Source organism: Strongylocentrotus purpuratus, unplaced genomic scaffold (assembly GCF_000002235.5).
Source record: "Strongylocentrotus purpuratus isolate Spur 01 unplaced genomic scaffold, Spur_5.0 spur5_scaffold_8, whole genome shotgun sequence".
Classification (NCBI taxonomy): domain Eukaryota; kingdom Metazoa; phylum Echinodermata; class Echinoidea; order Camarodonta; family Strongylocentrotidae; genus Strongylocentrotus; species Strongylocentrotus purpuratus.
In genome coordinates, this window is record NW_022145614.1 from 58,402 (window position 1) to 187,500 (window position 129,099).

Sequence of the window (129,099 nt, forward strand, 5' to 3'; positions counted from 1 at the left end):
ATAGGATACTTAGGATGTATAGGCCGACCAACTCACATATCTCAGCTCCGTCAAAACTGCCCATAGTGACGTCGAAGAGGCCGTTGCTATCCTTCTTCCTCCATGGTTTGCCTTTGTCGAACAGCAGAGATTTCCTCGAGTGCATAATGACCTCGATATCTCGTCTAGTGACGTGTGTATAATTGTTTTAAATGCGGGCACGCTACAAGTGTCCTATCTCGCACCCCGGGGCAACATGTCTGACACGGCTGGTTGTAGCAACTTCTACAAATTCTACCTCTGCAACTTCAAAAGAGACTATACTTAATTAAATATATATATATTTATGTACTAGCTCCTTGGTGGAGACTATTTTGCGATACCCCCTCCCATGTTTAAAATTCCATCGCAGTACCTGAACAATCACAATAGCCCCTTCACCCATGAGTAAATCTTATTGTTTTGTATTGTATTGTATTCCTTATTTTGAACGTATTGTAGATTGTAGAGTAATCATGCTATCAGTTGCCTGATGATCGCTCGCAAGGCGTGAAACTCGGAGTTGCAACCATGCTCCATTAGTCTGCCTTATCCAATATATATATATACACCCACAACAAAAAGTGAGTCACCCTTACTCAAATTGATGAGTCACTGGTTTGTCCGTACAGCGAAACACTTGAAGGATCATGTGAGTCACTATGACTCGATACAAATGAGTCTTATTTATCTAAGAGACTCATTTGTATCGAGTCATAGTGACTCACATGATCCTTCAAGTGTTTCGCTGTACGGACAAACCAGTGACTCATCAATTTGAGTAAGGGTGACTCACTTTTTGTTGTGGGTGCATCATGACATAGACCCCCCTACTCCCTAGGCCTATCACACACATACCATACCATGCCAGAGTCACTGTCCACATTTGCAATGGAAAATATATCCTAAAATATCACATTTTAGCGATGTAATCGGTGGTCCCGCTACCCGAATCTGAAAAATCTACTTTGTACGCACTAAACTAAGCCTTAACTTGAGATTTATTTGTCACCCATACTGTCACGAAACAATCTTGAATTAATTCGTTTTACATCAAATAACAAGGATCTAGGAGTTTCGTTGTATAAAACAATGATGCAAGATCATGCATGTTTTCATTCGACACGGCTTCGTGCGATACAGTAGAATCTATACACTATGAACATGACTGACAATGAGAGCGGACAAAATATACAGTTCCTCAGGTAGACAAAGGAACATCCCTTCACAGCTATTATGTAAAAAGGTGAATATGCATGTGACACCTGTTCTACACATTTTTACATAATAGCAGTAAGGGATGTTCCTTTGTCTACCTGAGCCTGAACTGTATATTTTGTCCGCTCTCATTGTCAGTCATGTTCATAGTGATAGTTAAGTTACACACAGCCTCATCAACTCGAGTGCGGATATCGTAAAATGAACGCATGCATCATTTGTATAATAATCAGAAGATTCAGCCCACGAATCCAGTCATAAAAATCATCGTTTAAAACCATATGAATAATTATGCGTACCAATTTTTCACTAGCTGCAGTCAAAACTCTTCTGAATCCAAGATATAAGATGGCGACGTCGCGTCGTCGATCGGGAATTCAAATATGGCTCGAGAATGCGCATTTTGGATGACGTCACGAAAGCATGCGCGCGCATGCATACAGCCTCACTTTCAAGTTGACTCACTTTTTTCTTCTAAAATGCTCTTATGTCGATCTTGACTCATTTTTTACGACCATGTGAGTCAGTCGAAGCATTTTGCAAATGCGTCAGCTCATGATTGACACACTGGTGAAATATAAATGAGTCAATAGAGACTCATTGGTTGTTACTAATGAGTCAATTTACACCTGACTCACGAAAATTATGCTTAAATGTGTCAAATGACTCACTTTTTGTTGTGGGTGTATATCTATATATATATATAATATCTTTCCCGTAACATGAGAGTAATTTTAATAGTTTCATACTTTTAATTAAATGTAATGTTAATTGTTATTGTATAATTGTTTTAAATGCGGGCACGCCACAAGTGTCCTATCTCGCACCCCGGGGCAACATGTCTGACACGGCTGGTTGTAGCAACTACTCCGAAGATCAAGATTTAATCTTGATCTAAGGAGACACGAACGAACGAAGTCCCTTAATGGTAACACTGCTACCACTATGAACATGACTGACAATGAGAGCGGACAAAATTTACAGTTCCTCAGGTAGACAAAGGAACATCCCTTCACAGCTATTATGTAAAAAGGTGAATATGCATGTGACACCTGTTCTACACATTTTTACATAATAGCAGTACGGGATGTTCCTTTGTCTACCTGAGCCTGAACTGTATATTTTGTCCGCTCTCATTGTCAGTCATGTTCATAGTGTACACTCCCACTGCCCCCGTCACACACCGGCTACGCCATCTATGAACTACTTGGACGAAAAATGTCGGTATTATGTACTTCTCGTACCCGAGAAGTCGAGAAGACGAGATTTGGAATCTCGCTTTCTCACTTTGTCGTACTCGAGAAGTCGAGAAGAAGAGATTTGGAATCTCGTCTTCTCACCTTCTTGTACCTGAGAAGTCAAGAATTAAGACGATATTTGGAATCTCGCTTTCTCACTTTCGTACCCGAGAAGTCGAGAAGACAAGATTGGTAATCTCGCATTCGTCTGCTTTCTCTAATAATTTAATGTAATGTCAAACTTCCGCGCTTCGCGCGGGAGAAGGGGAGAAACTGAATTCATACAAGGATTAAGAGTCGAGCACGGTTCAACGAATTGTCTACTTTCTCTAATAATATAATGAAACGCCAAAACTTCCGCGCGGGAGGGGGGGCCGGGAGGGAACTGAATTCAGACAAGGATTAACAGTCGAGAACGGCACAGCAAATCTCTTTTTTTTATAATAATTTAATGAAACGCCAAAGCTTTCGCGCTTCGCTCGGGAGAGGGAGGGATTCATTCAGACAAGGGTTAACAGTCGAGAACGGTACAATAAATCGTCTTCTTTTCCTTATAATTTAAGTAAACGTCTAAGCTTCCGCGCTTCGTGTGGTAGGCCTATCACCCACAACCCCCTCATTTTCTAAGTGATGGGACTCAAATAAAGAGTTCCATCTTCCTGACGAAGTACTCAATCTTTATGTTACTACTTACTTGTGTGTCGTCTTATTACGGAGTTCGTTATAATAAAACACTACAGTTTGCAGCTGTCAGTATTTCGAAATATGTCCAATTCTTTTACTTGATGGATGTCAAATTTGGCATGTGCGTGCATGTATGTATGGGTATGTGTTTGGGTATGTGTGTGTTTGTTCGTGTGCGTGTGTGCGTGTGTGCATATGTGCGTGTGTGTGCGTGTGTATGTGTGTGTTGTGTGTTTGTGCGTGCGAGATCGCGCGCACTTGCGTAAATTAGTGTGGGCGTGTGCTCGTGCTAGTATGTGATGGCTATCGCCGATCATCCCCCCCCCCCCCCACTACTCGGTACGGATTTCCGCCCCTGCTACAGCCTTAGGCAATTTTCTTCCCGATATCGTACTCTTTAGCCTACCGCGAGGGACACAAACCTTAGGGAGTAGAACGAATCTCATTTAATTATAAATGGATTTTTTTTTTTTTTTATTGAAATTGAGCGAATTTCATTGGGGTACCTCCCCTTCCGCGTCTGTTATTTGGCCAGTGCGGGCTTATATTACTGGAAATTTCGTCTCTGTGCTCGGGAAGATGGTCCCTACATGCTCAGCTACTTTTTTGCCCGATCTTTGGCCATCCATTTTTTAGGAAGCCTCCATTCTGGAGGGACCCCCAGCAAGATTCGTTTTTTTATTTAATTTAATTTAATTATTAAAGTTCGAGTGGATTTCGTCGGGGTAGCTCCCCTTCCGGCTTCCGCTTCTGTTATTTGGCCAGTGCCGGGCTTATATATTACTGGAAATTTCGTCTCTGTGCTCGGGAAGATTGCCCCTACATGCTAAGCTACTCTTTTCCCGATCTTTGGTGCTCCATTCATTAGGGAGCCTCCGTTCTGGAGGGACCCCGTGCGAGATTCATTTTTTAAAATAAATTCAATTAAATTATTAAAGTTCGAGTGAATTTCGTTTGGGTAAATTCCCTTATGCGTCTGTTATTTTGCCAGTGTGGGACTCATATTACATTTAAAAAGAGATACAAACAATTACGTTTTTTGTGAATACCATGTTTTTAGGTGTATAATGCAATCAGGTGTTAGATGTTAGGTGTTAGTTATTAGGTGTTAGGTGTAAGGTGTTAAGTGTTGTAGGTTAAAATTCTTTATTATGTCGCAATAGGGACCAGCACCACATACGACTTTATTGTTCTTTCTTTCATGTTTCCTCATTCGAGTGTAGAGCGTCCGCCCAGTCACAACCGGGAGGTCGTGGGTTCGAGCCCGGCCGCGTCATACCAAAATACGCTAGAAGATGGGAGTTGTTGCTACCTTATTTGGCATTCAACAATTAGGGATAGAGCAACGTCGATCTGGCGCTGCTCAGTGGCTGCCGGGCTCACGATCAATTGGGCAAAAAGAATTTCCGTTTCGGTTTAATAAAATTTGGAGTGGACCTTTAAAGATTATTATTATTATTATTATTATTATATATTTGCATTTTGTGTTTATCTTTCGTATGTTATTTGTATGTTTTTTTAACTTATATGTAAATATCAATGTTACATTATTTTGTTTTATATGACGAATGGAATTAAATGAAATAGAAATGAAAGCATTGCATATGAAAGCGATCTCTTGCACTGTTTTCCACAGATAGTTCCGATAATAGGCCTACTTTAAACGTATTATTATATGCTATAGAAATATCAAAGGTACTTTGTCCCATTTGCAGGCCAAAAAAATGAAAAGGTTAAATTCCAGCGGCATTTGAAAGATAATACTAATTTAGAACTTCCCTAAAAAAAGGGGGGGGGGGGCTTGAAAATGTCTTTAGGTGGGAAAATAACGACTATTAGTAGTCGAATCGACTTAAGAGCTATAGAGCCAGTAAGTAATAGTCTGATTTTAAGACCTTTGTACCGAAAGGTCGTACGTTTTATGCTGCGCAAAGAATCAATCAGTTCAATTTTGGCCATCAAGTGGGTTATTGATGTAGACAAATGCTCATGTACCCTTTACAGCTCATTTTGTTATTACCAAAGAAGAAATAGGGTCAGTCAGACACTAAAGAGTGTGTGATAGTGAAGTCTAGCAAGTAAATGGGTTTCCTTGCATAATATGAATGTCAGGACACTGTTAACGTTTAATTTTCACAGATAGGACATAGTTACATGACATAATTTTATTCATAATTCCTGCAAAGTTCAACAGAATTTGATTTTGGCTGCAAAAGGGACATAGTATCTTTAAGTTACGCAACATTTATGTATCATTTTGACATGAAGCTATGATTGTTTGTATATTTTATGTTCTTTGAAATTCAATTATTATATTTGGAAAATTGCAGAAATCAAATCAAATCAAATCAACAACAACAAAAATTCGCAATATAAATGTATGCCTTTCACGTAGGTGGCGCTCTTTACTAAGAGATGTCAGAGCCATCTATACAAAGAACACTAGCTGGGTCACAACATGGAGTATATTCTTTTGTTTTGTGCTTGCCCAACAAAGCAGTAGTCGCCTTATGTCCAACTCGAACCGGGTTGGCCAAACTCTCCTAATCAATGGCACTGAGAGATGTGTCTGTTCCTCGACTCCAGACGAGAGTTTAATATAGGAACACTGTTATTTGGATTTTATGTAATAAAATAAGTAGCGGATTATTTTTTTGGAAATGATACATGCGGGACATTCATTTTTTCAATGCACAATTTATCTCTAAAAGTTCGCATACAGCAACTGAGCAAGAACAAAGAAACTAAGCAACAAATTGGTTATCAGGTTTTTATTTCTTCAAAATTCTGTGTAAAATTGTAAATGAAAACAATAGGAAAGTCATTAAATTGGCAGGGGCAAACTTACACAGGTTAGTAGTAGATTTTGTTTGGCCTGAGAAATAAGGGACGTGTCCGCAAGCCCCTGGATTTGCTTTGTGTACCATTTGTTGTCTGGTAAATCAATTTTCATTCATGGTGATTTACAGGTTCGATTGGAGAAAATGTCAAATGTGACAGTTCATTTACATGTAAAACCAAAATAATGAAGAAAAAAAAATTACCACATTTAAAATGACCTTTGTAGCCCGAAGAACAGATCAACGAAGTACGATTCTTTTCGTGCTCTGTATTACTCCTCCCCCCCCCCCCCCCCACATTCCTCTCTCTACAGCCCCCGCCCCCCCCCCTCTCTCTCTCTCTCTCTCTCTCTCTTTCGCTCTATATCTTGCTCTCTCCCCTTCTTTCCCACTCTCTCACTCTGTTCTTCCCTTAACATGTTTTTAAAACCCTATTTTTACCAAAATAAACTAAAATTCAAGTAATACCAGTAACAATTATATTCTTATATCAATTTGAAAACAATCCATATAACTTAGTAGATTTTGAAGGAGGATATTGCAGAACTTTTTCATGACTGTATAAAGAGTGTTTTAAAAAAATAAATGATGTATAAATCCAAGACGCAATATCTAACAAAATAATAATATATTTGTTTTATTATTTTATAAGTCACCTTATGGGTCATGAGTGGATCTTAATTCTTGCCTCCTCAAAATGCTATACTCGGTCTGCGAAAAATCTTGTTTAAGCTTTTTGCTCCTGTTTACACGGCTTTTAACTGAAGAATAACAAATTAAATCAATAACTTGTTAAGCGATTAATAAACAAGGAGAAAACTTGTTACATGTTGGAAGATTCATATCGTCTATGATAATATTGGTGTAAATTTGTGGGCACCCATCCCCCATTGCCCCCCCCCCCCCCCCTGCCTGGCAAAAAGAAATAACCAAAATGAATTGAAACAATTATCCGCAATGGAATGGTCACTCAAAAGTTAACATGAAATTTGTATAGACAGTTATGATATGATAATCCCTTTTTGATACAAATTAAAAGACCACTGGGAATATTTTGCATAATATAGTACTTGTTCTGCTATATTAGATTTATTAGATGGTAATAGCGATTCGAGGTAAAATAAAAGCATTGGAAAAGGCAAAATATTAACTTCAAATCATGGAGTGTGAGAGTTTGTGGTAAGCACCACATACGGATTCAGTCATTACCATGACAACGGATGGAGATGATGATGAAATGCTGATCAGGCCTACCATTAATTTCTTTCTTGTTGTGACGTACGCAGTGGTTATTCCCGATGTATATTGTTCAACTGATTACGATTATACGGTTTGTCTTTTCATTCAGTGGCTACACTCATGCTACGCCAATAAAATATATAGCATCCGGTGGCATTACTACAGTATCGTCTGATCCTCTTCTTACACCCCCTTTTTTTTTGGGGGGGGGGGGGGGTGGTCTCTTCTTTTGCTGACACATAATTCGATAATTTAGTTATTTCAACCAATATAAATTTGAATTGAGATTTGATAGGAAATGCCCCCCCCCCCCCCACCCTACAACAAAAACAACAGAACAAACCAACACGACCTCACCACAATTCAACTTTGAAAAATGGATTGCATATAATTGTTTAATGATGTTTGGTCTGTTTTTAATGGGTTTTTTCCATTGCATATTGAGGGGGTGGGACTTTATTTATAGCTCTTTTAAAGTGTAGCCCTGGCTTCCTTTGTATATCTCTTTGATTTTTCAGAGAATAAAGGGGCATAAAGTTGTAATCCACAAGCTTAAGTTTATATTTAAGCCATTGATGGACAGTTTCTCGCAATGATTTGAGATTAACAAGTGAGCGAGCATGGCGATCTAGTATCAGGGGGTAACCGTCCAGTCTTAACGCACACACTTGTTTTAGTTATATATATTAGTTGAATTATACTGTTTCGATAACGCCAAAGAAATAAAGGAATTAGAACTCTCTGAAAAGTTAAAGAAATCATAACAATTTGATAATCGGCCTATAAAATATGCAAAATACATCAAGATATACAAAAAAAAAGAGAGTCTTATACAAGCTTAGACCGAAAGCTTCAGTCTCTGATATCGACGGTTGTTCCGCTGAGCAAGGCCGTAGCCAGAGTTTGATTTTTTTTTTTAATTTTTTTTTTTGGGGGGGGGGGGGGGGCACATACTTGATCGACGTCCTGGGGAGGCGGGGTCTAAAAAAGTTCAACCGATCTTGGAGAAAAAAATTGGGGCACGTGCTACGTGACTACGGGCCTGCCGCTGAGATTGTATCTGGCTCCTCTGACCGATACATGGGGAATGTCAACAAATCTCAGTTTGATTAAAGAAATGACCCATGTCAGACGGTTATTACTGTCTATAAGCTATAAATTATGCTTTCGCGGTCTCCTCGATCGTCTTTCTATTTCACTTAAATGAACTTTTTCCTTATAATTGTTCCTTGTTTTATGTACTCTGTCACATGTTAATTTGTTAAATTGTATAACATCCATGTTGGAAGAAAGACAAATAAACTTGAACTTGAAAATTGAAAATTGAAACTTGAACTTGAGAGTCTATTATCCTGCACGACGCGCGCTCGGTATATTTCTTGTGTCCTCCAGATCCTGTACGTTGTACTGTGTGCAAATTTGGTGGAAATGCATGATAAACAGCTGATTCTAAGCATGCATGTATACCGTACACACGACCACAAACTGCAACTGTGAACATTGTTATGATCGTCTTGCCGCTTCTGAACAGCCGGAAAACCCGGAATTAGGCCTGTTTTCACTATTTTCTGATTCTAGTTACACACGCATTGTGTTTGGAACTCGGATGGAGGATAATTCCATTTCCTTCTTGTTGAATATTACAACATTAACACTGACAACACGACTGAAATGTCATTAATAGAAATCTGAAGTGAAGACAGTTAACGTGTGATTGTGGCTCCGGCAATTGAAGCGTATACGTCATCGACGAGACGAGACGGCCGATACTGTGCAGAATCGACTCGGACTTTTCAACTCTCATTACATTAGTTACATTCCTAAATGAACATCGTTTTTCAGCCTACGATTGGAATCACATTTGTGTATTATTTGTTGTTGCTAAAATGGTTACGACAATTGATTCTATGGAGTGGACTGAGCCGAGTGCAGTGATCATCAAGTTTTTTTAAAACTAGGTGGACAACAGGAAAATTTAATTTTTTAATTTTGAAGAAACATTAAACTTGGTGAAGAACAATGGGATTCTCTGGAGCTTATGGACCCGATTGTGGAGAACTAAAATACAAATTGATCCATGAAAGCGGCATACAAATATGTCGAATAAACCACGCGAATACAGTTGTGAACAAAATCTTGAATTTAAAATTCATGAGAAGATGGGAAACGCATCAATTAGTATTGGGGGATACAACGATATATTCTAGAAATGTGAGTATATCTATTGTCAAATTGAGTCTAGCCTTTTTAAAAGGGTCTACTTCATGTACTTGAAATTGTTTTTAAAAATCAATATATGAATTATGAACTATGATTATGAATGTAGATTGATTGGATTAGTGAGCAAAAAGAACTTGGTGGAGGTGTACAAGTTGGTGTTGATAATGACCATGATGATGATGTCGAAATTAATCTTGGAGTGGGACTAGGATGTTTACTACATTTGCTGTTATTTCAATAATTACAAAATGATTGTAGTCTAGTCAATTTCTATCTTCCTTTTCTATCATGATAATGGCCATCATGATCATCACCATAGTTGTTATATATTTATCATTAATTCATTATCACATTTATCCTATATCATCATTACCAACAGTCCAACATTATCATCAATATGATAACCACCCTCTTCTTCTTCTTTACCCTCCCCTCTCCACCTCCTCTCCCTCTTCCCTGCCTCCCCCTCGGCCCTCCTCCCCACCTCTCCTCTCCAACTCTACTTCCAGTGTTTCCCCTCTTCTTGCTCCTTCCCTTTTCCCCTTCTTCTCTTCCTTCCCTCCCCCTTCTTCTACACCCCTCCCCCTTCTTCTCTTCCTTCCCTCCCCCTTCTTCTACACCCCTTCCCCATCATCTTACTTCTTTTTCTCCTCTTCCTCCTCCTCTTTCTTCCTCTTTCTTTCTTCATCCATTTCCCCTCCTCCCCTCCTCCTCCCCTCTCCTTGTGCCACCACCCAATCCTCGACCCCTCCTTCCCTCCTCCCCCTTCCCTCCTCCCCCTTCCCCTCCTCCCCCTTCCCCTCCTCCGGCGGTCCGGCCCCTACTTATCCTCCCCCTACTTTTATCCTCCATTTACTATTCTGCTCCAGCATGTATGATTCTTATTTCATTATTTAAAAAAATAATTATAGTCCAGTTGTTGATTACACTTTTTGCACAGTATAGTAATCTGAAGAAGAAAAGATTTGTACTTCTGACAGAATTGTGCAGTACATGTATACATATACTTGTATGTACATACATGTACAGTAGATTGTTTGATTTTTATTCAACAAGCTTCCAACATACAACAATATACAATAATAACAGATCAAAAATAAGTCAGCTTGAACAGGATAACCCACAAAAGCTCGAGAGCTCGAGAGCTTATTTCCAGTGGGGTCCAGTACATATAGTCCATGACTCAAGCTTTGGTGTCTGTAGTACTACAAAAAGCAGTAGTACAACATACATGTATTGTACAATAGTACAAAATACATGCAGTAGTCGAGTGTTTGCATCATCGTGTACATTTACGGTATGCTCATTGTTATGATTTTGTTAACACCAAATAACACAGAATTATTATTATTTCTAGGCTGAAATAATGTCACGTTCCATCCAATGACTAATGAGTGTTGTATGTTTACTTCTATCCCTTGATAGTTACATATGTTTGCTTGATAATATCACTCAAATACACAAACAGTATACTAATCTTTTTTGTTTGAGATTCCTTGCCAAAATCTAGGGCAGTTTTGATACATGTATACTTCACATCAACCCATAAGCCTTGCTGGATATACTGCCAACAACTGTGGAATCAAAAACCTGATGGTCTGCCACATCAAAACGATAACAGGAATTGATAAGTGCAGTCCTTTGTAGCAACGCTTCCTGGTTTAGTTAAAGCACTTATCGTAATTGGAGAGCTGGCAGGAATATAATGGCATCGAAAGCACAAATTGAATAAATACAATTCATCAAATTTGTTGATGGACCAATGGCTATCATTTTAGCTCCCTATGGGGCATCCAACACACAATGGCAACTTTTCTGTACATGCATGTTGACAAGCCTGAATATATTATGAGTGAACTCTATGTACAACAAAGGAATGAGGGAGGTGGACTGGTATATTGTTTTGAATGATATGAATTATGTACCCCCCCCCCTCCTTTAATTAAAAAATATGACTCTTGTATACATGACAAACAGCTTCTCACCCTTATTAATGATACAAACTTCATATTTTCTCTTTTCGCAAATAGAAATCATAATGAAATATGAATCCATGTGATAGATATTTACAGTTCTTACAGTGTACATTGAACATACTACATAGCGCTTTATAATACCTTACAAGTGATTTCTTTCAATATGTGTAAATGCTTAGCACACATAGGGTTGGTAAGGAGTAGAATTGAATGTCTCAAATCAATACAAAGAATGTATAGCCCGCTCTTTTCAGTTTTCATGTACCGTACATGTACTGGTATGTTCTCTTTTGTCTTTACCATACATGTAGGCTTAATATGGGAAGCACTGGTTCAGTACAGGCCAATTGGGTAAAATAACATGAATAATGTGAACTAGCTGGTAAAAGCCAAATGATCATCCTGAAGCACTTGAATTTGAACAAGTTAACTGCTGGTTTGAACAGAGAGGAAAGATAAGAAATTAGCAGATATTTTAGGGTATTCTGAACAAGAATTCACTGACAAATGTAAAGTTTGAAGAGGAATGACAGAATGAGATGTTGGCCTGTTATGTTATACTCATAACAATACATGAAGATACATCTATAAATAGTATTAGGACTGCATATGTGATGTACCAGTAGTTTATAGTGTAAACAACTCTCACACTCTCTGTCTGTCTCTCTCTCTCTCTCTCTCTCTCTCTCTCTCTCTCTCACACAAACGCACATACAAGCACACACACCCACACTCTACATGTATCTCTCCTTTTCTCTCTCTCTCTTTCTCTCCCTCCCTACCTCCCTCTCTCTCTCTCTCTCTCCTTCTCTCTCTCTCTCTCTCTCCTTCTCCCACTCTCTCTCTCTCTCTCTCTCTCTCTCTGTCTGTCTCTCAGCAGTTTGTACTGACATTGTACCATGGACTTATAATGTATAGGTAGGTCTATAAGACATGTAGTCCCACATGCAGTCCTTAAAGATACAGACCAGTTCTGGTCATGCGATTGCATTGTGAAAGAAACGTTGTGGAATCGATCAATATTAGGTTGATCATCTAGCATATACCGATAAGTATTGGGGTGTACTGCAAGGTTCTGGAATCATCTAAATGATAAGAAATTTGGCCCAGTCTTTGTAAAGTTACAAGCACTGTACACAGAAAGATGTATATGGGACTATGCACACGTGTGCGACACGTGCATATTATCAATTTGGTCCCAATAGATAAACCAATTTACCAAATATATCAAGTAGTAGGCCGTTTCCTGGCAAATTTTGAATCATCATGTAATGAGTCAAAACATATTCTTTCACATGATTTGTAATAAGAGCTTCAATTTCATTTTTTTGAAAGGGGGGGTTTCCAAAACTGGTCTTTACCTTTAATGTAGGCCTACCAGTAGACTTACAATGTACACTGTACATGTAGAGCAATCATGAACTGATGAAGGTCATCTGTAGTCCTTCTTGTAGTCCTTCGTGTAGTCATTCATGTAGGCCTACCAGTAGAGTTACAATGTAGAATCATGGAGGTCATCTGTACTATTAAATCACAATGTCATGTTCACACATCACATGGTAAATCACCTAAAAATGCTGCTGTAATAATATATACAAATAAATAATTGTAGTCACTTCACATTTCTGTATACCCTCATCTCAACTCATATCACACAGGTACATGTACATGTACATCCATGCAAAGTGGAGGGGGGTGGGGATGAAGCTACTTCCCTCCATCTTCACCCTCTATTTATTTTGAAATAGCATATTTTTATTTTGTTGGTTTTTTTTCTAAGCCAACTGAGTGCATCATGTGCGAAGAAGACTTGACTGAGTGTCAGCCATTCTTTGTTGTATTCATTACCGGTATTATGAATGTGATGGGTTCCTCTAGCTATGTACAGGATATTATGTGCAGGATGTTTTGGAACTGCTGACATCCTGTTCAAAGAAAAGCCACAATATATCCACATTGCATGTTGTAAATGCATCATGTACAAAAAGGATTACATGTACTGTAGATGTGTACATTACATGTAGAGTAGACATACATGTACATACATACAATGATACATGTACATGTTTTATATACTGGTCATATGTCGCTCAAGCGCGTAGCTAGGATTTTATTTTAGAGGGTGGGGACGAATCACTTACACATGAGATCTGTTAATCGTGACTTATTAAACATACATGTAAGCAGTAGATGCCAAGAGGGGTCCAAAAACATGCATTACAGTGTATGTACAATGTAGATGCTGTACAAATAGTACAGCCAATTAACCTGAGGTTATCGCATCATTTGCTTGAATTATTAATACTTCATAGAATGAGAAATGTATAAACACGTTAAACAGAACTGAAAGGCGCTCTCCCTTGAAATATTGCAATAACAATATAAAACAGCTCTCATTCAAAACTTTTTTTCTTCTTTATGGGAGATTTATGGTATAACATTGCTGAATATCTCTTCTATTTTTAGCTTTAAATCTAGTCCTGTGTGGAGGCAAAAGATCATATTTACAGGGTGTACATGTATAGATTTCAAAATTCACAAATGTAAATGTTTTAAGGTCTCTAAAACTTGAAAGATAGAATTGCTGACTTGCTGTCCTATTGTATTATAGAGTTATATGGTTTCTTATTGAAATTGATGCCTGCAGGCAGTTTTAGATATTTTATAAGTTATCGCTGAGCCCATGAGATTCAGGAAGACAGGGCAGTATCAGAAATGCTTTTTCATTTTCTGTATCTATGCATGATGTTTTTCATTTTTATACTACAGGAGAGAAATAATTTTTCATTATACAAAAAGTCAAGAATAGATTTTATTCACTTAATGAATATTTCATTAATCGTCTCTGTATAGTAAGAGAATGAGAAAAGTCCATCATTTTTCTTCATATCAATCGCAGCCGAATCGTAACATTGCAAGATTCCAAACGCTTCTCTTTTAGAATTAATAACAATGTCCCAATATTGAAGGGTTGCATGCCCAGTTTTGTGCATTGCTTCGGCTGCATGTAAAGAGCTCATTAGCATATTGGGGGGAAGAAGACGAGTTTGTAGAGGGATACGGTGAAGGAGAAAAAGCCAAGTCTGCCTCTCTCAATCACACTTGGCGCTGACAATAGACTCTACGTTGTTGATCGCTGGAAGAGGTCGGAGACTGATACACTACATACACACACCACACACCACACACACACGCAATCCATACGTATATCCACACCCTGCAATGTCGTGAATATCAGAGGGATGTTGCGGTGTAATGCCTGCAGTTTATGCATGCAGCATCTTGCGTAGCTAGGCTGTATACATGGAAAGGCAGTGAGCAGTATGATGAAAGTAGTCGCTGTCCCATTTACATCTAGTCTTGCTGTTCAGTTGTATGCCCATGTAATTAAGTGTGTTTGTCTAGTCTCATTCAGTCAGAACAAGCCTTAGGCGTGAGCATCTATGGGGGTTATTGATGTCATTGTATGCCAATTACTATATAATTTGTGCATGCGATATTAATACATGACGTGTGAAGATGATACCAGAAAGTAAACAATGAGATCTAATTCAGAAATCAAATTATTTATTAACATCAAATTTGTACCATTTGCAAAGTTGCATAAAAACATATTTTTTGTTTCTTCTTGACATGTTGAAGATATACATTGTACATGCAGGTATACTGTATGTACTAGGAGTATGTACATGTACATCAGAAAACAGACTGTTTATTTCTTGCTTGTATCATGTTCTTTGCAGTGTCTTGAACTTTCATTTTGCATGCTTATTTAAAGGGAAAGTCCACCCTGAAATTAAGTTAGTTTTAATAGGAGTAGAAAAATGAGAGAAACAAGTCAGTGAAAGTTTGAGCAAATTCCGATTAAAAATAAGGAAGTTAGGATTTTTTAAGTTGTGATCAATCAAACACAAATTGGCAACTCTATGACGTATCATGCGAGCTCAACTTCCATTTGCTCAGTACTAAAAAAATCTAAAATTTTCATTTTCCCTCAAGAAAAATTTCAACCATACATGCACCCTAAATATAATAATTGCAAATATGTTTCTATACTCCCCCTGCAAGGAACAAATATATATTCCGTCATCAATAACGAAGAAAACATGATTTTATGGAATATTATGCACAAAGCAAATGAAGGAGAGCTCGTATAATAAGTCACAGAGTTGCCAATTTGTATTTGATTGATCACAACTTCAATAATTCATAACTTTCTTATTTTCATTCAGAATTTGCTCAAACTTTCACTCACCTGATTTTCTTATTATTCTGCCTCTATCGAAACAAAATTATTTTTGGGGTGGACTTTCCCTTTAAAGAATATTGGGAGTTTATATGTGATACAGGCCTTTGTTTACTATATGTGTGCATGATACACTATATACATGTACATGTGTATTCAAACAACAATTACATTTACAATGGGGAATATGAAATAAACATATCGATTCTGTAGTGATTGTGGTCTACAAGTTTTACTCTTGGGAATTACCATTATACAGGAAATTCATTAATTCTATGGTTATCATTTAGTGCACATAATTTCATGATAACTGATAGCTTTCATTGGCTGTGTGCCCATATGAACAATTGATGGTACTTGTTATTTATTATTTCTAGAGAAAATATTTTGTAATTAAATATTTTGAAAGAGAGGGATTGAGAGAGAGAGAGAGAGAGAGAGAAAGGTGGAGGGATGGGGTGGAGCAAGAGAGTGGGATATTGTAGTGATTTTCAGTTACATACAGTGTACATTTGTATCTGTACTTGTGTTATTCTACATCACATGCAAATATCTGTCTCTGTTTAATAGTTAGCAATTGCATGGACATTGCGTGGACCGTCACGGCATGTTATTTTGAATGAAAGTAGAAGAGGAAATAAAATGGATCAACGAAACTGAAAGGCTTACAAACCTTTTTTCTTATCCAAAGCAATTTGCTATGAACTTAGGTTTTGTTACCTTCTGACCAGGGAAATTTCTTTTCTATTTGATAATAACTGAATGATACATTGCAGTTAAGCTACTCCACTGACTTTAGTGCGTTATTTTCTTTAACCCCAGTTCTGAGCTATCTTTTTTTTGCAAAGGAATTGCATAAAATGAACATTGAAGTATTAAATATTAACTTACAGTATATTGTTTCTTCCAGTATGAAAGTGGGTATAAAGTTATCCTATCTTTTCAAATCAAATATTCATGCAATGATTATGCTTTGATTTGAATAGTGATTTTCTCTTTTTTGTTTTCATTGCAGCCCCAAGGTTACATGGAATGTCCAGTCCCTTATGGTATCATACATGACATACATGCACTGTCACGATGGGAAGCAGGTCAAAATGCTTGTCTGAGGATCGTCTTAAGCACAGGCTCAGTATTGCTGCAGGTTAGTATAATATCATCTGCTTGGATCTACATGTATAAGGACATTACTCACTGCACACATACCAGTATGAGCTATGCCCTTCTGGCCATCAGGAGTTATTTAATATATACATGTATTACTCAGAGCCTTAGTGAATAATAATAATAAAAATAATAATAAAAACGTTACTTATAATGCTCTTACCACCGAAGTCTCTAAGCGCCATTGTGGCTTCCAAAAGAGGATCTGTTTCACTTGTGTTTTGTTATGTTCCTCCCCCCTGATATTCCTAACTTCCTTATCGTCTTTTTGTTGTTGATTTATTTCAATCTTTGTTGTATTCATGAATACATGACATTTCACAGAAACATTTGTAGTTTCTTTCCCCTTTATGCCTCCATTGTTCTAAAGTAGCAGTGTAGCCTAAAGAAATATTGGTACATGTATTGTATGGAGATTATTCAGCTTAATTTTGACAGTATCTATCATCCAGCTCATTATTTGTTGTGTGTTATGAGATTAAGAGCTTTAACAGAGAAGGCCTTGTTCGGACTGGTTATTTGAAGGTATTTTTATCTGTTTCCTGGAATCATTAATTAGCATTGAATCCGTTATAAGCAGCTGGGCATGTACTAGAAAAAAAACACAAATATTGCTGCCTCTGGTTGACAAGGCAAGGTCTGGTGAAGCTTGGAGCATAACAAGCAGTACTCAAGCATTTATTGGATTCTCAGAAAGAGCCTTTTATTTGTGATATTTTCCACACAAGCAGGTGGGAGCCTTACACACCGTAGAACTGCTCATGGCTCTAGATCTGAAGTGTCTATACATGTGTGTGTACATGTGTGTGTCTCAGGCTGCGTTCATGCTTAAATTTTGAAGGCAGAATGAGCGATCTGAAACGCTCATCGTAAACGCTCATCGTGATCGCAGTTCCACGATGTAGTGTTCATGCTTACTTCTCTGGCTCCCTCAGGCAATTCTCAGTGTGTGGCCTTAATTGGTCTTCCAGCTGGATTCGCAAACCTTCACTGTGCATGCTACGTAGACCCACTAGAGGTCAGTGCGTTGACCCCATTTAAACGCGTTTACAAATTGTAAACGCATCTTTTATGAGTTTACGATCGGCGATCGTGATCGCCGTTTTTTCAGTGATTCTACAAAAGTGAGCATGAACGCAAGCGTGTTTTAAACTAAACGCGTAACAGATGCCTGATTCTGGCCGTCAAAATCAAGCATGAACGCGCCCTTACACTCTTCTTTTGACAAGACTATCTCACAGAAATTGCATTTTGACATTGAAATGTCTCAATTTGGGTTTGTGTTCACCAAGTGATGAGAGCTCTCAAGAAGGCTTTCATGATTTATTTGTAATTGACTTAACATTCATCCATGTGAAAATGTTTGTATATTTTTTGTAATACAAGGAAATATGGCCAATCTTGCAAAAAATCTTTCATCATTTTAGGATCTTACTGCCCTACATGAACAATGTGTACATGTTTTTAGGATACACCAAAAGTAGGAGTGTAAGCAAGTGAAATTGATCATATTTGATCAAGCTCAATAAGTGATTGTTTTGAAAAATAAATATCATGTTCGTAAGGTCCTATGCCCAAATTCATATTTAATGAGACAAAAATTGACTATCAATGAAACATTTCAGGTCCTTGAAGGATTTAGTGCTGATTTCTTTGTTTACCATCAAACTTAGGACTACAGTAGTACTTCACAGACTTCTCTAAAGTCTATATTGTAGTAGTTTGCAATCTTATGAAGATAACTGAGAAATATTTTTGTCATAGGTTACGATTAAAAATCTTTACAGTTTGGTGTTTTGACAATACACATACCTGCCAACCCTCCCGAATAATCCAGAATATCCTGTTTTTCTGGATTTTTAGGACCCCAAAATCTGGAATCTCCCGGATTTTCAATTTTTTTTTTTTTTTTTTTTTTTTTTTTGGTGTTGCTTAAGCCAAATTAAGCTTGTTTTATCAAATGCCGCGATGTGAGAGTTCACGTATTGCGTATGTTGAAGGGCTGCATGATTGAGCAGCGAATTTGTATTCGCTTTTTTGCACAGATTTACCGCGTATTGCCAGTTTACTGCCGCTGCATGTGCGAATGCCTGTTAAGGGTACAGATTTCTTATTTTTGAAGACATACCGTGCTAAAAATTCTTAATTCTCATTTTCAAATGTTGGCAGGTATGAATACAACATATCCTATGAATGTTGTATTGATATTAAGGAAATGGTGAATAACATGATTTAGGGCCTTGTCCGTGACAAAAGCTGCACGTAAAAGGCTGTAGGAATATAAGTTTTCATACCAATAAATGAAGCATGTTCACCTCACTATATTCATCACTTTTGCATAAAAGTAGTACTTGCACTTTTTTTAAATCTTTTGTTTTTCTGTCATCTAAAGGAATTCTCTTAATCTGAAGAGAAAAAGAGAGCACAGGTGTAAATGTTCATCTTGATTATGTTTTTCACTGATGAGTATTATGATATGCTGCAGACACTGTATCACTCTACCAGTGCTGCTGCTGCTGCCCAAGGCATAGTGGCATAGATAGCCTGCACATTCTTTACATGATAGTGCACAGTGCACTTACCACTTCAGGCACAGCTGTTATGTAGATAAATCATTTTTTCCCTACTCTCCCTCCTTTAAAAAAAATTGTTTAACCATCATGCATAGAAGTAGATGTTTGTGTGTTTATGTACACGTACATCATTTTGAAGAGTAAGTGGTTTGCATGGCCTCATTCTGACGGACCGTTCAAGTGATTTTTTTGAAGCTAGAATCACAAATCAAAACGCTGTTACAAAACACGGTTACTGCGGAAGATCGTTCAAGCGATTTTCGATCAACGCTGATTCTTGCTCGTTTCAAGCCTAGCCACTGCGCATCACACTGTGCAGTTTGACCCAGAAAGTATATGTACATGTAAGTCAACTTCGGCAGGCGCTTTCTGAATTTGCTTACGTTCGACTGTCGGGCAAACCAGAAGCAGACCAGATCTCTGTTGTGTTCAAGGGATTTTTAGCGACCGTGATTCTACATCTTTTTCAACGTTTCAATGTTTTGGGTTTTGAAACACTTTTTTTTTACGACCGACGAAAAATCACTTGAAAACGCTTCAATGCAACTGTGTTTTAAACTAGTTGTCTTTGAAAAACGCGTTTCTAGGGTGAATTTTTTTAGATTAAACGCACCCTGAATCTGTTGGTGATTGGAAGGTTGGTTGGATGGTGGGACAGGGGATATGCTGCTATTTTTTTAAGTTGGTCAACGCATTTTCTTGCTACAGTGCAGCCCTCAGAATGGGCCGTTTCTTACAACATCTCTTTTTTATGTGTTTTATGCCTCTGTTAACAATGTAGTTAGAGGCATTATGTTTTCTGGTTGTCCGTCCATCTGTACGTATGTACAGTGCACGACCCATTCTCGTGATTGCATTATCTCAAGAATCTATTGATTGATTCCCGCTAAACCTAGGTAACATATGTATCTTGCAGAGCCAGTGAACCGATTCATTTTTGGGGTCACGAGGTCACAGGGCTCATTATGTATGCAAAAACAGCTCGTGATCACATCATTAGAACTGATAGACGGATTACCATCAAACTCAAGACATGTATGTATCTTGCAGAGCTAATGAACTGATTAGCTGTTGGGTTCATGAGGTCAAAGGTCAGAGGTCATGGGGCGCTCATTTATGTACATGTATGGAAAAATAGCTTGTGAACCCATTATCAATAGAACCGACAACTGATGGATTATTATCAAACTCAGGACAGAAGGGGCAATTACACTGTCTTCCAAACACGCCAAAATATGCCAAACCGGAGCCTGACCTCGATGTTACCAAGGGCAACTACGCTTTACCTCTACGCTTTAAGAATAACCTAAAGAAACACAAACGAGGAAGTGATAGAAGGAAGAAACAAAGAATAACATAAGGAAACACAGAAAGAGAAAGTGATAGAAGGAAGACACAAAGAATAACATAAGGAAACACAGAAAGAGAAAGTGATAGAAGGAAGTGATAAAGAATAACATAAAAAGAAGGTGATAGAAGAAAAAACAAAGAATAACATAAGGAAAGACAGAAAGAGGAAAGTTTTTGCATTGGAGTGCCGCGCATGCGCATTACGAACTAAAACACGCCAAAACATCACTGAGCTTTTCAGTTGGTGATGTTTCCGCACAAAGTGTAAACGGGTGCGGGAAACATCGCGACTTTTCAAAATGAGGTATTTGACAGTATAAATGTGCCTATGTATGCATCTGGCAAGAAAAAAAAGAATAACATAAGGAAAGACAGAAAGAGGAAAGTTTTCGCATTGGAGTGCCGCGCATGCGCATTACGAACTAAAACACGGCAAAACATCACTGAGCTTTTCAGTTGGTGATGTTTCCGCACAAAGTGTAAATGGGTGCGCGAAACATCGCGACTTTTCAAAATGAGTATTTGACAGTATAAATGCGTCTATGTATGCATCTGGCAGAGCCAATTAACTGATTAGATTGAGGGTCATGAGGTCAAAGGTCATACACGTATATGAAAAAATAGCTTGTTTACCGATTACCATCAAACTTGAATTGAATAAATTGTTTCTGTTTTGGTTTGTAAATTCGCTCTATGGTGGAGGCATCATTTTCGACTGCACACAGTCGAAGATCCATCTACACTATACAGGGTAGTTTTCTTTCTCAGTTTACTTTTCTGTTCAGTGCTTTTATCTCCCTCTATTTCTTTATCTCATTATCTTTCCCCATTCCTCCTCTTAGGCATTATCTCTCTTTCCCTCTCTCTTCTCCCAACTCCCTCTTTTCCCATCTCCCTCTTTCCTTTACTCTGGCTCCCTCTGGCTCCCTCTGGCCCTCTCTCTCTCTCTTTCTCTCTCTCTCTCTCTCTCCCTCTCTCCCTCTCTCTCCCTCTCTCCCTCTCTATCTCTCTCGTTATCTCTCTCATTCATCATGTAAGTCTTGCCTCCTGTGAATTCCCTCGTAAATTTCTTCTTATAATTTATTTTAATAAATGATCATTAGTATTTGAATTTGTATCTTACAGTGCTTTGTCTATACCAGACTCTACTGACTTTGTTAGTGACGTAATTAAAAGTATGTCTTTTATATATGTTTTTGGCGTGGTCATGTAAAGTGCTTTTCTCAGAAGTCAAGCCATTTAAAAAAATTATTTAAAAAACTGTGACCTTTCCTATCTTTCATTAAGGGTGTGTTGAAGTACATGTAGCAGGAATGGAGGACACTTACAAATCTGGATGCACGCATGTACATTTGGCCTCCTGCTAGTGCAGGCATAATTACTAAAAGTGCTTTACTAATAATGAAATTGATAGTGAGAGTAAAAGTTTGAAATGGAGAGATTCATCGTGTTTCCATTTTGGTTCTTCCTATTCCCAAAGTTGTCATTTTATCAGTTTGACCAGTAACACTTTTAAAAAGCAGTCTTCTAGTGGTATTTTCTTTAATGGTCACATTTTGAAGATGCAAGCCCGAGGCTTTCGTACTACAATACATTGTAGGTACATTTCAGTGATTGGTTTAAATAGGCCTACTCATCTTAAAACTGATTTTCTCTTACTTCTAGAAAGGCTCAGTAAAATTACAGGCATAAATATGGAAAAACAATATAATTGACTACCTAATTAAGTGTTTTCCAGGGGAAAGCAAGAGAGAAAATACATTTACATCATTTAGGGGAACTAAATACATGTATATAGATGGTAGCCATCATATTTTGATAAACTCTTAACAGGGCAAATGTTTTCATTCAAAGATTGATTTTTCATACATGTACTTGTACTTTTTAGAAGAGCTAGTGTTTTGTGGGTAAATCGATGTACATTAGAAAGTGAGTTGGAAGAAGATGAGACGGATGGAAGTGAAATACCTTAGTGAAGAGTCATACCCATCTACACAGGATGTACTATTGACTTCTAACCAGCTGCCAATTGATGTCTCATTGCTTTACATCCAGACAAACATATTTACAATTCAAGCCGTGTTCATTCTCGTCTCACTAGACGTTTTTCATCATGTTTTTAATATTTGTTTGTGTTTTTTCTTGTGGGTGTGCGTGTGTGTGTTATGTGTGTGTGTGCTGTGTTCACTAACTTAATTGGTGGGTAAAGGTCCCTACCATGAATTATTGTCACAGGTTCCTTGATGTTAAAGGGAATGCAAAGTTTTGGGAAATTTGAGCATTGGATGGATAGTACATACATGTATAGGGTAAGTCTTTAAGATTTTGATATATTTGGGTGCCCCAGTGGATCATGGATGTATTATCAGCACTAGATACTTTAGCTCCTAAAACACTTCTACTTTTGAGAAATTGAATAATCAAATATTTACTGGTGCTCCCGGTAAATTTCAAATATTTCAAATAGCGCTTAAAGCCATTTCATAGTAGCTGCGACCATGAAAATGTCAGAATATGCAGTTCTGATATAATTTCCAAACGGGAATAGCAAATCAATCAATTTTTAGTCAAGAAAACTTGTTTCAAAGCTAAAGTAATATCAGTCTAGAGAGGGAGCTATACAACATAAAAGTTTATTATTTACAATTACATCACTTTAGACTCAATTTCAACTGCGACAATGATAATTGAATATTTTAAAATCGCTCATGCTTCCAATATGTTCATTTGAACCAAGTTCATGACCCCTTACCAAAACTTTGTATTACCTTTAAACTAATTCCATGTCATTATGTAAGATTTAATATCTTTACAAAATGTTATTTTGAGCTTTAACATGTAGCTTATGACTCTATGATGTTCAAGATTCATTACATTGAGATTTCAAAATGAAAGGGCTTGAAAATGGCTTTTAGTGGGAAAATAATGACCATTAGTTGTGGAATCTACTTTTTGCAATCACCTAAGTAATATTCTGACTTTCAGACTCTTTTACGGAATGGTTGTACGTTTTGTGCTGCACAAAGAGTCAATCAGTTTAATTTTGGCCATTACAAGTAGTGGGTCATTGATGTAGACAAATGCTCATGTACCTGTTACACCTCATTTTATGTATGTTATAACATTTACCATAGGAAAAAAAAGATGTCAGTCAGTCACTCAATAATGTCTGACAGTGAAGTCTAGAAGGTAAACAGGTTTCCTTGCATAATTTGAATGCTAGGAAACTGATAATTTTTAAATTTCAGAGACACAGGCTGCAAAAGGGACATACATGTACATGTACATGTAGAATATTGTTAAGCCATGATGCTTGCTATCTAACTTGTTTCATTGTAGATGATCATGATATGCAGCTTGCTGGTATCTCCTTGATATGAGTAGTAAATCTTTTTGGATTGACGTAGACTTCATGAACATGCATGTGCATCTCCTTCTTGCATCCATGTCCTGGCTGGTATAGATTACAGCTAACTTGGTATGACGTCTATGGCCTAGTAAACAACCAGGGTCAACATTTGCCCCAACCAAACACTCCAATTTGGGAGACCTACATGGACCTCATTCTCACTCGCTTCCTTGACCGATTTACTCTAAATCGGTCTAATGGTGAGAGAGAACTCTCAACCGTGCCAAGAAGCAATCTTCTGGACCGAACAAAAGATCACATCCTGATGTGGTCTTCTAGCTGGACCGGTTTGCATCTGAGACCGCTCAAGACCAATCTAGCGTGCAGTGTGAATCCAAACCGTGCCAGGAAGCATACTTCAACCGAGAGAAGGTGATAGAAGGAAGATCAAAGAATAAAATATAAGGAAAGGAAGGAAGAGAAACTGAAATAATGATAAAAACAAAGAACAACATAAAAGAAGGTGATAGAAGGGAAAAACAATAATAATATACAGTGTAAGGAAAGGTAGACAGTGATAGAATTATGAAAACAAAGAACATAAGAAAAGGCGATAGAAGGAAGAAACAAAGGATAGCATAACAAAATGATAGGAAGAAAAATGATAGAATAATAAGAACAAAGAACAACATCAGAGAATGTTATAGAAGGAAGAAAGAATAACATAAGGAAAGGAAGGAAGAGAAAATTATAGAAGGAAACAAAGAATAGCATGAGGATAGATAAGAATAAATGAAGAAGTGAAATAAGGAAAAACTAAGACTAATATCACTAAGGAAAGACAGAAATAGAAAATAATAAATAATGGAAAGATAGAAGAGAAGATGAAAGATGGAAAAACAAAGAACAACTTACATGTAAGACAAACAGAAAGACAAAATGATAGAAGGAAAATAAAGAATAACATGAGGATAGATAGAAAGAAAAAATGATAGAATGATAAACAATATAGAATATATCATGAGAGATGAAAGAAGGAAAAGCAAAGAATAACATTGGAAAAAATAGAAAGAGAAGGTGATAGAATGGTAAAGATAAAGAATTAGAAAGGGAAAGATATTGAAAGAAAAAAAAAGTAATTTTGTGATGGTAACAGGCCGCTGTACATACATTTTGATTACGTAGGAAAATGACCCGTGCTATCATAGCAACCGTTCCTGTTGCTTTGAAATAATATATCTCATCAGGGTCAAAATTATGATGAGTGTGAACTCAAACAAGCTGTACCTCTGGAGCGATTCAGTGGATCGGTCTAGCATAGATCGTTCAAGTAAAGTGAGTGAAAATGGGGTCCTAGTGTTTGTCCAGTTCTTGATCCAAATTCATGAATCTGTTTCCCCAAGGGCAAATCCATGGAAATTTGCTATAATACTCCGTGTCCACACACATGTTTTTCTGTGATTAGGCGTGATTATTCATACCGTTTCGGGATAGTTATATCGTATCGGGATAGTTTTACAATGAAATTGTGTGTGTGGACGCTTACTAACGATACGTCGTATAACGAAATGATGCCCAAACATGCGTTTCGTTATACAACGTATAAAGAATCACGCCTAATCACGCCTTATCACGGAATCTGTTGTGTGTGGACATAACTAGTATAACTAGTCAAACTAGAACGGTATAACTGGGCGGGGCTTAACATGACCTTGCGCGAAAGGAGACCTGACCTCTCATTTCTGCTTCCATTTCATGACCACAGTAGCAAACTGCGTACCTATCGACATTTCACTGTAGAGTTTCGTGATTACTTTCTTTTGTGTGTGGACACCCTGGAATTTATACAATGACTCTTCATACGACGTTTTGTTATAGAGTTTTGGGATAAAAAAAATTGTGTGTAGACACGCTGATAGTTGTATTGTTGGAGGGGGCTCTGAATGAAAGGAAATTAACTAGGATGCTCTCTTTGTCAAAATGCATTTCTTTCAAGGGAATAATCATGAATTTACCTCAAGAAATTGCTTTACCTGTAACTCATTTTGTTGCAATTTATTTGCTTTTGTTCAAGTTCAACTGCATGTACTTATTCAATATGTCTCATTTATTGTCATTTAATGATCAGTTTCCACGAAACATTACTAAAAAAAGTTTAATCAATTAGGTTCTGTCAATCCACATATGATGCATTTCCTTGATCCTGTTGGCTATTGATCATTTAGTTAGAATTTATTGAAATAAAAATGAAATTCTCTTCTGGATTGCCAAAAGTTTGTCTAGTTGACAATGACCCTGGACAACTTAATAATTTGTTTTCAATATTTCTATGCAAAGCAAATAGTTATTAAAAGGATGTTATTTTTATGAAGAGAATTTAAATTGTACATCACCCTTACTCTTCTTGATTAAAAATACTGTGAAAACATTCACCATATCTCTGCATTATTCCATAATCATGAACATGTAGCATGATGTTTATTTGTCTTTCAAAGTTTCATGCTTTGTGAGAAGAAAAGCATCTGTAGGACCCTGAAAAAGCCCACTGATTTGTATTATGACGTCATTGTGGGCTTGTTTTGACGCACTTTGCTCATACCAGTGGCTTAGTAAACTGGTCAATCCCACATGTAGTTAAACATGTGGTTGAAATCTGTGAAGGACAGAGGATAGCTAGAGTCCAAATTCCACCTTTTTGTAAGCCTCTTTCATTTTGTATAGTATTAATATTTGTTCTTTCTTTTTAATACTTTGCAATGTTTGGTATGAGGAAATACAGCTCATTGTGGTTGTAAAATTACTTACGTAAACCTATTCATTTTTTGGTTAATAACCATTATTGCTTTTGTGTGTATCATTTTGTTGAAACTTGCCTAGTTATGAGTAATGCTTGTAATTGTGATTCAGTCTGCTCTCAGCCTGCCACAGCTATTTGCAATGTTTTGAAGCGTTTATCAAACATTCATAAATTAGTTGATTATTTGAATATTCGGCTTTTTACTTTTCTCCATTATATTTTGCAACACAATGAGATTAAAATACTCTTTCTATTTCCTGTATTTACATATGTGTGAACTTTCCGGCTTTTTACTTTTCTCCATTATATCTTGCACCATAACAAGATTGAAATGCTCTTTCTATTTCATGTATTTACATTCATATGTGTGAACTTTATATTCGGTTTCAATAAATCAGAATACCTTGCTAAATGCCTGTTATGTTAGCGCTTAGAGACTTCGGTGGTAAACGCTTTATAAAGCACCGTTTTTATGCCTCCGTTACGAAGTAGCCGGAGGCATTATGTTTTCGGGTTGTCCGTACATGTACTTCTGTACGTATGTCCGTACGTCACTTTCTCGTGATCGCGTTACCGGGTCACAGGGCTCATTATGTATGCAAAAATAGCTTGTGATCGCATTATCTCAAGAACCGGCTGATGGATTCCTACCAAACTTAGGTCATGTATGTATCTTGCAGAGCCAATGAATTGATTAGATTTTGGGGCCATGAGGTCATAGGTCAAAGGTCACAGGGCTCATTATGTATGCAAAAATAGCTTGTGATCACATCATAACAACAGAAGGACAGTTTACCATGAAACTCAGGACATGTATGTATATTGCTGAGGCAATGAACTGATTAGATTTTGGGGTCATGCGGTCAAGGTCAAAGGTCATGGGGCTCCTTATGTACGCAAAAATAGCTTGTGATTGCATTATCATTAGAACCGTTGGATGGATTACCATCAAACTCAAGACATGTATGTATCTTGCATTTGGGGTTATGAGGTCAAAGATCAAAGGGTCATACATGTATATGAGAAATAGCTTGTAATCACGATATTCTGAGAACCTATTAATGGATCACAACCAAACTTGAATTTGAAAAAATTTCTTCCATTTTGGTTTGTAAAATTGCTCTATGACGGAGGCATCACTTTCGACTGCGCGCAGTCGAAGTTTCATCTAGTTATTATTATTATTATTATTTATGTTCAATGTACAATGATAATTCAGACATAAATGATCATAAGTAACAATTTCTTTTGCAATCTGTCAGCATGTTTTAAGCTGTTCTATTAAAGGTTGCATTTATTGACCAAATTTTTGGCTAGAATCAGGTTTCTCAAACGCCTTTCAGGCAAATTTAGAAGGTGATAAACGCAAAGCCTTTTTTAAAGGTCTTTAGATATGGGCATATCTAAAGACGCAAAAAGGTGTGTTTTGAATGTGACATACAGTTTTGAACCCCACATACAAACCGGACCACCCAGGTTAAGGGTTCGGAGGCTAGCGCGCCATGTGTTGTGTACAAGCATGTGTGTGTAGTTGACCTCCGAGAAACTGTCTGCTTCCCGGGTCAAAACAGCTGCGCAGACACAAGGCCTTTATTTTGAATCGAGAAGAGACAATAAACGCGACATCCCGCAAATCACTTTCGTATAGTGGGGTTCGATAGTGGGGTATGATAGTGGGGTACGATATGTACATATCTAGTGGCAAGACCCAATAAACGCGCCCAAAGACTAAGCAAGGAGGTGTAATAACTCCTTGGACTAAGGTCATTTAATCTGTGGTTTACTCAATTTGATGTGTTTTTCTTCCTCCTTCACAGGCCGGCAATGTTTACGTTCGTGATCAATGGTTGCATTCCCTCCTGTGGAAGAGAGCTATACACAGATTCAAGAAACTAATATGTAACACCACTAAGCCTGAGGTCTTCATGCAAGAAATATCAGTAAGTACAACCCCTTTTGTTAATAAATAATAATAAATTGAGATCGCCATAGCACTTAAGATGAAAAATACCTTCTCTTAAAGCACTTTACAGATATACCAAGTCATCAGATTCATTCACGCACAGTATGCACCATCTCCACTCCCTGGATAGTAACTCTATCATAATCACTGTGAGGGTATGTAGTTACTATCAAAAAGTATTTCATCATCCTACCAGGTTCCTACTTCTCTCCTTTGAATGGAGTAGCAAATGTAGATTAATGCCTTGCCAACAGTGAGAGGCAACAGCTATGCTTAGAATATTAAAAGCAGTTGCTATATCTTTTATATACCGAATTCACAAATAAATCTACAAGAATTCTTACCTTATCCTTAAAACATCACAGAAAATCTGAGACACTGTCTGTAAATATTCCCTGGAAAGTTGCCTGACAATCGCAGACAAAAAGCACTGTAAGGTATCTGCGCCCGCACAAAGAAACTTTTTACACGTAAACCAATTGAGATCTCAGCGAAATGTATTTATGTTACCCATTACCCGGAGCAACGGGCATCTTAAAAAAAAATTATGACCGGTAGGCGGCCTCTTTTCAAAGACTATTGACCAGTAGGCGGGCATGGCTAAAATCACGACTCCAATTTCGACCAATTAGATGACTAGATTTATTCAACATAAAGAGAGGTATATAAACAACTTTACACCGCCCCCTCTTTCCCATTGCATATGGGTTTATTATCAGTTTAAGTTAGTTTTGATAAACAGACTGACTGTCAGCCTTTTTACACACAGCTAAAATTCATCGTATCTAGAGATGATTAGTATAAACGTGTTTAACTCAACAGTTATAAACATGTTTATATAAAATTTTCCCTGTGTGAACATCGTTTATACGATGTTGGGATAGATACGAAGTCGCGATTCATACGCCCCTAAAAGCAGGCTGCAGATACGAAGTTCGTATCTAGAGAGCTTGACATTTTGTGTGTGAAAGGTTATTCGTGTTTAAATGCGTTTCAGACGTGTTTAAACTGGATGGAGCGTGCGCTTTGATTGATATGACATGACCTTCAATGCGCAATGGCACTACTGCGCATTTTACGAGCAGTAGTTAATCACGAAACGATTAAAGATCGTACCGAAATTGAATGATGTTGTATGTTCAGGTGATTAGTTTAAAACCCTTTAAACTAATCATGTTTATAGAATTTTAGCCATGTGTGAAAAGGCTGTGTGTTGTGGACTGAGGTTTCCAGTTTCACTCAGACTTGTAAAATACATTTTTATTTAGAATGAGCTTACTCCCATTCTTGGTTTTAACTAATTCAGCAAATTGTTTTTCACTGTATATCATATGTCTAATTCAGCTCGAAATTGATTCATATTGTAGTGTGTTTTTTTAAGTTATAAAGACGAATGTAGATATAGATACATATTATCCACACCATCAACTTGTAATTTTTAGCACTACAAAAAAGGACAACGAAACCCTAGCCCTACAAGGGCTGGTATTATACAGTTATTTTTAATAATATTTTCACTTTAAAATTCTTCTGTATATATCTATTGTTGTATGGGAAGCCAAGGTAGATGAATTCCTACCTATCTTGTCAATCAATGATAATATTAGTATAGAGCAGCCTATACTTCCTTGCATTGGTTGCTTCTAGACTCTTTCTTGAAAGGGAAGTGGTATTTGTTTTGAAAAGGAATATTACCTATTCCTTCCTGACAGGAATCTGAAGACATTTTAAGGTCATGGTGTATAAAGTGTTTTCTCTTTTCTCTCTCCAGTCGATGATAGAACTGACCCTAACAACATGTGTGCAAGATCAAGACATATGCCAGGTTCCGCTGGAGATTGTCTCAGACATTCTGTCACAGGTATGTTACAACAAATCATTTCATTACCCACTTTGTGTCATTTAAGCGCAAGTCCACCGTCATATGTAGTTGGTGTTTATAAAAGTAGAAAAATAAGAGAAAGAGATTAGTGAAAGTTTGATCAAAATTCAATGATAAATTAGAAGGTTATGAATTTTTAAAGCTGTAACCGATCAAACACAAATTGGCATCACTGTGGTGTTTCTTTGGAGGTCTTCTCCCATTCGTTGTTGCACAATTAACCAGAAGAACTAATAAATCTAATTCACTGCAGGTTTTTTTTGTTTGTTTGTTTTTTTGCAAAATTGGATAAGGAAACATGTTATGCGGTTGATGTGAAATGAGGCCCTTTGAGATAAGAGAAGCAATTTATTGTAGGTTTGTTGAATAAGGAAACATGTTATGCGGTGGATGTGAAATAGGCCCTTTGAGATGAGAGCATCAGGGTCTTGTAGGTTTTTATATGTGAGAAAAAAGTACTAAACATATATTAAGATGGTAATCTAAGTCCTAGAAAATTAGATGCAAGATTCAAGTTTTGGCAGATAAAATCACTGGTACTGCAAGGGTTGTAAGAATTGCATCATTATTCAGACGTATAACATAAACACTACAGGTACTGGTAATACAAATATGGATTGCTTTGAGGGGTACGTTGCCCAAGGTGATCATGAAAGTGTACTATACCCCAAGACAAAGTGCACTCTCCAGATCACCAAGGTGCTATAGTTTTAACCCTGACCCCAAATATAATCTGTAAATATTCACTGCGTGTATCCATTCTTAATTTTATGCGCAGCCATTGCGTCATTGCGTTGTATGCTCAAACAGAATTACGCAAGTCAATAATTTTTTGCTATACTGCCCAGCAGTCATGCAGTAGCGTATTTCATGCCGGCACTTTTCGGCTTTTCATATGTCACCTCAATCAGGAAAAATGAGCAAGTAGTACAAACTTTCTAGAAATGTGATTTTCTCTTTGAAATTCAGATACCGTCCGCCAAATGTCTTTTTGGTTCCCTCTCTTCAAATTTATTTTAATCACTCATGCGTGAAATATGCATCATATGAGTTGCATCAAATGAAAGAGGAGGATCTAAGCCTAACAAATATGTGTCATTTATTAATTATAATTGTGATTAAGTTCTCATGCATGAAATATGCATCATAGGAGTTGCATCAAATGAAAGAGGAGGATCTAAGCCTAACAAATATGTGCCATTTATTAATTATAATTGTGATTAAGTTATGATAAAATATTGAGAATTCTCAGTTTCGTTTTTTTCTGGGATGCACTGTACAATGACTCTTTATATGTTTCCCTATACAAATTTCATATGAATTTCTTCTTGTCTGTAATAAGTGTACCGTGCGAGGTTACTTGATAGGAGGAAATGCCATTAAGCGATCATGAGGATGATAATCAATCAATTGAACGGAAGATAAAAACAAAACCAGACTTCTAGGAAATGAAGTTGTGTAACGTAGCAGTGATGTGAAAGACATACAGAGCAAGACAAATTGGGAAAGATATAATATGTACTTCAGTAACCAATGTTTCCTGGAATATTGGGTTGCTAATCATGTTGAGCAATGCGTGACATGGGTAATAGGGATCATGATACACTGTCGGAAGAAAAGAGAGCTTTAAAAAAAAAGGTTCATGAAAGAGAGAGATAAAGAGAAAGTGAGCAAGAGTGAAGGAAGGAGGGAGGGAGGTAGAGAGAGACGAGGGGTGAAGACAAAGACAAGAGATAGAAAGAAAGAAAGGGAGAGAATAAAAATAATAGGTAAAGGTAAATACTTAATTTAGATAATTTTGAATATCAAACACATATAGGTTGATAGGTTGTAAAACAGAATGGTAATTGTGTTTGAACTAGCACAGAAATTAGTATTGTATAGTACTTATTCTGTGTTGATGTACATACATTTTGTTCATTCCCTTTGTTCTCACTTTCCTTCTCAATTGAAATGCACCTATTTTCATCAAAAAATAGCTCCACCACATGCCTTGTCATTTTGTCTTCGTCCACTTTAATTTTTAAGATTCAACTGTTTTTAATTTTTTGTAGAAATGCTTGGTTACAAAAACTGTATACTAATTAGGTAGATTTCAATGCAATTCCCTCAGGTAATTGAGTTTCTAGAATTGTAGTAGTACTCTATCTTTCATGGTGCCTGTATCACAGGTGAATTGCTGATGACTATCCACCATTCTGCTGTATTTACAATTCTCAAAGTTCAAAGTGACCATCTGCTTTCTCTCACGTTCTTGCTCAGTTATCTATGCAAATAGTTCTTGTTCTTCCTTGAAAATGTTGTAATGGTATTCTAAGAAATCCTGAGGTCTTCAAGAAAAGCACAATAGGCTGTGAGTGTAAGGAATTAATTATATACAAGATCCCAGTTGTGCGCCATATGCACAATGTTGCTAGAAGATTGTAATTATCATCTCTGCAATCAGTAGCAGTTAATAACATTGACTTTTTTTCAGAATGCTTGTGCCTCTGTACCAGATTTCAATTCAATTTGGAAATAATTATCAAAATCTTGAGGAACCCGATATGATTAGGATAAAAAATAGTATATCATTATTATCTTATGCTTGATGTGTTAATATAGAAATATGAAACTAGAACTGCAATCGTATTAGAATGATATGTACGCCTGTGTTTTTATCTGACAGGCGAAAGAGCCACTGCTCGCTTCGCTCACTCGCAAATAAATATTCAGACCATTACACCTAATTGCAAAGTATGATGTTTAGCAGTATCTTGGACCATGTAAAGAGAGAAACAAACAATAAAATCATCCCTGATAAAACATATGTAGGAGTATATTCCAATGTCTAAAAATTGCATATATTTGCTTTGAGATTTCCCTTTGTAGGTGCCCCTTGTTTCCAGAAAAGGCCCATTGGGGGGGGGGGTGCTACCCCCCCCCCCCCCCCCCCACTTTGAAAGATGTTCCACCACCCCTGGTCTGTGTACAGGAATTTCAAACTATCTACTGGATTCAACTCCAGATTTAGAAGATTTTTTTCCCCAGGTAATAGAAGTATTATACTTCCAAAATATCCACAATAAACATGATAGAGAGACTTGCCACTCGATTCATTCAATATGTTTCCTGCGGTCTACAGTTAAACGCCAAACAAGGTAGCAACAACTCCCGTCTTTTAACGTCTTTTGGTATGACGCGGCCGGGGTCGAACCCACGACCTTCCGGTTGTGAGGCAGATGCTCTACTTTTACAAACATACTGATTGTAGGTTGATTCATTTTCTATAAAGAAAACCAGTAAATATGGAACACTGGTAAAATAAATGTATCTCAGCATCTTTAAAAGGGAGGGGGCGCCAGCTAAAGGACACTTACAAAAAACAGGGGGAAAACCCACAAAGTGTGAACAACAAAGCAGGAAAAACTAAATTTTGAGACATTGTAACCCCCACATTCTAGTTAGTATGTTATCAAGGATCATCTTCGTCATTGTTTCTATATTCACATCATACTTTCTATATTCACAGCATGCTTTCTATATTCACAGCATGCTTTCTATATTCACATCATACTTTCTATATTCCCATCATACTTTCTATATTCACAGCATACTTTCTATATTCACAGCATGCTTTCTATATTCACATCATACTTTCTATATTCACATCATACTTTCTATATTCACAGCATGCTTTCTATATTCACAGCAAGCTTTCTATATTCACAGCATGCTTTCTATATTCACATCATACTTTCTATATTCACAGCATGCTTTCTATATTCACAGCATGCTTTCTATATTCACATCATACTTTCTATATTCACAGCATGCTTTCTATATTCACATCATACTTTCTATATTCCCATCATACTTTCTATATTCACAGCATACTTTCTATATTCACAGCATGCTTTCTATATTCACATCATACTTTCTATATTCACATCATACTTTCTATATTCACAGCATGCTTTCTATATTCACAGCATGCTTTCTATATTCACATCATACTTTCTATATTCACATCATACTTTCTATATTCACAGCATGCTTTCTATATTCACAGCATGCTTTCTATATTCACAGCATGCTTTCTATATTCACATCATACTTTCTATATTCACATCATACTTTCTATATTCACAGCATACTTTGTGTGTAATGTCCTTACGATTCATTAGCATGTCAGGCAGCCCTTCAGTCAAGAGAAACTTTTGTTTAAAAAAAAATGCATACAATTTGTTAATACAAGATCATTCGCATCACATGTCTAATGCTGCTTACAAATTCTAGGCCCTATTTTCAATTACAATTGCAAAATTGCTTTAACCAATTACTTCACAGCCAATTGCAAGGATTTCAGTAACAAATACTGTTATCAGACATTCTTCTTTGTCACTGATAATGCTTTGTATGAAACAGAGACCCCACATGGGAGCCTGCTGTCATTCACATTCATAACATTTTATTTACTAAGTGCAATGACGCCTATCAATTCTCATATTCTTTTCATCTTGCTTCCCATTCTTTCCGACTGTATGCCTGCATAATGTGAGTTGTATTTGAAACTGTACGTGCATATCACTACCAAATGCGCAGTAGTTTGAAGTTTGACTATATGCCACTCGACGCCATCTTTATTTCATCTGAAGCACACATTAGGAGTAGATATTAGGAGTAGACAATGGGCGCGTTCATGCTTGATTTTGAAGGCAGAATGAGCGATTTGTAACGCTCATCGTAAACGCTCATCGTAATCGCAGTTCCACGGTGCACTGTTCATGCTCACTTCTCCAGGCAATTCTCCTTGGGTGGCCTTCAGCTGGATTCGCAAACCTGTGTGCGCATGCTATGTAGACCCACTAGAGGTCAGTGCGTTGACCCCATTTAAACGCGTTTACAAATTGTAAACGCATCTTTTTGTGAGTTTACGATCGGCGATCGTGATCGCCGTTTTTTCGGTGATTCTACAAAAGTGAGCATGAACGCAATCGTGTTTTAAACTAAACGCGTAACAGATGCCTGATTCTGGCCGTCAAAATCAAGCATGAACGCGCCCAATGTCATAAATATGGCGAAGTAGGGTCCCTTTATTGTACTTGCAAGACGATATTATTTGGCCTACAGCAATGCTTTCTATATCAAATGAAATATTGTTTTACTCTCTATGTCATGATAATGCTTCATAGTTGAGAGGTGAATTTCCCTTTAATGACATAGCATTTATTTTGTATTCATTAAATTTATTTTTCAAAACTCCAATTCCTTTCTGTACATAACATAGAAGCAAAGCAAACCAAAACGTGATTATAAGAAAGCCTTATAAGGTTATGCATGCATTGACGGCCGTGTTTATTCCGCTCGAAAGTGGCCTGATGGATCAGGTGTACCCTTGTTTTCAAAGTCTAATCGACCAACAATAGAAGAGGTCATGTTAATTACGTTATTATTTTGTTGCCATATCTCTTCCATACATTTACCAGGTTAGCAAGTTGTCAAAGAAATCAACTTTCTGTTTATGATAGAGATTGTATTATCTCATGCATTTGAATAAAGCATGTGTTGTCTTCCCTCTTTTCCAGGTCTTCAATTTCAAAGACTGCTCTGTCTACCGGTACCCCCACTAAATATTCTTGATATCATCACATTGAATTAGAATTCTTTGATCATGTTACTAAATGTGTGCAGACGGGCAATACCAGTAATTTGAATGAGACATTGACGAAAAGAAGAAGAAAAAGAATTCAGAACGCGAACTAAAAAAATTCATTGACGAAAGTCATCAATGCAAATAGATGAAGAGATATCAATCAGGATAGAAAATTGGGTGGGTGGGGGGGGGGGGGAATTGGATATCTTTAAATCTATAGGTCAAATACTGAAACTGGCATACCTTGTTTGTCAGAGAAAGTAATATTGCGTCTGTTTGTACTCCTATACTTTGTCACAGTCGAGTTGGCTCCATCTGGCTCTAAATAGATGATATGTGCCTAACATAACATAATTTTCTTTTGTATAAATGATATACTGGTACATGAAGATACAGACACAGCTTCCAGTAAATACACACAACCACATATACATGAATCCTATTCTTTTGATAATTTGCATATGATATCATCAATAAATAATAAATAAATAAAAACGTTACTTATAAAGCGCTAACCACCGAAGTCTCTAAGCGCAATGATTAGATTTTGTTCTGAATAAGGACACTAGTTGTCAGATTCCGTGGAGGGTTTATCTTTGAAGATTATGATGAAATTTAGTCAAAAGTGAGTGTACCTATTGCAGTGCTCACCATGTTGTTTTTCAGGAAACGTTTTTCAAATCCACGGTCTATATTTCATGCACATGTATACATGTATGTGTGCTTTCATACTGGGGGAATATTGATTACGTACGGTATCTATGTCAGCTTGTAGTTGGTCGGTCATGGCCCGGAACAAGGAAATGCCACCTTGAGGTAGTCTGCTGCTCCAGACTCGATCCAGTGTTCTGTCCGATATGAAAGAGGAATGTGATATGAAATTTGACGAAGAATGTTGAAGAAGAAATGCTTAGTTTTATATCTGAGTATTCTATTAAATAAATCACTGCAGCTTTTAGTTATTTAGATCAATTATTAGTTTGAAAAATAAGTTTTTTTGGTCAAGGGAACTCTTTAAGATCTTACTGTATAAAGTAAGCTATCTATGCCCTGTGTTAGATAAAGGAGTGTAATAGATTTTATATTTTGTTCCAGTTTCAGTTTCAATAAATAGTTTATTTAAACATATATTTGGCACTATATAGACTGAATTATACATGTTATTTTTTCAATCATGTTGTGAATATAAACAAAATAGAGCTCTTGGAAAATGTCCATAGCTGTTAAAACCACCTTCTGCTCCCTTTTTTGTGCTCATTATTAAATAACTGGTTCTCTGTACATAGTAGACCTGTATTTGGATACTGTTTGCTGAATGTAAAGTATTACACAGGGTCTAGCATGCAAGACTACCCCTTTGGGTGCAACCAGCAAGTGCAGATTATGTTTCAAGTAAAAGTCTGCAAGTTATGATGATGATCAAGATGGTTGTGTATGATGATGATGGTAATGTTGATGATGATGATTATGATACTGCTGCTGATGATGATAATAGAGATGGTGATTATAATTTCTTGACAAGGTCCTAGAGAGTCAGGAAACGGTGAAAAAACAAAGATGGGGGGGCCGAGGGCAATGTGCCCCTATAGTTCATGAAAAATGCTCGCGTCAAAGTACATGTAACCTCTCAAAAACAGTTTATGTTTAAACCCTGTCTGGAGGCTGGGTACCAAAGGACTACTAAAGCTCTTCCCTTCTCCCAGTAGAGAGAGAGAGAGAGAGAGAGAGAGAGAGAGAGAGAGAATCTTACTCTTTATCATTTTATTGATTGTTTAGGCCCAAGTAAAAGCACTGACTAACTATCATTGATAAATCACTGAACATGCATGGTAGCAAGACTTTGTTGAGCATAAAAGTAGCCGTCACAAGTACCTTCCTGCCCTCCTCCTCCAACCCCCCCCCCCCCCCCCCCCCATCCTTTTCCTGTCCTATAGCCAGACTGTGAGTGTTTGACTCGTTTTAATGTGTCCTTTGTTATGTTGGATATCATGGTATAGTTCCTGTTTCTACACAGGTCTTGTATTTAATTTGTTATTGCCAAGCTAAATAGAACTCCTGGCAAGCTAAAGTAACAAGAAAAGGAAGTTAATTTTATATATAAAAGGAGATGAGAAGAAGAATATATATGATGCACACAGTGGTTGATAAAAAAAGGAATTGTCAAAATAAGGAGATAAATGGTTGTTGATCTGTCCAGTAATGTTTTGATGTGATAAGAAGTGTACAATACGTAAGCTGACATGACCAAGGGGAAATGTAGATGTCATTATTCAATTGACAAAGTCTGTGGAGAAAGAAGCAAGAAGGTTAAGAGTGTGATACAAAGAGATTGACAGAGATAAAGAGAATGGAGAAAAAAGAGGGAGAGAGAGAGGGGGACATGGGGTGGGAGGGAGATGAAAATATCTGTTCTTGCTTATGTTCTTTTTGGAAATTTAGTTTTCTTTATTACTTTCTTCTTTGAGTTGTGTACTTTTTGCAGGTTTCCTACTTCCACCCAATGAATGACTCCATAAGTGATTCAGAAAATGTATTTTTCAAATATAATTACAGCTCAGAGGATTTCTGTTTAAAGTTAGACTGGCTTTGGGCACTTCTGTTGGTATCCTTTTCATTATTTCTAGATGTGAACGTAAAAGGTGTTTGTATAGAACTCCCTTCAAGCATAATTGCACTACAAGGAAATCACTCTCTGTTTAAATGGCCTGTTTTCTTTTTTATCTTTTCTTTTTTCACTTTACAGAACGCTGACATGATTAACTCTGTGGCACATGAGAGCATCATCATGGCTGTAGCTCCTCTCCTAGAGAACAACCAACCATCACCTGAGATCTGTTCCTTCTTCAGCAAACATTGTAGGAACTCACCACGTTCTAAAGTCGTTATTGAGATGTTCACACCGGTCATACACAGGATCCTCAAACACAATATGGCAAGTTACACACAGAACCTTCCTGATATGTTAGAAATTGATGTTTTTGTTGCAAGAAACTTTTGCGAAGTGCAAATGTCATGGAAAGAAATATATATGAATCTAAACCACTTGCAAAATTTGCTAACTTTTGCACGCTCCCCATTTGTTTTTACACTGCTTTGACATTTTATTATCAGACAGAAAGTCTGTGTCGTCATAAATATAATTAAATCACATTAGTTCAGCGTATGAATTTTTGCAAATCTTGACTGCTAAAGTTTCTCTGATTAGTAGGTTCTTCTTGTTATAAATGATGTATTCACTCTTTATTGAAACAGAATTTGGTAGAATGATTGGAAGTTCTGCATTTCCACCAAAAAAGAAGGATTTTTTTTAATCCATAGGCACAGTATGGGAAGGCTGAGACTTGGCATTAGATATATGTAGTCCTACAAATACAAAATGATTGATTCACTTCTATATTTAAATTATATATCTTATTTAAAAGTAGTATTTTACTTAGTCTTTGACTTTAATTTATAATTTCCTGAAATGAGCCTCTCATTGGACCTAATTTGAAATGTAGCTATCTCAAGATGTATTATGCTTTGCCTACTTTACCAATTGACAGGTGTGATTTCTTGCTCTCTTATAAGTATAATCTTGGAGCAAAAATGGCTGAAAAGGAAGTGAATTATTATTAACTGAATTTTTTTCTTTCTTATATTAGGATTTCATTTTCTCATTTTGAAAAGGAAGTTATTTTTTTGTATTAATATCCAATTATGTGAAGTGGATATAATCATAGATTTAATTTTGTCAAAATGTTCGTAATTACAAAGGAAGTGCATTTTTATGAAAAAATAAAAAACAAGACCTACATGTATAGATTTCCAAAAGAAAGTGTATACTTGTGTAATTTTGATTAAAATATTTAAAAATTCATTTTTATGACATTTGAAATCTTGGGATATTATTTTGAAAGCAGTGTGACATATGAAGGCAGTTTAATCAATGTGGAATTAGTAAATCCATGCAATCTTTTCCCAATGCACTATGCGCAAAAGGGGATGCAGAATTCAATAGCACACACAATATCTATTTCTTCAACAACTGAGTATTCAGTAAGCATCATCTGCAAAACTACTAAATGCACAGCCCTTTTTCACAAGTTTGATTTTCATTACTTGTCTTAAATTAACATTTATTGATTTTCATAACTTATCATGTATGTTTCTTGTTGTTTCTTGTGATTTATAGGACTTTGGAAAGAATCCACGGCTCCAGGCATTTGTGCGTGATTTCATTCTAGCAATGCATTACAAAGACGACCATGATTTTGCCTTCAAGGAATTTGTCAGCATGTAAGTTAAAAATGGATTTTAGAAACTGGTCCTTATTTCCACCATAAAATGAGATAAATGTATTATGTTGATGATTTAACCTCATTTGTAGAGGAAACAAGGGGATATGTTATTAGGAATGTAAGCGAATCAGTAGTCAAAGGGTCAAAGAATAACTTGACACTGAGGCAGGAAACACAAAGTATTGTATTTTCTTCCTTTTTCTCCAAACATTTCAGCGCTTGTGTCATTAAGGGAAACATGCTATTTTTATAGAAACCAAGAAGGTACTTCCTGTTTATGCATCTTTGCTAAACGTTGGTTAATTACGTCCATTCTTTCTAGTCCATCCATTCTTCAAAAATAGAGATGGACAAGATGGGATACAATGGAATATAATTACAAATGGAAATAAGTAGTGTAGGAGAAGAAGAAAGACAGGTAACTAGGGTTTAATAATTGGGGCACTGGTCAGTGTTGACAAGAATGGCTAGTATATATAAGCTTGGTCTTTTGACATGATTCTAGAATGTAACTACACCCTAATTGTAGTTTGTGATGTACATTTAGAAGGATAACATGGGTGGATTGATTAGGTTCTTAATGATAGTGTTTGCTGTCTTTTCTTATGTCTTCTGATCGTTGAGACCTATTGTTGAAATCATGTAATACTGGGTCTTACTCTCCTAACCTCTGTCGCACTTTCATTTCACAGTTTTCTCATCTTTTGTTTTTATTGTGGAACATGGATCAAATAGATCACAAAAGAAATCTCTTTTGTAACAGGATGAAACTTGTCTTAAATGGCATGGGCTTCAAAATAGCTGAACATGGATGTGAAGTATATGGATGAACAACTAACACAACCAGAAAACAAGAAAAAACAAATAGAATTGATTTAATGTCCTCTTCATTTTCTGATTGTGTACTTAATTGAAATCAATCAAAGCGTATATGTTTATTATATCATGATCATATGAAAATTGTGACTTTTATATCATCATATCAAGTGACTATGTGCATTGATGTTTATATCTTTTTTATTTGTAGCATGCATGGGCCAAGTATTGAGTGCCCTCATCCTAGAGTACTCCCTAACTTGGTTGCCATATGCCTTGCTTCTATCGCCACTTTCTACCAAGATTCAAACAGGTAAACCTTAATACAAACCCACTTGTGGAAGATTAGCCTTGTGCTAGCAAAACAGATTAACCAATGAAATATACTACTACTACTACTACTACTACTACTACTACTACTACTACTACTACTACTACTACCACTTCTACTTCTACTACTACTTCTACTTCTTCTACTGCTACTACTCGTACTAGATTCTGTTTCTATCATGAAAATTGATTTTAGTATGGAAAGCATTACTTGTTTTGTTGAGTAAACTGTGCCCCCAATTAATATCTCAAGTTCCTGCATAAGACCTTTTTTCATCACTTAATTTGTAAAAAGGGTGGAGTCATTAAATGTATGTCTTCTATCCCAATTAGATGCAGATTGCGTGAGATCCAATGTGAGGACAGTGTGAGCTCTACAGGAGATGAAACCGTACTTCATGAACTAGATGTTATGACATCCTTTGTCAAAGTACTACAACTAACGTGAGATACTAGTATCCTTCTATCATTTTCTATTCTCAAATATATAAGTTATTTTTTAAAAAGGCCACCCAGCTGCTGGAGTTGTCATATTGTAATTGTTATAAAGGTGTATAAATAACCAGTGAGGAATACCTTTTTTCCAGAATACTGATAACCAAAACTCTATTCAAATAGAAGGAGAGAGGGAAAATAATTGTTATAAAGGTGATGTATGAATAACTAGTAAGGAATACATTTTCTCCAGAATACTGATAATACAACTCTTTTTATAAAACTTGAACTTGAACTTGAACATATAGAAAGAGAGAAAAAATATTAATTAAAAAAATAAAGATAGCAAGATAGATAGAAAGACTGATAGATAGATTAATCAGTCAATAAATACAAACAGATTATTATAGATATTGAATCAAAATATTATCAAAAGCACATATTGGAGTGGGTACAGTTGAGTCAGTATATTTAATTAATGAGCTAATTACATTGATATCATTTAGTTATCAGAATGAAAATTTACAAATTTAACCAACTATAATGAGACAACCGGTAATGAGTTATAGTATTGTTGGAAATATGATTAATCAAAAGAAAATGGGAAGAAAAGTACTATCGATCACTAGAAAAGTTTTTGACCAGGCATGTCTATTGTTATAATTGATGTGTATATCATAACTATAAAGAAATAATATTTACTTTTTTAACGTTATCATTATTTTTTGATGGCTGCTACATTTTAAAGAAAAGATTTTCATGTGAACATTTTTTGTAACTCACTTTGTTGATAAATCATTGACTGAAACGTTTAAAAGTTTTTTAGATATCTTTCTTTCTTTATGAAGTACTACATGTACCTGAAGTGAGATAAGATTAACAGGGAAATAAATTGAAACAAAAATGGTATTTTTAAGAAGTCAAATAAATACCTGGTAAAGCCAGTTTGTATACACAATCTGCACATGGGCAGATACAGTCATTTGTACAAAATTGTGACACCCCCGAGACGAATCGGGTATGACATTATATAATCGTTATTCATTTATGCACCGACTAGACATTATATGAAACAGAGGTGGAATGTATTCTTCATAAGGGGGCAGACTAAAGGTATTCATGAGGCACATCCATGACTTTGACAATGATTATTCTAAAATGCACAAAGTCTGACTTCTCCATGTTTGAGATATCTGTGGATAATTAAACCATGTGCTAATTATTAAAAAGAGATTCTGGTTATGGTTTAATTAATTATTTATTAATTGTTTTTGTTTTTTCCAGGGCTGATTATGATGACTGGCTCCCTTCTCTTTCTGGAATGCTGCTACCCATTCCGTTTCCTAAAGTGTAAGTATTTAAAAAAATCTTTATTATTTCTTTGATCGTTGAATCTCCCTCATTGGTTATATTACACAGATTAGATGATAAACAGTCAGGTTTATTTCTGGGCCCCATCCCCTTGAATCTCAGCTATGGAGTGTGCTTAATTCCCTTTTTCAGTCTTTCCAAGCACCTCCATAGTGAATCCAATGTGAGTTTGTGATCATTTCATAATTCATTACTTTGAAATTTGATCAAATTTGATCGTTATATTCAACTTGCTGTTAAAAAGTCTAGATGTTTCAAAATCATCAATTTACTCTCAAAATTCAGGAATGATGATGACCTATTAATTGGCTACAAGCAATACGTGGTCATACATGTATGCGTATTACAATTTGTTTAATGATTAAAGATAAACTCCAGTTCTGGTAAAAAAAAAGAAAATTAATTCTCAAGATTACAAATAAATGACATGTGCCAAACATATACTGGCTGAGTAATTAGCATAGAAAGACAAGGAAATCAAGGTAGTACTAGCCCCGACACCATGTGTGTTGTCTCATATATGCTTTTTGTGTACAGTGCTTGTTACTTTACCAAGACTCTGTCAAATTTATTAGGATTTTGATGACTCCAGAACCTTGCAGTGCACATCAATACTTGCATGCTACATGATCAACTGTTTCTGATCCTTTCCACACCTTTTCTTTCACAATGCAATCGCATTACCAGTTTATCTTTAAGTACTGTATATGGTAGTTATTTGAGTTTGACTTTATTAACAACAAAAATAATAACAAGTAAAACATTATGTATCAATTATTGTTACATAAAACACATATAACACATGATAAATAATAATAATAATAGCCTAATAGTCCACTCCAAATTTTATTAAACCGAAACGGAAATTCTTTTTGCTTAATTAATCGTGAGCCCGGCAGCCACTGATCAGCGCCAGATCGACGTTGCTCTATCCCTTATTGTCGAACGCCAAACAAGGTAGCAACAACTCCCATCTTTTAACGTCTTTTGGTATGACGCGGCCGGGGTTCGAACCCACGACCTCCCGGTTGTGAGGCGGACGCTCTACTGACTGAGCCAACACTCCATTACACATGAATAAGATAAAGCCCACACGGTCATGTATATTTCCCCCACGACTTGAGCTCACGCACGACAGCTATTCTCCACTCCTGACGACCGATAGTCAACCTGTTCGAAACGTCGAGCCACTTCCGCCACCCATACTCTCCAGTCGGCGCTATAGTTCTCCTTAGAACTATAAGCTAAGAAAGAAAGATAACCAACAGTCTTTTTCAAGACTACACCAACAGTCTTATTCAGGACTACACACCCTCAAGAAAGATTACCGAGAGTCCTTTTCAGGACTCCTCAATCCTCCCTCTCTCTCACATGGTGCACCCGCAAGCCCACTGTATAAGATAAACATTGTTTTACAAAGTATGTTATATAGAAATGAAATAAAAGATTATGTGTACACTTTTGTTGTTAAATGGGGTATCAGAAGTTCGCATAAGTGCTAGTCGAGTCTGGTTCCCTGTCTTTGGCAAGAATTGTTTACTATTTTTACTACCAAGTATACTATATTACATATTATACAAATATACACTGCCTTGAGAGGTTCTGGTTAAAACTATGCGCAAGAGGTGACTCCAATAGTACTATTTGCTAAGGGGCGCAGCCCCGAAGCAAATGGTACGTCTGGGGTCCCCGAGGCCCATAGTTTAACCAGTACCTCAAATAAAAGGCATGGTATATTTGTTTTATATCCTGCATCAAAAATTTATTTAAAAAAAAAAAAAAAAACATTTTTGGGAAAACAAATTTTAGAACAAAAAAAATGTCAATTTTTATCTAAAAAGATTTAAAATATTTTGTTTTTATTAAATTAAGATTTGAAAAAAAAAATTGATTCAATTAAAAAAAAAATTCACATTTTATTTTCAACTCCCAAATAGTAAACCAAAATAGTACTCTCATATAGTACTTTCTAAAAAAATAGCTCAAATATTTCTGGTCATGTGACGAGCTCTCAACCAATCAAAAGCCAACAAATTTTTGATGCAGGATATAAATATATATGTAAGAGAATATATAGAGACTATATAATGAGAGTAAACAAGGAAATAGATCATTTGTTTAGAAATATTCCTTACTTAATATATACATGAAAGTCAAATGTATGTCGACTTCTGTATCAAAGCAAAAAATAGAATAAAAAATACATCATTATTTAATGTGATGATCTTTTTAGAAATTCTCTAATCTGAGATTGATTTTTTGCCATTTTAAGAAGTCTTAACTGATGTTTAACTCAAAGATTTTACATGTAGATGTTTCATTAACTCCCTTCCGAAAAGCATTTTTTAGATCTTTTTGCTCTTAAATCATATGGTATACTATTCCATATTTTCATGGCCATAAATGATATTTGAACGCTGAATGGCTTGGTAAAAAGATTATTGATGTACATTTATACTGTGGTACCAGTATCCTGTAGGAAGCTATAATAATGATAATAATGATAAAATGGTGCTTATAAAGCACCCTCCACCGAAGTCTCTAAGAGTCTGACAGTGTAATTTATGCATGAAATAAAGAGGAACAAACAAGAGTAGTATTTTCGATAAATATATGACATGAATACATGTCTCATTACATTCAAATTTGACCCATATAGGGAACCTCATAACCAACTCTTTGAAAGATAAAGGGCATTTACAAATAAGTTTGCTGAATCACACCCCCCCCCCCCCCCAAAAAAAAACAAACCATTTTCTATCAAAGCTCAATCAGTATCCACTGTATCATTTACATACATTTTGAACTGCAGTCTCTTTTAACACATCAAACGTATTCATGAAAGCCTGAAAAAGGTTGTGAATAAAAATGAATAAGTACCTCCAGTTGTACACATTACATAAAACAGACTGATATGTAATTCAGTTTGTAAAGCGAATATGGAGTTGAAACAAGATCTACAGTATTATACTTATAATGTACAGAGTCCATCCATTCATATGTGGCAATATTTTCAACAGTCATATACTTGTTTCTAATACAATACATCAATACAAGTCATACTTGTTTATATATGTGTACATCAATACAAGTCATACTTGTTTATATATGTGTACATCAATACAAGTCATACTTGTTTATATATGTGTACATCAATACAAGTCACACTTGTTCATATATGTGTACATCAATACAAGTCATACTTGTTTATATACATGTATGTGTAACAAGTAACAACCACTAAAGATATCCTTTGTAAAGTTGTTGAGGTTTCTTGTTATTAGTTTAACCCTTACTGTACTGGGGGGGGGGGGGGCCTGGGAGGCCCCCCCTCGACATTTTCGGAGATTGCGCCGCAACCGCTTAGAATTTTGAATTGTCGTTTCATGACTTTTTTCCCTCAAGTCTTACGCACATTTTGATACCATTTTCGTCAAAATCGGATATACCTGTAAGGCGTTACATAACAATTAGTATGCGCATGTCATCAAAAAAACAAAAAAAAATGAAAATCGCATTAAAATTTGCATAAATTATCATTATTAATTACATTAAAATAACTTTTTTGTGTGAGAAAAGAAGTTTCATATGAATAATGAGTTTCAACAATCAAAAAGTGGAGTTTGACACGTTTTCGGTAAAATGCATAAAATTAGCGCATTTTGCATAATTAATTAGGCTAACGACAAAAATTTGCATATTCGGAAAAAAATAATTATACCATCTTGTTCCTTACGTAAATATCTACAAACATGCAAATTTTCGTGTTCATCGGACAATCGACGGCCGAGATCATAGGGGGGGGGGGCCTCCCAGGCCCCCCCCCCCCCCCCCAGTCAGTGGGTGCTCAAAATAGCCCAGTACAGTAAGGGTTAAGCTTTTGCAATACAGCATTACATGAATATTGTCTAAACAGGAACTTAATCTAGGTTTGTTTCCATTTCAGAAACTATTTACAACACTCAACCAGATCTACAAGCATGAGATGTAGGACATGTTGAAATACTTGAAGAAAAAAATTCCAATAACTTTTAATTCATTTTGCACAAAATCAGAATGTGTCAGTCACATGTAATGAAGACTTTTTGTTTTTTTGTTTTTTTGTCTTTTATGGTTCTATATGTTGTGCTCTAAAATACTGGAAAGAAGAAATGATAATTCAACACTCTTACATTACAGTATATACATCTTCAAAATATCTGGAAACCTTTTTAACTTTTCAGACAATGTTCAGTCTTTTATTTTCCCCCACAAGATATCAAGTCTAATAAAAGTTTGTTCAATGTTATTGATATTGATATTGTGGTGGGGAATGTGTGCTTATTCAATTTATGTGAATTATTATAACTGACATCATTGCATTAGGCTGTCATTGTCTGACTAAAATTGACTTAAAATGGACCTGTGATTAAAAAATGCTGTACATGTTTGGGTTCAATGTTGATATACTGTATTCTTTAAAAAAAGGCTTAACTTTTGTATAGAGAGATATTGAAGTTTACCAAAGCTTACTCTTCAGGTGCTCTTTTAGCTAACTTTCGTAAGACTAGCCCCATTTAATTGATGACAATTTTGAGGGAAGTGATTCATTTGCAATCTGGCTGCAGTTATTAGGAAGCTTGGCAAAGGTCTTCACACATTTAATACCCACCTGCTGTGTTATTATTACTAGATACATTTCGATTGTAGTTTGTACAGACACAGAATCATATTGATTGATTGAGAGAGAGCATATAGCTCTCATTTATTTCTTCCAATATGTACAATTAAAAATCTAACAAGTTTACAGTATGTCATGCATAATTTCATGTTTACATCAAAATAACAGAGTAATACATACATAAGAGCTAGTAATACAAATAAATGAAAGAAAAGGGTGTCCCGAAAAAAGCCTCAAGGGCTTGTAAGGAGGAGATCACCAGAGTAAAAAAAAACAAAAAAAAAAACAAACAAACAAACAAAAAAGAATAGTTGTTTACAAATGAATCATGAATAATGCTAACGACAGCCGGAGGGGTGTGGTCGTTGCGACGCCACACTCCAGCACTCTACAAAGCTGAGTAGCAAGGTAAATTTACATTATTTAATTTGATCATTTAGAGAGAAGGAATCTTTTCATTCGTGTTTTTAAAGAGTGCATTGAATCATGTGTGTTGAATGTCAGAAGGCAAGGAATTCCAGATAATGGGGCCAAGGTAACGAACTGAGTTTGAAAGTATATTAGTTTCTGTTTTCCAGAGATGGAATTTGGCTGACTGTCGAGTAGAGTAAGCATGGACATTTTCGGTTAAACAAAACATCTGAATAAGATAAGGGGGGAGGCGTTTGGTAAAAAACTTGTGCATCAAAGAAGCAATCAATAATTTGTTTGAGTCCTACACATTTAATGTTGAAAGTATTTCTTCTACAGATTTGATATCTTTACCATTCCTCTCATGTTGTTAAAATCTTCTGATTGACAGGATCATTTTTGGATTCAAAAGGAATGCAATCCATGCAATATCACAACAATATATGTACATCTTTTCAACATTTGGTTGAATTCTGCGTTAGAAGGCTGTGTAATTGTCACACACAGCTAGTCAGTATACTGAACAGAGCAGTGTGTAGTCTCAATGCAAATTTATTCAATTCACGTATTCCCCTGGTTCATTTGCATGATTGTTTGGTGGCCATTTTTCTTTGATTATACAACGTCTAAAGATTTAGATATAATGCATGACAAATGGACAGAGGCATCAGGGGTCCATAGGCTTCTAACATAAATGGGGTTTTGGACCGTTTTCCCATCTGAGCAGAAAGGAGTTCAACTGGGTTTGGAACTTGTTATACAGACTAGTTAAGATAATAATAATAATAATAATAATATGTCTTCTTTACCCAGGGTAGCCTCATCAGTATTTATACTGTTCTCCTCTAATAGTATTTACTCCACACACTATGGAAGTAACAGATCAGTGGCATACGCAGGATTTTTTCAAGGGAGGGGGTTTGAAAATCGCGCCGGCCGAAAAAGTCGCTCAGTAGGGGGGGGGGGGGGGGGGGGGGGGGGGGGGGGGGGGGGGGTAAAAAGACACTTTTTTCTAAAGGGGGGGGGTTCCAAAAAAACATACACAATTCATACACATAAAAAAAACTCAAGGGGGGGGGGTAACCCCCCCCCCCCCCCCCCCCCCCCCCTGCGTACGCGCCTGTAACAGATAATAATCTTTGCAATTATTTGAGATAGGAGAAATCTCATAAAGAGGCCACAAACAAATAATGAATCACATATAGGGGTTGAAATATCGATTGTCTGAAGATAGTTTTGGGAATAGTAAGGTAGGATAACATGAGAAGAACTTCAACAAATCTGACACATTGAAACAAAAGGAGAGATTTAGAGATAGAAGGGAAGAGAAAATGAGAGAATACATTTTTAGAAAAGGAAATGAGATATGGGCAAGTGGGCAGTTGTGACGTACAATATGTGTAGGTCAGAAGGAAATGAAATAACAAGGACATAGCTCTCATCTTTATCAAGAAGTAAATTAATGAAGAAGAACATGTGGGTAGCAAGACATTATTTCATCTCATTAAAATATCTTGTGTTATTAAATAACTTGAGATAACATTTTGTCATAGGATGTAGTCATTGGTAAAGGAGAGTAAAATGATTTGTGTCCATAGCCACACCCATGGTGCAGTGTCCGGGGGTAAATAAATATTCAGATATGATGTGATTAAACAATCATGTGTTTATACTGAATGGCTACTGCATGCTGAATATATTCAGAAGAAATGTTTATTATACATATATGACAATATTTAACCTGATTGAGTATCTTTTATCATCATCCATTCCGCTAAAATGTAATGTGCTAGACTCTCACTTTCATGAGCAGAAAAGCCTTTCAAACAATTGTCTCAAATGATTTAATCAATTTTGTTCTGCATAAAAGGTGTGTTTAATACCTGCAGATGTGTGAAGGATTGAGTTGAATAATGCCCATTATGAGGCAAATATCACTCCTAGGTCATGGAGTATGACCTATGCTATGACTGACACATGACACTTTATACACTTAAATTTCAAGCCATTATCATACTCCTGCCCCTACGTCACACCACCATATACTACCATCACATGTATTTCATTTCATGTTTTATTGCTTTCCCTGGGACACCTATACCTGTACAAGTGTACTCAGTTTGTGTTATTGTGTTCAAACCATGAGCATTGTTTTTATTTAACCTTTCTTTTCTCTCTCTTTCTCAATAACAGGGCAATGACGCACAGACCCCTCACGTCGTAAGTATTATCTTTCATTAATGCCCTTCTTTGTCTTCAATTTCTTGTGTTTTATTGTTGTAGACAGTTGTGAGTGTAGAAATATAATGGGCCACTCTATAGTTGTACTTCAAACTGACTGCCTCTTTTGATAAATGAATATCTTTGTTTTCCTATTTTCTTTTCCCATTGCACATATTATTTCAAGTAAGAAAGTCAATAACACATATCTGTATTGTACCTTTTTAATTAATTGTAGTTTTGTATAGTGTATGTCCCATGATGCTGATGTAGTGTCCCTAGATGCACTTGTAAAAGGGTTTTGATATAATTACACTATCTTTAGATTCAGTAATCCAAAGATCTCATAATATGATATATGCAACTACATGTATGTAAACAGGAGTCTGTGTGGCGTAGACTAAAGGAAGTTTATGGTTACAGTAATACAATGAGTTGCATGGATATCTTGATAAGAAAGAAATGTGTTATAGAATCTGGATTTTTTTCTTTCTTTTCTTCCTGGTATATCCTGGGTGATAACAATATCCACACATATTTTACAAAATCCTTGTGAGATGTTACTCAATATAATATAGCCTTGCGGATTGCAAGGCTATACTATATGTGCCCTGTTGTGCTTTATGATATATTATGGTGTTCCGAAAAACAAAAGCTTGTAAGAGTGGGGGAATAATTGATGTCTCTCAAACTCTTTTGTTGATTAGGGTAGAAGATGAGGGTACATCATGATATACTGATCTTGCTATTTATTCATGCTGCATTAGGGGTTCATATATTTCAATTGCTGTTCTCTTCCCTCCCCTCCCCCCCCCCCCCCCCCTCTCTCTCTCTCTCTCTCTCTCTCTCTCCCTTTCTCTCTCTCTCTCTCTCTCTTTCCCTTTCTCTCTCTCTCTCTCTCTCTCTTTCCCTTTCTCTCTCTCTCTCTCTCTCTCTCTCTCTCGCTCTTAAAACTGTACATTGGTCTTCTGTGCAGTCAGCATGTCAATTTTTGCAATGGCATTGAATATTGTGATGGAAGATATGAGATGCAGTAGCTATGAACTCCCTTTTAGTGTCTTCTTCTTTTCCTTTTCATCCTGTCATCCTTATACTTCAGATATTTGTGCCATTGTGGGATTGAAATTGTCCCAAATTTATGATCCGTATGCTCTCTTTCAGTTCACAATGTGTTTAAAACCTTCTCTATTTATACAATGTCATGTACCATCAGACAAACCTTTCTGAAACTGATAATTACCCTGTATTATTAAATAAAAACAGATAGATGAGAGAAACAAATTGGTGAAATTTTGAGCAATATCCGATTAGTTTTTATTCTAATTTTGAATTTTTGAAGTTACCGTATTTAAACATATTATTTATTACATGTATCTGAACACTAAATTCAACCACTTTTTTAATTTTTTTTTTACTAAACAATATTATATTTTACTGAATGAGAGATAACTGAAGTGAACATACACATTGGGAAATTCTTGTTATGTTGAAATGAAGCAAACTCCACTGGGTTTACCTACATACCTTTCATGTGCCCCAGAAACCACTTTCCGTAATAGTTGCTTTAGTAGTCTCCTTTGATGTTATCTCCCATTTTACACAGATACGTATTTATCTGTCTGACCTGATTAATGAGGTGTGCTCTTTCTCTCTCATTTCGTGATAAACAAACCAATCAGAAACCGAGAGAAGTAACAACACTTAGTCCATCTATCTATCAAGCTAGCTGAACTGGCTTGCTTGTATAGGACCTTGTCTTTTTGTGATTTGCTTTTTCTTATGGGATTCCTAGTGCATGTTCCTTATATCATTGTTTCTTGATCTTCTCTTTGTTTTTTGTTTTTCCTGGGAATCGAGTTAACGTAGAAAGAAGAGCATATAAATAACTTAGAAAGAGTTTACTATTGTACACAGTCGTGCCATTCTTAATATCAACTTCTAATAAAAACGAGTCTCCCCTCTCTCTCTCTCTCTCCCCTCTCTCTCTCTCTCTCTCTCTCTCTCTCTCTCTATATATATATACTCTTATTCTCTCTCTCTCTCTTTATGTCTCTTCTCCACTTTTCTTCTCTTCTCTTCTTTCTGTTCATTATCTGAGCTTCTGCATTAACTTGAAACCAGTTTTTGTTTTTGTTCAAGCTCATTCTCTCGTGCCTTTAAGAGCACCCAAAGATTGATTACAAAGATGTAGCTTGCAATCTACCAGGCCTGGTAGAGTTTTTTTCTGTAACATCACATGAATACTTGATAGGATTGTGGTCATCAATCCTTAAAGTCACATAGGGTGCGTTTAATCGACACTTTTTCACCCTAGAATCACGGTTTCTAAAGACGTTTAGTTTAAAACGCAATGCGTTCAAGCGATTTTTTCGTCGGTCGTAAAAATAAACGTGTTTGAAAACACAAACATGAAACGCTGAAAAAGATGCGTTTTGTATCATGATTCTGCAGAATCACGGTCGCTAAAATTCGATTGAACGGACGGAGTTCTCAATCATGATTGTATGACGGAGCCTGTTCCGGTTTGGGCAAAAACCGCGCGCCTGCTTTTCATGCAATTTGCGTTTACTATACCATGCTCTTTATCATGGCCTGTTCCGTTATGTTATACCTTGTTTTCCTCTTTTTTTTCTCTTTCTGTCTTTCCTTATGTTATTTTTTGTTTCTTCCTTCTATTCTTATGTTATTCTTTGGTTTTTTCCTTCTATCACCTTCTCTTATGTTATTCTTTATTTTTATAATTCTATCACTTTCTCTTTCTGTCTTTCCTTATGTTATTCTTTGTTTCTTCCTTCTATTCTTATGTTAATCTTTGTTCTTTTCCTTCTATCACCTTCTCTTATGTTATTCTTTATTTTTATAATTCTATCACTTTCTCTTTTGTTATTCCTTGTTTCTTCCTTCTATGCTTATGTTAATCTTTGTTTTTTACCTTCACTCACAGTTTCTTATGTTATTCTTTGTTTTAATCATTCTATCACTTTCTCTTTCTGTCTTTCCTTATGTTATTCTTTGTTTCTTCCTTCTATCACCTTCTCTTATGTTATTCTTTGTTTTTTACCTTCACTCACAGTCTCTTATGTTATTCTTTGTTTTAATCATTCTATCACTTTCTCTTTCTGTCTTTCCTTATGTTATTCTTTGTTTCTTCCTTCTATCACCTTCTCTTATGTTATTCTTTGTTTCTTCCTTCTATCACCTTCTCTTATGTTATTCTTTGTTTTTTACCTTCACTCACAGTCTCTTATGTTATTCTTTGTTTTAATCATTCTATCACTTTCTCTTTCTGTCTTTCCTTATGTTATTCTTTGTTCCTTCCTTCTATCACTTTCTCTTATGTTCTTCTTTGTTTTTATAATTATATCACTTTCTCTTATGTTATTCTTTGTTTCAATCATTCTATCACTTTCTCTTTCTGTCTTTCCTTATGTTATTTCTTGTTTCTTCCTTCCATCACCTTCTCATTCTTTGTTTTATTATTGCGATCTATGCTCAAAACAGCAGTCGACAGTCGGCCGTAAACAATTCCAAAAAGCGCGCGCCGAAGTTGACCTATATACTTCCTGGGTCAAACTGCGAGTGTGATCTGCAGTGGCTGGGCTCGAAATGAGCTAGAATCAGCGTTGATGAAAAATCGCTTGAACGCTAACCGCAGTGACCTTGTTTTTTGTAACGGCGTTTTGATTTGTGATTCATGTTTGTGATTCTAGCTTCGAAAATTCGATTGAACGCACCCATAGAAGTCAGCTCTCATGGGGAATTCGACACCGTTCGGGTGTTACCCAAATAACAGGTGTTGTCAATCACCAGGGTTAGCCTTGAGTTTTATGACCATTATACCTTATGTAATGCTTTGCTTTTCCTTCGCCCGAATAATCTCCGAGCATGCTCCGAGAGACTGGGGGTAATTCTTGACGGGCCAACGGGTTTGCTGTGTGCAGATTTGTACTCCCATTAATGGTATTTCCACCAAGTCTGGTGTCAGCGAATTATAGCCTTCTGCACATGGAAACTGACTACCCACTCCCTTTAATGCTTCTCTCTGTCGCAGAGACAGTCCATTTTGAGGTTGCGATTTGAATCACTTGTAGGTCCATTAAATCAGTGTGATATCGTTGATGTGCAATTAGTCTGCAGTTCAAATGTTATGGAAGCTTATTAGAATCTTTCTTTTAACGATGCAATTAAGATGTGGTTTTGATAAGTAACCGAAATCAATTACAGGTTCTGTTGTGCTATTTGGCAGATCTGTAACTACTCTACAAGTATAAGGAAACAATGTACATGTATGATGTAGCTTGCCTTTTGGTAAGGATAATCGCGCAGGCTTCATTTAAAGCACTCTCATATAAAGTCTCACACTTAGTCATTTGGGTCCCAAATTCGCGCCACCGCAACTACGGTATTTAGTCATAGAGGGCAGCACCAGCAATGGGTGTATTTGCAAAGGTACTTCCAGTTTCCATACAAATACAAGAGGTCAAGAACTGGAAAGGCAGATAGAAATTATAGTTTTGGAACCAATAAACTATAAGTGACAGATTATGATGGTGCCTACATAGATCTCATATATACAAATAATACAAATAATAAATATACAAATAATTCATGTTAGGAAGTGCATTAGTGAATATGCAATGCAGAAGTTACTTGTTTCAGGACTTTTTTTTTACTTTGAGTCATGTAATGTGTAATACCTGTAATGTCTATCTTGTAAAACTGAGAATTGATTGATTGTTAGTGTGTACAGTGTACCTATGTATTAAACACATCTCTGTAGGAAATAATTTTTATCATTAGTGTACCATGACCAGTGCATTTAATTGCCAAACCTTATTGGCTTTTATTGGCTTTTATGGATGCACCCTTCTATTTGATCTATACCGGTAGTTTATATTTTCTTTGTATTTTCTTTACATTATAAATAATATTCCATTATTTGAATGAGATCAGAATAAAATCATAATTTCTTTGATATCTTTCATTCTCTGTTCTGCTCCAGGAGACTGAAATACATCATAGGCAGGTTTGCATCTGACTTCAGATGTGAGGTAAGACCATGTAATTTACATAATTTATGAAAGGTGTGTATGTAGATTGCCCTAATGCTACGTTTACACTATGTTCCCAGCGGCCACGGCAACCACGTTTCAGGCCACCGTGGACGAAACGGGATTGACGTGACACAACGCGGGGGACCGTATGGGCAAACGTGACAGGCCGTGATTGCCGTGGATACCGTGTCAGATTTTTAAACTGTCAAAAAATTTGCCACGGCGGTCACGGTGCAGATGAGAAACCTAGTAGGCCGTAATAAACCGGGGTGAACGTAACAAAACGTTACAGTCCGTAATAGGCCATAACAAAACTTGGGGGTGGTCCGTAGTGGGACTGTTTAAGCGCCCGGCACGCTACGGCGCGTTGCGTTCTACTACGGTCTGACACAACGCGAGGTCTCAGGATACCATGATTGCTATTGCTTGGGAGACCTTCTTTTTATACCGCCGGCACAAACGTGCTCCAAAGCTGCCCTGCGTCCACGTTTCATCCGTACAAAGCCTTGACTAAATGTGAAAAACGTGTCAGACCTTGATCAGAACGTGATAAACGTGAGGGACCCCATCAGAACGTGAAAGACCGGGAGGGAACGTTCTGGCGTCCGTGGTAGAACGCGGGCCGAACCGTAGTGCGCCTTGGAGCCTCCGGGACTCAGCATCCCCTTACCCCCACGGCCGTCACGGATACCCTGGTAGACCGTGAGAAAACTTGGCAAGACATAATAAAACTTGAATCCAGAGATAAAATTGGTCTAAATCTCACGGCGCACTACGTTTCGGGCAAACGGGGCTGCCGTGGCCGCCGGGAACATAGTGTAAACCTAGCATAACTTCCAGAATGCTAAGAACAAGGAAATACTTTGTAAACTCCTCACAAAGCTGTTCAAATTATATGTTTTGCAATATATATATATATAAAGGGTAAGGACTCATCTTACCAGGGCATTTAGAAAGTAATTAGTAATAAAGAGGAGATGATGTTGAGAAATTGGTACAGGAAATGAGAAAATAATAGCTTTGGGGGTTTAAGGTACAACAATGGGGTTTTCCTAAAGTTAGATAAAAATAGATCACAGAAGATGTCTTTTCTTGCTATTATGATTGCTTTACTATGATAGATGTGGTTCATTCACAAACCAACAGAATTCATGTGGGATTTAATTAACCTTGAAAGAATCAATATGATAAGGTGATAGTGATAAAGATGAGGACGATGGTGGTGACAGTGATAATGAAGAACATGATGATGATAAATGATGATGATGATATTAGAAAACGTACTGGTAGTGATTGAAATGATGATGACGATGATGACAATGTTTGTGGTGATGGTGATGGAGCTGATTACAACGATGACAATTAATGTTTCTGTATGTGTTGATTGCATTTTTGTTGTATTTGTCATGACTGCATGGCAAACATGGAGAAAATAACACACCAGAGGGATCGGGGACAGTGTACTTAATATTTGCAGACTTTTGGTGAATCTAGTGACTGGGTTATACACATTTTATCACTGAATAAAAACTTTCATGTTTCTTGACCATCAAAGGGAACTGAATATGGTTGCATAAGAAATGAAAGGTTTGTATTGCTATCATAGTTCCTCACTGATCTATTGTGTGTGTCTCTCTCTCACAGGTTCATACTGCTGTATGTGGTGTGCGTGATGGTAAGGCTGGATGGTTAGATCTCTACTGCCCATCAGGTCCTGCATGTGATGATGAAGGACAGCTATTCTCTCTCATGGTAAGCTTGCTCTCTCGTCTCAATCAGTCTCATTGAAAAATGACTATTTAATCACAGGGAAAGAGAAACTATTTGAAACAACGAAAGTGAAAGCAATATCATCAGGTAGTACTTAATGACAAGTGATAACAATTTGCAATATTAGATATACATGTTTGTAAGTGTTCATAGCTTTAGGTCATTTCTTTTGCCTTGTGTATTGTGTCTTTGCCTTGTGTGCAATTGTGAAATGACGCTTAACCAGAATATCCCCAGGGAGTTTAGCGTGTGCACTACTGATCAGTTGCTGATGAGCAATTGAATCCAATGACCAGGGAAATAATAAGTACAATGCAAAGCGCTTTGAAACCCAGTATTAAGCGCTATAAAAATGTGACTATTATTAGTATTAGTATTATTATTATTTATTTTACCTCCTTATGACTGAAATAGGACTTATGCAATATTATCATTTTACACAAAAGCTTTTCCAGTTCATGTGCTTGTCATGATAGTGACTGACATTGATATCCAACTACACGTTCCTTTGGCCCATTCTGTTACTCTGTTACATCTTTTACTTTTAATTCATTTGAAGTTTTCTCCATCTCATTCATCATTAATCTTAGTCTGTCCTTCTACTTTCTTGCTCCCATAGATACAGAAGCTCATATCCTGTTGCTGTAGAAGACGTAGATTTTTGCTGTCTGTCACACCACGCCTCTTTGAACCAGTTCTTCTGCTGGCTCTTAACGGCAACGTCACCTGTACTGAGGTGAGTATGGTGATGGTGTTGGTGTGGTGTTGGTGGAGGTGGTGGTGTGGTGTTGATGGAGGTGGTGAGGATGAGGATGATGATGATGATGATGACGATGATGATGATGATGATGATGATGATGATGATGATGATGATGATGATGATGGCGGTGGTGGTGATGGTGGTGGTGATGGTGGTGGTGTGGTGATGGTGGTGGAGGTGGTGATGATGATGATGATGATGATGATGATGATGATGATGATGATGATGATGGCGGTGGTGGTGATGGTGGTGGTGTGGTGATGGTGTTGGAGGTGGTGATGATGATGATGATGATGATGATGATGATGATGATGATGATGATGATGATGATGATGATGATGATGGCGGTGGTGGTGATGGTGGTGGTGTGGTGATGGTGGTGGTGGTGGTGGTGGTGATGATGATGATGATGATGATGATGATGATGATCAAATACTATTGATGCAAAGTACCTGTAAATGCTGCTATGATCATTCAACATTCCATCTCCACAGATGCTATGCTTGATGCTGGAGCTTGATGTCTTGGAGACAGAGGAACAAGAGATGCAGGTCATCCAGGCACTCAAGAGCATTGATGAGGGTCAGATAATGTATGATGCTCTCTGTGAAAGACAGCTGGCCCTCCGACAACTGGTTAGTTAGACACATTGAATGATTAGTGATTACTTATACCCCAGGCACAATTCAAGAATTCACTCCATACTGACTGATAACTGACTGATACTGATACTGACTGATAATTAACAAATATTGGCTGGGCATTTAGGATAAGGTTATATTTTGTTTGTTCTATTGTCAGTGTGGCATCAGTCCTGTCTGTGTGATTGGTGTATTAACAAGTTGTCAGATGTAACATTATTAGGTGTGAGATTCTGAAACCAAAACTTTGATTGAAAGTGTGTGACTGCAAACCTTGCTTCTCAATAAGGAAATGAAGATAATATTATTAATTTGATGGATTTTTTTCACTTAAGAGTCATTAACTCTTATAGCAATATCCAATGTAGGAAGGGTCGTAGTAAGATTTAAATTGAAATCATAGTACTAGCTTATGCATGTGTATGAAGAAAAATAATTATCATTTCATATCTAATATAAGTTTCCTATGAATGTGTTATTTTACCATCAGTGAACTGAAAGTTAGCAAAACATATCAAGAAGGAAGTACTGAAGGCTACTGACCCAATTAGAGTTCAGATATGTCTATTAGCATTTGCATTAATGTGGGAGAAAATGTGTGTGCGTTATCATTCTAGGGAAAGTTGCAGCAAAGAGAAGGAAAAGAACTTTAGCAATGCTAGAGATTTGGGTCATTAATTTTGATTACTAAAAGAAACCATAGAAAAGGTACTTTTTTTGGAACAAATTAAGTCAGAAAACATTTCTAAGAAAAGAAGTATCAGAGTAGTCTTTACAAGTCCAATACAGTCTGGAAGAATTCTATGAAAATAAAACACTGCACTTTTATGCCAAGGGCCTTGTCTTATGAAAAGTTGATATTAATTGCAACTTATTTGCTGTACAGAAGAGATGGGAGACTACAAACTTGCAGTTGGTTTGGATCAATCGTAACTCTTTATAAGACGGGACTAGGGTCACATTTGCTGTGGTGGCCGTGGAGTCACCACAGCATTCCAACAGGCACATACGGTAGCAGTCACATATGTTAGGGTACCGCACGGCCTATTTTGAATTTGTGAAGATAGAAAACCTGCAGCTGCTGTACTGCCTTTGAAGTGATGACGCACGCGGCACGGTCGCCTTAGGGCGTCCCTGTGGCAGCCATACAGTTTTTGACAAATACCAAGGCAGACGCAAGGTAGACGCAAGGTCACCGTACCCCTGACCTTGTCGTGGAACCGCTCTACGGCATGGCTACAGTGTGTCTTATTGTCTAATGACAACTTAATGAAATAAGCTATAACTCTGGGTTATAATCCCACGATGACCCGTACGGCCTGTAAAGATAGGGATACTCTCTAGGGTGACTCTGAGGCCACCACAGATCCTCCAAGGCTGTGGCAGGTATCTCTTGATTTTTGGAGCTTACGGCCACCGTAACCTTGCCGTAGAGCAAATGTGACCTAGGCATTAATTTAAAATGTAATGGATAATAGTGCATGGATACTATGTGAAAGTCAAATTCACTTTCTAAACACAACAAGAGGAGTAATTGCATCTTTCCACATTTTACATTCAAGTTCAGAAAGGGTAAATGTTATTTGGAATACTTTTAAAAGATATAGACATTTTCCCTTAAAGATAACACACATAATTTGTGAAATATAGAATGAAAATTATTGCTCCATTGTGAATATCTGAGGTGAAGCTTAGATTTTTTCAAAAAGTTAATATCTAGTAGTAGTACCGTATATATGTTTGTCACATCAAGGAATCAGTGTAAATGTTTATTAACTAAAGCTGTGTGGACATCTGATCATACCCACTGCTTTACCACTTGATCCAAACAGCAAGAGAAGGGTGGGCCTAAGTCCCTTTCTCTGCCATCTAAATCAACGGATGTGGATGTAGCAAAGCTTTTCAGTGCTGGACCATTGGGTAATCTAGAGAGTCTGAACTTGGCCTTTACGCATGTAACAAGCGGATGTGCTGAGACACTCATCAAACTACCCAATCTCAAACAACTCAATCTCTGGTCTACTCAGGTAAGATTATATAACAAACATTACAGATAAAACTAATAAATCTAGTATGCAGGGCCTTTCATACAGAATCATCTAGCAACATATTTCACACGCTCAAGAGGAGAATGCATATGTATATATTATACAAATGATTCACAGGTTTGAGTGCGTCGGTAGGGATTGTGTGCATAAGGTACCTTTGAATGGTTTGAACCCACAAGGCGCAGCCAAGTGGGTTTTAGACCAAATTCAAAGGTACCGCGTGCACACAATTCCACCGACCCACAAGTTAATCCTGTGCATCATCTGTTTTATAAGATAGGGCCCAGAAAATTGTCAGAAATACAAAATTTTCTTATTTTACAGATTTACCAGATGCATGGCAAAATCATGCATTACCATTATCATGCATTATCAAATGAGAATTATTTTTTAATAAAGGATATCGGTGGTATCGATCGCTGATATTGCGTGCATCCAGTAAAAATAATTACATGGTAATTGACCAATCAGATTGCAGGGATTCTTCGACCCATCTTATAAATATACATATATATATAGAATGATTTCTAATAATGATCTTTTAGTGTGTTAATGATTAATATGTATTTTAAATGCTGTCATCCAGAATTATGCCAGATTGTTACTCTTCTCTTCTCTTGCAATAATTGTTTCCAATGTATATTCCTTGTATATATGGTGTGTCCTTTGGTTATACTAATAAGTTAAAAGCCAGTTGAATTGATGAGCGGTTGATGCAGTCAAGGCTCTTGATATTAGGGGTGAAACAAGGTTACCTTGAGTATGTTTTATTTGTCTCTTTGTCCATTAGTTTGGTGATGGTGGTTTGGAGCTCATCACAGAGCACATGCATGAGTTAGAGAGTCTGAACCTATGTGAGACTCAGGTTACCGATGATGGACTGAGATGTCTGGTAGATCTCAAGAAACTCAACCATCTCAATCTGAACAGCACTCCTCTCACCACTCGTACCTTCAGGTTACTCACTGTAAGTATGACAAACCTCTGGCAATGCATGCCTGTACTGTAGTGTGATTGGTTTGAAATCTTAACAACGAGATGAGACTGGGAAGTAGCCTGCCACTCATTCCTTTGGGTATGATTACAAATGCCTTTAACGGACAAAACTTTAGAAATTCTGGATTATTTTTAGGAGAATGCTTGGCTTCCAGATTGAATTGTCATCACAGATTCATGTTTTATCTCTATCTCGAAATGTAAACAAAAGAGGTGGAATTGTCTAATAAAAATCTGGTCAAAATTTAGAATTAGTGTATTATTTTGGTTGTAGGTCTTTTATAAATGTGTTAGTTTGAATTATACTTACTATTCTTCCTAAAACAAACTGAGTAGTTACACCATATGACTGATGATTAATTTTTTTTTCTCATCAGGGAAATTTGCCTGAATTGAAAACTATGGACACAAGATACACTGATGCCTGAGGGCTAGACACCGGCTGGGAAACTGTGCTTGGATCTTCTTATGTCAACTCACAACTCACAAACATACAAAAGAAACAACTCTAAAGCTTAAGCTGATATCTTCATGGAAGCCTTGCATGTCATTGAACAAAGGGTGAAGAAAGGGCACGAACTTAAAGACATTAATAGGAGCTTTTCTTGATTAGAATTCTATGCTCTGCAGGAGTGTGTTGTAATCCCCATATTGTGTCTGGCCCACATGGATTACTCGGAGCATCAGAAGCCAGTGGAAATCTACAGCAGCTAGGAGCTGTGTATACATGTGTGCAAATCTTGACAAGAGGCAAACATTAATGAAAGAAATCCAAGTGGAAATATGTATGAATATTATGTCTTATTTTTTATTTTTACCCTTTTTCATTGTTAGAATTGAAAAAGAGTGTTTCATCAAACCTGTAAGAACATGTTTACAAATTCAGAAGATATGAATCATTCTTTTCAGATTTTATAAAGACATTGGTCAGTTTTTGCATTGGTCAGATTCTTATTTTTTTGTTTTGTCAATGAGGTGTAAAATCATTTAAACATGTTATATCTTGTTTTGTTTTATGTAAGGCAAGTCTGACATATATATATAAGATGCCCCTATTCTCAGATTATCAGAGGTGATACCGGTTAACAGTCAAAGCTCCTTTCAGTCATATTTTATGGTTGCTTTCATGTCTTTACTTTGATTTTCTTTCATTCATGAAATAGAAATTTGCAATGTATGACAAGAGAATTCTATATATGATCATTTATATCACACAGAGATATTAGATATTAGATATACTGTATATGTGAAAGACATACGGTATGCTTCAGATTTTTATGAAATCGTAGAATGTCGAAAATGCAGTACTGCTTGAAAAAGAGAGATTATAGCCCGGCTTAGGCTGTGCTTTTGTTCATTTTATTAATGAATATGCTGTAAAAGGGGTTTCAGGCATTAATGTTCTTCTACAATAGAAAATGCAAACATTTTGATACACGGCTCATGTGATTTGAGAATTAGCTGCATATTTTGCTCACAAAGTTGGTGTATCAATGTTTAGTTCATTACATAATGTTTAAGTTGAAACAATCAGTCATTTGCTGCAATGCAAGTACCGGTATTACAATTATTTTGAAGAATGTTTGTAGTTGACTCAAATTAAGCCATTCCTTTAGACTTACTTATTTGAATATTTTCTGAGGGAGTATGATCAGACAAAGATTATATGGGGGGGGGGGTGTAATGTAAGGACCTGGTAAGCTTTTGAAGTTTTGTTTGCAGTGCAAGATTAAATACATACTATAGTCTATGATCTATAAAAGCACTACTCGGTGAAATACTGTCCATTAGTTAATTGTACTTACCTCTGCATTATTTGGTTGTTCTTATCAATGAGAGTGAAACAAATCAAATAGCCCGTTATCATAATCATGCAGAATCATAATCATGATCGTAAAAGGTCATGGAATCATCAAGAGTTCTGAAAGTCATTAAAAATGTACCAGCCCTTAGAATTAACATGTATTTTAGAACTGATTATTTAGACAAGTACACATTTTAGTGCAATATTATATGTATTGAACAAACTCTTTTATAATGTAGATGTAGGTGTAGTCTGGAGACCAAACCTTTTTCTCGTGTTTTGTGTCCCGAGTACCATTTCTTTTTCATCTATTTTATTTTGTATTTTACTGTTATTTAAATTGCCTTTGAAATAAACCTATTTTTGTAAGATATAATATTTTATTCCAATTGAGGATTTCCTCTGAATTGCTCCAAACCTGATGCTCATCTTCACCGGATACATCAAGGTGTCACTTCTTCAATATTCAAAATGGAAAGATTGTTTTTCACACATCGTTTTATAAATAAGAAGATAAAAATTGAACAAAAGAGAATAAACATGATTATGCATGTTATGGCAGTTACTTTACAGGACTGATTTTTATTTCACATTAGTTGATGTAATATTTTCCCTTGCTGATATTTTAATGTCTGTAAGGGAAACTGTGAGTCGTGCATCTCTCTTTCATGTTATTATCTAGAGTATTGTTTCTTAGAGTATATTTAACATGCAGTTAAAAGAAACAAAATCTAATCATGTTTGATCAGCAACTCTCTTTCAAAGTCAATCATGCAAAAGAAATTGCATGTAATTTTATGTTCATTTATGGTGATGTCATCTAAAAACTTTCTTTTTTATTTCTTTTTTTTTGTATAAAGAAGAGGACAATGGTTGTATATTACTCACCAAATTATCCAAGATAAGTCTACTACTAGGTACTGCTACTAAAAAGCTGTGAGAGAAAGTGAATTTGAGTAAAAGCCTTTTTGAAAATGTGTTGTGAAGTGAGGGAGAAGGAACCCTTTTTTTTCCTTTTGATAACCATACAATGTACAGGTACACTTTTATGAAGAAGTTGCAATTTGTTTTTATTTCTTTTTCCTATGTTTTGTGATTGTAAATAAATTGAAAAAGAAGCATTTGAAATTGTGCATTTACGATTTATATTAAATGATGCAATTTCAAGAAAACTTGTTGACATTTCACTTATACAAGAAAGGTCATTGTAGTTTTGTGAATTGAAATTCAAAGATTATTACATTATGGGTAAGAGAACATCTTCATGATCAAATAAAGGGGATTAAACAGAATGAATCGGGGAAATATGAATAAATGTATTTATCTTGTAAATAGAATATATCATTACAAGCTATATTTATTAAGAATTTGACTTTACCATTGTTTTGTAATGAATTTGCAATGTTTGTCACATGTAGTGTGTAAGATATTTGCAGATGTCAGTTATATGTCAAATAAGTCTTTAACTTTTTTTTTCTTCTTTCGATTGATGTAATATTTTGTAAACATTTATGGAAGCTTTGTTGTATGAAGGAGAACGTGCTAGTTTTTATTTGTTAACTTCCCTTTTGTTCTATGTATATTTTATAAGCAATTTGGACTTGAAAATTGCATCCAATATGTGAATATGAGTACTCTTAAAAGCACTAAGGTAGAAAACAGTGATGTAAATTATGTAAGAAATTGTTCTAGCATTACAAGTTGGACACAAAGTGCTACAGCTGGGAGGATCAAGAGCAAACGTCTGTATGAGTGTAGTCTGCCTTATTTCAAATGTTACTTGAATGTTGAAGCAGACTGCATTCATGGTAACCATTAATTAGAATCTCAGGCACCAATCAATGAAGCTAACATACAATCAGCGTACGTCTGTCTGCTCCTAGCAAACGGGAGCAAAACAAAAACAAAAACCAACATTTTGTAAATTGTATTATGTGTGTACATTTATTAACAAAGAGTTCCATATTGCCTGCAAATTGCTCAGCTCATCTATGTACACTTAATGTCCATCATAGATTGTTCTTCAACTATGTGTGAAGATTCTCTCTAGTTGTAGCCTTAGTTGTACTAAATTTTAAGTAATCATCAGTGGTAAGTTGACGTAGTATGATCTTCAGAACCAGATAATGGTATCTCAATTCTTTGAGTCACACCACATTTTTCAGATTTTTGGCTAGTACCATATTGATCAATACACCTACCTGTAAGAAGTTAACTCACTTGACAACAACTGAATTGTCTGCTGCACAGTTTGTATGAGGCACTAGTATACAATGACAATCATATATCTAGCTGAAATTGTCATAGAGGCAGAATTAACTGAAATAATTGAATATTAGTAGTGAAAAGGAAACACAGACACAGAAAATTGTATTAAGCACTTAATGAAATATATAGTTTACTTTGTAGGTGACTGCATAGTTTATATTGAACAGATGATCCAAATAAATGTGCAGTTGATCCTTGTTTGGAAGATAATGTTTAGAACCCAGGTTGAGCATTATAAACCGTGACATCTCTCCCAGGATGTGTTTTCAAGTTATATCAGCACTAATACATCTTCTCGGTTTAATAACAGAAATGTTCACTTTTTACATAAATGCGATGCCTCATATTTTAGATGGTAAATATATATCTATTTCTCAAAATGGAGATCAGAAATGAAATCATTTTCTTTATATAAGAATAAGCTCTTGTTACTTGTAACTTCCTTGCCATATTATTTTTTTCTTCTTTTTAAGTACAGCTGTAAAAATGTAAGAGATTCTATTTTCGAAAAATGTGATTGTGTGTCCTTATAAGTAATGCTGTAAATTATCTGTTGTAGCTCGACCATTACCACCTCTCATTCTATTTCTCTTCCTTTCTTTTCTTCATCTCTTTTCATTTAACGTGCTCATTTGGCACTGATAATGTATCATTTTAGAAATACTCGACATCAAGTTCAAGTGTTTTGGCACTAATTTAAACTGTGGACTAAACTTAATCTACAAGTTTAAACCTCAGAGCGAACTCAAGTGCATTTTTAGGAATACCAATCTGAATACATGCATACAAGGATAACTTGGATTTTTAGCCTTTAAAGTATAAATCTTTTTCTAAATGTATTTATAGAGTGATATACATGGTGTTGAAAGATGCTCAAAGTTGTTTTTGGTTTCTATTTAAAGGTGCTATTTCTTAGTGAAGCAATGCTATAAAGTACGGCAATCGTTTACACATGATAGAGCTGAAAGTAGTACATTTTGAATTTGATTTTTTTTTTTTTTTTTTTTTCTTCATAAAAAAGGTTGTAGTTGACCAAAATAATAATCTGAAAGGATTGATGGTAATGATACTTTGGTTTTATGAATGTAGGGAGATGGCTTGATAACCATTTTTAAGACATCCAATCTACAAACTTTGAATATATATATCCTAGTAGCTAGGCCATAGATTCTCCTCATCAGTTGGAACTTTGTTGTAAGATCAGAAATATGATTTTCTGTTCAGTTCCAAACTTTTGTTGAAGAATTTGAACATTTTTTTGTAGTGAAATAGCTGATCTGTCCTAGTGGCTAGCAATCACATTCAGAAGCTGATGAAGCTGTATCATAAAAAAATTAATACTCTGATACAAACATTAGAAACTTTATTTCTTCAAAAAAAGCAAATTACTCAAATTTGTAGTTTTTGGTAGCCAGTGATGGGATGTGCGCCATGTTGAATACAGTGGTTGCTTTACTGGACAAACAGGACGATTTCTACAATATACGGTAGATATATCATAAAGAAGATCGCTTATCAATTATTTTTCCTTTTGATTGTTCGGCTTTTCACTACTACATGGCAGGGTTTGAAAGGATAGTGATTTGAATTTATAGTAACATCTATAGCAATGGACATGTAGACAGATTTTTATTTTGCTTTTAAGTAGGAGAGGAAAAGAGAGAGAGAGAGAGAGAGAGAGAGAAATAGAGATGGAACTGCTCAAAACTTGGTGAACATCAGAATTTTCTCATTAGATGTAATCTATCATAACGCTATTGATATGTGATGTTTAATGCGGTGTAAGGTATGATGTTTTGTCATTATTGAGCTACTTTGTATGTTCATATTCCTGTAATGTTTGTAACAATTTGTAACAATGAAATTTTCTTTACATTTTTATTTTTCTTCTATTATTTTCTGTTTTGTGGCTGTTTAATATTGAATAAAACATCATTTCTGGAGCAGAAATAGTGAGATGTTTTACGTCATATTTATTTCTACATTATAGACTTATATTATGAGTGTGTTGCCTGTGAGTAAATTATAAAGAAATAGAGTGCATTATTACTTGTCCCTTCATCCCCTTTCATGAAGTGACTCAAACGCATAATTCATAATTATGAATAAGGACCAAAGTAAATGTCAGTTTAAAGGGCAATCCAACCCTTGTAATAAGTTCATTTGAATGGAAGCAGAAAAATCAGACACAGAATGGCGGAAGTTTGAAATAATCGAACCAATATTAAGAAAAATATGAATGTTGGAACTATGAGATCACTACAGTTATGTGAATCTCAGATTGGCAATAGTGATGAACAACTCTGCTGTAAGTCATGTACAAAACTATCACTTATTTCTGTTTTTCTCCCAAGTGCCTTCACCCTTGGGGCACTACTCAAAAAGAAATTATGGACAGTATATCATTAACATGTCCTCTAAATATAAAAGACCATCCCGAGTCATACATTTTGAAAAATTGAAATGTTAGTCATTTTCTAAGTTGGAACAAATAAGGAGAGTTGTCCGCCACTTCATCACAGAGGTATGTATGTCCACTTTTATATTGCTAGGAGACAATGTGGGAATAAAGGGTAACCCATAACGAGTTCAGCATTAGTATCTTTGTGGACCTTTTAATTTGCCTCCTCCCCCCCCCCCCCCCCCCCTCAACCAAAAAAAAGGAGAACCAACATGAAGTATAGAGACACTTGTATATGTTACAATAGTTCATGAATTGAAGAGAGTTGCATAAAGTATGACATCAGAAGACAAGTAAGATATGTAAAAGTAAGTAGTGACGAGAGAGAGAGAGAGAGAAAGAGGGGGGGGGGGTGTAATGACATGCGAGGATGAATGATGAATCTGAAGAGTGATCTGCTAAAATTCTACTTACTCTTTCTTATCTAGTCTTTCCCACTCTTGCATTTCATGCTCTCCTCAATGTACATTCACTTTTAACATTATCTCACTTCATATATCCTCCTCACATTTCTCTCGCACCTTCTACTCAACTGTATCTCTGCCCTCCTTTAATACTTACAAGGAAAGTCAAGAACTTAGTTTTTACCTCGCACACTAACTTTGATATAACATTTCTAGCTCTGCTGTTATATTCATTAACAATTCTTCAAGTTTCAGATACATGTATATTTGATCTGAATGAGGCAGATAAAAGCAGATTTCCACTTCTTATGAAAACCTTGGAATCTGCTAAAAGTATATGACATAGCATTTAGACCGCATCAGTCTCTTCTAGTCTGTTTGCCTAAATGTTACAAGCACAGCACAGCTAGAAATGGCAAGTTAGTGTGCATGGGTAAAATAAAGACGATGAAAAAGACATTTCTAATATAATGTCAAGTAAAGACAAGAGCGAGTGCTCTGTTTCACCCGTGACATTGCTCTTGCTCCAATGTGTTAAATAGGAAAAAAAAATACTAGTATTACTTGTAACAATTCTCCACAAAATTTGCCTTTCTAAAGTTAACAAGTTGTCTTAAGCATCCAATTCAATATTTTATCTCTATATGAAGTCATCTTTCAGTGCTTATACATGTATTTCAAATTCACTTCAGAAATGTGTAATTGCAATACTATTTTTTTTTAAATTCATAGCATAAATCAGAAAGATAGATAATTGTTATCTATGTAAGGCTTCCAAGTGGTACAATAAATCAGTGTATTCAATATCTTTAGCGCTGTACCCCGATGACAGATCGATCAATATTGTTTTTGTATTGCTCTGTCATCACGGAACTTCAACTGTCAATACAATATTGCGTGATTATAAAATTTTGTTATTTTGATAGTCAGCCTGATATAGATAATAATAATATTGTATGGATCTGTTTTCATGTGATACAAGAATAAGAATATATTCCTCTTGTTATGACAATATATTTTTGTATCACATTCAAAGCCATCCAATATTATATAATTATATGTTTCTTGATAACTTACAAAACAAGTCTATATAGCCTATGAATACCACACTAATTGCCTGAAGCCTTAAAAGAATGATGAAAACAGTTTTCTCAAGTTCTCTTAATGATGAAAACAGTTTTCTCAAGTTCTCGTAATGATGAAAACACAATTGCACAGAATCGAACCAAGCTTACACAGAATATTCAAATTTACATCTAGCATCCGCACAAAAAAGTATGTAGTAAAAACTGGGTGCTGGGATAGAAAGTAGGAACGGTCCCCAATATGTGTACAGGCATAGAACATGTTGCCCAGTGCGTTTTTCACACCTCCAGCAAGTTTCTGTTATTTTGTTTACATTAGCGCATCCGGATATCCCACCTATTAAATGATAAAGGATGCAGAATTATTTCAAGCTATTTTTTCCTAACACATGTCCATATTACCACACCTCAGAATTCAAACTTCTCAAACACACCAGCATTCTCTCCGAGACAAGTCAAAAGAACCACACCTCAGAATAAAACTTCTCAAACACACCAGCATTCTCTCCGAGACAAGTCAAAAGAACCACACCTCAGAATTAAAACTTCTCAAACACACCAGCATTCATTCTCTCCGAGACATGTCCATATTACCACACCTCAGAATTAAAACTTCTCAAACACACCAGCATTCATTCTCTCCGAGACAAGTCCATATTACCACACCTCAGAATTAAAACTTCTCAAACACACCAGCATTCATTCTCTCCGAGACAAGTCCATATTACCACACCTCAGAATTCAAACTTCTCAAACACACCAGCATTCATTCTCTCTGAGACAAGTCCATATTACCACACCTCAGAATTCAAACTTCTCAAACACACCAGCATTCATTCTCTCCGAGACATGTCCATATTACCACACCTCAGAATTAAAACTTCTCAAACACACCAGCATTCATTCTCTCTGAGACAAGTCCATATTACCACACCTCAGAATTCAAACTTCTCAAACACACCAGCATTCATTCTCTCCGAGACAAGTCCATATTACCACACCTCAGAATTCAAACTTCTCAAACACACCCGCATTCTCTCCGAGACAAGTCCATATTACCACACCTCAGAATTAAAACTTCTCAAACACACCAGCATTCATTCTCTCCGAGACAAGTCCATATTACCACACCTCAGAATTCAAACTTCTCAAACACACCAGCATTCATTCTCTCCGAGACATGTCCATATTACCACACCTCAGAATTAAAACTTCTCAAACACACCAGCATTCATTCTCTCTGAGACAAGTCCATATTACCACACCTCAGAATTCAAACTTCTCAAACACACCAGCATTCATTCTCTCCGAGACAAGTCCATATTACCACACCTCAGAATTCAAACTTCTCAAACACACCAGCATTCATTCTCTCTGAGACAAGTCCATATTACCACACCTCAGAATTCAAACTTCTCAAACACACCAGCATTCATTCTCTCCGAGACATGTCCATATTACAACACCTCAGAATTCAAACTTCTCAAACACACCAGCATTCTCTCCGAGACAAGTCCATATTACCACACCTCAGAATTAAAACTTCTCAAACACACCAGCATTCATTCTCTCCGAGACAAGTCCATATTACCACACCTCAGAATTAAAACTCCTCAAACACACCAGCCTTCATTCTCTCTGAGACAAGTCCATATTACCACACCTCAGAATTAAAACTTCTCAAACACACCAGCATTCATTCTCTCCGAGACAAGTCCATATTACCACACCTCAGAATTAAAACTTCTCAAACACACCAGCATTCATTCTCTCCGAGACAAGTCCATATTACCACACCTCAGAATTCAAACTTCTCAAACACACCAGCATTCATTCTCTCCGAGACAAGTCAAAATAAATAAAAGAAACGCTAACAAAAATTCAAGTGAACACACTTTTCTTTGTTGTTAAACATCATTCAAAATCTCAACAATATTTCAACAATATTTCAAATAGAAATGAAATTGTTAACAATAGCCAAAGGAAATGTATATATCTACGGACAGTAGAAATGCATCACCCTCATAACTAGCATTTCCAAAGAGATCCAGAAATTGGCAGATCAATAAGGAATACTTAAATAATTTCTTATTTACAGTGCCACAGTGCACAGAGATAAAAATTGGTTAGTTGGATGACACATAATTATTTGCAATATAGGAGTCGACAATTCAACAGACAGATATGTTTTGACAAATTATGGCTTTACAGTGAGAAAGATGACTACAGCAATACCTTTTAGTTAAGGTATTGCAGAGTTTCTTACATCAAGTTTCTATCAATAGGGTTTTGCTAGTTACTTTCGGTCTTCAACGTCGTAATATTACATTTCTCAATTTAGAGTCTTTCAGGAAAGTTAGATATGCAACAATGCCTAACATCTAATTTCTTTAAAAACATTTGTAAGTAGAGTAAATGTTTAATAAATACCATCTTTCAGAGATTTCTAGCTCTTCATAGCACTTATCTGAAAAAGAGCGATGTGTTCAAAACATATATAATATATCCATATTCTATCAACTCAAATGTACATAAATAGTAATCAAGTCATCTGATAGGTACATGTATCTGTATTTATCCTGTCTTTCTTTTCCCTACCCTTGTAATTGTCACTCACCAAGGAATGGGCATGAACCTTGCTATCACAAGCATACCAGTTTCCTTCCTAAACTCTTGATGATGATGAATTATTTTGTACCAAAGAGAATCTTTCTAGCCATATACATACTGAGGTCTGATGTATTTCAAATGGGATGACTTGATACTAGGATTATTGGGTCACACTCTTGATGGGTATTGTAGGGGGGGGGGGTTCATGCTGTTGGTGGACGATATGCTAGCTTGCGAGACTTGAGAACAGACCACTTGTGCCTCTTAGTGTAGTAGGCAACGCCTAGGATCATACTTAGAACCATCAGTGCCTGGAGGGGGAGACAAGCACAGAGTGAATGAGTACAAGCAAGAAAACACATACATACATGTATCTCATTTTCCATTAATAGTTTATCTTTGTTGTTGTTGTATTTCAATTGATCAATAGTAATTTAATTTCATAATAGATCAACTAATTGGCATATCAGAGGTGAATCAATCAATCTTCTAAACCTTAATAAGTCAATTTTTAAGTTGATTATACCAAACAAAGTGATTTAATCAAGAAGAAAGAGTTACTTGTAATTGATAAATCAAATTTGTTGTAGCTTTGACATTTGTATATATATTGAGAGAGTCACGAAACTTGTTATTTGACAGAGTATTATTCATGATGAGTAGATAACAATTAATCATGAAAGTAAATGACATACCTTGAGACCCATCCTCTTGCGTTCATCATGTTCTGGTTCTGAAGCCCAACGGAGGAAGGTACTCACATCTTTAGCAATCTGTCCCATAGTGGCTGGAGTGCCTGTATACATCATAAAATTCAATCTGTCAATCTTACTCTTAGTATAACACTCTTATTATTACAATAATACATGATCCCACATTCAGAGCTTGATTCTTTTTCTGCCTGTGAACTGGGAATGAGTCACTTTAACATAAACAGCATATGATTAATTCAAACTTCATTATGTAATGGCATTTAAAACAAAAATAATGAGGAATTAAACACCGGTTTAAGTGGTCGGCAAAGTCTTTATTAATCTTTAGCACAAATACCACCGCAACCCTGTTAATGCAGAACCTCTCTGCTATCAATAACGAGGTCCTGTATAGAATGAATATGCACAGATTGCATTGGTAGGCACAGGTTTGAGGTTTGCCTTCTATAATGATAGCCTACATACAGTTGACTTCAATAAATTAGTCTGATAACTGACTTACTGGGGAAAGGTAACATTCTAACTTAATACTGAATGAAGATGAAAAAGTTCATTTTTAGGCCCATTTTGTTTTTCATCTTCTATGAGAATGTTTAGAAAATAAGGCCAAGGTGTATTGCATTCACGATTTAAACAATATTAATACTTCATGTTTTCTATAACCAGACGTTCAAAATAATTTCTTAATGGTCAATAAATATGAGTAAAGAAGGAGATTCTTATCTCTGAGCGACTCACCGTCTTCATATTCAATGATTTCATTGTAGATAGGAGGAGCCATGCCAATAGCTTGTCCAGGGAAGTATGGATTGTAATATAGATCACCCTTGACCTCTACACCAGCAGGAGGTTCACAGTATCCAGTCAGAAGAGCAAAGATGTAGTTCTCGTTACCATGGCGAGCAAGAGCGATGTAGCTCATATCAGGTGGGAGTGCACCTGTCAGAGGAGAGGTTGAGAGCAATGTCATATCAGAACTGGCATAACACTCGCTACAAGTGATTAAATGATATTAGTTCGCATGTGGATATTCCACTGATGAAGATTATGAGCACAATAAAAACAGTTTTGGTTTTCAAACTAAAGGAATACAACAGGACCATGTCAATCATGTCTAATATCGATCTAAACAAATAGCTGGGTAGTACAACACTAAAAGGGCCATCTCATTATCATTTCAATTTTTAAAATTGCCCTCAAAAATTAATTTATTGTTCCTTGTTCTTACATCTCAAGTACAATGCATTCTCCAAAAAGACACATGTCGACAAACTCATTGTAGATGATCGATCCATCAATAATAATTATAACATTGCCAATGAATTCAACGATTTTTTAATCAATATTGGTCCGTCTTTAATGCAAAATAACCAAGATACTGATACCAACTCTACATGTAATTATTTGCAATATTTAGAAAGAAATAATCAATCTGCTTTTTTTATGCCGATTACTCCAAAAGAAATAATTGATATTGTTTGTAATCTTAAGAATCGATCGAGTACTGGTTTCGACGAAATAGATATTTCCATAGTAAAAAAAGTGTTCCACATTATTTGTTTTCCGTTGTGCAATATTTTCAATTCTTCGATGATGTCAGGAATCTTTCCAGATAATTTAAAAATCGCCAAGGTGATACCTGTATTTAAAAGTGGTTCTACTGCAAATACTAATAACTATAGACCTATTTCTGTGTTACCTGTATTCTCTAAGATCTATGAAAAGTGTCTCTATAATCGATTGTTTAAATTTCTTGATCATTGTAACATAATATCAAATAGTCAGTATGGTTTCCGCCCTGGGTACTCCACATCTTCTGCTTTAGTTGATTTTGTCTGTAAAGTGTGTAATGCACTTGATAAAAAGAAAAACTTGATTGGATTATTTCTTGACCTGAGTAAAGCTTTCGATACCTTATATCATTCAATTCTGTTATATAAATAAAATAATTATGGTATTCGTGGTGTTCTTTTAGATCTTTTTAAAAGTTATCTGTCTAATCGTAAGCAGTATGTGTTTGTAAATAATCATGAATCTAATTCAGAGTTCATCAGATGTGGAGTACCCCAGGGATCTATACTTGGTCCTCTTTTGTTTCTTATTTATATGAAAGATATTTGTAACTCATCTCACATACTTCAATATATATTATTTGCAGATGACACCAGTCTGTTCTTTAGCGATCATAATATTGAAAGTTTGATTATTCATTTCAATCGTGAAATAATCAAAATTAATTCATGGCTAATTTCTAATAAGTTAATTCTAAACATAAATAAAACCCATTACATGATTTTTTCCAACAAGTCGATTGATTATGATGATATAGTTGTTTCGTTGAATGGTAACTTTATTGATCGTTGTTCTTCTTTAAAATTTTTGGGTGTCACTATTGATAGTAAGTTATCCTTTAATGAGCATGTTAAAGTCATTTGCACAAAAATTTCTAAAAGTATAGGTATTCTAAATAAGTTAAAGCATTTCCCACAAAATATACTCAAAATGATCTATAATTCCATTATTTCGCCTTATTTTCAATACTGTAACCTAGCCTGGAATTCCTCGCCTACATATTCAATGCTACGTTTATACAGATTACAAAAAAGGGCAGTGAGAATCATTTCGCATGCGAATTTTCTTGCCCATACAAAGCCTTTATTTAATAACCTGAATATGTTGAATATATTTGATTTTTCTGATTATGAAATTGCAACTTTTATGTACTTATGTTTTAAAAATTACATACCAAACAGTATTTCAGAAATGTTTTGTTATAATGCCGATGTACATTCTTATAATACACGTGGAGCTTCAAACTTTCATTTACCTAAAGTACGCACCTCTCTAGCTAAAAACTGTATTTTTTTCAAAGGGCCCAAAATCTGGAACAGTTTACCAGTACATATTAAAACCAGTCCATCACTAAATGTCTTTAAAAAGAGATATAAAACTTTATTACTCAGTAGATATATTAGAAATGTTTGATCAGGTTTCTTGTTCTGTTTTTTTGTTGATTTGTTTTGTCAGTTTTGTTTTTGTTTTTTTAGTGTTTTAGTTTGGTTGTTTTGTTTGCTGTCAATGTAAGAAACAAAAAACAATATTTTTTTTTTGTTAGTTTTTGTTTGTTGTTATTCGTTTGGGTAAATATACTTGTACAATGTAGTTATTCTGTAAATTTTCAATCTGTTCTTGTACTCATACTCTCTTTTTATCCTAATTTCAAATTTTCATTTTTGTTTGTAGGTGGCAGCACCAATAAGGCATTTCCTTCCTTTCTAGCTGCCTCCTCATTCACATAAATACTCACTTTTGCTATGTTTTTGTCCAGATCACCTTATTTTGTACTATTATCTTATGTAATGTTTGTTTATTTTGACTATATATCATGTGATTTTGTATGTTATTGTATCTAAATGTTTTTTATGATGAATGGAATAAACTTGATTATCTTATCAAAAATCCTTGAACGTATTATATTTAAAAGACTCTATAGCCATCTGTCTAGAAATAGCATTCTAACAAAATACCAGTTTGGATTCAGACCCAACCACTCCACGGAACTGGCACTTTTACAAGCCTTAGAGCATATAACCTCATGTTTAGATAAAAAAGAATATACTTTAGGGATATATATTGATTTAAGTAAGGCATTTGATACCTTAAATCATAACATAATGTTACAAAAATTGAAAAATTATGGCGTACGTGGTATACCACATGACTGGTTTGTTAATTATCTCAGCAATAGAAAACAATTTGTAAGCTTTAAAGGTTTAAGTTCTGAGACAATGCCTGTGGTATGTGGAATTCCACTAGGGAGTATAATTGGTCCTTTGTTATTTCTGATATATATGAATGATATAATTAATACATCTGAATTATTCCATTTTGTTTTATATGCAGACGATACCAACATATTTATTTCACATGCTGATAAAAATACTCTTCAAAATTATGCAAATGTCGAATTAAACAAGATCTCTTGCTGGTTCAAAGCTAACAAGTTATTTCTCAATACTGACAAAACTAAATATATGTTTTTTTGTTCAAATAAGCGCTTCAATTTGATTTTTCGATAAAACTAGATAACCTTGAAATACAAAGAGCGAGCAGTATCAATTTCCTAGGAGTACAGATAGATGATAAGCTAACTTGGGTTAATCACATCAACTCCATTCGTGGAAAGATTAGCATGTCTATAGGTATGTTGAGTAAGCTAAGTTATTTTCTACCGCTCAAAACCCTTTTCACTTTATACAATGCCATTGTCCTGCCTTATTTCGATTATTGTAGTCTTGTATGGGGAGGGGCCAGCTCGTGTCATTTAAACAGGCTACATACTTTACAAAAGAAAGCCATTCGTCTATGCTCAAACTCCCATTATCTTGCCCATACCCCGCCGTTGTTTAAGAAACTGAATATACTAAATTTCTCTGATAATATAACAATTAAAACAGGAGTCTTTATGTACCGTTATTCGATTTTTTTTTTTTGTTACCACCCGTGTTTGATAATTACTTTGCTACAGTTGACAAGAAACATAATGTTAACACAAGACAAAAAAATAAAATTTTCTTGCCATATGCACGTTTAAAGTTACGAAAGGTAAATTCTATTCCACAAAAAGGGGGGAAATTATGGAATAATATTGACAACTCAATCAAACATGTAACCACTCTTATTTCTTTCAAGTCCAAATTTAAGTTGCGTCTTCTTACCACATATATATGACTTTCTATGATACATACAATTACCTTATAAATTATATCGTTCTGTATTATTATTGTGTTTTAGTTTGTAATGTCCTGTATATGTCTTTTGTTTTATTGTGAATTTTAATGTTTTGTATTTTACACATTTGTCATTTATGTTATGGGTCCACCCACTTCTCTCAAGCCATCGGCTTTATCCGGTGTAAATGATCCAGCACAATTCTCAATGTATATATATTGTATGTGATTTTTTATGAAATAATAAATTGAAATTGAAATTGAAATTGAAAATCTTATCTTATCTTATATCTTATGCTCTCAATGAACTTCTTCACTTCTCCACAGAGCCTCGAGCATATAAGTTGCTTCCAATGTTAATGATATTGATAGTCACCATGCAAGCAGGAGCCTACCTACAAGAGCATAATTGATGTGTAGTTAGTATCTTACCTTGATTGGCAGCCCTTGCAGCCTCATCATTGGCATATGGCTTGGGGAAATAATCTGACAGTTTGCCTGGTCTCTCAAACATCTCTCCTTCTTCATCAGGTCCATCTGGAATTTGGAACTGAATACAAGGAAAGAAATTATGAATATGGTCTAATACATCTCCAGGGCTCATATTCATAAACCCTAGTTGTAAGCTAAATATGTACTATAGCCTTTGTAATTAGTTTACACCTAGCTTATAGACCCTGATGTATAACCCATCTTGAATTTCTCACATCTAAAAAAATATATATCCATAGATATCGCTTAGCATTACTATCCAGAGGGTTGCTGAGAATTGCTGAGGTCGTGATAGAAAATAGATCTTAAGACACAAATAGCAGATGGCGAAGACTTTAACAATTATACAAAATGAAATACCTAAACATTGATTTCATTCAAACTAAATGATCAGCAGATAAAGTTACCATCACAAAGTAGTTACAAGTATTGTTCTTCAATAAATCATCTGAAATCCATCCCCTGTTTGTGAACAATGAAAAGACAACATACTAACCACAGCTGAGCAAACAAAGTCAGGCTAGTTGAGAAATATCAAAATATTAGAACTAACCTAACATTCCTCCACATAATGAATTCTTTTCCAGTAATTGACCGTGCTATATCATTATTTCAAGCTAATCACATATATCGAACAGTCCTTGCCAAACTCACCTCCTCGGCTATTGTCTTGGCCTCTGCTTCAGTATGTGTTACTCCTACGAGGTTACGGAAAGCCAGATACTGCATACTGTGACAGGCTGAGCACACTTCTTTGTACACCTGATATCCTCTTCGCAAACTGAGCAATGGATGAAAAATAACATCATCTCATTAAAATGTACTTTAAAACAGATATAGATATTAAAAGTAGGTTTAAGGTTGCACCATGTGAGCGAGGGGGAAGACCTATGTAACACCAAGTGTTGCCTCTAATGGATGGTATTACACAAATAAATTTTTCCTAAAGATGAGGTCATGCACATCACAATAATTCAGCCATCGTAGCAGAACCACTTCCCGAGTAAGCTAAATGAACCAAATCTTCTGAATGGACTTATTCTGACACAAACAAACAAACAAACTCAGGTTAAAATTCCTATGACAGCACCTCTATTTCCCTTGTCAGTACCCTTGTCTGAAAGAACCCATAAATGCTTCTCAGAAGTCACATACTACCAACCTGGCATGGTCAAATGTGCTGAAGACTCCACTGTGAGGCCATATCAGATTAGGCGGATGAATGTCATACTCCTCTGCACTGACTGATATATGAAGGGCAGATACCAGGCCTGTGCTGCCTGCTGCTAATGCACCAAAGGTTACTAGAGCCTGGAATGGAGAGAGGGAAAAAAGGAAAAAGGAAATAATCCAAGTGAGCCTGTCAGAAGCATTAGTACTATCTGGGTACCTGCTCAGAATAAGGTAGTCATCACAGAGAAAGCCAAGTAAACAAGTAAACAAAAGAAACACAAATTTCTGAATTCCCCTAAAATGTTTTTTTATACATGTTGTAAATGCATAAATTCATAGATGAACATATAAACCTATCAAAGTGGGCACCCGGCAACTCCTCTCAAAGAGAACGAGAGAGATAAAGAGAGAAAAGGAATGTTGAAAACAGACCTTGAATTGGACCTACTAAAGGTAATTTACATGGAGAAAAAATTCTACTCATTTTTTTTTCAAAGCCAATGGACGTGTATAATGCAGGTATATTATAAAACGCATACTCACATGCAACAGCAACATTATTAGCAAGACAATCAACAGACAGAGGATGAGATAAGGGGGAAATGGAAAACAGAAAAAGAAAAATACAAGGAACAAAGAAGAAAAGATATATATTTAATGAAGTTTTGTTCTTTCAAAAATAGCAACTTCTTATGAAGTCTGAAATACTTACAGCCTTTTTCGTCCTAGACATGTGTGCAAATCCACTCAGCTTTGCCTGCAACAAAAAAGGGAAATAACTCATTCATCTATAAGATCTAATCATTCTGGGGAGTGTTTCGAAAAGACTAAGATCATCTTTAAGTTGGACTTATCTATGGCAGGCTGTTCATGCCACTGTTTTCTCTAACCATTATGATCTTTAAATAACATTTTTTTCTTCAAAAATGAATTATCAAAAAAGAGACCAATGCCAGTAAATAGTTAGAGCAAACAGTGGCTAAACGGCCTGCCATAGTTAAGTCCATTATTTCATTAACATTTCACATCAGAACGAGGTGTCCAAATCTCAGGTACATGTACATTTCAATATTTTTAGGAATTCAGTATCTGATCTGATTCATGATTTCTTACATAATATGAGAGCTAAAACAACAACAAAATATTTTTTTACGACAAGAACTGCATCCAGGCCAGATCAGTCAATAGCAAATGGAACTCAAACTTTTAGACTACAAAATGGCGAAATCATAAAATAGGGTCCTAGAAGTAGAATAAGGGATTTTAGCTAATTCAAACATTGTGAAAAGGCGTGTGCACAGGGAGTTCAATAAATTCAGCAAGTTCCGGGCATGCGCCTTCGTAAACTACTACTTATCGCAATTATCGTAAAGTTAGTATCAAATTGGGAACGCAAAAAATAATTTTTATGTGTCAGCCCGTGTCTTTGCATTTCAGCCGGAACTAACAGCGAACACTCGTAAGAGGTCAGCGTTTTTATCATGTAAATCATACCTCTACTATCATCAGGAACACATGGAAGGTAAGCCAATCACTATCCCTCCCGTACTGCCATAGCAAAATCTTACATTTCATATTTATTTTTTAGACCGATTTCAAAGTGCTTTTTTTATAAGACTATATATAAGAGTTCGCTAGCGTACTCCAAAGCCACTGAGCACTGTTTGATGGGTTGCGGGGAGGGGTTCTTTTCAGGCGCATTTTAGGTTTTGTTTTACCTGCATCTCTACGCAGGGTATGAGTGCCAGTGAAGTTTTATGACTTTTTTAGTTGCAGCGCGGTCGAAATTTTTAGATCGCGATATCTCTGGAATCCTTCGACGATAAATTTTCTAGTTGAACCAATTTTGTAGTAAAAATCTTTGTCGTCCATTTGGTAATTATTCAAATAGAGTCTAAATAAATTTGTGTAGAATATGAGATATCATAGACTGATCTAGACTAGATCTAGACAGATCAATTCTAAAATTTTCAAAATCTCTGCGAAATTTGGTCACTCTTGTACTTGACACTTGTAGACCCTAGAAGAAGTAGTTTAAGGTGATTGATGAAATACCATAAACATATAGGTCTAGGCCTAGATCTAATGTTCTTTAACGTGATATGAGGGGTTCTGTCTATCGCGTGAAACTGAAAGAAACATTAGCATGATTAGGCCTAGATCTATTTGCCACAAATCAGAGAGACGAGACCAAGCCCGGTGTCATAGGCGATTTGTTCCGTGCAGGCGATCGGTTCCTCCGGAACCGATCGCCTGGATATGTACCCGCCGATTTGTTCCGGATTCGTAGATTCGTTCCGCTAGTCACAGGCGATCGGTTCCGGCCAGGCGATCCGTTCCGAATCTCATCGGAGAGCGTGCGTGCTCACGTATTATTGAATACACGCCATGGTACACCCCTAAAGCAAAATGAACTATTCTGGTCGGCCTTTGCAACCAATCAAACTTCTCCAAATTAGCTACGCCAACGATTGCCAATTTGAGAACTTTGTATAGAAATGCAGATTCCCGTTGTTCAAATATGTTGATAATTGCGGCCAATGATTGACCACAAACAGCGCCGTCGCGAAGCGACGGGGACTGGGTGGTCTAGCAAAAAGGGCAGTTGTTGCCATAGGCTTAGTTTGCCTGTAAAAGCAGATGTCGGGGTGTTTTCTAATCAGGCCTTCTAATTTGGTTTGAATGCTGCTTTATATGATATCGTGTTACGTCAACCACCTATTACCGGGCTTCGATCATCACAGAATCTAATTATGCATGTGGGCTGCATGCATGATGTACATGTAGACTCTAGTTTAAATGAAAGAGATGCGGGGTGGGGTGGGGGGGGGGGGGGGCCGGGGTCAACACAAAAAGAAATGAGTGGTCGAGCTGATAATTAAGAAGGACCAATAAAAATTAAAAAAAAGAAATGAAGAGAAAGAAAATTCCTCAAGTAAAAGACGTGTCCGGCAGAATAAAAAAAAAAGAAATAAAAGAAAAAGCCGACATATTTTGTTGAATTTTCAACCCTTGGTACTAGCCAACGAACTCAAACCAAGTAGAAGGATTGTGTCCGTTCACGTTTCACGCAGCGCAATGGACCGCTCGAGTGCGCCCGCCGCCATTTTGCGTAGTACAGGAAATCGCCTGCGCATACGTATTGTGTACAAGCTCCTATTGCAATTGGAGGAAGGGACGTCCAGAAACCAGGGTTTTATTGTTAGTTTTGGTGAAAAATATCTTTACATATTTTGTTTATGCCCTTTTCCAAGTCCCATACAGATGTTTGATGACTTGAATATTAGAATAAGAGCGGCAGCTTGGACAATAGGGGAGTTGAAATTTTAGGGTTTTTTTTGCATAAAGACTAAAAGAGCTAGACTATTTGTTAAATATCATTTGTGGTATTAGGCTAGTTTTGTCTCTTTCTGTGATAGAAAGAATATATCAAATCATATAGGCTCTATCTATATAAATCACTCCCACTTTCTCTTTACACACACTCGTAAATTCTCAGTCTTTGTGTTTCTCTTCCCACTCCCCCTCTCTCTATCCCCTTCTCTCCCTCCCTCTCTTTTTCTTTCACACTCCCCCTCTCCCCTTCGTTCTCTCTACCCCTTTCTCTACTCCCTCTCTCTTTCTCTCTATCCCCTTCTCTCTCTCCCTCTCTTTTTCTTTCACTCTCCCTTTCTTTCTCTCTTTCTCTCTATCCCCTTCTCTTTTTCTCTCCCCCTTTTTCTTTCACTCTCCCCCTCTCTCTTTTTGTCTCTCTCCCCTCTCTCTTTCTCTATCCCTTTGATTCTTGGCACTGCAGAAGTAGGCCCACTGAATATTAATATTATTTCTTTTCTTTCCCTTTGGAGGCTACCATTTAGCTGCCAGATATTATGTTCATCCCATATAGGCATATTAAAGATTTATCTAAGAAAATTAGTGTTAAGTAATGACACATTGTGGCAACTATTCACATGTCTTTCCACATAATTGTGAATACTTTCATCTTTATTAAGTTTTTTTTGTTAACCTTGGCATTGCGCTATGTATTACATGAATGTATACAGTACATATCAAAACACCCATGAACTATTGCAATGGTGGATATGAAGAAAAAAATCCTCAATGGTGTGGAAAAAACGTTCCTCAAGCAAGCAATCATGGCACATTATGTTTATACCGGCACATTTCTTATTCATTTTAACACACAGAGAAATAATCACATGTACATTTGCATTTGACTGACTACAATGAACAAAAGGCAAGATTTTCTCCCTTTTAGCACTCAAAACTTGAACATACTTCATTAAAAAACTAGACATCAACAAGATATAATACATATGAATCAGTATTTCCCTCTCTTTGGTTTGTTCATGAAGCAATGTATGGATTCATGTGATTTCAGTGAAAACTTTTAAAACAGATTTTTACTCTAGATGAAAGTTGCAACTTTCATTTAGCTCAAGCTCTTTCAGTTGGTAAACATGGATACAACCATTGCAACTACAGTTTGAATTCAATAGTGTAGAATAGATGACACTGCACATTGAACAATAAAATCATTGGACAATATTTTATAACAAAACAGGGATCGTTTGCATACACCGTGAACCTCTGTATACAGATTTTCATACAACATAATGAGTCACTTCCTTATCTAATTTGACGAAACAATTTGTTTGTACACACATGTATGTGGCACTATGCCATCACCGAAACATTATCCATTATCAAGAAACATTTGTAAATAGCTTTGGGAACCATAAGTGATCAGAGTCAAGTTAAAAATACAAAATTTAAAGAAAATCCCTTTCCCTGAAACACGTTGACAATAATCCAGTTTTTTTTAAAAATTTCTTTGATGCCTCTTTCGCAAATTCTAATCTCAAATCTAATTTATGCAATCAGATTCAAACTATACCTAAACCTGTCAGACAGAAGACAGGCTAGTGTCAATAATAGAATCACACAATTCCTTTCTCTCTGGGTAAGCCTAGATGTATAAAACACAGAATAGACCAATAGGGCAAACATCGTAATAAATATCGTATACTATATCCCTGTAGTGCACATTCTGTCATTTCATTGGGAAGGAGAAGATGAAATAGTCTGTTTGAATTAGTATATTTATTTCATCAATGGTGAAATATTATGTAAAAAATACACATAAATAAGATTGACCAATTTTTTACCCTTTTACAGCAGAAATCCTCAAATATTTCAAAATGTATATGTCTTTAAAGATATACATGTACCAGAATAATGGGAGCTTCGCAAAATATTGCCTGGTGTTTTTTGTCTTGATTTGTATTTCAAGTGCTGTGCTTTACTAGGCCATATGAAATCACTACATAATCTACACATATTCATCTGAGGAGTAAGTTTTAGAGGACGTAGGAAGGTTCATGCAGGTAGCTTCCAACTGCCATGACTGACAGGTCGTAACTTTCACAATGACCAACTTTGATGAGTAAAATTTCTTGTGTTTTACAACAATTTAAATGTCCAAATTTAAGGTTTAAATTTTGAGTAAATTCCAGTAAATTTCTTACAATGATGCTTGAAAGTCTGACGAATCACGGGAAATTGTGTCACTATTAATACCAGCGCCGCGATGCAACATGTTCATAAGTTCAAGTTAATCTTCAAAGTAACTTGAACCAAGTTTCACCAAGTCAAACAAAGAAAGTGACCTGCTTATGCCCCAATGATTCCCCCCCCCCCCCAAAAAAAAAAAAAAACAACAACACAAAACAGTACAGTATTCTCTGGATATCATGTATTCGATATTATCGGTTTATAATACTTTGCAGCTCTGTGGAATTCAATATTTTTGATAGTTCATAGCCGATGTCATTGAACTCGAGCGAAAACAGTTCACAAACATGGAAATGAATAGATGGGACCGATGTACAAATACACGCTTTAGTCTGTGGCTTTCTGCGTTCGGATTATCATGCAAAACTGTTTATTTTTGCCATGTTTTTAATGAAGTGATCACTATATGAAAGGTTATTCCAGAGCCTCTTTTAAGGCGATTGGTGCAGTTGAAAGCTGCACAATATGGCATTTAGCAGACGAAAGTTGAGCATACACATAGCACGTAGTCGCAGTTCGCTTTCACAACGCTCGTTCTATCCAAGATGGCGCACGGCGGTGCAATTCAGCGGTCTCGGAAAATCCTTCTACTTACTTGGATTTCGATGGTACTAGCCGACAAAAAATAAATAATATTGGTTTTCATTGCAACAATAAATACAAAAGTATCAAGATAAAGCTAAAATTTATTTTTACCATGTTTATTCGACACAAGTAATAAAAATATACGCGATTATATAAGCAGAAACGTTCGGCCAATGTCGGATAAGAACGGCGGCTTTCGAACGTATCTGCGAACGAGTCGATCCAGTAGATTCGTTCCGAGGAACAAATCGGCGCGCCGATCTGTTCCGCGGAACCCGGAACAAATCGCCTACCACACCGGCCGCGCCGATCCGACGGCCGACCCGGTAGCCGTAAGAAATCTCATTCACACGTACCGTACATTTCCTATGCTACATCGGGTTTACATGCTACACGGCCCTGTTTATTCTTTCATTGTGTCAAGCTCAAGGCCTGAGATAAACTGCTTAAATCAATAACGATTTCATAAATAATGGTAACACATATTGACAGAATCGAATGGCTTCTATCTGCCAAAAACTGTAAATTTCTACCAACCTTGGGGCATAGAATCCCCGAATTCACACGTAAAAGTCCAGACGTTTTCCGTAAAATCGCAGCCATGATTCCTGTAGATTTTCGTAACCGAGCCGGTGTTTACCGTAATAGCATATCATGGATCTGTGGTTGAGGACGGGATTCGTTACCAAACAGAAATAATACAAAAATAACGTATAAGATACAATTAATTTCATGGAAACCCCCCAAAAAGTTATACCTATATTTCCAGATTTATTTTTATTAATTAAAGTGAATTTCTTAATTTTTTATTTTAATTTAAAGAAGGAATTCGAATTTTCTTGAATTTATTAGCATTATGGGTAATATACAAATACATGTAATAAGATAGAGGTAATCAAGTTAGATAATGCACGTATTTCAAGATGGCGCTATATAGGTATTTGCCGCATCGCGATATCAGATCTCTATGATTTGCCTTTTCTTCTTCTTCTTCTGATTAAAGTCTGCCTCCTTCTTGCAAACTATGTGCGTGTGTCTGTGTGTGTTAACCGCAATTCACGTCCATTCGAGTGCTCTGTTTACAGTTTATTTACAAATATTTACAAGTTTATGTATAGTAAATGATCTCTGATGATGATAATAATAATGATAAAAATATTAATGGATTACTTTGTTTTAATGAATCACATGTATAGAACAAGAGGGAGAGAACATTTAATGCTACGATTGCCTAAGTGTAGTAAGACACGTGGGACTTTTTCAATTTCTTTCATTGGAGCAAAGCTGTGGAATAATTTGCCCATAAATATAAGAGAAGAAAAAACAAGATCATCATTTCGTCAAAATCTCAGAATTAAACTCCTTAGCAGAGATGAATCATAAGGATCAAATAATATGATATTAGGAAAAATAAATGTTAATATGACTTTGCATACAGTTTTAGATATTCGGAGAACCAATCCCGACTAGCACTCGTGCTAACTTTTGGTTCTTCCTTTAACAACATTTTTTAAGTTACTTTTTAAGATTAAGAATATGCTTTATTTGAATCACTTATACGTTATTGGAACTCTGTGAATTTCAATTCCAGCCACAAATCTCTACATATTATTAAGTTATAGCTAATTCACAGGTTTGATATGACATGATATATGATTAACTTAATTTGTATGGTTCAACTATAGATATTTTCTTTTTCTTTGTAACCCATGTACATGGATATGTATACAACATGTTATTTTGTTACCCACTTGAATACATTTTGTAACATTGTGTTATGTTGTTGTTAATAAATTCAAATTCAATTCAAATTCAAAATAATAATAATACTATTGTCAAATTCTATACGCAATCGTACTTTTTCAATAGTGTTGTAAGTCCATTTATTTATTCTATTTTCTTATATCATTCCATTATGTCGAAACGATTTATATCCGTGTTTCCATATGAATATGTCATTGCACATTTGCTACTGTGTATTATCTATTTGTGTATATTATTTTCTATTGTATATTGTTCATGTGCTTTATGTAATGCCAATAACTGAATTTCCAAATGGACCAATAAAATCAATCTGAATGTGAATCTGAATAATTATGTTGCCTCACAGATAGCTAGAGATAACATTTGCTTTTTTTTCCTTGTAAATTGTTGTTATTTGTGATATCCCCGAACAAAATCATTATGCTAATTATTCTTTTTACGACATTGATTGACTTTAATCTTTTGCTTTCCTACTGATTTCAAAGATAGTATAGGCCTAAGTTGATTTTTTGTAAAATATGTGAAAGTAGAAATACGGCAGTAAATTTGTGGAACGCATTAAATGAAAATAAAAGAAATCATATTTATCATAAAATTATTATTGATCGCCATCCTTATACCCCCGGGAGAGGGGGGGGGGCCTCTCATGCATACACAAGTGCTACCCACCCGTATCCATTACCTCTAATGGACCCTAATGTCGTATCGCACCTTTTTTTTTAAAAATCTTTAAGAAAACTTTGAAACCTGTTAGCCTAAAAAGGTACCTGGGGGAGGGGGATCATGGTGTGTGATCAGCGCTAGCTTGAACACTCCTTGGTTTTTGTGCCCGGCCCCATTTTTTTATTAAAGGAAATCGTCGAAGACGCCGAACCTGTGAACCTAGCTGAAAAGTTATCTTTTTTTGGGGGGGGGGGGCGTTATAGTACAAAAAATGGGCCCCCGTCTTATGAGTTGTGATCTCCAAATCAATCACATCCTCCAATCAATCGCAACTTTGCAGTCTCCTATTATATCTGTTATACATAGTTGTGATTGATATCAATCGCAAATAAGTTAGAGGTGCGTAGCTAACCATGATGAGAGTGCCCCCCCCCCCCCCCGCGACCACTCGGGGCTTATATACACTGTTTCCCATAAAGTTAATAATTTTTGTTTTACCTATATAGTAATAACGAAGTGATTGGGAGTTTATGATTTAATTGTTATCAATAAAGCTTATATCTTCTCAGAACTTTTTCGACCAATCTAAAGAGTTATTAAGATTGATCAATAAAGGTCCGGAAATTAAGTTAGAAACATTAATTATAATAGAAAAATCATACCCCATGTTGAGGTATTTTTTGCAAAAAAAGCGACCCATTAGAGAAGAAGAAGAAGAAGAAGAAGAAGAAGAAGAAGAAGAAGAAGAAGAAGAAGAAGAAGAAGAAGAAGGAGAAGCAGAAGAAGAAGAATAGAAGAAGAAGGAGAAGCAGAAGAAGAAGAATAGAAGAAGAAGAAGAAGAAGAAGAAGAAGAAGAAGAAGAAGAAGAAGAAGAAGCAGAAGAAGAAGAAGAAGAAGAAGAAGAAGAAGAAGAAGAAGAGGAGGAGGAGGATTCAAGATTCAAGATAATTTATTGTCTGATTTTAAAAAATACAGAAATTCGTCCTCCACTGGCGAGTGACGTACATACATGTATACAAACAACATTAGCAATATATAAATACATTCGAGGATACCCAAACAAAGAAAATACAACAATAATAATAATAACAATAATAATAGCAATGATAGCATTAACAAAAGCTGACATATAAACTTGAAAACTGACATTTAAAAATGAATCTTGATAATGCACAGAATGCATTGAATAAATGAATTTATAAGTGCTCTGAGACATTCACCCCTTCTCTCCCAGAAAGGGGTATGAGGAGAGAGAGAGAAGAACAAATGAGAGAGAGAGAGAGAGAGAGGGAGGAGTCGAATGGAGTAGAACAGAAAGGAAATGTGAGGGAGAAAGAGAAGGAGGAAGAAGAAGAAGAAGAAGAAGGAGGAGGAGGAGGAAGAAGAAGAAGAAGAAGAAGAAGAAGACGACGAAGAAGACGAAGAAGACGAAGAAGAAGAAGAAGAAGATTTATCCCAAGCTGTCATGCTGAATTCGAACTGTCTAGGTCAAGCTTGCATTCTGTGTCGTCCTTAACATGTCATGAAATGATCTCTTTTCATTCTCTGTCCAGTAGTTATGTCCACAATTGTCATTTTGTCTTTAATAAACTAAATTAATTCAGCTTCATCACAGAGGCGCCCCCCCCCCCTCCCCCACACACACACATTTCAGTACCCCCAAAGTTGAATTGAATTGAAATTTATTTCCATCATCATATACAAAGATAAAATATGGAATTTCATAACATGTAACAATATCAAAATTACATATAAATTGACATAACAGCATTCAAAACATAAATGGAAAATGGTGCATCCGTAAAAGCCAGGAAGACTTGACAATTGAATGCACCATGCGCAGAAGTAATAATAACATATACTTGAGGGGGGGAAAAAGAGGTAAAAAGGAGTATTAGTAATATAGGTGTGGTCTTAAAAAAAAATTATGCGTTATAAGGAGAGAGAAGATGTTTCTTGTAAAGTCTTTTGAAAGAATTATTAAATCCGACAGATTGTAAAAATGGAGGTAGGGAATTCCACATTTTACTTCAGATAAGCACCCTTGGTCTTTCTAATTGCCCATCCCCCTTTTCACCTCTGATATAGAAGTGCCTCTATTCAATCTACCTCTAACTCTTATCAAGTGCTCCTTCATGTGCAAGAAATGACCCTTTTCTCTTGTTATTAGAATGATATCGTGTCCCATTTCACCTCTGATAGGTTCCCCTTTTACTTTTACACGTGCCCCTATAATTCCCCTTTCTTATAAATGCCCCTTTCTCTGATGAGTGCCACTATGTAATCCTTGAACCCCGTCACCGGTCGGTTAGCTTGACAAATCTTGAAGAGTCAGTGTCTTCAAGAATCTTAAGCTTAACAGTGACAAATCTGAATTACTTCACATCACATCTCAGTTTCGTAAACCCTTGCCCTTGCCAGATTTTTTTTTAGATGACACAAAATTGTGTACCTCTGAATCGGCCAAAAACCTGGGTGACTGTTACCATACTGCTCTCAATATGAAGGCTCACATAAGGAAAGTATTTAAAGCTGCATCTTATGGTATCCACAAAATTGGTAAAATTAGTAAATTTTTAGATAAACCCACTACAGAACGACTGATTCATGCATTTGTCACTTCCCACTTAGACTACTGTAATGGCCTCCTTGTTAATTTGCCACCCTCAAACCTTGCTCCTCTTCAACGTATCCAAAATGCCGCCGCTCGTCTAGTTACCCGCTCAAGACCTTATGAACATATTACTCCAATCCTCCGCAATCTCCACTGGCTGCCAGTTGTTGTTGTTGTTTTTTGTTGTAATGGCAATCAGTCAAGACCTGACTATTATCACCAACGCCTTTCTTTTTAATATTAATTTCTTTCTTTCTCTTTTTTTTTTAATTAGAGTATCAAAAATAAACATTAAATATAGGCTTCTCTCTTTTCTTTTTTTTTTCTCCTTCTTTTCCCCCTTAAAATGAAATGAAAGAGAAAATAGATGAAGAAAAAAATAAAAATACGACAAAATGTAGATTTTTGTATCCTGTAGGTTACCGCGTAGTCCTGTCCGTTCTAAGACACCGTCCAGACACCGTCCTGTCTCTCGGGTGTAGACAGGGGGCTCCCTTTGGGAAAACATTAATAATCTGGAAACTCGAAAGAAGAAAGTAATTGATCAACAATTTTAAAATCAAGAGGGTACTTTTCCGGGGAAATTGGCTTTGAGCGACTTCGCAGACTTTAATAAACCTTCGATTAAAAGAAAAACAATTTTGTGATAGAGTGGTGTTTATAATACATGTTGCATTGGATAATTAAAATGTTTAGGGGAAACAAACAAAATGTGGGCTTTTGTGAGTGGTGGTGCAAAAAAAAAAAAAAAAAGCTCGATTATTTTGGGTTAATTGAAACGTTTCGTTCTTACAACAAAACGGTATAAAGCGTTTTGAATGTTAGCTTCTGATGAATTTAAGAGCCTTAAAATATCGTCGGGATTTATACAATCTGTTTCAGCGAGTAGCATGGATCTTTCAATTAAATATTTCGGGCACTTTGCTTTAAAGTGTTCAGTGGTTTCTAATTCTCGACACGAGTTACAGTGTCCAGTTGGATGTATTCCCATTCGGCCTAGATCCGCGTTAAGACCGATGTGTCCAAGTCGTAAACGAAGTATTATCTTTTCTTTTGCTCGCTCTAGTTTGCAATTGAAGGTTTGTGAAACCGATTTTTGGATTGTTTTGTAGTGTGTATTTGGAGAAACCTGCCATCTTAATTGCCACAGCTCGGTAAATGCCTCTCTAAAATGCTGTTCACTTCTGAGATATTAAGGCTGTTTGTTATTTCAATGTGTTTGCTGAGGGCTGCCTTAATGAAAATCCGCACATTCATTTCCTGTTATTCCACAGTGGGAGGGAATCCATTCAAAGCTAACATTTATATTTTTTAATTTAAGGTGGGATAAGCTTACAAGTATTTCTGAAATAAAATTCTCTTCTTTTTTGTTCTTTATTGCTACTAAGGCACTTAATGAGTCGCTGAATATAATTAACTGATCCTACATATAAAGTATCTAACTGGTGTAACTCAGTAATTCAACGTATCCAATTTAAAATTCTTCTCCTTGCCTTTAAAATCCGTAACGGTGAATGCCCCACATACCTTTCCAGTCTTGTAAAATCCAAACCCCCCTCCTCCAGGTTGCGTGCTTCTACTTCCTCTCACCTTCAACTAATTCCTGGCCCTCGTGTGAAAACGAGATACGGGGATAGAGCGCTTTCTGTAGCTGCCCCCCAGTTGTGGAATAGCCTCCCGTCGTACATTCAAAATGCTCCTTCTACACCCATTTTCAAAGTAATGTTAAAAACCCATCTGTTCAAAAACATACCATGAATTTTTTTTCTCTAAACATGTCAAATAAATAAATGATGTTGTACTTCTATTTGTTATGAAATAAGTCATCTTTAGCAGAATTTAAGTTAGATTTAAGTTAGATTTAAGTTAGATTAAGCTGATTTATTCATTTATTTGTATAAACAAACTGTAATTTTGATTTTGTAATGTAACATAGCATACTGTATAATTGTGTACTGAATAATATTGTGTACTTGTGGTGCTGTCGTCCCGACTTTATTTCGTGTAAGGATATTGCTTCACTTAATGGCTGCTGGGATGACAACAGCACCACTGCGCCTAGAAACAATGTATTAGGCGCGTTATAAATGTGATCTATTATTATTATTATTACTAATCGAAATCTGAAAGTTGCCCCTTTTACTTCGATAAGTGCCTTTTCTCTTGTAATAAATGTAATTTTTAGGTAGGAGAGGTGCCCCTTTTCATCTCGTATAAATGCTCCTTTGACTTTGTACCCCTTTCTACTTTCTAGTAAATGCCCATTTGAATATTATAAGTTCCCCTTGTCACTTTTGATAAGTGTCCCTTCTCCTTACTCTTTAAAAGCCCTTTGATATAGGTGCCCATTTTTATACCTATATTTCCCATTTCTCCCACCACGATGAAACTAGCGAGGGAGGGGCAGGGGCAGGGGCACAACCCTCAATTTTATAAGAACAACCTTTTTTTAATATAACCGTGATCGTGCTCAATTTCACCACTAGATAAGTAATTTATAAAATAAGTGTGCCCCCTTACACTAAACGTATCGTGACATATTCTACTCAACCACAGAGCCATTATTCTTCCGACCCTCTCATCTTTCAAACCGTCAGAGAGCCTTTTTGAACATCGTAGAATAACAAGCTAATCAATAACCTTTATTCAAGAATATAAAGGTTCAAACAATGAAGTAGTTTTCAAACTATAAAGGCAATTGCATTTGCATTTGCCAAACGTTAATCATGCATGAAAAGAGTCATGAATATCTTTTATGCATGCTATGACACAGGCGCGGATCCAGGATTTCTTAGGGGGGGGGGCCCAAATTTGAAATTATGCGAGCCAAATATTGGTACGTAATGGCGACCAACAGTGACGTCATGCGGGGGCGGGGGGGGGGGGTCGGTGAAGGGGGGGGGCGAGTTACCCCCTCCCAGGCTTTGAAGTTTCATTATATTATTAGAGAAAGAAGACGATTCGTTGTACCGTTCTCGAAAATAATTCTCGTCTGAATTTAGTTTCTTTCCCTCCCGCGCGAAGCGCGGAAAATTTTACGATTTGTTAAATTATTAGAGAAAGAAGACGATTCGTTGTAGAGTTCTCGACTCTTAATCGTTGTCTAAATTCAGTCCCCCCCCCTCCCCCTCCTGCGCGAAGCGCGGAAGCTTTGACGTTTAATTAAACTTTTAAAGAAAGAAGACGATTCGTTGTACCGTTCTCGACCCTTTATCCTCGTCTGATTTTAGTTTCCCCCCTCCCGCGCGAAGGGCGGAAGCTTTTACGTTTCATTAAATCATTAGAAAAAGAAAACAATTCGTTGTACAGTTCTCGACTCTTAATCCTTGTCTAAATTCAGTCCCCCTCCCCCTCCTGCGCGAAGCGCGGAAGCTTTGACGTTTTATTCAACTATTAAAGAAAGAAGACGATTCGTTGTACCGTTCTCGACCCTTTGTCCTCGTCTGATTTCAGTTCCCCCCCCCCCTTTCCGCGCGAAGCGCGGAAGCTTTTAAGATTCATTAAATCATTAGAGAAAGAAAACGATTCGTTGTACAGTTCTCTACTCTTAATCCTTGTCTAAATTCAGACCCCCTCCCCCTCCCCCTCCTGCGCGAAGCGCGGAAGCTTTGACGTTTTATTCAACTATTAAAGAAAGAAGACGATTCGTTGTACCGTTCTCGACCCTTTGTCCTCGTCTGATTTCAGTTCCCCCCCCCCCTTTCCGCGCGAAGCGCGGAAGCTTTTAAGATTCATTAAATCATTAGAGAAAGAAAACGATTCGTTGTACAGTTTTCGACTCTTAATCCTTGTCTAAATTTAGCCCCCCTCCCCCTCCTGCGCGAAGCGCGGAAGCTTTGGCGTTTTATTTAACTATTAAAGAAAGAAAACGATTCGTTGTACCGTTCTCGACCCTTTATCCTCGTCTGATTTCAGTTCCCCCCTTCCCGCGCGAAGCGCGGAAGCTTTTACGTTCCAATAAATCATTAGAGAAAGAAAACTATTCGTTGTACAGTTTTCGACTCTTAATCCTTGTCTAAAATCAGTCCCCCCCTTCCCCTCCTGCGCCTAGCGCGGAAGCTTCTACGTTGCATTAAATCATTAGAGAAAGAAGACAATTCGTTGTACCGTTCTCGACTCTTAATCCTCGTCTGAATTCAGTCCCCCCCCCTCCCGCGCGAAGTGCAGAGGCTCTTACGTTTCAATAAATCATTAGAGGAAGAAAACGATTCGTTGTACAGTTCTCGACTCTTAATCCTTGTCTAAAATTAGTCCCCGTCCCCCTCCCCCTTCTGCGCGAAGCGCGGAAGCTTCTACGTTTTATTAAATCATTAGAGAAAAATGACGATTCGTTGTACAGTTATTGACTCTTAATCCTCGTCTGAATTCAGGTTCCCCCCCCCCCTCTCGCGCAAAGCGCGGAAGCTTTTAATCTTCATTTAATCGTTAGAGAAGAAGACGATTCATTGTACCGTTCTCGAAAATAAACCTCATCGGAATTTAGTTTCCCCTCCATCCCGCGCGAAGCGCAGAAGCTATTACGTTTCATTAAATCATTAAAGATTCGTATTACCGTTCTCGCCTCTGAATCTTCGTCTGAATTCAGTCCCCCCCCCCCCCCCTCCCCTCCTGCGCGAGGCTTTGACGTTTTATTATTAGAGAAAGAAAACGATGCGTTGTACCGTTCTCTATACTCTTAATCCTTGTCTGAATTTCAAAGATGTTCTTTGTCTGCTCCTTTTTCTTCCTACGTCCTCTTCCGATTGGAGGGGGGACCGCCCCCCCCCCCCTGGCTACGCGCCTGTGGTTAGATAAACACATCTTGATACCTTGTCCGACCCCGCAAGCTCAGGGGTTTAAGGCAATAAATTACGATCAGATAAGCATTCAGGGGCCCGCCTTAGGGCCCCTGGTGGGGTCGAGGCGGCGGAGCCGGCCCCGGAAGCTCAGGGGTTTTAGGCGTTTAATAAAGGTCAGATGAGCATATTTTGATGCCTCATTATTTTGTTAACACTGGCAGTTAACTATTCTCACTTTCTTGCTCTCATTCTATTTTATTTCTCTTTAATATACTTTGTCAAGAAAAAGTGGGGGAGGGGGGGGGGGGGGGAGCTCGAGGTTCTCGATCCCCGCCGTACCTCGGGCCCTGACATGTACGAATCTCAAGAATCATATTTTTTGCCTGGTTGTAAATTTAGGAATTTGTCATTTTTCAACAAACACATACAAACGTATAATTTACTAAAAAGTGAGGAAAAATTTCGGAAATTATGTCATTTCAGCATTATTAATCCACCGTTGTGGAATTAGAAATAAACCACGTTTGAATTTGATTTCCCCCAAGCCCCCCCCCCCTCTATCAGTACGCCAGTATCTCCTCTTTTCCTTTTTTCTTTCCCTTTCCTTCCTTCTCTCTTATTTTTTTTGATGGGGAGGCGGGGGAGGGGGGAACAGCCTGGGAGGCAAGGCCCTTTCGCCCCCTGATCTCCTTCTTCCCCCTTTTCTTTTCTTCTTCCTCTTCTTTCTTTCCCTTTTTCTCCTTTTTCCCTTTCCCTTCTTTTCCTTTCTTCTTTTTTTTTTTTTTTTTTTTTTTTTGCGGGGGGGGGGGGGCCAAGGCCCGCTCGGCCCCCCCCCCTGGATCCGCGCCTGCTATGACAAGATGTATTTAGTCACCCCTCATCTCCCCCGAAACAATAGATTTCACTTGGTCTACTTAACATGAACCCCTAGCTAGTCTGGAGCACATGAGAGCAATTTCCCCTTGAATTTCACCCAAAGTCGCTCGCTACGCTTGCTTGCATTTATAGTATCTTCTCAACTAACACATAGCAAGTCTTATCAATTCTTTCATTATGAGATTATGCTTAAAACCCCATCAAGATTGATGATTTCATTTAGATAATAAGATCTATAATAGGTCGAAGTGCAAGCTCAGAAATGTGTGCTCGCTTACATCTGGATCTTCAGACAATCACACGCAACTGTAAAGCATTGTGCTGCAGCAGTATCTTGGACCACATAAAGAGAAGATGGGGAAATTCATTTATGAGAACATCATTTCTAATGTAGGGTATATTTCTTGAAAGTACCGAATAAATAATACAAATACAAATACAAATAATGTCCAAATGTCAATCTCCAGTTTAAAAAGTTACTCTCTGTAGGTGCCCGTTTCAGTCAAGAAAGTCCCCATATTTGTTGATGCACCCCTACTTTGAAAGGTGCTCTGCATCTGTGTTTCATAACATTTTTAATCACTTGTCTGATAGTCCTTTAAACAAAAAATGTTTTTCTATTCTTTATGAAGCAAAGATGAAAGTAGCTTATGTAAATTATAAACAGCTGCAATACTTGTCAGTAAATTTACATCGGTAAATTTGTTCCAGTAATAAAGCCTTCCCCCCCTTCTCTCTCTCTCTATCTCTCTCTCTCTCTCTCTCTCTCTCTCCCTCCCCCTCTCTCTCTCTCTCTCTCTCTCTCCCTCCCCCTCCCCCCTCTCTCTCTCTCTCTCATTCATCCAATTAATCAATCTCTCTTTTCTTGGTATCACTTCTCCATTCTTGTACAAAAATTAGGTCAATATATAACATTGCCCATCTGGCTTAAATTAATAATTACATTTCTAACTTTAACACACTTTCTTTACAACCTCCATGGAAAATCCTCTTAGTTTATGGGGTTCTAGATGATGTGAAAAATCAATAGAGAACATAAGTAGTTACATTTTCAAAATACATTTATTCATCATTCTTTTTAGAATATCTCTGTACATGTATAGCATACATCAACATAAAAATATACATGGCACTCAATTAGATACAAATATGTGTATAAATTATCATTTTCTTTTGATATTTAGTAATGGAATATCATAAATACTATTTACACTTTCGGTACAGAAATATAACTTTATGGTAATAGTGCATGGAGGGATATACAGTGGAATTTCTTGCATATATTAAAGGTGTTGCATCTATATGGACAGTGTATAAATGTAACCATCTACGATGACAACTATCATTACAAATATATTTATTCATCTATAGAAATATCACTGTAGTAGGTGAGGAAGACACTTCCACACTAGCAAGGTTTCAATACAACACTAAATTATGACAGTTGTCAGTTTTTATCATAAATCCTTTAATAATATAATATATGATTTTTCTTTTTTTATATGAATTTGGTTATCAATATGATGAAAAAATGAAGATGAAATTGATCTGTTTCAAAGAGCACAATTATATCAGAAATTTAAAAAAGGGCAAAGACTTTGATCAAATTGGTATTTTTCTATGAATGTTCTTGCTAATGATTGCTCATTCATTGAGAGCCATGAATATTCACTAAACCCTTATAACACTTTCGGCAGTTTTGGCCATCTAAATTCTTAGCTATTTATTCTTTACATAGAAAAGCTTGTTCTCTTGGGGGGGGGGGGGGGGGGGGCTCGTGAATAGTTTACATGATGAAACACTGTTTTAACCGTTACAAATCATAAAAACATGAAGCAACTAAAAACATTTTGTGTGCCTTTACAAGGCTCATCGGCCCACGGTTTTGCACACATCACTGCAAAATTTATGGTACATTATTTTAGTTGCAGGACTAGATCTCCTTTAAGAAGCCTTCAACCTTGATTACAATCTTGTTTAATCCATTTGAGAGGGAATGATGTAGTCAATTACTATACTGAATACAATATTGCTGTATGCTTTACATTGGAAATGAAATATTAGTCTGATATTCTTCTTCTCTCTTTAACATTACTAAATCCTCTTAGTTTACCACAAACCAGTTGGCAAATTAAACAGGCAAACAAAAGAATTATATTGTACCATTACAAAAAGAATTGCGATTGATGCAAATCAATTGCATATATGTATATAGACAGGCTCCAGATAATAGTACACTGACCAATACCAAATACCATACCGGTACACCCATTTCATTTTCATTCTTTTATTTTGATGCCCAAGTAAATCATGTTGAGATATTTATATGTTGCTTTTGTTCGTTTATTTGAGAATTACATTAATTGTATTTCTCAAGTGGAGGGATGGTACTTGTTAGTATGACTAAAATGATATTGATCTGAAAGTCTCATGATGATGGTAATAATCAATGATTCACATCAATTCTTCTGCAATCATCACTTAAAATTTGATGTCATAAAACTTTCCATCTTAAAGTACTAACTAGACATCAGCTTCAAATCGTCAAGGTTATAATACATCTGGGTTTGTTCAAAACTCCATAAATAGGTAGAGCTGCAGAAAGCAAAACTCCCAGACCATTTGTCCTTATATAGCTCCTTCATCTATAGTTTTCAGACTGAACAACAGATTGACCAGGTACAAAGTACTTCTGTGATGTCTTGAGAGTGAGTAAGATAGGTTGATGAAGCTCATCATACACATCAATAGGTGATGGGAAGGGGTTCAATACATAGGTCTTCAAAGGGAAGTCAATCTTAGACGTGAAGGTGTAGAGACCATCCGCCTCCATCTTCTTACGTAGCTGATGAGGCAGGGGTGGTAGACGTAATTCTGTGTGATAAGCAGAAAGAGATGGGTTAAATTTAAGAGATCAACAAAACAAACTTACATGATTGCAATATTACCTGCAGCTAGAGATCCACAAGGGCAATGTTACATAATTAGTCCTTCTATTTTTCCATAGACATTACATCCTTTACACAACTGCATGGATATCATAACCACAGCATGTTCACAAGCATAAACTTTTATATCTTCAAAAACATTTCTGAAGATTTGAGTGGGATACTAAAGCTCTGTGGGATACTTGTCCTCAGCCATAGCATATTGAGAGAGATAGTTGAGACACACATCACACATACACGACCAAAGGTCAATGCATATAGCTCCTGATAGTGTCTGCCTACATACAATCTGTATGCAAGGCAACTATTTGGAGCGCCATGTATTGACCTCTGATCATGTACCTGTGCGTGTGTCACAATTATCTCTCTCAATAGTCAATACACTATGTCCTGAACTAATTTAAGAAAAAAATCAAGTTATATCCTTATCTTTATAATGGAGGGGGATTTGCTAGTTTGAGAATACAAGTACTATTTTTGACAGTAGTTATTGTTATGATATGATCAGTAATCTCGGCCAAACAAGCTTTATGTCCTGTCTTTGCCTCTTGGATGTCGATGACAACTACAAATTGTTACTGTACATGTAATTATATTGATTATGATTTCACTGTAAAATGACCACATAAAGTTGGATTTAGCAACCAACAGCAATCATCTAGGTTGTCCAGCTTCCAACACATATAAAACAACAAACAAGAGCCCTGTTTATCCCAAAAAGAGTTGGCATAAAACACTTCTCTCTAAAGTGGAATAACACCCCAGTAATATGTTAAAAAGATGTAACAAGAATTGTGAGATTCTGAGAAGGATCAAGTAATTTGAGTTATATGTGCGTGACTTCTTAACAATAGTCAAGGGAAACATGAGACCAATCTTAGAGTAGTGAACCCCGGCCATCTTCATCTGAGCTCTCACTTAACGACTTCATTCTCTAGAGCTCATCCAAACAAGAACATGCTGACCAAATTTTTACACAATGTTCATAGAAAGATGTGACATTTTAAATCTTCAGGAGAGTCAGACTTTGTACATATGATGGACAAGAGTGAGTTTGTAAAGAAGTGAAAGACACAACCGAAACCCATATAAAAAAATAAATAAAAAAAATGTATTCACTCATTAAGAATGTAAAACAAACAGATTCAATAAAACCCCATTACCACGTCACAATGACTTACTAAATAATGAATGATCATGTCTTTCTGTAATTTCAAACAAATAAAATACTTGCACCATAATCATTTCTTTGTTAATGAGCATGCACTATGAATTACAGTTTAAAATTAACTTATTGCTGGTTCAAACTAACATTTCATATATCATGAAAAATAACTGTGATTTTAGTATTTTTGATGATGCAATCAATGTGATGAATGAATTTCTGCACTATTTGGCGATTAAAATATTGTTTTGATAAAGACTATTACTCAAGTTTTTAAATAGGTGATCATCTGTACACTTCGTCTGACCAAGTCTGTTCCTGTTATATGTTAGGCAATTAGCACACAACACAAAAAAACATGCACCATTTGGTCTAATTGAAAAAAACCAATCGGCCAAACTATGTGTAGAACTGGGGGGGGGGGGGGGTGTACCAACATATTAAGACATGCGGGATGGACCGCTCTAATGTGTCGCTTTTTCACACAAAACATCACCAAAATGGGCCTTTATTTCAAGAAAATCCCCCCAAATTGTACCTTTGTCCGACCAAAATGACCCTAATTGAGTAAAAATGGGTGAGGTTTCAAGGCTTGAATGGCACACCCCGTCCAAACCAAATCTGAGTACCCCCCCCCCCCCCCCCCCTGACTCTGAACCATTCTTCCCAATATTTGCCTAATATTATAGTATTAATGACTGCTTTGAGAGAAATAGTTGTTTTTATACGCTCAAGGGAAGGTTAGAATTGTGCTATTGCCCGAGGCGTGCCGAGGGCAATAGCCCAATTGTAACCTTCCTGAGAGCGTATAAAAACAACTATTTCTCGAATATTAAAGCAGTCATTAATACTTTTATATGCCGAGAACAAAAGAGTCAACTAATGACACCACCTTGGCCTTTCTCTAGTTTATCTGCACGGTTGTTTTTTATGAGTGTATCTTTGAGAGTAGACTAGATCTAGATTCTAGTCTAAGCAAGATATTTTTACAATTTTGGGGGTGGGCCGGCCCTGTGGGATGACACCTCACTTATTGAATATCACCTTCAGGATCACAACAGATAAAGGTTTGAATCTCGAATTGAAAAAAAAACTTGACTTTTTTTTTGCATGGTCGCGCAATGCACGTAGACTGCATAGAGACTGCATTGCGCGCAATCTCTATGGGAAGAATTTCAGCACACAACATCGGGTGCGCGATCAGACACCCTGACTACTAGACCCTAGATCTATTTCCGTCTACGTCTATGCCGGTACTCCATTTTCAGCAACTTAACAAACATGTTTATGGATAATTTCATGTACCCTTTTTGTTGTTCTTGCTGTCAGCGAGTCTTGCATTAGATAAGTTGAAATCTTGGGAGAGTTTCTTTAGACATTTTTGTCTTGTTTGGAATTGTCTTGTCTTGTATGAAAATACCGACCAATTCTTCGCACACGTACGGTATCCGCAATCGCTCAAACCATTTTTTAACATGTAAACCTATGGGTATTTTACCAAGACTGAACTATTTTCCCAGTAACCATGGTTACTGGGATTTTAGAACTATTTTTTGAACTATTACATGGGTTTGGAATTTTACCGGGAATTTTACAGGAATAGTTAAAGTTTATGAATGCAATTTCGACCAATCAGATGGCTGGATTTCTTAAGTGAGGTATATAACAACTGATGTATTTCTTTAATCTCTCACCTGTTTGGAGTACCGTCTCTCTCCTGTCCTTGCATGTACTCGTATGAGTCTCACCGAGGCGTACCAGGTTAGGCTTACTGTATAACACACAAGATTAAGAGAGAGGGAGGAAGGGAGAGGGAGAGATAGGGAAAAGGAGAGGGTGAGAAAGGGAAGGAGGAGAGGGTGAGAAAGGGAAGGAGAGGGTGAGAAAGGGAAGGAGGAGAGGGTGAGAAAGGGAAGGAGGAGAGGGTGAGAAAGGGAAGGAGGAGAGGGTGAGAAAGGGAAGGAGGAGAGGGTGAGAAAGGGAAGGAGGAGAAAGTGAGAAAGGGAAGGAGGAGAGGGTGAGAAAGGGAAGGAGGAGAGGGTGAGAAAGGGAAGGAGAGGGTGAGAAAGGGAAGGAGGAGAGGGTGAGAAAAGGAAGGAGGAGAGGGTGAGAAAGGGAAGGAGAGGGTGAGAAAGGGAATGAGGAGAAAGTGAGAAAGGGAAGGAGGAGAGGGTGAGAAAGGGAAGGAGGAGAGGGTGAGAAAGGGAAGGAGGAGAGGGTGAGAAAGGGAAGGAGGAGAGGGTGAGAAAGGGAAGGAGGAGAGGGTGAGAAAGGGAAGGAGGAGAGGGTGAGAAAGGGAAGGAGGAGAGGGTGAGAAAGGGAAGGAGGAGAGGGTGAGAAAGGGAAGGAGGAGAGGGTGAGAAAGGGAAGGAGGAGAGGGTGAGAAAGGGAAGGAGGAGAGGGTGAGAAAGGGAAGGAGAGGGTGAGAAAGGGAAGGAGAGGGTGAGAAAGGGAAGGAGGAGAAAGTGAGAAAGGGAAGGAGGAGAGGGTGAGAAAGGGAAGGAGGAGAGGGTGAGAAAGGGAAGGAGGAGAGGGTGAGAAAGGGAAGGAGAGGGTGAGAAAGGGAAGGAGAGGGTGAGAAAGGGAAGGAGGAGAAAGTGAGAAAGGGAAGGAGGAGAGGGTGAGAAAGGGAAGGAGGAGAGGGTGAGAAAGGGAAGGAGGAGAGGGTGAGAAAGGGAAGGAGGAGAGGGTGAGAGAGAAACAATAAAAAGAAATAAAAATGAGAGTGAAAGGAGATTGAAGAGATAGAGATATATAGAGAGGGAGAGGAGGATTTATGAGGAAAAATGAGATAATGATATAATAACAAAGTGTTTGCAAAAGAATACAAAAAGATTATCAGATAAACATTTACAAATATGCATGAAATATACAATTGTATCAATGACAGGAAAATAAATTTGATTTTATTGAACTGTCATACAAGTTTTCCCAGCACAGGTGATATCTTGGGCCATGGGGTTAGCCTTCTTTCCAAGGATACATGTGAACAAAACTCACAAAATTTTATGAGCTAAAATGGCATGATTAAATATATAATCAGGAGCAAAAATAGCACAAATGCAATTTCAAATAAAGGATACAGCTATTTGAATAAAATTTATAATTAATGAAAAAAGACAGGTACATGCCCACAATAAAAGACACACACATACACACACACATATATGTATATACAGTATATAAATAACTTCTTTCTTTTTTAGTAGTACAATAAAAATATGATTTCATTTTTAACCTAAGTGTCTACAGTTCATAGAATGATTGGATCCATTTTACATACTTGTGCAAATTATGTATACTCTTAATAAACAATTACACTGAAAAAGTTGAAAATGTTATTCATAATCTACATTGCCGGTACATGTTCTCACAATGCAATCAAAATGACAGAGGATGAAGTTTTCATAAATTACCTTTTCCTTGTCCTTCAATGGTAGCAAATTTCAGTGATAAAGATATAAATTACAGAGGTACATGTATGGACTAAAAATTGAATAAAAAAAATCATTCTAGCAGTGTCTTTTTGTGTGGAGAAGGTACTCACTGCAAAGAAATGTCATAACGGCGGTTGCACTAGCAAAGTCTAGATGATGTGCATGAAGGTTAATCATTGTGCAATCAGCAGTAGATCTGAAAAGGTTTAGATATGCCTTCAGCAGCTTTGATCATTTCAAGGGTGAAGCTCTCATACTTCTCAAGAACTTCAACACAGAAATAACAAACAATAGTATCTGTGGAACTGTAAAGACAGCAAAGTAGATGGGATCACCATCTGAAATGGAAATGCCCTCTCTGAAGACAGACTGCAAATGGGTGAGGTTTTGAATCCCTGTACCACTGCCACCATTGTAAAGTGAGTGATTAGAAATAGTGAAGTGCCAAAATGAAGAAGAAAAAAAAAGAAGCTGCATTTTGTGTGAGTTGATCACAGATCTTCCTTATCATTGAGCAAGGAAGTTGCACATCTACCATATTTATTTTCATGGGAGTCACACCCCTTTATAAATGACAAATTCAGTTGCAGGAATTACATAAATACTTTGTGCAGACAGTTTAAAACAAAGCCTTCAAAGTGCAAAGCAAAAATGCATATTATGACAGTATGTATCTGACACAGGAGACTCAAAAGGTATTTCATATCACCTTAGCTTCTCTTTAACTATTTGATTTATTCATTCATATCAGCCTGATCAACACTGTGTAGAAAAGTATGAAGGTAGGTGATAGAACTGATGTTTTCAGAAGATCTGTGCATTTATGTTAAGCCTCTTCATTCCAAACTAAACAAAAGCTGATATCTTTCTCACCCCTCTCCCTTTTTCTATCTCTCTCTCTCTCTTTCTCTCTCTCTTTTCTGAAATTTCCCCTTTCTGATGACTATCAAAGTAAGTTTTGCAAGTAAAAAATAAATTCACTTTATCTAGTCTGAAAAGTAATATACAATCCTAGCTAAAAAGAAATGGTCAATATTAAATTGCAAAGTATATGTTGGAGGGGGTGAAAAAACATTCAAAGTGAAGGGGTAAATACAAACTTTAGATCATTGTGATAAAACAATATTCATGGCAAACATGATAGTACATGGATACACCACACACAGTGAAGAAATTAGTCTTAATAGCAGATACAGTGCCAAAAAAATCATGAAATTAACATCCGCAAAAATTGTCTTTTAAGATGATTAATTCATCCAAATTCAACACACTTAATGCAAATGAAATATGGCTTGTCAACCCAATTTACATTCATGTAAACAGCTATTTTTATTTCAAGGCAGAATCTTTGCTACTGTTCATATTGAGGCAACCTTCTAATTTGTCATGCATGAAATAAAGTAAATTCTAACCTTGTATAGATACTGGTACACATTATTGATTCTAGCTTTAACAGCTTTCAGCTCTGGATATACCAAATGAAAGTCAAACTGTTTTGATTTAAGGTCAAGACATTTGTCTTTCAGGAAGTTTCCTTTAGGATCTGAATACATTCAGAACCAAAGACTGGTACATACATTATCATTTGGAAATGGATTTAAAATAAGGCTGTGAGTAGTGAGTACTCTTCATTCAGAATAGATACATCACTTCCTGTAAACACGTTGCACAAAATATGCAAGTTAGATTACAATCCACCTTCCAAACATATGCAGATCAATTAATGATTCTATTGAACTTTCTAATATTGGTTGACCAAAATCTTATGATGTTGAAGTTGCTTTTAATTACATCTTTTATGCAATGAGGTTCATGGCATACACAAGTGAATATAACTTGGATAAATCGAGATTGAAGTGAATTAGCTAGCACAGCAAAACAATACCTCTCTTCCTTCTGCTTCTTTTTCTTATTCTTTGATCTTTCATGATTGCAGAGTGATAAAAGGAAAAAGCACATACTTTTATAAAGTGTTTTCATAGTTCATACATACAGTAAATACTGCAGAGCTTCTAATATAACTACATACTTTACAGGTAAAACCTTCCTCAATTATACTTAATATTTTTTTTACCATTAAATATTGAAGATCAAAATTTATGTTTGAGTATTTAGGTAGCTTAGGGATATGTAGTGGCATGAAATTGAAAAGACATGTCTGGAACACAAAAACAGATAATAAATGTAGTAAGTCATGTTTGTTGATTAATAGTTCACTTTATGCCATATCAGATTGAAAGTTTAGGAACATTAAGCCTCGTCAAGATGGTAAATGCATTTACCAGCTTCATATCCTAACAATGTGGTTCTTCAACAATTATACAGTTTGGTTTATACACTGTAGGAATGCATCTTTTTGTGCCACCAAGCTACATGCACCTAATACAAGCTTGAACTGACAATTTTCCAAGAATTCAAGGCTCAATTTGTCATTTTCTAGAATCTACAATACAGAGCTTCAGAAGCACTACAATTCATGGCTGTTTCAATGAATAAATCCTTGAATCTTGAATTACGGTACATTAGGGGATTTAATTGGCATTTATATGAAATAAAACAAAATCAAAACTGACTGCATACCTCTTCATCTCCTCCCACCATTCTCTAAGTGATGGCATTGAAGAAGAAAATAAATATCAAAAACATGATTTGTATGTAAAGCAGATTATATACTGTAATTCATGTCAATATTTCAAATCAATGGCAAGAAGAGTGTTATAGTTCAAAATGGTATTTCACTCACTTTCATATCCTGGGACTTTTTTCATATTTCATTTTTTCAAAGTACATATTTTGAAGGAATAAATGTAAAAGATGGTCAATGATTAAGGATAATTATTGAGCTAACAAAATACAGACTCACTGCTCATTGCATTGTGACAAAATCAAATATCTCCATCTTGTTACATTAATATGATACACTTTTGTATTAGTATTCCAAAACCTTTAGACAAATACATTTACATTCACTGTAACATAATCAAGTGAACAAAAAAAAAAAAAAGGATTTCACAACCACCCTTTACAAGAACAGTAGCTCTCAAAATACATTTCACAAACAAAAACCAAATCAATCTTTTTGAGAGGCAGAATTTACCTTTAAAACTCCAACAAAGCACGTTCTGGATTACTGTCTGCTTGTAGAAACCAACTATTATGGTATCTTGTAAACTTTAGGTTAAAACACTTTTTATAACTGAAAATGTCATTTCTTGATAAGCCAATAAAAACAACTGCTCTTTCTTAATCTAAGAAAGATGATACATCAATTTCCAATCTAAACTTATGCTTCGATTGTAATTAAGCTTCAATTGAGCAAGTATATGTTTTCAATTATTTATTTATTTCAAAAGCTAAATCTATTATGGGTTCCATTGGTTTACCTTGCTCTTTTGAAGTCTGATGATGAACCAGCCGCACTAGATGTGTCACAACGTTGCATGGAAAAGGTCATCAAAATGATGGTGAGAAAATCACATATCACAACACAACAACATTACTCCCACCAAGGTAGGAGAGAAGTGAACCTTGATAAGTCTTTCAATCTCACTTCATGTATTTTTGAATGCTTGTGAATGCATGGGGATTATCTGCAGCTGAGTTGAATGTGTCAATTCAGTTGACAATGTCGTACATAAACACACATAACCAATAACTGCACATATACATTATATCAACTCAGTTCATCACATTATGACTGTAATCTCAATTGTGCTTAATTAAAGCAGTTCTGTACTTAGAGTTTGGCAAGTGTTTGAAAATACATCCTTTTCTTCTGTAGTCTGTATCATGTTCATGTATCTTTAGTGTATTTCAAATGAAACACATTAATATTTCAATCTCACTACATTTGAATCAAAACTGGACAATAAATATTATGGATTCACTTATAAAATGTAATTAGATAATTATTGATAAAGATAACATCTGATTGATTGATATCAACTTGAACCATGAATAACAGGGCCATTATGACAATTTATAATTAAGGAGATTAATTAAATTCATTGATGATGAAAAATGATGATGATGATGATGGAGATGATAAGGAATGTAATTGGTTTGATTGTGATCGACATTAGAGTGATGATAGTGGTTATGATATTAGTGATGTAAGTAATTATATAAATATTGATGGATGATGACGATGACGCCGATGAAAAAACAGTGACAAAGACAGTTACAAAGACAGTGGTAACATGAATTCATTAAATTAAGATGAAGATAAAGATAAAAAAAGAAATGATGATGATGAGTGATGAGAATGATGTAGAAGTAGTAAGAGGAGGAGGAGTAATAGCTGCAGTAGTAGCAACAGTAGTAGTAGTAGTAGTAGTAGTAGTAGTAGTAGTAGTAGTAGTAGTGGTAGTAGCAGTAGTAGTAGTAGTAGTAGTAGTGGTAGTAGCAGTAGTAGTAGTAGTAGTAGTAGTAGTAGTAGTAGTAGCAGTAGTAGTAGTAGTAGTAGTAGTAGTAGTAGTAGTAGTAGTAGCAGCAGTAGTAGTAGTAGTAGTAGTAGCAGTATGTAGAACTATACTAGTAGACTTTATTGGATAACTTGTTCAGCACAAAGCTGATGAAGACGATGATGACAATGATGATGTTGATGATGATGATGATGATGATGATGATGATGATGATGATGATAGTGACGATGATGATGGTGATGATGATGATGAATGATGATGATAGTGATGATGATGATAATTGTGATGATGATTGTGATGGTGATGATGATGATTATGATGAAATGACTACCCAAGGGCAAAAATTTGAAGGTCACTCAAATGTGCACACACCACAACAAAACACCAAGTGCTCATCATCACACATGAAATGGTTTGGAAAATACATGAAGTTTTATGAAAAATATACTTTAATATGCTACATTATGTCAAATGGAATAAATTGTTCTAAATACCATCAACATGACTGCAGCATTGTTAGCTGCATGCCTATAAAATATCACTCTTATAAGAGGGAACATACAAACAGGACAGTTTAAGATGGATTAAAGATTAATTGTTTAATTTAAAATTTATGTTGTTTTGATCAGAGATTTTTTTATTACAAACCAAGTGATATGCTGTTGACTTTTAACTTTAAGGAATATTTTGTTTCACACCAAAAATATGTATATCAATGTAGTATGTTTTTTTTCTTATCTTCTGCATTATATAACAAATGTAAAGGAATATTATAAATATTTGTTGATTTGCTGTGGGTGAGGGGATTAGATGTTATAGCACTCATCACTGCAATGTTTTACCTCCTCTTTAATTCTTCATCTGAGAAATCCCTGTTATGTTTGAAAGCGAAAGAGTTATCAAAATATTAATAACCCCATCCTTTTCCAAGAAGGTAACATCTTACAAGACTCTATAGAGTAAATACTTTGAAAACTGCTATGATTTAATTCAACAAAGACCCAAAGATACATGCGTTTTGAGGAAAACATGAAATCCTGAATACATGGTTAAATGCTTGGAATGAGAGCCAAAATCAATATTACATTTACATTACACATTCATTACACCTAGATACAGTAGTCCCATTGCTTACATCTGAAAAATAAGCATCATTTAACTCCTATAACTCAGCTGTATAACAAGAACACAGTCAAAGAAGCAAAGCTTATATGCTTCACACCTTTTCATACCAAAAAATACAGTATACATTGAGTTTGTCATTTCTTTACTATTCTGCTATCTGATATAGATTTCATAGCCTTTGGACATTTTCATAAAAATCATACATTTCTTTCTCCACTTACAGTGTAGTAACATAAAGTACTGCCTCTGACACAAGGCCATTATGATCTGATATCATCATATAAACTAATCAAAAGTTATATAAAGAAGAAAATATTATCATATTAACAACAATGTTTGCATATTAAGTGATACGCGTTTGAACCATGATAATGTATGGACGAACCTTGACATGAAGTCATCCTCTGAGATGAGGTCATCCCTGAATAATGGCAGCGTGATCGAATGATGAGAGCAACAGGCAAGATGGTGAGCACATTTCATATAATTGGTTAAAGATCATATTTATTAAATCACTCATTTTGAAGAACCTGTGCAGAGTGAGTTAGTCTAGGTGCAACAATAAATTGCAACATAAACAACTTCCTGTGACGTCATTCATTCATGACCAAGTTTGTTGATGTCCATATCCTTCTCCTGAAGACCCTGTGCAGTGCAGTATTATCTAGGTGTAAGCTAGGATCCCTTACATGATCAATCTGTGTGAGTTCATGACTACGGTAACTCTTTACCACCTTTGATCAACCAATGGTACAAACTGGCGACTAGCTGCCATAGTCAACTTCAGTCAAACTTACAGTGTGCAAGTACCTCATACTCTATACCTCAGTTCAGGATTTTGATAATTTAAGAGTCAGCACATAGTTATTGTGAATTCATTCTCTTGAAGACCATGTGCAGTGTGGTTTATCTTAGCTACCGGTATGTGCAAGGACAGCATTCAAGGAAAACAAATCTTCTGTTAAAGATGAGAATTTATTTCTTTGAAAGCCAATCAAATTCAAGAATAGAATTCAAGAAATACATTCTTTCTATTGACCTTATTACTTTGGCAACACAGCAATCCTTTATACACTAAATATTAACAATGTATTACTCTTAGAAATGGTGAAGACCACTACTGACTTCATAGATGTTTATTTGATGGAACTGCTATTCACAGCTTTAATAATTGTTTGAAGCTGCATGTCATGTTTCTACTTTTTTCATAATGTCCTTAGGAGTAGAAAGTAGACAGCAATGGACAATATTAGCACATACTGTAAACAATACCTCAGTTCAAGAGAATATTCTGTTTGGCACAATTTTCTTTGAAAACAGCAAAAATTTACAATGAGGTTGGAGCAGAGTAATCGATAAGTTACTTTTGAGCTAGACAGATAAGCCCAGTGTTTCAAACCAAAACTGAGTGCCAAGAACACAAATGCACTGAATACAATGTTACAAAAAGGAGAAAGCTAATAAAATATAAGGTTCAAGCCTAGCCTAGGTTCATTGGTGAAGGCTAGCTAATACCAAATAAATTATCCACTAACTCCAAATAGGCAGGAAGTTCAGTATACTACCTACTGTTGATGTTCATCACACAAGTTCTTGTAAACTGATATATACTATATCATTGAATCGTATTTATGGCTCAAAAGCTACCTGACTCAATAAAAACAAGTCATGCTTTCAAAATACAGCTATGCAAAGATCATAGATGCATGGGTTGACAGGTATATGCATCATATAGAGCACATTTGAACATGTACATGAATATGTAAAATGCGCTATATAAATACATTATTATTATGTTATCATTATTAGGTATGTGGCCTAAACAGGGTGTATGCACTGGCATACATATCATAACATTCTACACCGAAAAGAAGAAATAACTAGATGGAACTTCGACTGCGCGCAGTCGAAAATGATGCCTCCGTCATAGAGCAATTTTACAAACCAAAACAGAAGAAATTTTTCGAATTCAAGTTCAATTGTAATCCATTAACAGGTTCTCAGAATATTGTGATTACAAGCTATTTTTGCATACATAATGAGCCCATGACCTTTGACCTTATGAACCAATAATCTACTCAGTTCATTGGCTCTGCAAGAAACATACATGACCTAAGTTGGCAGGAATCCATCAATCGGTTCTTGAGATAACGCGATCACAAGCTCGTTTTGCATACATAATGTGCCCTGTGGCCTTTGACCTTTGACCTTGTGACCCCTACATCTAATCAGTTCATCGGCTCTGCATGTAACATACATGACCTAAGTTTGGCAGCAATCCATCAATCGGTTCTTCAGATAACGCGATCACAAGCTCGTTTTGCATACATAATGTGCCCTGTGGCCTTTGACCTTTGACCTCGTGACCTCAAAATCTAATCAGTTTTTCGGCTTTGCAAGTAACATACATGACCTAAGTTTGGCAGCAATCCATCAATCGGTTCTTCAGATAACGCGATCACGAGCTCGTTTTGCATACATAATGAGCCCTGTGACCTTTGACCTTTGACCTCGTGACCCCAAAATCTAATCAGTTCATCGGCTCTACAAGATTCATACATGACCAAAGTTTGGCAGGAATCCATCAACCAGTTCTTCAGATAACGCGATCACGAGCTCGTTTTGCATACATAATGAGCCCTGTGACCTTTGACCTTTGACCTCGTAACCCCAAAATCTAATCAGTTCATCGGCTCTACAAGATACATACATGACCAAAGTTTGGCAGGAATCCATCAACCAGTTCTTCAGATAACGCGATCACGAGAACGGGACGTACGTACGTACAGACGTACGTACGTACGTACGTACGGACGTACGGACGGACGGACAACCCGAAAACATAATGCCTCCGGCTACTTCGTAACGGAGGCATAAAAAAATCATCACAGCAATGCAAATGCAAAGTTTCCTGGTTGTTGATTGATATAATACCTTCCAATCAATGACCCTCCAGCAGATCCACTTTTTTTATGACAAGCATTGCATAAAGATGGAATTTCAAATGAAATACATCAGCATAACAAAAGAAATAATTAATAAATGAATAAATACGTATAGCATTCAAACAACAAAAATCAAAGAAATTAATTATGATTTAGAGATACAGGTATGGGGAGGATGAGGAGGGAAGGTTACATAAGATAATGCTACCAAACATAATAACTACTATGATCATAGAAAACAGAAATGTTTCTTTGGATTATATTTCTTCCTGGTAAAGGTAGGGCTAATGCTGTTCATATAGTATCAAGGAAGGCACACTTCATGTAAACACAAGATCTCAAATGTACCCAATAAATCAGTGTGTATTTATAAGACACACACCTTGTTGTATCTAAAAAATATCATAAGTGGAAGAAAACGTACCATCACTTTTAATCTATAACAGCCTTCCTGCTGATTTCAGATAAACATGTCAGGAACAGTATGGTACCAATGAATGCAAGGGAAGCATATCTCACCACACCCTAATAATAATTCGATCATTCAGATAATTTCATTTCATACATGGCAATAGGCTACAACACCAGCACTCACAGTTCTCAAACAACTCTCAAACAGTTTAAGTTTGATGACCAACCTTCTGATCTTGGGTAGAACTAGGACAGTGTTCTTCTTGTCATCTTCCTTCTTACTTTGTTCCTTGGCGGCAGCCTGCTTAAGCTTCTCAAGATGGCGTTCCACCTCCATCTCTACAAAGTAATTGATGGCTTCGATGGGTTGGATGTTATCTAGAGCTGACATATCAGGTGGTACGTTGAATGTCACTGCACAGTAGAAGAGATGCACACGGTTTAACAGAATCACTTTTTTGGGGTGGGGACAATTCTACTACAGGGCAATTAAAATATCTGATTTCACTGTCTGTAGAGACTGTGTTCTGAGCATGCAAGAAGCAATTTTGATGTTTATACTTATCACTAGGAAATGTCCTTGGGTTTTTTTCATTTTGCATAACTATAAACTATTTCTGAAATGAATATGACAATGTGATATGGTCATTCATCTCCTGGTACATGCAAGAGATCACTGTTCAATCTTGACACTAAGAATCTTCTAAATCCACAATTTAAACTCCTCACCACATAGTAAAGGTAACACAATCAAATTACAGCTTTAATTTTAAATGAAGCACTTATGAGTTTTGAAATATTGCCGCAAACAGGTATATTCTTGATCAGCAAATGCTACATTAGGGTGATTAATCATCAAGAGTAATGAATGCATCTGTTAAACTGTTCTCACCTGTGATAGATTTCTGTGGTGGTGGTTTAGGTTTAGTCGCTGAATCACCCTTACTAGTAGCTTCTGATTTGACACTCTTAGAATCAGATCCACCTGCTTCGGAAAGCTTGTCTGAGCTATCCAGGGATCCTTGCTCAGTGGGTACAGGTGCCTAGGGGGCAAATCAAAACACATCATTATTAGAATCGGATTCACCTGCTTCAGAAAGCTTGTCTGAGCTATCCAGGGATCCTTGCTCAGTGGGTACAGGTGCCTAGGGGGCAAATCAAAACACATCATTATTAGAATCAGATCCACCTGCTTCAGAAAGCTTGTCTGAGCTATCCTGGGATCCTTGCTCAGTGGGTACAGGTGCCTAGGGGGCAATGGGAACACATCATTATTAGAATAATATAAACACTTGTCTGAGCTGTCCAGGGATTCTTGCTCAGTGGGTACAGGTGCCTAGGGGGCAATGGGAACACATCATTAGTAGAATAATATAAACATGGGCACAAGCCTACACACATTGCTCCTAGAACAACTATGAACAATACTAGAATTAACATAGTCATGAACTTTTCTGAGTGACAAGAAACTATTGCAAAATGGAACCACTTTGGATTGTTTCTAGATTTAAAGTATTATAAATAGCATATCTAGCAGGGACATCAAAGGGTAACCTACTCAATAAAAATAATATGATGCTACACATTATCATGATATTATTTCTACATGAGTCAAAAGTTTACTTTCTATTTGTTCAGCTTTGCAATTTCCAATAGTACATCTTATCTGTAGACAAACAAATTAAAACAAAGGCACTATTTAAGGTTTTGTATAACAATATTTAATCTTTCATGCAAGAAACAGAGGTGTAACAGGGGGCAATACTTACCTCTACAGGTTGCTTGATAGTTCTCTTAGTAGGAGAGCCAGAAGTCTTTGTACCTCCACCAATACTTTTCTTACGAGCAATCTTCCCTGCTAACTTGCCTTTCTGCAGCTGCTCTATAGACCTCTTCAGATGACCCTGTAGGAAGGAATGAGAAAGTATTAACACCAGGAAACCAGGATGGAAGCTTGATCTCTTCAGATCTTAGTTGGGAAGCTAGCTAGGGAAGGCATGTATGTCTATCCATGCCATGGTATCTAGATTTGTTATGATATCTTTGTATACTATGCAAATTGTGTGCAAAGCGAATTTCCAGTTGATAATAAAATTGAAATTGAAATAGGAAATGAGCTGTGGTTCAACTCCCATCAGATGAAGAAGCTAATGATGGCTTGGTGTCCTACCAATAGGCACAAACATACTGACTAGGTTGGATCAGGGAGGGCTAGCATTGCTACTGAAGGAAGTATCCTGTACAATGATGGACTTGAGTTTGTGCAAGCGATAGGTGTCTTGCTTTTAGGTGTGTAATTTCATGTAAGAAGCCCCGGGTATTTCTATTTCTCCCTCTCATCCAAATCACATACATCCAAGCTATCTTACACCTTGAAAATTACCATCTAGACTTACCTTAAACAATGCCATCCATTGTTCTAGCCACATAGTTGCCATCTCTCTGACTTCTTTCTTTCTACTCTCCTCTTCTATGCCCCATACATCCCAGCTATCTAGCTCCTTGACAAAGTAGTTATGAGCATCTTCAAGCCCCATGTGGATAAACAGATCATGAGCCATCTCTCTGCAGAATCAAACAACGCATTGAAAACAATTTCACATCTCTCAAGATCTCTCAAGACAGACTATGCTAAAAACTTTCACAGGTGCTTATCCATCGCATGAATGTTATTCTTACATTCTCAAATATCAAAGCATCGAGAATCAAATATTGTATTGTTGTCTTATTTTACAATCAGTATCCTTGTCACTAAAGGATATTGTTGCATTCTGATTCACATATATGTGACAACAGTCGGAAATATACTCAGTAACCATTAGCATATCAGTGATATTGAAACCTAGGAAAAGGACCATTAAAACTAAGTATCATAACATGGTGGTATCATTATTTTTAAGCTTTTCCTCGGGGTAAGAACAAATAACTATCAGATTTGAGGCCAAAACACACAACATAATTTTCTACTAATTCACCAAATTGGAACATCCATGTTGATAAATGACCGATGGGCCATGCAATTACATTCAAAAGAAGACAGTAGGACTCTCTCCTTACCTGACCATCTTATCACCATCAACGAACTCAACCATGATCTCAACTACCACCTTCTTGCTAAACTTGCCATGTGCCTTGAAGAAATGCAGACACGCAACTATGAAGTCCTGGAAAAGACCATAACAATGACCATAAGAATAACTGTAATAATTCCCATCTCCCAAATCAATAATAATAATAATTCAGATCCAAGTGGTCCTTCACTCTTACGATGCTAAACTCCTCCACGGCAACATCCAGCAATTCTTTTCATAATTGCACATTCAGTTGACAATTCTTACTTTGTCATACCTTAGACCATGCAAGGCTGAAGGGTAAAACAGGAATGACATTATGATTTTTATTTTTGTTCATGTAAAGATTCAATCTCGAAAAATGATATCAAAATATCAGTAAACTATATCACAATAGATATTCTTAAACAATCAAAGTCTTGAACTCTAATACACCAACCTTTTGATCTTCATCCTGGCATGTTGGTCCAATGTTCTTGTTGAGGATAGATAGAATAAGATCCATGACTGATTCCACATTAGGGATAGGATCCTGTTGATGTAGAGCTAAAATAGCATAGAGGATAGGAGTCTTCATACCATAGTCTGCAATCTTGAGGAGACGTAGGAGCATGGTCACAAAGGCACTCACTGTCCACGGTTTAGGGAAGCTCTGGGAATAGGATAGGATTAGGATGGCAAGATTAGAGGTAAATACATTGGGTGACTTGGAATTTTGAACAGGAATTTCTCATCTTTTCACAGCAGTGTTATTTTCACAACTAAATCCTAACTTATCTTATTCAGAATTGAGAACAGACATTAAGGTAATGTACACTCTTACATTTAAAGTAAAAGAGAAGAAAGTAGATTTCCCAATTTTATAATTTTGGAAACCCATATATGATAGAAGAGTGGAACCCCATAATTAATTCTTAAAGACCCTTAAGAGGTGCTTCTATTTTGTACTACAGTCAGACTTATCTATATAGCGACCAAAGTGAAACACAAAAAGTGGTCTTTTTAGACAGGTGGTCTTTGTAGACAGGTTCCTTTAATACATGTTTCAATGAGAAACCATATACGAGGGAAACAAAAAATGTGGTCTTTGAAGACAGATGGTCACTAAAGCAGGTTTGACTGTGTCTTGATTTAATATAATATTGAATGTGCATGAATGATAGGAAACCTACCCTATTGGTAGCATTAGGGAAGTACTGCTCAAACCACTCAGACCCTTTAAACTGTGTGATAAACTGTGGCAAGGGTGTAGGAGGGCGTGGTGGAGAAGGCGTTGGTGGTGGAGGGGGAGTGGGCGTTGGCTCCTTGGGAGGTGGTGTCTTGGGTTTGGAGATCAGCTTCTCAACCTTCATCTTGGTGGTTTTCTTGGGTGGGGGCTTGACTGGCTCCTCCTTAGGCTCTTCTGGGGGTGGGGTTGGAGGAGGGGTAGGGGTGGGGTCCTTCTCTACCTCTAAGTCCTCGGGTGTGGTTGGTTCCTCTAGGTTGATGCCGAGCCTCTTGGCAAGGTGGGAGGTGGACGGAGAACCAAAGTCCAGGTCATCCACAGATTTCTTCTTCTCAACATCCTGAGTGAGATACATTTCATTTTATGACAACAAGTTAAACCATAGTATGTTAATATTATGACAGATGGGGGGAATAACTATTTTCACTTGTTCTTTGCATTCTCCTTTATGTTTGAAGAAAGATTAAGAAGGAGATCATTTCAAAATACATATAATCAACAATGATGTCATTTTTTCCAATTAAACTTATTTTATTTACTGTGCCTGTAAACCTGAAGTTGTGACAACAATTTAAATGTTTATACATGTATGCCCAACAAACTAGGAAACATCCTTTCTAGAGAATTCAAATGACAATTTGATATTTTAAAAGCTGGTAACTGAACATAAAAAAATTGTATTGCATGCTCACAAAATATTGTTGACTGATCTTTAAAAAAGAAGTGAATTTATCAGTTACTGTAAACATACATCAATTATGAAATGATGCGAATTGGATTTAGACACGATTCTAGATACAGTAATCAACAACATAAAATGTATGACATATAAATGCTGGATGAATGTTAAAAAGTTCTTTCATGATTTTAGAAGTGATATGATGCTGAAATTGTAATTTTAAGCCACATGGTGTATATATATGAACAGAAAACAAAGTACCAATACATGATGATACAAGTGTGAAGTTGGCTGCTAATGCATAATGAACACAGAAAGAGAGAAAGAGGAGAATCATAGAACAAGACATATCTATGATACCATATCCCAATGAATATGTGAACAAGGATCAAATGTAACATTGATGTAAATCATATTTTATGATTGAAAACAAAAATTACTTATTTCTTGTATACTTTATAACTTGTACATAACTTCTCACATTAAAAAGCATTATATTTGACTAAAAGAATGAGACATCCTTTCACACTGAAACCTACATGCTACAATTTGACTATTTTCCTGTACTAAAACTTCACCAAACTTCCAAACTTAAAAAGTGTATACATTTATTATTATGCAGTACACCCTGATACTCCATAAACTGTGGTTTTCATAAAATTGATAATCATCACAAATTTGAACAAAAAATATCTTGTATATAATAAATCAATAATTGCAGATATTCTTGAAAATGTGTCCATCCCATGCATTTCTTTTGTTATTCTATTCATGCAATATAGAACAACTACATGCACATGCCTTATATATTCCCAAACATGCAGTATGTGCATGTATTGTAGCTTCATATTTAATTTCTATATATGTAACTGTGAACATGCAAAATCTACAATATTTCACTCATGGATTTCTGTGTAAAATTCCCTTGAATAACTATTCATAATAACATAATATCATCTAAGAAAAAGAGGGGCTCTGAAATTTATGAACTGTTATTTTTCCTAGTAAGCTAGGGCAAAAAAGGCACAACTTTTCCAGAATGCATTAATTAAATCTCCTAAAATTTACTGGAGAAAAAAGCAATCCATTTCCTTGAATATATCAAACTTTCTAATATGCATGTAGTATATGGCTTGTACAAAAAGATATATGCCTTTAAAAAATTCTCTAACATAACTCAACTATTAAATAAAAATTAAATAATTTCTATTCATCTATATCTAGCATTATCTACTATCAACATTGTATCTCCATGTATTTAACTATTTACCTATTCATTTTTCTACAAATGTATATATTTATCTCTCCATCTATCTGCTTATCGCTCTATCAATTTATCTGTTTGTATTCTTCTATCTACACATCTATCTATATGTCTATCTATCTCTCTATGGCTAACTATTGAGCTTTCTAAATCATGTTAATGAGACATTCTTCTTTAGAAGATCTATTGCATCTTTAATGATAAATTCTCCTATTCCATGCACACTTCTACATAAGACATGCAATACATGCATTCCAGATAGACAGACAAACTCAATATGTTGAATTCTATGTTTACCTCCTGTTTGCTCCCATCAGGTAAAGGAGTCTCCTGGGTGCATTGCGTGGCAAAAATGGCAAAAATGATCTTAACAAATGATTCAATTCTTTGGTTAAATTGTTAGAGAAGATTTGGCACACCATGCTGTTATTAGAACACCATGTTTTTAATCTATCATTGGAGAGGTGATATCATTGTAGAAAGGTTGTGTTCACTGTGTTCAAGAAAGTGGAATCAGTTTCAATCATAAGGAATTAAAGAGGTATAGATCGTGTTGATTATATTTGGATTGACTGATGGTCAGGAAACAGTAGAGTAATCAGTCGCTTGTCTAAACCACATCATACTGTTAATAGAGTACCGAAGCTGTGACATTATACAAATCTATTTTAGAATTTCCCAATTTTTTCTTCATATTTCGAAAGAACATCAAAAATAATGTCCAAATGTCGAAAACCAATTGAATATGTTAAGTATTGGCTGAGATATGACCATCTGAATAAATATACTCCCCATAGGAACTCAGTGTTATATGCTCTGGCTCCTAATGGTTAGGAGCCAGAGCATATAACACTGAGTTCCCATAGGACATATATTCATTCAGATGGTCATATCTCAGCCAATACTTAACATATTCAATTGGTTTTCGACATTTGGACATTTGGACATGTTCTTTCGGAATATGAAGAAAAAAATTGAGAAATTCTAAAATAGATTTTTGATGACGTCATACTTCACCACTCTATATACTGTATCTCATTTGAATCTTTTATGAGGATATTATCACTGGGTGTTTGATATTACAAGAGAGAGATATTAGAATAAGCTTAAATTGGAAGAAGATAAGAGGTATAAGGAGGGTTATTTGGTGTTTACAATTCATCTGCACTCAATATTTAATGCTTATGTTATGAGAGTTGTGATTCTTTCCACACAACTTTGATCAAATATGATCTGCTGAGAACCAGAATGATGTTACATCATGCACATACATGTAAATAGACTTAACACTCTTCTTGCTCTCGGCGGGGGAGAATATTGTTGTTACTTTGTGTTGAAGTCATAAAACAGCATTCACTGCAGGACAAGCCGACAAGGGAATTACAAGGATTGTTAACTAAAATAGAAACAAAAATGAGCTAAGAAGCAAGCTTGCTATAGTTAGGATTACTTGACAGGGAACACAACCTTCATACCGTAGCCAAAAAAAAAAAGAATCTGGATTTTTTAAACAGAAGACTACTATTTCAATTTCACTGAAACAGTGAATTCTTATAACTATACATTCCAACAATCAAGGCTGGTATGTCACTGTATTACAGTCAGATTTTCTTTCTGATTTGGTTGATGACTGTACAAAACTGTCTTAATGGTCATTAAATCCATAAATAGATCATCAAATAATATTCAATCAAATTCAATGTTACTTTCATCTAGTATTGAATCATTTTTCAAGAATTGGAACAAGAAAAAAATGTGCAGAAAACCACTCTGAATTGTGCAGAACACACAATCAAACACATACATCATATATAGTGTGAATTGAATACAGGTACATCCTATTTGAAAAACAGCCTTTTCTTTCTTTACTTTTCTTTTCTTTTCTTTTTCTCCTTCTCCTTTCTTCCTTTTTTATTTTGCTGCCTACATAAGTTTAATTTTCATCTTTTTCACCAGACAGCATAGTTGACAGTTTAAATGTACTGTGGGCACATACGTGTAGCTCTACACTAAATTTAGAATTATAATTTTTAAAAGTGATTATAACTTTTTCCTAAAATTGATCATATTAAATAAGTAAATCAACTTTTGGTTAGAGCACTCATGAAAACAGAGTATTATTGATTTAATAAGAACAAGAAAACATTTAAATTAAATTACAAATAAACAAACAAAATAGTTTTACCACACGATTTATCATTTCAAAATGATTTAGATAACCATAGGAGAATTTCATCAGTGAATGAAGAAAGTCATATTTTGATTAATCGCAGGATGAAGTAACAACCCCTTTTCCAAGTAAGAACAATTAATTAATTCTTTAATGATCTTCAAAAACAGCAAAATACAAGTTAAACAACCCTCCACCGGGTACAGAATGTAAGAGGCGTACTGATTAAGTGATTATAGTAAGCCTTATAAATGATTTATATCCTAGTAGTAAAACAACATGCACCCATACCAATGAAACAAAAGGAAGGGGGAAAAAAGTCCTCAAAAAATATCCCAAGTACATTTCTTTGACTTATACCAAAAAATACCTCTTCTTCCTCAGACCAAATTATGACTCGCTGTTCCATTGAAAAAATGCAAATAAATAAAAGTTTAGGAGAAAAGTGAGTAAAATGAAGCAACATGAAATATCTTGTTTACAATCATATGGTGAAATGGCTAAAAAGTGATTGCAAAGGTTAACCATGAGTTGATTAAGAACAAATTGCATAATGCAGCAATATATGAGGCAATCTAGCAATTAATACTTCCCTTAACTAACCCAATCACTTTTATTATCAATTGCCAGTAAAAATCTTGAGTTTGATAGTTTGAATCAGGAAAGTTTGTATGATCAGTATCTCCAACATGCATCATCTATGTTCTTGCTTTTCATGAGAACTTTAAGTTTCATAATCAAATTAACACTTGCAGAGTCAGCTGTGTACACAAGCTACATTATTGTAGTATGTATAACACATACCATACAATAATAAATACCTTTCTTTCATATTTGATCTTCACAGTTTATTTCTTTTTAATTGGAGGCACTGATCATACGCAAAGATTGTTGTAGAATGAATATGATATGATGCATTCCTTTAAAAATACTGATTTAAGCTAGGTAAGTAGGTCGAGGCACATACGTGTGATATTTTGAGTGGTAAGCAGTGGTAAATGTGTAAAAATTATAATAAATGAACTAAGATATATACATGTATATAATGATAATATTAGATTAGCTAGTAGACATATATAATCCCTTTAAAGAGTCATACAAATAAATAATCAGAAACAGTATGGAAAACTACGTAACAAATACATATATGTTTTAAAAATCCAAATTGAACAAGTTATTAAATGCTTGTAGTCAAATATCACAATAAATTTGCTGTTAGTATTACGGTACTTATTATCATATGTACATTTCTACATGAAGAATGGACAGATTTTGGAAACATGCTAACAAATAGAATGACATTAAAATGTGTATGTCTCACATGCAAGTTGAAAAGTGAAACAAAAGACAACTGTATGGTAGTAAAAAATTTGATGACTTTTCTACTTGACTCTATATCTAAAAGAGGTATAGAATATTATTGTATAATTTGGAATCTCCAAAAGATAGGATTAAAAAGAATATTGAGTTAACACTGAACAGCCAGCTTTCCATCGACCGAATGGCTAAAACTAGAAGGAAAGACTGAGTTTTTTGTTTTGCCTGTGGGATATGTTATGATGATTCTTAGGGCTAGTTTTAATTCAAAATTTTTATCTTTTTTCTCTCTGAATTTCCTGTTCATTGTAATTAAATGCCAGTGATTAAATTTTTGAGTGATCACATGACAAACAAATAGAGACAATGTACTGCCATGAATTCTACACAAAATTTATACAAAACAGGGGATGGAGCGTCCATTGCTTGGAAATGATATTTTGAAATTGAACATACTTTCCATCCATATATACTCCAGAAATCATAGTAATCATCACTCCTTTCAACTTGGATTTTTCCAAATCTCGGTTTGGATTTGAGAGCTGTTTTGGAGCGACATATTAGCTCTTCAATTGAAAGTCCCTAGGTATCAGAAGATTTGTCAGATGTTACAAGCATTTTAGGGAGGATGAAAGAAGAATTACAATGAAATGCCTGTTTCATTACAATAGACACACTTGATCAAAGAAGGGTAAAAAAGGAGCTAACATTTTATGTGGAATTCTAGTACACCAAATTTAAATAGTAGTTTTGTAGACATGGACTGAAATTACTTCAGAGTAAAGGGTTATGATTATACTCTATTATATTTTGTCACATGTGTTTTCTGGAAGACAAATAAACTTGATCGTTAAAAGGCAGGAAAGAGAGATTTTGTCTATCCAATACAGATTTCATGCTTTTATCATTAGATGGGAACATTAGTGTATTAATTCAAATCTAAGACTATAAATACTAGATACATACTTATGATTAATCAAAAATCAAGATACACTAAACATCTGGGGTTGTATTTCATCACACTTAATTCTGGAAGAAACTTCTCAATATCATGTAGCAAAGATAAGTGCATTGTGTAGTGCACAGTGTTTGTTTGAAGGTTGCATAATTTACACAACGGAATATCAGCAATGCAAATATCAAAATTATCATGTGTTTGTGCTCGTAAGTGACTTGTGCTGAAATAAGTTGAATACACGCAAACATGTTATTGATATCATTCTCTATAACAGTGGGTACAAATTCCAAAGATACTTGTGCTGTTGCTCATAACATCAAGTGCAAACTGGTATATGATATGTCAATGTAAGCGCCATCTGAAATTGGGATCATGTTAAACTAGTAGACAAAAAACAATTTTGTTGCATATGTACTGGTGTAATTTAGTGTTTCCATTGTGACATAAACACATATGTAGTATGCACTGACCAATATTATGTGATGCTACCCCATTAAATAATTCAAGAAAGTGGCTATTATTCAATTAGAAGGCCAGGAGTACATTTGGTTACATTTATGATAAATAAGAATGAATGGGAATATATTTGGGTATTTGCAGCCACTTGAGATTAATAGAATGGAAGGGTGTCATTAAATGATCTAACATTGAAAGGAATGCACACCTGTCTGTGAAACATACGACTATCATTCCTGCTACCTGAAATATTGGTTTTGGTGCAATTCATAGTTTATCATCATCATTACATTCAAATGCATTCCAAGTGCATCCTTCAATCCATTCTATGAGAAAGATTGATTCTGCTGTACAATTTTCAAATTGTCAGTTCCTATCAAATTATTGACAGATTTAGCTGCCACTTATTTGAAGGTTGGATTGAGGCCTACACAATCGAATGTTATCTGTAAGGTGCTGTACTGTATGACCAACTAATCGACCATCGCAATATCAAAGACAACATGCATAAACAGGTAGGTGTGCGGGTTGAATGGGAGGATCAAGTGCAAAGACATCGATCGTCAAGCTGGAAAGCACACAGACACACTCAGAGGAAGGACATTGTTTCACAGACAGGATGTCATATCCGGGATGAACTACTACTGATTCTATTTCTCTAGACTACTACTACAAAAAGGAATAGAATCATGTTTATATCTCTATATATATATGTGTGAATCACTCTGTGTATGCAAGTATGTACTAGGGAAAAAGAAGAGGTTAAAATTGTGAAAGGTGCTTCATATGAAACAAAACGTTCACCTCTGTTTCTGTTTCAGCAATAAACTGCAAGGAAATAAAACAACAACATATATTTCAAAACAGAAGTGAACACTGACAAACGACACATAACTTGTCATATAATGCCATACTGGGTATGAAAGTATAGGTATGATTTTGGCATCACTAAATCATTTCCAAGGTATTAGCTTGCAACTAATTTTTGTTAGTGGTGAATCTTTTATGTAAAAGCCATAACATCACCCAATTTTCTTTCAATAATATGTATGCTATTAACACACTTTGCACATCACAGCTAAGAACATGCTTGTATCTCTCAAATGACACATTCATGAATTCATCAATCGATATATATATATATTAATCAACTAATACGCCCCAAGCAAATTATATTAATCAACCACATTATAAATCAAAGTCAAACAAACATAATATTTGAACAATCGTCAAACAACATAACACACAACAGATAAAATACACTCTGCCATGCATAAAATAAGCAGGCGATTACATCTCAGTCAGCTGAGAGAGGAAGAAGGGCATGCTTTCATGTCAAATGACAAGAATTAATGCCCCTTTTGCTCTAGCTCCACATGGATTTGATGCAAAAAAGAAGTGAATAAGATGAATGAATACCTGCTTATGAAGAGCAACCTGAGCAAGTTGATCTTCATCCAGCTGAGGAGGACGGTATCTATCTTCCATGATCTTAGCCGTCTCTTCAGGAGGCCAGATCAGTCGAACAAGCACGGAGTTAGGGATGAATCCTCGAGGATGGATTGGTAGAGGATGAGCCTCCTTCTCCTCCTCCTCTTCCTCCTCCTCTTCTTCTTCTTCTTCTTCTCCCGTGTCCATTTTCTCTTCTTTCTCTATATTCTCTTCCTCCTGCTCGTCATCAGCTTGATTCCCGTCAGTTTCCATCTTCTCCTCCACCTCTTTTTCTTCTTCATTTTCTTCCATCTCTATCTTTGACATCATTGTTCCTTCATCTTTCTTCTCCACCATCTTGTTTTCATTTGCCTCATCTTCATTTTCATCCGTTTCGATAGGTTTATTCTTATCCACCTGGAAAGAATAAAAACAACATCTATTCTTATAATCATGACAAACCATTGACATCTCTATACAGCAGAAAATCACTGGAGAAGAGAACAGAGAATTCAATACATCTCTGTATATTCCTAACAAACACAGAACTTTTTCAAGTATTCATAGAGGTTTGAAAGATTATAAAATAATTTCACTGTCACTTTATTAATCAAACATCCAACGTGTCTGAGAAATGTTTTTGTTTCTGCCCAAGGTAAAACTAGCCCCTGTCTTGTTCAGATAAATTTTTTAATAATGAAGTATAAACTCCTTAACATCACTGAAAATTGAAAAGAACAACTAAACTGATAACAAATATGAACATCTCTGGAAAAAAGGATGACAATCCCATGCCTGAGCACATACTCTCCAAACAAGAGGAACACTAAAAAGAAATTACACCCGAAAAAAAAAGGAGCAGCGTTAAGAGAGAAGAAGAATGAACTGACCGTAATGCAAACAAAAAATCAGTCTAAAACACCCCTTTTACCATGGAAAGAAAAATTACAAAAGAGAAAAAAACAAAACTAAAAACAAGTGGTGACAACAAAAAGTAAACCTTTTGCATACAAGGACTGCATCTAAAAAACAGAGTAGTAAAAATGACAGATTCATACGGTCAAAACAAAATCGAATTAAAGTCTATCGGGACAAGATGGCCCCATGAAAAGCCACCCAGATCACTGAGTTCTACGTGTAAATGTGCATGTTATGCTTGTAACCTAGTGAATTTACTTGGTGTGTGTTAAGAAGAGTCAATCATAGAGTATGCACTAGGCCTACTTACTTCACATGTACAGACCATAGTTTCAATTGAAAGCTCAGAATCCTTAGTGGTTAGAAGATGAGAAGATTTTTTAAATTAGTGATTACACAATAAAAGACAAAATGAGAAGATCATTGGCTGGCAACAGCAATCACTTCTATGCTGAGGCCCGACCGGCAGTAAATCCTACCCAAGATTAAGAGTAGGCTCAAGAACAAAGAGACATTTTCCCTATGGAATATAATTTTAGACCCAACAGTTTAAAACTAGAAAGTTAGATTCATGACAATCGTTCAAAAACCAGTTGGCTATGAAAAGTTTAATAATTGTGATAGAGAAGGGCATTACAGTCATCCAATGTAGGGTGTGGCTTTAAACAGCCAGGAGTTATGCTCTCTTGGGAAGGTAGGAACATGGCAAAATAATGTGCCAGGTAAATTCAGGACTGGCTGGTCATGTTTCTTATAATGTAATTACAATACAGTCAAGAAGTGACTATACAAAGGTAAATTCCAAATATTCTAATGAATTTCAATCAATTATTGCATCACAACTGAGAACAGGATATTAGTAAAATGAAATAAAGATGGCATACAAAGATAGGTTTGAGCTGGCCAGGTTTGCGATGAGACCATCTAGCTAGAGATGGGTCTGGGAAGAATCCCACAGGTTCTCTCTCTGGCATCCACTTTCTCTCTGGATCATAATCCACAATAGGTCTAGTCAGGTCCCAATCATCATAGTCTGGAATGTCTGGTCTGTGGGTCTCAATATGGACCTGGTCCCAGTAGGAACGGAAACCCTCGTTCTTGACCCTGTTTGCAGCTGATGTGCCCCTCTTGATAGCATTGGCCTTGGAGAACTCAAATTCACCATCTCGGAGCTTGCGGAGCTCTTCTTCTCTTGCTGCCAGCCTGGCGTAAGCCTAGCAATGAAAAACAGTCATTAAAATAGTTGGTAAGACAGCATATTTACTCTTTGTGGATCTTTACTGCTTTAAAATAAATGTACAAGTAAATACCAAATGAAACTTGTTCTATTTTTGTAGAGGTGTCGTGGTCGAGTGGATAGGTCGACGGACTGTCGATCTTAATGTCCGCAGTTCGAGTCCCGCCGCGGCACTAATGTCCTTCGGCAAAACATTGATCTACATTTGTAACACTCAACCCAGGTGATGTAAATGGGTACCTGGCAGGAAATTAATTCCTCGAAATGCTAGCGCGCCACAGTGGCTGCCTTGATAAAGCCAGGGTAATAATCGGGGCAGCGCCAGGAGCGTCACTAGGTGACAGACATGTGCGCTATATAAGAAGCCACCATTATCATTATTATTATCATTTAAGATAAGTGTTTGAGGTCTTTGCTTTTCCTATTATACAGATATAAAATTGAAATCCTCATCACTGGTTCTTTTTTCCACAGTTTTCTCTTTTTTTTTTTGTAATGACTCTTTCTCAAGCTCCTACCTCTTCTTTCTCCTCTTTCTCCCTTGTTATCCGATCTGTCTCTTCTTCTGTCAGTGTGTCCACAAAACGCTCAAATCTGTTCAACAAATAGGGACAGCAGAAAAGCAATAAGCTTGTTGCATGATAAGGTAAATATCTGAATACATGTGAGGTATAGAAATGATGGATGTTTACATCAAACAGCACATAATCAAGATATTCATCAGCACAGTAAATAGTATTACAGAAACATGACATAAGAAGAGGGAAAACAGCATAACACTCATGAACGGACAAAGAAAAGGAAAAAAAAAGAAAGAAGAAAAAAATGAAGAGGAAAGAGAATTCAAGGGCAAACCAACCCTTGTAATAAGTTATTTGAATGAAAGCAGAAACAGAATGGCAAAATTTTGAAATAATCGGACCAAAAGGAAGTTATGAATGTTTGAAATATGAGATCACTTAGTCTATACTAATCTCAAATTTTTGTAGTTTGGTCAGTGAATTGTGACGAATGACGTGGATAACTCTCCAATTTCTGTGTACATAAATATCATTCATTTTTGTTTGTCTCGTAAGTTCCTTCTCCCTTGGGGAACTACTCAAAATATATTATTGATATCATATTTTTAGAGGTTCTCT

The 129,099-nt window shown here is 36.1% G+C and overlaps 3 protein-coding genes across 14 annotated transcripts in view; 1 reads left to right on the forward strand and 2 right to left on the reverse strand.

Moving 5' to 3' along the window:
• Positions 1-8,616: 8,616 nt before the first annotated feature.
• LOC584896 (C-Maf-inducing protein) lies at positions 8,617-68,206 on the forward strand. The gene is made up of 17 exons (XM_030975893.1): positions 8,617-9,448; positions 16,695-16,823; positions 28,730-28,852; positions 30,647-30,736; positions 39,136-39,324; positions 40,567-40,670; positions 41,700-41,801; positions 42,152-42,262; positions 43,538-43,603; positions 50,889-50,915; positions 55,918-55,966; positions 57,614-57,721; positions 58,359-58,475; positions 58,994-59,134; positions 60,973-61,167; positions 61,979-62,155; positions 62,562-68,206. Exons 1-17 carry the CDS (start codon positions 9,257-9,259, stop codon positions 62,610-62,612), a joined length of 1,971 nt encoding a protein of 656 aa, XP_030831753.1. The 5' UTR covers positions 8,617-9,256; the 3' UTR covers positions 62,613-68,206.
• A 3,953-nt stretch (positions 68,207-72,159) lies between these two features.
• Positions 72,160-86,751, reverse strand: LOC586686 (cytochrome c1, heme protein, mitochondrial). Its single transcript, XM_030975263.1, has 8 exons — positions 86,621-86,751; positions 80,637-80,681; positions 79,914-80,062; positions 79,406-79,532; positions 78,692-78,809; positions 74,268-74,468; positions 73,512-73,612; positions 72,160-73,127 (listed from the first exon to the last, which is right to left on the reverse strand). The coding sequence occupies exons 1-8, from the start codon at positions 86,684-86,686 to the stop codon at positions 73,020-73,022; spliced, it is 915 nt and encodes a 304-aa protein (XP_030831123.1). The 5' UTR covers positions 86,687-86,751; the 3' UTR covers positions 72,160-73,019.
• An 11,071-nt stretch (positions 86,752-97,822) lies between these two features.
• The window catches only part of LOC581299 (WD repeat-containing protein 97), a 67,259-nt gene continuing 35,982 nt past the window's right edge, over positions 97,823-129,099 (reverse strand). For 2 of the 12 annotated variants that reach the window (XM_030975770.1, XM_030975769.1), the window contains 23 exons: positions 128,479-128,554; positions 127,608-127,937; positions 125,794-126,222; positions 125,179-125,202; positions 122,014-122,043; positions 119,771-119,803; positions 117,478-117,870; positions 116,745-116,957; positions 116,292-116,398; positions 115,631-115,799; positions 115,004-115,138; positions 114,322-114,379; positions 114,127-114,219; positions 113,462-113,648; positions 112,813-112,842; positions 110,264-110,299; positions 109,596-109,625; positions 107,713-107,748; positions 106,910-106,933; positions 106,215-106,250; positions 104,309-104,320; positions 102,587-102,663; positions 97,823-99,653 (listed from right to left, as the gene is read on the reverse strand). In XM_030975770.1, the coding sequence (XP_030831630.1) occupies positions 99,421-99,653; positions 102,587-102,663; positions 104,309-104,320; positions 106,215-106,250; positions 106,910-106,933; positions 107,713-107,748; positions 109,596-109,625; positions 110,264-110,299; positions 112,813-112,842; positions 113,462-113,648; positions 114,127-114,219; positions 114,322-114,379; positions 115,004-115,138; positions 115,631-115,799; positions 116,292-116,398; positions 116,745-116,957; positions 117,478-117,870; positions 119,771-119,803; positions 122,014-122,043; positions 125,179-125,202; positions 125,794-126,222; positions 127,608-127,937; positions 128,479-128,554 (2,791 nt within the window). In that variant the 3' untranslated portion in view covers positions 97,823-99,420. The other 10 variants (XM_030975771.1, XM_030975773.1, XM_030975774.1 and 7 more) reach the window with 10 other exon arrangements.

What these genes read in the sequence shown, in the direction of transcription:
- LOC584896 (XM_030975893.1), top strand. Translation starts at nt 9,257, where the DNA reads ATGGGATTCTCTGGAGCTTATGGACCCGATTGTGGAGAACTAAAATAC. An exon ending in CCCATTCCGTTTCCTAAAGT is followed by an intron (nt 43,604 to 50,888) that starts GTAAGTATTTAA and finishes TCTCAATAACAG; the next exon opens with GGCAATGACGCACAGACCCC. An exon ending in AGCTGGCCCTCCGACAACTG is followed by an intron (nt 59,135 to 60,972) that starts GTTAGTTAGACA and finishes TGATCCAAACAG; the next exon opens with CAAGAGAAGGGTGGGCCTAA.
- LOC586686 (XM_030975263.1), bottom strand. Translation starts at nt 86,686, where the DNA reads ATGGCTGCGATTTTACGGAAAACGTCTGGACTTTTACGTGTGAATTCG. An exon ending in AATCATTGAATATGAAGACG is followed by an intron (nt 73,613 to 74,267) that starts GTGAGTCGCTCA and finishes TGATGTATACAG; the next exon opens with GCACTCCAGCCACTATGGGA. An exon ending in GCAAGAGGATGGGTCTCAAG is followed by an intron (nt 73,128 to 73,511) that starts GTATGTCATTTA and finishes CTCCCCCTCCAG; the next exon opens with GCACTGATGGTTCTAAGTAT.